This window comes from Ricinus communis, chromosome 10 (assembly GCF_019578655.1).
Source record: "Ricinus communis isolate WT05 ecotype wild-type chromosome 10, ASM1957865v1, whole genome shotgun sequence".
NCBI lineage: Eukaryota > Viridiplantae > Streptophyta > Magnoliopsida > Malpighiales > Euphorbiaceae > Ricinus > Ricinus communis.
Window position 1 is genome coordinate 20,011,060 of NC_063265.1, and position 144,179 is coordinate 20,155,238.

Genomic DNA, 144,179 nt, shown 5'->3' on the forward strand with positions numbered 1-144,179 from the left:
AAGATAAAATAATAAATCAATCAATCTTGAGATTATATGATTCATTAGAAAATTTTAGTTGTTCTTGGTGAACAGATGGGTACGTTCCATTTGCTTCTATTATATATAATGTACAATTCCAAGATATAGCCTCCCTTTTTAAGGAAACAACAAATTCAACAATAAAAAAACATATATATTCTGGTATATATGTAAATATCACCCCTACTAATGTCTAATAGTCGCGTTGTCTGTCTAAAGGTTACGAGTTTAAATTTTAAAAATTGCACTTATTAAGATGACTGTACTGATTATAATGAACAAATTTAAATAAAATATTCTAAATGAAAATTAGAAAATGTCTATTTTTTATAGATACTGAAAAATCCACCTCATGTTTCTCAATGAGTCTATTGGTAATCCCAGGCAAACGAATAACTTTCTTTCATAGGCAGGAAAGAAATGTCATTCTTTGATAATATAAATTTAGTGTTTAAGAGTTGAAAATGTTGTTGTTTGAATATTAAATCGATCTCACCATAATTACTTCTTAAAAACTGCGATTTGATAGTTAAACAATAAAATTATTAATTATTAAACTTTAACATCATATTATTAAATATATGCAACATGATATCGATAGATGATCAAAGTCATTGCAAATCGAAACTTTTTAACGATGAGATACTTTTTCTTTTATTACAATTTATAATCACAAATTCCTCTTTTTAATGATGGAGATTTTATTATCACTTTTATTTTATGTTTTTCATTTAAAATGCTTTTATTAGAAGTGTTTATGTTTTTTTTTTGTATTTTTATTTATTGCTTAAAAAATAAACTTCTTCTTAAAAATCACTATAAGTTTTTTTTGTGGTTGTATTCTTTTTCCCTCATATTTTATTTTATTTTTATTTGATTTTTTTTCTTTTTCTCTCCCCATGTTCTATATGTTTGTTTACTTTCTTTTATAAGACTATGACTTAAAATTGAATAAAAGAAAAAAAAGTTTTATCAAAATAATAAATAGAAAACATAAAATAATGATTAGTTTTGTATATGTAAATAATAATAATAATAATAATAAAGAAAAAAAACTTACCATACTAACCCTAAGGAATCTATTTTATAAGTGTTTGGTGTGAAGTTATTTTCATGCTACATCCTTATATGGCTCTTATATATACATTTTTTTTATTGATTTATGAGATTTATGTTTTATTACAGTTTTAAAAAGTTAGTCTAATCTTATGATTAAGACAAGATATGAATTATAAAGTTTTATGGAATGGGAAGAAGGATGGGGCTTTAGTTTTAATTTTATTCTTTTTGTATTGTCTCCAATCACCAACCATAAATCCATTTCAAAGAAAGAGACCCCAGAATAGTTACTCCCATGAGTAGACAAAGACAGATATCTAAAACTTAATTAATGAATTAAAAAATAAATATAAGGTTTTGCTATCCACATATATTCAACCTCCTTAAGATAATAATAATAATATATAGTCTATCCTACACCTATAAAACCATCATTCTTTGACAATTGTATTTATATTTTGGTCATTTAATAGTATTATTTATGATTAAGAATTTAATGAAAATAAAAAAAATTCTGATATTACAAACAAGCTTAATACTAATTATAATTTAGGAAAGATTAGTTTGTAAACATATAATAAAAATATGATATATTTGAGATAATAAATATATAAGTGGGGTATTATGTGACCAATTAAAATGTACATGCAAATATTAGTGATAGTTGAAATTAAATACATGCAAAATCATATAAAAAAATATAAATATTTATCTGAAAAATACTAAAAAAATAAAACACATTGTACTTTTTTATTATAAAAAAAATATCTCTATTCTTCTAGTGTAAAAGTATCAAATCATATGATAATTTTTTAAACTTTACTTAAAAATTAAATAGACAATTTGTGAAATACCTATTTAATCAATGGAATCCCAAATTAAATAGTTATATGAACATGAGTGAGGAATATGAGTATAAAATTATATTACTGAAGTGAGATTTTTAAAAAAAAATTAATTGAATTGAAATATTAGATTGAATTGTTAACTCATAACTAATTAAAAGTTATAGTTTATTCACTATTTCATTGAGAAACTTTGGATTTTGAAAAGATTTAACAAAATTTTCTCCCTATTAAATCACATGTTGAATCTCTGAATAAGATATTGAAAAAGGAGAAGAGTTGTAAGGGACTTTCAGTGGTAGTAGGAAGCATAATAAAGATACTTAAATGAGATATTCTCCACACATATTGAAAACACTTTTTGACCCAAGAAATAACAGAACTGATCCCAAACTGAAGACAAAGAATAGTGCTATGTATATATATCTTGTGATTTAGGGTCACATTGTCCACTTTGTGGGAGAGAGTGGCTATAGGTTGGCAAAGTGATGAGGGCCAATGTTTAATTTTTGTTTATAATGGTTGTCAACCTCAATATTTCTAATCTTAGATGAAGCATGCCTCCAGATTTTATATGCATATATATGGACAAAGGGTCAATTTGCCTTTTGAACTCGTGTTGAGGGGTTAAATAGATTCGATTTTATTTTTTTTAGAAAAAGGCTTAAATTTGCCCCTAAAGTATAACTTCAGGTACAGATTGACCCTCTATATTTTTTTTCAGCCAATTGCACATAATATCTCGTCAAACGAAGTTCTTAAGCCCCTCATTTGACATGTTATTGACGGAGCTGAAGAACGGAAGTTGCGTCAAACTTCTTTTAAATTTGGGACTCATTACAGTACACGTCACTGCACTTTTCTTCTTCCTCTTCTTTCTCTATAATACTCTAATTTTTCTCTTAACATGCACATTTTTTTTCAAAACAAATACTCGTTTCTTTTTGGTTGAGCAAAACAAATATTCTTCTTAACTAAAGAAAATTCTCTTTCTTGAACACACTTTAACCATAAATACTCTTTCTTAAACTCTCCTCTGCACATATAGAACTAATTAATCGACTAACAATTTTATCACGTTTCTCCACTAAAAATTACATGTCAAATAAAGGCTACATCTTAAGTTCTTTTCTAAGAACAGGTTGATCCAATGTTACTTGTAACCAAGATAATTCCAAACTCATTTTTCCGACTTATATCTTCACTACCCATATTCTGCAACCCATTAAATATGAATAAGAAGAATCACCTTCTTTTCTTATCATTCCCTTGTTCACTAACTACATAAAATTTGCACATCATACCGTTGAAGAGACAAAAGTTATTCATGCCCATTTGATTAAAGCAACTTTATTTAACTCTGATATTGTTGTTGCTAATTCTTTACTTTATTGGTAACGTGAATCTTGTGCTTTGTTTTATGCCTTGGAAGTGTTTGATACAATTCCTGATTAAAATTTTTATTTAGTGGAATATTATGCCTTGGAAGACTATGTAGAAAATGGATTGTGATTATTTGCAGGACTTGAAATAGGATTTAGCGAAGAAGGCAAAGGAGAAGAAGGGGTAGTTAAGGTGTTTGTTGAAAGTCTTAAATGAGTTTTGGCTTTATTAACTCATAGTTTTTACTTTAATAATTCAAATGAAGCCTCATTTTGTGCTTCAAATCATCCAAACTACACACATCGTTCAACGATTTCCTTAACAATTCATAGTTCTTTGAACTTGAAAACCCGTCAGCTCCATTAATCTCCACAAAATCACTGCCTCTCAGCCTCTTCGGACTCCGCCATTGAGCATTCCTCTGTCTCTTCCCTCCTAACTTCTCTGGAAAGCTTCCATCTTGATCATCAATTACGGTTAAATCACAGCCGCAGGATCTCGGATTTTGGAGGAGAAAATTAAGCCAAGTAATGAGAGATTTTGAAAGTGATTTAAGAGAATGTTCTTTTTTAGTTTGGACTTTGCGCGAGGATTATGATTGTTCTAGCTCAAATGCCTTTAGACGACGGGTTGTCGTGGTTTTATATTTAGGCCGAGAACGGCGGACAGAAGAAGACAGTTGCACAGGTTCGATTGTCTCTGGTTTTCTTTCCTCCTGTTTTTTTTTTTTTTTTGTTTCTCAAGAAAAACAAAAAGACAGACAAAGAAAGGGAGTGGAGAGACAGTGGAAATAACTCACAGACAATCGAACACCTCAGTTGTATTTAATGAAAATTTCTTCCGATCTTCAGCTCCGTTATTAATAGGTCAAAAGAGGGGCTTAAGAATTTTGTTTGGCCAGATATTATGTGCAACTGGCTAAAAAAAAACATAGAGAGCCAATCTGCACCTGAGGTTATACTTTAGGGGCAAATTTGAGCCTTTTCCCTATTTTTTTCATTTCAATAGTTGTATTAAACGCTTTTGTCAAAGAGCATGAATTGAGTATTTATTAATAAAATTAAATTTATCGATGTTAATTGGCTTATTATTGTGCTAGAAGAAGATGTTGGAGTCACGGTAGTGAATACAAAGGTATGACAATGGTAGAAATAGAGTGGCGGCCATGTGTTGTGAGAAAAAAATAGATTAAAGAGAAAATAAACAAAAGATATAAAGGTATTTTTTATTTTAATAATATCAATGTAAAGTGAAATGTATGCCTGAAAATAAAATAAAATTTGAATTAGTTTAGTTTTTAAATAGAAATTATGAGTTTAATTATTAAGAAATGAAATTGAACTAAAATTCATTACTGTGGCATGCTTTTGTATAATGTCATCATCGAACACAAGTATCTATAATATATTACAAAAAAGAAAAAAACAATTTAGAAACCACTAGACGTGGTCTCTGAGTGGTCGCTAAAGCCAATTAGCGACCACTTAGAGACCACATCTTGTAGTCTCTAGAATCTCCGTCGCTAATAAAAATAGCGACCAAAAATTAAATATGTGACCTCAATTTTTATATATATGATATTAAAAAGTAAGAATAATAAAAAGTAAGAATTCTAACAATTTAATTTTTTAAAAATAATTAATATAAAAATGTATGAAAACTTATCAATGCAATAAATTAAATACAAAATTAAAATCGATAAATATATACAATACTTTTCATATTTATTTACTTTAGCATATTATAAATATAAAAATTTCACAATACTATATTATATAATTTTTACAAAAAAAAACTAATATAGATATAAATAGAGATATCATAAAAATAAAAATAAAAATAATATTTTATATTAATATTATAAATTAAATTATATAATATAAAATAAAAATTTTAAATATATAATAAATAAAATATACATGAACAAATTGCTGGTTATATTATATATAAGTTTCTCATAACATTCATTACTTAATCAATAATTAATCAATTTTTGTCTTATCCAATTTTATTAAAACTACATTTGGGATTAGAGCCATTCAATTTAAAGCCCTCAAGGGTTAGAATTTAATTAGACTTTATGTCTAATGTGTTTTTAGTATATTGAATTTGTATTGAAAATCTTTGTATTATTTTAGGCTTGAAGGCCTCTAAAAACTATCTCTTCCCTTTAATTGTTTCTAAAGAAAAGAGGATAGTGGCAATATATACATCATACACTTCAAGAATAAAATTAGAGTAACAGGAAGAATTACTTTTATTTCTTTTTAATTGGGCTGTCTTGGCAAACAATAAAAACTAATGTGAAACTTTATTTGACTTTGATAGGCTTTTCTTTAAGAAAAAACGGATAGTACACTAAACCCTTAATTTTGAACTTCAACCTTTCATTTTCATGATATAATTTCTTAATTCAATTTTAATTGCACCAATTAAAAAGCATTATTTCTGTAATTAACTATTTCTTTACTAATATCCATAAATTTAGCCCGATAATAAATAGCGTAACTCAATTTTTGTAAAATTTAATGTTTAGTTTTCCTTTACAACTTATAATAATAATAATACAAAAACTATTTCCTTACTATTTGGTAGCTATTTAGTCACTAAGGTTTTTCAACTCTTAAAATCTATTACTATTTTATCATTAAAGAAATTTTCTATCCTAAAAATATAGTTATTTTGGTCTTTTTGATTCATTCTAAATTATAATTCACTTTCCTTTTTTAATTATTATTTAAATAAGTAACTCTTCATTAATTACATAAAAATCATTATATGCAATTAATTTAAATTTTATATTTTGGAATAGTTATGCTTACATAAAGTTTTATGAGGATTATTTCGAAAAATAATGATAAAAATTAATGATAATAACAAAAAAATCTACATTTCTTAGTTCACAGGTAATTAAAAATTGATTATCATTTAGAACGAAACAAGTTCTATTCTAATGATTTTTTATAATGAACATTCACATATAAACTCGGCATTAATTATTTTGAAAAAATTAATCAATACAGATATAATATTTAATAAAGAATATCATATATTATTATGCTATTAATTCAATCTGCAAATAATTAGATAGTTGAAATTTACTTAAAAATTTCTCTTACTTTGAAATTTAAAATCTCACTTACATTTTCCCAAGTTGGTATTGTTTATTAAAATAATTAAGTACTCAAAACTATTATGAGACTTTCTTCGTATGGTTTTAGAGTCCAGCCAGGCGGTGAGCATGCTTATTAATTAATATTTAATCATGTATTACATCAAAATGACATGCACGCGTGCGTGCAGTTTTTCTTCAAATGTTTTGCAATCATATAAGGGTACTGTCACTAACTATATCAAATTCATTTTCCATATATTATTATATGATTATAGTACCACCATTTATTTTTAAAAAAAATTAAAGGGATAAAATATTTTTTTATATATATCTAAATTTGATTTAAGAGTATATCTAAATATTAAATCTAAATTTTTTTAATTAAATTAGAAAAAACTATTACCGTCTAATTTATACGATATGAAATCTTTATTTTATTTTTCTCACTCAATAATTAAATAAAATAAATAACTCTAACAATGCAACAAGTATACCTACTTGTCAACTATGCCATTGAGTAATGTACAAATTCCTCCAAATTAAAAATCAACCCATTATAAATTAAAATCACATAATGATCAAAATATAAATTAGAAAAAAAAATACATCATACAAGTCACTAATTAATTAAACAAACACCGTCATCTTACATCACCTAAAAATTTAAAATACAAATAACAAAATCTTTTTTTTCCTCTTTAATGTGTAATTCTTTTATTGTCTCCCCTATTCATATTCTTAGAAGAAATATACTGAGTTCAGGGCCCCCATTTCCTTCAGGATTCATCATATAAAACGCCTCCGAGTCACGGCTACCTACAACTCGCTCAAACTTAGCCCTCATATACAACAACTCCCCCTCTGAGCCGGCGTTCTTCCGGCCGTCTTCCACCATCGGAATAACCCCAGCTCCGACCGAAACGCTCTGCACTGTATTCAGCACGTGCCAATCAAGCTCCGTGCAAGTGCGCGACACTGCATATCCGCACTTCCTTCCATTGCAATACATAGTCCACGTTGGCTCATTAAACAGTTTCCCCGACCGTGTTCCATTAGTCGGAACCTGAACCTTATCGCACTCGAGAGCGATTCGGACCAATCCTGATGACATTTCTTTAACTAACGTAGAAGTTGACATAGCTAGCTCAAGTAATAAGACTGGTTCAGACCTGGGATCATCCTGGACAGCGAAGCTGACATGGCCACGGCGGTGACCGAAAAGGGTACCGGTGACTTTCCGGCCGAGAGAAGATTTTATAGAGAGATGAGTAGGAATAGAGAGCCACTTACAGGTGGGGATGATTATATTAGGAAAAGCAACAATCTTGAAAATAGAACGGAGAAGAGAAGAGAATCTTGAATGGAGTTTGTTGAGACGTTGTAAAGAAACAGCTGCAGGAGAGTCCCGTCGGAGGAGTAGTTTATCGGAGATGTCTTCGCGTTCCGGTACGGTAGGATGTGGCGTTGATGTTGATCTCATGTAGTTTGATGGGATGACCTTTCTTGTACTTCTGCTACTGCTACTGTTTCTTTGAAGAGTGACGAGTTCTTGGCCTCTCATGGTATATATATGCTTTATATTATATATGCCCAAGAAATTAAAGAAACAAAAGATATAGTATATAGTACAGTTTCAGGGTTTGACAAAAATGGGGGAAAAGAAAAATTAGATCAGGACCCGGAATTGGAGATATGGGTGATGAAGAAACTTGGTAGAGGTGAAGATTCCTGATCAAGAATGAAGAGAAATGGGGTTAAAGAGGCCGACAAGATGATGATAGTGTTTGGAGTTGGCCAATATAAAGGGAGACTATGGAGTCTTGTGGTTATAATGATCATTATATATATACACACACTTAACATGGACCTGCCCTCCATAACATTTTTATTTATTAAATTCCCTGCAACCCACACCATTATTGTCTCTCCTGTTTTCACACATAGCTTAACCTCCGGTTTACAGTTCATTTAGAGGTTAAAATTTATTTTATTTTGTATAAATATATATATATATATTGACACATTTAATCGTCTTATTTATATGTTTTTAAATTTTAAATGCTAAATTTTAGATTAACATAAAAAATTTAAATATACAATTTAAGGTCCAACAGTTCATATATCCGATTTATAATTCAAGTTGATGGTTCAAATAATAAAAAAAATTTAAATTTTAAAATAAAATAATTACAAAGTTATAATTTAAAAAAAAAACTAAATTCATTACACCACTAAATTTATTTATTTTATATTTTTTATAATATTTAATTATAATAACTATAACACTCATGAGAGTCAAAATTCATGATTTAATTTAGTTATTTTTTAAGTTTTTACTAAATTTGAATTTAACTAGATATTTAAGCAAGTAACATATATATCTAGTTCTGTATACATAAGTTTAAAATTTTATTCTTCTTTCTAAATTAACATTTTTATTTAATTTTGTTAAAGATTGAACCGGTGATTGACTAAAGGCGACCACCGGTCTGATTCTGGTCCGATTCGCAGTTCCAACCTACCCTTAGGCAGGTCTACTTTCATAGCAATCTCATTCATATCCACCGTTTATTATTACGTGGGTCACTCTTATGTTTGCCTTTGATTGCACGAACTGTTTCGATATATATATATTTGAAACATCTTTAACTGAATAATTCCTTTAACTTTTTAGTATTAAAGCACTGATATAAATATTTCACCCTAAAAATTAATATTATTAAATGAATTATGATAAAAATGGTAATGAAGCAAAACGGAGCAGCCTTTTAGATTCCTATTACCTCCTCGCAAAAAATTAAATAAATAATTTTTGGATTGCTACGGACAATAATCCTCTGTTTTCATTTATAGTTTTATAAATACTAAAATATAAAATATATATGATATTTTTCTATTAATTATAGTATATATATATCTTCCGATATGATGGGATCTTGCCATCCCCAAATTCTTGTTAATATAGATGCCATGCCACAATTGGGTCCATGGGTGTGGGTTGATAAGTAAGTTTATCTGTTAAATCTTCCACTTCTTGGTTATGATGATATTCTTATTGTTTGGTCCCAAATATTGTAATAATTTTCTATGACCTAATGTCGGCCATTGGATGAGAATCACCATCAAGGGCTATGAATTGGATGTGTACATAGAAAGTAATAGTTTTGGCCCCTGGCTTAATTGAGGAGGCCTCTGTTTGCAATACTATGAAAGATACATTTATACAAAAACTACACTTCTGATTCTGATTCTGAGCAAAAGCTGCCTTTTTCTTGGTTCTTAATGGTCTAAAATGTCAATTGCATCCTGGTTATCTCCTCAATTCACATGTAGATTGCAATAGGTTTATGGGGTAGTTTGCCATTCCAATCTCAATTTTTATTTTATTTTATTTTATCTTTTAAATTTCAAAAATTACTTTTAAAAAAAGAAATAAATAAGAAAACAGTCTATACAAAATATAGATTAAATATTTTAACGTCACTGTGCTTTGTCATATTACATTAGCAAATTATGGATGATACTAATATAGTAATAGTAGTGAAGGTAAATTGATATTTTAATTTTATTTAATATTTATTTTTATCTGAAGAATGTAATAGTTTAAAGTAATAAAATAAAAAAATTAAAATTAATTATGAAAATAGAAGGATCTACTAAATATAATTTAACAAAACTCAAAGATTAATCTATTATGGATAATCTTAGACATTTTGTTCACATTTAACATTTACTTTTTGTTTAATAACCTAATAGTTTAATAGAGTTCAAAAATAAAAATTATAAAATTATAAAAACCTAATAGTATAACTTAACATAATTCAGAAATATTAAAATAATTAACTTATAAAAAGTTAATATATTAAATAAAAAAATTAAAATTTATTTTTTTAACACTCAACAATAATTTCAAACATATTCTATATAACGAAATATGTTCTAGTACACTATTGGACTGCTAATTTATAGTCATTTAATTAAATACTACCTATTTATTATATTTATCATCTGAATATTTCTCTCAAGTTATAAAATAGTATAATTACAAATTACTTCTCCCATTTTATTGTAGCCGTAAACAGAATTATTATTCTTTAAAAAGATCCCTATCTTTTTTTTCCGCTTTTATTTAATTTCTTTCTTTATTTTTTCTTTTTCCTTTGTATTATTTTCCGTTGGCCCGTTAGTAAATACCGGTGATAGGCACTTCTTTTTCTATTTCCTTATTTTTATTTTTCTCTATTAATATAAAATTATTTTATTAGTTTTTTTTTGTTTATAAGAACTTGTCTCTTATATCTATTTAATTATTTACATTACGTTGCATAGAAACTAATGCAATATATATATTTATATATCTATTAGATTTTTAAATATAAGATTTCTTTTTATATATATCATTATTTTGACAATTTTTATTTTGATATGTATAATTAAATTTGACATATAAAAATTAATTTTATAAATAATTTTATAGCTATTTTAATTATGATTTATAATCATCATGTTATAATCAATATAATTCATGTTTAACTATTCTCAACTGATTCAATTCTCACGAATAAAAATTTCACTACACCTTAGGTAATCAGAATATATAACTGTTTTCAATTAATTAAATTTTTATTTACCATTCTTTATTGTACTATAATCGATATCGTTCATGTCTGACCATTCTAAATTGATTCAATTTTCATGAACAAATACTTACCGTATGCTCTAATCGTGGTAGGATAATAATTAATAAAAATGATTTAATATCATACTACAATTAATTGACTATAAATTCAATAATTCATTAACAAACAATATTAATATGGTCATCAATGTAATTAACATTTAATGTATAATACTTTCTATAAAATAATAAAATTATAAAAATATTACTAAAAAAGTAAAAGAATTATTCATGTAATAAAATTGAAGTTCCATAAATTAAAACTATTAAACATATGCCAATATTTTTATGAATAAAATATATATAAATGATGTGCATAGCATTACCAGTAAGTGTTATTTCGTATAAAAAATTATTGAAATAACATTAATAGTTTATATGCTTATTATAGTATTGTTAAGACGCTAGATTTTTTATTCTAAATAAATAGCATGAGTATAACATTTATCATACATTATTATAGATAGTATTGAACATGATTGACATCAATATAATATTATACAGCAAAAACGGTAAATATTTTTTCCTCCAAAATTAAAAATATAGATAATGTATCACACAATACTTGTCCATAACATAACAAATATCAATGTTATTTGTAGGATTGATATTATCAAGAAAAAATATAGATAATAAAATATCATTTTTACTTATGATATTATTAACTCTAGTTTCATTAAAAAAATATTATATTTAATTTAAAAGAATTAACATAAATTTATATAAATAATTTAATATGAATTTAAACTTCAATTTATGTTTATGAAGAACTTCTTAAAGAATTTTTCTTCTCTAAACTATGTTAAATTATTAATTAAATGAATTCTCTTGAAAACATAGTATGGATTGAATAAGGTGGGAGAATAAAATATATATTCTAACTAAAAATCTCAAATCTAATATTTCAACTAAATTTAATAAATTTAATAGAAGGTTAGTGTAGTCTTTTTCTTTGCTTAATCAAGCATTAAATGCATGTTTTTAGAATTCTAGTTGGCTAGATTCTAGCGATTTAGCATTGTCCTTAAATTAATAAGTTCACTTTACTCAAAATAACAAATATTAATTTTTGAGTCGACTAATTAAAACTGGTGGATCATTTATAGTAAAAAATTTAAAAACTCATTTATTTTAGTTTTATTAATATATAATTCGTAAATGTTAGAAAGTCAATTAGAAAAGTTACGTTGAATTTTGTAGTCAATAATATATTTCTTGAAATTTATATTTTTGGGTTTAGATATTAATTAATATAAAAAACATATTGTTTAAAATATTTTAATTATACATATTTTATTATATATTTTTATATACAGTAAAGTCTCTTTGTAGTCATACTTTATATAGGAATAAATTTTACATAGTTATAAAAAAAAATTAATCCCAATTGGACTAATTATAAATAAGAATAAATTATATACTATAACAAATTATAAATTTTTTATGAAAATATTTTTCTTTATAGAAATATTTGTATATATATTTTTAAAAAATATACGTTATGCTATATTTTATTTTACTATATTATTGTTTTGTCTCATTAATTATATTTGTAATAGTGCAAGACATTAATATATCTTATTTCTGGTTATTATCATTTAACCAACAAAATTAAGTATTAAGTCAAACAAAAATTTTAATACTCAACCTTCCATTAAGTTATAATATCCTCATAGTTATAAATTATATTTGGTTACAAATATATGACTATAAAGAAGTTTTACTGTATTACCTATTGTTTATACTCAAATTTAGCATTAATCCAATCCCATGAAATTTGTCCAGGCCCATAGAGAAAGATTATTTAATATTGATCCAAATTCTGAAGCACATAGATTGTTACCCATATCTGAATTCCTGACCTATGTGTAAATCCTCAGTCTACTACTCAGGAGTTAGTTTGATAATCCAATAAAGTCTTCTGAAAATTTGAAGCACGTTCTTAAATAGTGGGAAGGAAGGAATATAAATGTCAGCCAAGGAGAAAACAGTGTAAAAATGAAGCATATCCAATGAAGGAAAAACACATTTATAATGTGTGAACAAGAAAGTTAAGCGAAAGTAGAAAATGAAGAGAAATAAGGCGAGGAAGTTGAGAAGAGTAAAAAAATGGTGCAAAAAAATTGAGCAAGGAAGTTATATCATCAACATATATAAAATATGAAAAAAAATAGTACGTGCATTCAATATGTGGGGAATTAATTGAGCACCAAGACAAGGATAAAGAATATATTAGAGCATCTCTTAAGCCATGAAAATCTGTAAATAGAGAATGACCCCGTAGTGAGCAAATGCCAAACAGCCGACCCAACAAATCAATCAAATTAAAACAGAGGCGGAGTCTATAAGTTTTAACTTTATCTTTTATCATTAAATTAAAAAGCTATTAATATATTAGACAACAATCTTTAGATTAGAAGCAATCTTTAGTATAGTCAAGCAATTTTCAACTTTAATTTATAATACATTCAAATCTTTTAAGTGTTCCTCAATATTCAATTACATCTGTAAGTCATTATTTTATGCAATCGGATTTCTATAGCTTTCCACTTACTATTTCAGCTTGTATTGTATTGCACTTAAGTTTCTTAGCTTATATTTTTTTAATCATTCTTAGCTTACAATAATTTATCTCTTAGTTTTATTCCTCAAGTTCAATTTCACATACTTAGCTCATAATTATATGTCTATAGCTTAATTTATATTCTTAACTTATTATTAGTTTAATCTTTAGTTCATTAATTAGTTTTCTGTGTTGATTTAGCGAAACTGCATCAACTTAGCTAAAAACTTAAAATAATTTAGGTCCCTTTATTATCTACACTATCATCTAGATTCAAAATCAAATAATCATATTTTACATTTATTGTATCCATAGTAATTATTCGAGGTTATCAGTTTTTGGTAATGCTTAACATTGCACGTGAAAGAGCCAAATTCTGATGAGACGCCAATATAAATATTTAATGCACATTGAATCCAGTACCAGTTAGATCACATTTCAATCTTATTAAACTTTGAACTCTTGATCCTCTATCTTTGAATGTCAATAATTGGGTTGGGTATAAAAATTATATTTCTAACTCTTTTTCTTATTATAAATAGATGACTTAAATTTGAGATTATTTTTCATATTAAAATATACATCGATTCCTAAATTAAATCTGTGACAGCATTTCACTTCTAATTTTGAAAGACTATCCTTTGAGAAAAAAATATTTAAGTTGCTACTTCTGTTTCGAAATGTGATTTCATGTTATTTTTTAAAAAAAATTCTTATTTAAATTTGGTATATGTACTATAATAATTAAAAAGCCGTTACATATATATGTGTATTTTATATTTTGATATTGAATGATTAAAAAAGAAAGACTAAATGAGATATTTTCTTTAGTAATGAAAAAATGACTTTTCTTTTTATTAATTTTAATATATTTTTATTACTTTTTAATAATTTACGAAATAAAACTAAAAGGTCTTCTTTTTGTCATGATGCCTACTAAAGTAAGAAATTACTAATTTAGTACTCATACCTTTTGAATGTTACATCTTTGGAATGTTATATTGTTTAATTCTTAATTTCATATTATTTTCATGGCAGATTATGAATTAATTATTTTAGAAAGGAATTGATTAAAATAATGATTATATGACTACTTCTTAATTATAAAATAATTTCTCTATTTATAATTTATAATTTATATTTAATAAATCTATAAAAATTAATAACAAAAATTAAAATTTATACTTTAAAAATAGATGTATTAAACTAATAATTATTTTAAAATTCAAGTTGTCCGCCGTTGAGTTATTTACCATTTAAAATGGTGGACAATCGAGTTTTTAGCTGTCTCGATATTAAAATCATCCTAACATAAAATAATTTTTATAGATATTTTTAATAATTAATACAATGAAATAAAATTAATTATAATATTCTTAGTTATTATAAGTTATTTTATTAATTTATATTATTAAGTATAATATCATAAAATAAAATATATTTATAAATAAATTGATAGTTATTTATATATTAACAGCAATAGTTATAAAATATTATCATATGATCTAATTTATTAGCTATCAATTAATAATTATCAATTACCAATTGTATTAATAAGTCAAATTAAGTAAACTCTTATTATTTAAAAATGTAAACTAAAAAAGTAATTTTTTTTTGAAATAAAGTTTACATGAATTATGATTAATTCATTTCTCTTAGTAAATTTGAGAATATAATTTCACACCCTGCTTATGCATGATATTACATGTAAATTAAATCTTTAGATTATTTACTGTAGTTCAAAAATTATTATTTAAATTAGTATATATTTCATCTAATCAAATAATACTTGATATGTATTATTAATATAAAATAATTAAACTATGTAATATATATATTTTTAAAACAGTTAAATGAATAATAAATATAAAATAATTATAAAATCTTAAAATATAAATCTATTGTAAAAAGTGTAAAGTAATCAAAATATATACTAATAACTCAGCAAGTAGCTCAATACACACAAAGTAGAGGACAGCCTTTCAAATTATACTATGTTTTACTAAAATATAAAACGTTTAAATGTATAATAAACAAAATAACCATATAAGTAATTGCTAATTATACTATATTTTAAAATAAAAATATTAAAAGATACATGTTTATTTTGGATCTTGGGTTGCCTATGGTTAATACATTAATAGGAGGCCACTTTGTCCCATCTATTTGGAAAGGTACGTAAAGAAAAAGAGAAACTTTAATTAAAAAGGGAAATCATTTGTTTTCATTGTAGAACCTTGTAACCTAATCTTCCTCCCTATAGTGAACCACCAATACTTAATTCTGAAATCAATAAACATTTTCAACGGTTGCATGCCATCTCTCTGTCGTTTTCATGGCATCCCTTTAACATTTCAATTTTGTATAATATTTGATAGTGATTTTATTTAATATATTTATATATATATATATATTATTGTATATGTGTTTTAATATTATTATTAAATAGAACTTAAATGATTATTAAATAAAAATAAAATTTAAACATTTAGAAAATAAATTAAAAATTTAAATATTAATATAAGTAAATAATAAAAGTTTAGATATCTAAATATACATGGTAAATATTTTATATATAATTTCATCCTCATTGGTGAACGGAGAAGGTTACGCCATGTGGGCAAAATAATCACCACAATCTCATACATTTCTTTTCCTTTCGTTTGCATGCATATTAATTATGTCATCTTCATTGTAATTAACATTATCATTGTCTATCAACCTCACAATATGATAATTAAGAAACATCTCATACATCTCACTTATAGTTTGATTTTATATATATATATATATATACATACTTGATAATCGAATAAGAAATTGGGAAAATTGACATTGGATTTGATGACAAAGTATCAAATTTTTGTAATGAAAGAAAAGGAATCAACAAATGGGGTTCACATGATTGATGTCAAAGACGTATTAACCTAGTTGACAAATTATGTGGATCTACTTTGAGGCATTATTATATTAAATTTTAAAATCATATACAAACTTTTTTTCTCATTTGTTGAAAGAGTCGTGTTAAAAGAAAAGAGAGATATTTTATAGTTTTTATTTTTTTGAGTTTTTAATTTTTATGTGGATCTTTAAAAGTTAAAAATTTTCTTGCACATTTTGTTGACCAAAGAGTTATGTTAAAATAAGAAAATATTTTGGGCAAAATGCATCTTTTAAGTGTTTAATTTTTTTATTTTTTTATTAAACTTGTTAATTATTTATTTTATTTTATTGAGCTCTTATACATATATTCTTATTTTTTTGTGATTAAGGACTTAAAATTCCGTAATGAGATTGTAGAGTGTATATATATTCTATTTAATTCAGTGCTTTAGGTGCTTTTATAAAGTTAGTTAGTGTTGCAGTATATTGTACCTTTATTGTTTTAATAATTAGGAAAAATACTAGTACAATACTTGACATATGTAATTTTTTATATATAATTTGAATAGAAGAGATCTTTACCTCCCAAAACAAATCTACTTCGATTATACCATTTCATATGGTATCAGAGCTCTAGGGTTTCAACATTCAAGATGTTAATGGTGTAATCGTTTCTATTCAACATTATCCATAAACAAAATCAATCCTTCATTAAAGACTGAATTATGGAGGCAGAGAGCAATACAAGAGTTTTAGGGAGATTACAAAAATCCTTACGAGAAAGCTGCAATCTCTACAATGGAGATCCCTTGCTGCTGCATTCATAATGATAATCTAAACATGAGTCTTATAAGTGTACCTCTTACTAATTTCAACTATTCTGGATGGAATAGGGCTATGAGGAGCGAAGTCAAAATTAGGATTTCTTAATGGAAAATGTGAAATGCTTGAGAAGATTCAGAAGCTCATGAATAATGGATTAAATGTGATTATACTATAATTTCATAGATTCTTAATTCAATTTTGATAGATTTTTCTAGGGGTTTTCTTTATGCAAACTCATCTAAGGAATTGTGGGATGATTTGAAACAAAGGTTTAGTCAGAGTAATGGTCCATCCTTATATCAAATTAAATGAGAGATTTCTTCAATTTTTCAAGGAGCTGACAATGTATCTATGTATTTTACAAGATTGAAAAAGTTATGGGATGAGTTGAATTTTATGATACAGATTCCGATTTGTTTATGTGGAGCTATTAAGAACTGTAATTGCAATCTAGCAAGAAGGGTAGCAAATGTTAACTCACATGATATGTTGATTCAGTTTCTTATGGGATTGAATGAAGAGTATGAGGCTACTAAGAATCAAATTTTAGTAATGGATCCCTTGCCTAATGAATGTAAAGCTTACTCTATGATTCTAACACTAGAGAAACAAAGACAAGTTAGTACAGTTTTTCAAAGTGGATTGGAAATTATTGCTTTAATAGCAAAGCCACAAGGATATGGCAGAGGTTAGGAGACACAGAAATAAGATTCTGACTATAAGAAAAATAAAGAAAAGAGAGGTAACTGTGATCATTTAACATGGATGGGCTTACAAACGGAGGATGTTTTTAACTAATAGGTTATCTTGACTGGTATAAGACAAATAAAGAGAGAGGAGGAGGCCAAGTAGTAATAACAGTAGCTCAAGTGTCAGGCTCATCACAATTTGGATAGCCACAACAACTGGAAATTCAATTAGGATATGCAGACAATCCTTTAGACAGTTCATGTGAGAAATGGACAGGAGCATAAGACTTTACCAGTTATGAGCAACTTGGACACACTTTAGCTGGAATGCTGAAGTTCATCAAAGGAAAAAAGCATAATGGAGTTTGGAACTTCAAATCAGTTTGCTGGTATGGTTTACACGGCCTTTGCAAGTACTAAACCTTTTTTTTTGTAGCTTAAGTATGAATTAAAATGATTCTAGGATAATGGATAGTGGAGCCTCTAACCATTTGACATATGATATTATATTATTTCATTCCAAAACCGCCCTTACCAAACCTATTTATGTCTGTTTTTCTAATGGAAGTATGAGTCATGTTTTCCATCTAGGAAACATTATTCTCAGTCCTAATATTGAACTGAAAGAAGTTCTATATGTGCCTAACTTTTATTAGAACTTACTATCAGTAAGTAAGTTAGTACATAACAGTAATCTTAAAGTAACTTCCTTTCCAAAACATTACCTATTATAGGACTAAAAAACCAAAGCTATTCCAAAATATTACCTAATCCAAATTCTTCTTCTTCTTTGCCTACTCTCAGAAAATCTTTTAGAATCTCAAAACCATTTGTTTGGCTTAAGGTCTACCATATTAATGTTTACATTTTAAACCTACACATTGAAAACCTTACATATTATCACATTTTCCTCATTCATTATCTGTTCATACTGATTAGAATTGCTCTTTACCTATTATTTTTGAACCATTTAATTTTGCTGAAGCATAGAAAGATCATAGGTGGATCAGTGCTATGCAACTTGAATTAGATGCATTAAAAAAGAATGCACATAAACTCATTCTCTACTTATTGGTAAGACAGCTATAGGCTCTAAGTGGGTCTGTAAAGGCAAACATAGGCTAGATGGTAGTGTAGAGAGGTTAAAAGCAAGGGTATAATTAGATTGAGAGTCTTGACTATAAAGAGAGATTTTAATCTATTGTAAAATTAGTGACAGTGAGATTATTAATTGCTCTTACAGCTGCTGAGGGATGGTTTTTAAAGCAATTAGATGCTAACAATGCTTTTTTGCATGGGAAGTTAGATGAAGAGGTATATATGTTATTACCTTATGTGTATTCTGTGGCTTCATCTAACCAAGTCTGTAAGTTTGTTAAGTCCTTATATGGACTCAAACAAGCATCAAGACAGCGGAACATAGAATTCACTAATTCTTTGCTTCATGTAGACCTTACACAGTCATGTCATGATCGATATTTTTTCACCAGACAATAGAATGATCATTTTACAACGCTCCTTGTTTATGTTGATGATGTTTTGCTTACAGGAGACAGTTTAGAGGATATATCTTCCATCAAGCAATACATAAATGAGAAGTTTACAATCAAGGACCTTGGTCCTTTGACATACTTTCTTGGTTTAGAAATATATAGGATTTTTGCAGGTATTTCTCTTAATTAAAAGAAACATATCTTGAATGTTCTTGTTGATGTTGGGCTTACTGGTGCCAAACCTACTTTATTTCATTTACCATCTTGTATTTCTGGATTGCCTCTTAGAAGTACACAAAGGATGAGCCTCAAACACCTCATATGTAATTCCCAATAATTTTTCAAAGTTGGCCCAAAATCTGCCCTCTCATGACTGTTAAGATAGGAATGCAACTTTGAATTTAAAAGCATAATTTGCATATCATTTAGGTGCTGCATGATAAGAGAGCATAAAGGCTTATTATTTTATTAAATTCTAAGTGAAATTTATGAATTAGGTATTGAAAAAGGCAAGGAAAACGCAAGTGTAAGATAGATATTTCGTGGAGCTGGTTGGGTATGACTAAAGGCCACTTTTGGTGAGTAGATATCAAGTCCTTGCAAGGTTGATTTTTTTGATTTGAAAGTTGAATATTGAACTTTGAAAAAAAAAAAAGAAACTTAAAGTTGTTATTTAAGCTTATTAAATTACAGATTAGTATTTATTTCAAAATATATTCTATTGGTTTTACAAATTTGAAGTATAATTAATAAAAATAGGTTGTTTGTGTTGGATTTTACATGTGATGATTTTGCAATTCAACAATAAGAGTATTTCAGCTTTTAGTTCGCCTAATTAATCAATGTATAATGTTAATTAAAGATCTTGGCTTTTTCTTGATGAGCACAAACATTGATAGTCTTAATTTCATCAACTGCACATTACTTAATGTTAAAAGGAGCATTCATCCAATGCCTTTGAGCGAGTGAAAGTGTACTTTGTTTTCAAGAAATGCCTCCTCACAGTGATGTGTTTAAAATGTTCTAAGATTGATACATGCACATATGATTCGTGTATGGTTGTTAATGCGCATTAGACAACGGGACACTTGATTGCAAGCCGGTGAAAGGAGATGGGCCACACTGTGCTAATGTAGAAGAAGAATTAGCCATCAAGTGTGCCTAGAGTGGGATTTTGAATGAGGGTTGATTGGTGATAATGGTTGTTAGGATGGTTAAGATCTATAAGACTTTTTATACCATTTAAAGTATATGATGTTGACAATTAGTATTACTATTTTATACGAGTGTTTGTAGTGGTGTTTTCTTGCTTAACAAAGATTAATTGTCTCAAGAGTTTGATGTATAATGTTACATATTTTGTATAATTATATGGTTTTCTTCTACTTATAGTTATCTAAATTATTTTTTACTTGTATATCTATTCATTGAGTATTTTTATACTCATTCTATTCTTTCATAAATTTTATTCAGGAAGCAAGGCTTGATAGTGGGTAGTGTCACGACCCCATCCGTGGGCCCGTAACTGGCACTAGGGAATGGGTAGGCGTAAGGCCACCGAATCCCGTAGTAAGCCTGATACTCACAACTCAAACAAATCTCAACTCAAATTTTACTATTATTAATATCACAATTTACAGTAACATTAAATTTTACACAATTAAATCGGTCTGCCCGAAGAATTAAGCGAGACCCGAAACTACAGAAAATTACCACTGATATCCTTGCTATTACTACTGCGGAGAATCTAAGATTTACCAATTTACATACCAAATCAAACACCACCCGATGATGAAGGGTAGTTCTTGAATAAGAGTCATGGAAGACTAATCACGAATCAAAATAAGAATAGAGCCTCTGAGAGTGAGCTAAAATCATATATCTAAAACAGTTTCAAACATCTCAATAATTAATTTTTAAAATAGTTAATAAATCATACTAACCATACGTGTCATGCCATGCTTACCCAAAAATAATTCCACATGCAACGGGACGAAGTACTTCAGTAGAACCCTAATCCCAACTCTAACATCTTGATTTATTTCAACACTTATGTCTCGACTAACCTCAACTCTAACATCTCAATCTCTCATTCCAACAGGACTGGCGTCCAGAGAGCAAGCTCGATCAGGGACCTTACCTCCAGTCCGGTCACTTAACTCTCAGCCTTAGCCTTTTGGCTCTCTTATCCAATAAGACTGGCACCCAGAGAGCAAGCTCGATCATGGACCTTACCTCCAGTCTAGTCACTTAAATTTCCAAATAAGCCGGTGCCCAGAGAGCATTGCTCGATCAGGGATCTTTACTTCAACAACCACACTCAACTAAGCCCAGAGAAGGATGCTCGACCAGTGCAGATCCTAATCTTTCTTTCTTAAAATTTTACCTATTTACCCTTTCCCTATCTCTCTCAGATTTATATTGGAACACTTATCCAACTCCTATATTCTACTACCGTCCCATCCCGAGTCATCATGCAATATTAAAATTTGTGATTAAGGAAGACATATTTAAATAGTAATTAAAAACATCATGCAAATAATAATAATAATTAAATGAATAATTGAAATTGTAAATGAACAGTCACAGTAGCAAATCAAATTTTATGCATGACACGTGCATAAGCGATATATGACTTTAACTCATAGATTTGGCGACCTCCTAACTCTGCTCTGGTGCCTCGCTTGGAGCGAGCAGAACAAACGGGCTATCTAGTCATGGAAAAGAATTTATCAAAACGCTGAAACAATCGATCATTAATCCTAGGTCTAGACTCCTAGGACTGACTGTCTAGGAATCTCGACTCGGCAGAACCTCCCCTACAACACGGACATTACCCCCCGTAAAAATGGGTCTAGGACCTGCCAGAAAAATACTTTAAATATTCAACAATTCAAATAACGGGAGTCGGGTCCCCAAACTTCACTACTTCCCGACTCCGCCACAAAATAAAAAATACAAGGAAGGCAAACTGACCGACAATCATTTTTGACTCACAAATATCATCCAATACTCAACATAAACCAATAGACACAATTTAAAATCAAAGGATTTCCAAGATCAACGGGCCAGAGAAAATTACCGAGACGCTCGGTCGCTCGGTCGACTCACCTCCGGCCGCCGGAGTCCGATCGACGATCCGAACACACCATCGGACTCACAACGATGCGCTGATGACGATCTCCGCTTTCGATTTTTAGATCCAACACTCGATCATCCTGAGAGATTTGCGGATGATCTCGACCGTCGATTCACAAACAAAGCTCAATCGCCACGAAACTGGTGCAATTGCGAAGCTTGAGCTGAGGAGAGTCAGGATACGTCCTCCGATCGCCCATCCTCCGCCGGAGTTCACCGGAAAAGCTGGAAAACGTAGCTGCCATCACTTAGCCGAAACTCCTCCTCCCACCGCCTTGCGAGGGCCGATCGCCACCGAGATCGGCCGGAAGGCCTCCGAAAACGGCTAAACGACGCCGGGCCGCCACACTTCACGCGGTCACACCGCCGCTACTAATCGACGCCGCGCCACCGGACGACGCCTTCTTCTTCTTCCTCTTCCCCCCCGATTTTCCTTTCTCTCTCCCCGATTCTTCTTTTCTTTTCTTCTTCTCCATATCGACATTAGGCCCCTGAACTTTACCTTATTACAATTTGGTCCCTGAACTTTCTCAATTACTTACAATTCCATCCAGCAAAAGTCCAATGTAACCCCTAAACTTTCCTTTAGCCTTTCAATCAAGCCCCTAACTATTTAATTTCGGCCAAATTAGAATTATGGAAAATACACAATTACATAAATACCCCTGACCGACATATTTATTTATAAAAATACCAAACTCACAAATTTCCATTAAAACCCCATAAAAATAAAATTATACTTTCAATCCTTATTCCAAAATAAATTTCCAATTTAGTCCTAACACAAAATTAATTTAAATAATAAATTTCCAACTTAAAATTTAATACCACTAATCAATTAAAATACCAATTGGGTATAGAAAAATAATTCATTTAATTGACTAATATTAAAATTTTCATTAAATCATTTCAAATTAAACCAAATAAAAATAAAATTAACTTAATTTAATAAAAACTCATTTATTAATCATTATTAATATTATCTTTATTAAAGAACAATTTCGGGTATTACATTCTCCCACTCCTTAACAAAAATTTGTCCTTGAATTTAAAAGGAAAGGGGCTACACTCTAAGACTGAAACTAATTAGGAACCTCTCATCTCCACTCGGCTTCTCGAGAACTTTTTCTCGACAGAAAATAAACTAAACCATAAGACTTATCGACAAAACTCTTAAACAAAACTGGCGAACCTGAAAATCCGCGATCCTCATTTATGGCTCCTCAGAAACCAAATCTTTACTTACATCCACATACTGAGGATCCAACACGAGCAGAGGGTCGAAAATACACTTCCTCAATGAAGACCTACAGATACTGAATTGACCTCCGAGAACATTACTTGGCAGCAAGTCCAACTTACATGCCACCTCACCAACCTGTCGACAAAACCAAGGGTCTCCATAACAAGAAAGGCCAACTCTGATCCTGCCAAAAATCCACTCACCAACTTCCTTCCTAATGACATGTCCTTACACGCGCAGAAAATTCTTAACATCCACATCACATCATCCACGACATACCATCCATCTGGTTTCCATAACTGATACATACCATGCCATCCTGACACAAGATTCCTCTTTAACTGAAATCCAGAAGCCTCCTTTATAACCCAACGTGGGGCCTACAGCGCCACAGACTTACTCTCACAGCAACTCAGCTCGTCATCCAGAGAATTCCCAAGCTATCACAATTTACTTTGAAAAAATTTACTTATTTATTTGCCTCATAATCATCACTGATAAATGCTTTATTATCTTGGAAAAATACTTTTTTATAAAATCGTAAAATCTCTAGCCATTTCTTTATATAAAATTCTACAATATCGCGCACCAGGGTGATGATGCCCCTATCACCAAGGATTGCAATGCACGATGTATGATGCATGTCCTAAAATGAATTTTTGCATGCCTAACAGTGAAATGCCATAATGTATTCTTATGGGACTGGGCGCAATATTATATTTTAAAACACTTGTTCTACTTAGAAAAATAAATAATATTCGCTTAAGTTTCTCTGGATTCCGAGCATCCGAAAATACTCCTGCCACCTTTCTTAAGCTTTTTACAATCACCAACTCAACCATAAAAGCTATGACATCCGCTCGACTTCCCAGGCACTAACTTCGGCGCTACTCAATAAGGCGTTGCCTGATGCGATGACGAGGCAGCCCATGACACGACTGCAACCACGCTCTACACTAAAACTGACTGTTGTGCCCACCATCGAAACAACAATCAAAGCTTCTAAAGGTGGGCTACACTAATCACTTGAAGAAACAATACGAGTCTATCGCGCTTCAGATCTTCCAATCGCTACAACGCTCATTTCAACACAGCACCAAAGACAAGCTTACGAGAAAGGAAAGACTGACTCTCTAACAGTGAAGGCTGAGACACTAGAGTAAATGAAAACAACAAGAAAAACTTGATCCTAACTCCGCAGTACCAAGAAAAATCTCAACTTAGGTCGAAGGAAATCTAAACCTAAGCTCTGATACCAACTTTATCACGACCCCATCCATGGGCCCGTGACCGGCACTAGGAAATGGATAGGCGTAAGGCCACCGAATCCCGTAGTAAGCCTAACACTCACAACTCAAACAAATCTCAACTCAAATTTTACTATTATTAATATCACAATTTACAGTAACATTAAATTTTACACAATTAAATCGGTATGCCCGAAGAATTAGGCGAGACCCGAAACTACAGAAAATTACCACTGATATCCCTACTATTATTACTGCGGAGAATCTAAGATTTACCAATTTACATACCAAATCAAACAGCAGCCGATGATGAAGGAGTCAGGTTACTGAATAAGAGTTGCGGGAAGACTAACAATCATGAATCTGAAAAATAGTAAATGGAGGGAAATCATATATCTAAAACAGTTTCAAACATCTCAATAATTAATTTTTAAAATAATTAATAAATTATACTAACCATACGTGTCATGCCATGCTTACCCAAAAATAATTCCACATGCAACGGGACAGAGTACTTCAGTAGAACCCTAATCCCAACTCTAACATCTCGATTTATTTCAACACTTATGTCTCGACTAACCTCAACTCTAACATCTCAATCTCTCATTCCAACAGGACTGGCGCCCAGAGAGCAAGCTCGATCAGGGACCTTACATCCAGTCCGGTCACTTAACTCTTAGCCTTAGCCTTTCGGCTCCCTTATCCAATAAGACTGGCGCCTAGAGAGCAAGCTCGATCAGGGACCTTACCTCCAGTCTAGTCACTTAAATTTCCAAATAAGCCGGCGCCCAGAGAGCATTGCTCGATCATGGACCTTTACTCCGGCAACCACACTCAACTAAGTCCAGAGAGCGATGATTGACCAGGGTAGGTCCTAATCTTTCTTTCTTACAATTTTACCTATTTACCCTTTCCCTATCTCTCTCAGATTTATATTGGAACACTCATCCAACTCCTATGTTCTACTGCCGTCCCATCCCGAGGCATCATGCAATATTAAAATTTGTGATTAAGGAAGAACATATTTAAATAGTAATTAAAAACATAATGCAAATAATAATAATAATTAAATGAATAATTGAAATTGCAAATGAACAGTCACAGTAGCAAATCAAATTTTATGCATGACACGTGCATAAGCGATATATGACTTTAACTCACAGATTTGGCGACCTCCTAACTCTGCTCCGGTGCCTCGGTTGGAGCGAGCCGAACAAACGGACTATCTAGTCACGGAAAACAATTTATCAAAATGCTGAAACAATCGATCTTTAATCCTAGGTCTAGACTCCTAGGACTGATTGTCTAAGAATCTCAACTCGGGAGAATTCCACCGAAAATTCAGCAGAACCTCCCCTACAACACGGACATTACCCCCCGTAAAAACGGGTCTAGGACCTGCCAAAAAAACACTTCAAATATTCAACAATTCAAACAACGGGAGTCGGGTCCCCAAACTTCACTATTTCCCGACTCTGCCACACAACACAAAATACGACGCAGGCAAACTGACCGACAATCATTTTTGACTCACAAATATCATCCAATACTCAACATAAACCAATAGACACAATTTAAAATCAAAGGATTTCCAAGATCAACGGGCCAGAGAAAATTACCGAGACGCTCGGTCGACTCGCCTCCGGCCGCTAGAGTCCGATCGACGATCTGAACATACCATCGGACTCACAACGACGCACTGATGACGATCCCTGCTTCTAATTTTCCGATCCAACACCCGATCATCCGGAGAGATTTGCGGACGATCTCGGCCGTCGATTTGCAAATGAAGCTCGATCACCACGAAACCGGTGCCATTGCGAAGCTTGAGCTGAGGAGAGTCGGGATACGTCCTCCGATCGCCCATCCTCCGCCGGAGCTCGCCGGAAAAGCTGGAAAGCGTAGCTGCCATCACTTCGCCGGAACTCCCTCCTCCGGCCACCAAAACCGACGCCACTGCCACCAAAAGGAAGCCCTCTTCGAGGGGAGCCGATCGCCACCGAGATCGGCCGAACGACAAGCCGCCACACTTCACGCGACCCGCCTCGGCCGCCAAGGCTTATCCGACGCCCGCTACCGGAGGACGCCTTCTTCTTCTTCCTCTTCCCGATTTTCCTTTCTCTCTCCCCGATCCTTCTTTTCTTTTCTTCTTCTCCACATCGACATTAGGCCCCTGAACTTTACCTTATTACAATTTGGTCCCTGAACTTTCTTAATTACTTACAATTCCATCCAGCAAAAGTCCAATTTAACCCCTAAACTTTCCTTTAGCCTTTTAATTAAGCCCCTAACTATTTAATTTCGGCCAAATTAGAATTATGAAAAATACACAATTACATAAATACCCCTGATCGACATATTTATTTACAAAAATACCAAACTCACAAATTTCCATTAAAACCCCATAAAAATAAAATTATACTTTCAATCCTTATTCCAAAATAAATTTCCAATTTAGTCCTAACATAAAATTAATTTAAATAATAAATTTCCAACTTAAAATTTAATACCACTAATCAATTAAGATACCAATTTTTTCAAAATTCTTTTATAAAAACATCCTTTACAATTTCTTCCAAACTTTTCCAATATATATAATTTTATTTATACATATATATATATATATATATATATATATATATATATATATATATATATACATTTGGGAAAATTTTGAATAACTAAAAATATAATTTATTCCTCAAATAATTTACTTGAATAATTTCTTAAAATTTCAAACTAATTGGGTATAGAAAAATAATTTATTTAATTGACTAATAATAAAATTTTCATTAAATCATTTCAAATTAAACCAAATAAAAATAAAAATAATTTAATTTAATAAAAATTCATTTATTAATCATTATTAATATTATCTTTATTAAAGAAAAATTCCGGATATTAGAGGTAGTATAGTAGTATAGAAGGTTAGTTGGGCATTTCTTATTTAATAATATAACTAGACCAAATATCAACTTCTTTGTCCAATTGCTCAGTCAGTTCCTGAGTCAGCTGAGAGTTCCACATTAGGAATCTACACTTCATGTGTTGAGATATCTTAAGCATTGTCTTGATGTTAGTTTACATTACTCTGCTACTGCTATCTCTACAAGCATATTGTGATTCTGATTGGGCTGCTTGTATGGACTTTCGAAAGTCTGTAACTAGTTTTTATATTTTTCTGGGTTCTTCACTTGTATCTTGAAAAAGTAAGAAACAACCTACTGTTTCAAAGTCTTTCGTTGAAGCTCAATATAGGGTTATGCCAGCCACTTTTTGTGAACTTTTGTGGCTGTTGTACATACTGGAAGACTTGTAGGTTATTATTCCCTTGCCCATTCCACTTCATTGTGATAACAAGGCATCATTACATATAGCAGCAAACTATGTCTTCAATGTGCGTACTAAGCATCTTAACATTGACTATCAAGGGCTTTCTTTCTCCTAGCTATATCAGTTCCAAGCAACAACTAGCTGATTTGTTCACTAAATCCCTTGGCGCTCATATAAGTTAGTTGTTATTGTTCAGGTTGGATCTTGTCTTTCCATTATCATATCCAACTTGATGGGGAATGTAGAGTGTATATATATTCTATTTAATTTAGTGTTTCAGATACTTGTACAAAGTTAGTTAGTACTGCAATATATTGTATTTTTTTTATTTTATTAGTTTAGTATAAATACTAATAGAATACTTGACACATGTAATTTTTGATATCCAGTTTTAATAGAAGAGATCATTTTCACCCAAAACAACTTTATTTTGATTATACAATTTCACAACAAAAAAAAACAAAAGCTTAAGAACTCAATAAAATAACTAAAAATCCCATATTCATAAAGTGTCTTTAATCCAGATAAAAATAGAAGTATAACAGTTTAATAAAATAAAACTAAAAAATTAAAGGGTTTAATAATGAATTCTGCCAATATTTAATAATCAACTTATAGAACCACAATGACAGAGGACTTATGTATATATAAGCTTCTAGAATAGGGATATTAATATATATAATATATATAAAAAATGTGCATATGCCATCTTATTTTTTTATTTATAAAAAAATCCAATAAAATGGATTACACAATAGGAATGACTATCTTTTAAAAGTAATATCTATTATCTCAGTTGAGAAAAGAGTATTTAGATTCGAATCTTTCTCCTTTTAAAACAAATGTAACTCTATTTTCTGTAATGAGAAATTATTGTAATTTGTTGTTACTGTGACTAATGCTCATATAGGTTATTATTCCCTTGCCCATTCCCAGTGCTTATTATGGGTATTGACAATCAGTCGATCGCCCTTTCATATGGGCTGTTTTGCTATTATAATACGAGAGTGATATTATGTTATTGTCTTCCATGTCTAATAAACAAAAACTACAAAGTAATTACATGTAATCCTATTCTGTATAATCTGATATTATTGCAATTTGTACTTAATCAAATTAATACTATACGTAAATAATAGGATTGACAACAGATATCAACTTATAGATTACGACGTATTTTTTGTTAAATAAATAGTCTAATATATGAAGTAGAATGTGAGACAAGGGAGCAAAATGGCATTTGAGTTTGAGATTGATAGCTAATTTTAATGAATTACTTAATTAGCACAATGCCATTTTTCATTTAATTCTCAAGTATTCAGTTGGAAAGATATTGTACATGGCCTTTATTTGATGAAACTCTTACATGAAACCTGATAGAAATAAGAGAATCTATGTCTAAAGTTTAAAAACCCTTTTTTTTTTTTTTTGCTTTCTCTCTTTAATTTCTAAAATTTGTCGCTTAATCTTCTAAGGATCGGATAAACTGAACTACAAAAAGCTTCTGTCTGATTGTCGTGAGGATGGAATCCTATAATAACTCCGAAGCCACTTGACTACCAGAATCATTGCAGGTTTCTTCAATCTTTGGTGCTTTCCTCTTGCCATAAACATCACATGACAGCCTGCGTAATCAAAAACATATATAATATAGTATTATTATTATATAGGAGACTGAACAAAATTTATGACCATAGTACATAAAGTTGTTTATAAAGCCAGGTTTGATCTAATCTTATTTCAATTGCAAAACTTTAGTGTTAAAATGAATCTCATAACATTTTATTGGCAAATCTAAAGTCTATGTATTTAGTTGAACTGGAAAATTTGAATTAGAATTCTATTTAATTAAATCTATAAAATTAATTATATAACTAAATTAAATTTTAATAAAGTAAATATTTTCAAATAAACTAATATTAGTAAGTCAATATATTTTATAACATTAAAAAAATTCCTTTTAACTTTGCCATTTTGTTATATTTTTCTTTAATGTCTTCTTTTTTTCTTTTATGAAATTTTTTCGTATGCAATTTATTCTAAACATAATATTCAATTCATTTGGAATAAATTTGATAATTATTACGTCAAATGAAATAAATTTTTTAATCGATTTCAATTAAATACAATATAAAACTTCAAATACTTAATTTGCATTAAAAAAAAATTAAAAATTGTAACATACCCTAGCTGCAAAGTGTCTGAAACACCATCCTCGGGGTCCTCGTCATCATCATGAACTTGCTCCGGCTGTGGATAACAATCATCTTTACAGCTTGAAAGGGAAAACTTCCTATCTGAAGGATTAAATTCCAGGAATGGAGATTTGGATAGTGAGCTTCGTCGAAGCTCCTCAACCTTAATTACACAAAAAATTTCTTGGGAGTGTTTAGTTCATAAACATATGTTTTGTGGTCGGATGAAAATAAAGTCGAGCTTATAATGAATCACCTGTTTTGGCAGTGCTTCATTCTCTTGACTTGCCTTCCCTTCCTGATGATCAACATTAAGGATTTCAACTAAGTAATTAGTTACATATTAGAAAATAAACTATCTCAAGAGTTAGAAGGGCATACACATACGATCATGTTGCCAAAATGGCCAGTGGTTTTGTTTTGTTTTTTTTTTTTTTTCTTTTTCTTTTTTAGTTGTAAATAAGGAAAGGAAAACTCCTAACTTAAGAGCTTAAATCTTAATCAATTGAGGTATAAATTTAGATATGTTTTATTTATAGTTACCTGCAATCTGGACTTTTTAAGTTGCTCCAAAAGGACTTGTTCCTGCATGCAACAATTAGGAGTGTCATTCGAAGTTTAAGTCTATATGTGAGGTTCTCAGATTTAATCAATGAGGTATGGCTTTATGAGTTATATATGTAATGTAGAAGTTTTGCTAATTTAATTAGATATAAATTTTGCCTAATTTCTAAAAACAAATCTGTCTAAGGAGCCCATTTAGCAGCAAGGGCTTGTTTTTTCTAAAACCCCTTTCTCTATTCTCTTTCTTTTTCTCTTGTTCTCTCTATTTTGTATGTCTCCTCTATGAATAGGAGCAATACTTCTTTTAACTTTTATCTGAATAATGGAAACTAGCTCTTATGGATCTAAGTATAGATCTCTTCTTCTTTCTTGGTTTTTTTTTGGCTCATCCTATATATGATGTTTAAACAAAGTAAAAAAGAAGTACAAATGTGTCTTGAATAATCCTTGTGGCTTGTAATGGCCTGAATTTGCATTTCTTTAAAAAACTTGTACCACAAAGGTTTCTAAGGGAAACAAGAATGTAATTTTTGTAGATACCTTTTTATCCTTAACAGAAAGTATTCCATCACTTAGTTGATGTTCTAAATTCTGAAGGTCTTTGAAGCTCAAGCCATCAAGCTGCTGACCCATCATCTGCCTATAAAATCATATTGTAAGAGAAGAAATTTTTGAAAAAATGTAAGATTCTTGGAATAAAGATTGCATAGAAATATATGATGAATTTTGAACCAAACCACTCAATAAAAGTAAATTCAAATTAAACAATAATAATAATAAGGGGATAAGTATAAAAAAATATAATATGGTTTCACTGTTTTATAATTTCAAGTTTATATTCTTTTAAATATAGAGATATATGATTATAAGTCGTGAGATATTTCGCCATAAAAAATTTCGATTTGTAAAGACTTAGTTATTTTTATTTCGATCAATTATCATTATCATTATCATATTATTCGTGTTTAATAACATAAATTTAAAATCTAATAACTTCTAATTTCATTGTTTGATCGTCTAATTGTGGTTTAAACAGTCATTTGATCTTATGAAGTCAATTTGACGATCAAATAATATTAATCAAAATTGTTAAGCTCTAAACTCTTATTATCAAATATAAATAACATGATAATAATAACTTATCAGAGTTAATATAACTAAATTTTTATAAATTAAAATTTTTTAATTATGAGATATCTTTTTCTATCTCCATTTATAATCATATATATCTTTTTATTTAAAAAAATACAAGCATGATCATAATAATGATGAGACTTACAAGCATATCAACCGTAGTTTTGAGACTTCATCTTTCAGTGACCTCATGTCTGCTGATTGTGAATGCTGTTTTGACATATGATTGACATAGGTATCATCAATTTCTTGAAAATGAACCCATTACCTTTTATAATGGATGAAAACCAAACATATGCATATCAACCTATGAGTGGATTATGGCCGTAAAGTCCATTGATTTATCAAAATTTGTGAAATCAAGAAACTTAGATTGTAAATGGGTTCTCGATTTCATTAATTTTAAATTGCATTTTGTTTGTTTGATATGTATATATGATATATTTAAACAAATCAATAGAATCACTCATCTATTTCAATAACCCAAAAACTATATAATTTAATCCAATCCGATTCAATCTGCAGATAAATTTACAATTTTATAAGTATGATCGGTCCAAATTATATATAGATATTTAAAGGTATTTTAGAGCTTTAATGATATATTTCTATATATAAAATGGTGAAATATGTGTTTTATCTCACTTAAACTTAATTATCTATTTTCAAGTAATATTAGTAAAAAAAGAAAAATATTGAGCTAAGCACTTGAAAAGAAGCTTAATTAGATATATTTGTATCCAATGCCTAAGATTAAGACGTATGGACTGCTAATTACAAAACCTAAGGGATATTTTAGTCATTTTTGTATAATTATTAGGATTTATATTAAGAGTTATTTATGAGATAATATTTGGTGGAGATAAAGATACTTAAAGTCTTATCTATTAGATAGACTTATATTAAATATATATCTCTAGAGAGACTTATTTAGATGATGACTCTTTTCTATATATATCTCTGCAACACCTAATTCTTGAGAAGGAGAATTTCTCCTACCTGCTCTCTACACCTGCCCACTATAATTTTCTCAATAATTCTCTACAGTTTTTCATAAACACTTTAGTTTAGTTTTCATTACTCTTTTTAAGATTTAAGGAGTTTTTCAAGAAGTGGAGAGTGAGGATCAATCTTCTTCCTACTTGAAGAAATTCTTGATCTAGAAGGAGTTTTTATTTTATTATTTTATATCTTTCTATTTAATACCATGATCATTTGATTAAATATGTTAGGGTAGTTTTCATAAGTGTTTAGTTTAGCCCTTTTACTTTGTATAAACCTTGATATTTATTTATTTAATGAATGATTTCTTTACCTTCATATATTTATTAGTTTCATCTATTATTATTGATTGACCATCATATTAATTTAATAATAATATTTGTTATGAAAATCTTTAAGTTAAAAATATTAGAAACATCATCTTTACTTTAATCTATGTTAGTATAAGAAAACTAGGTTGCATCATTAACTTGAGTGATTTAGGAAAAAAGACACATCACCATCTTATTCATTAGATTTAGGCTCAAAGTAAAACAATGATATTACTAAGTAAATGGCTAGACTAAATACTATTTTATCATATAGTTTTAAATCATAAGCATTTGTATTTGTATTACATATTTATTTATTGTTTAGTTACTTTATTTTATGAATATTATCCTCTCAATATATTGATTTAGTTTGTTTAGATTTACTTTATTATTTTGTGTTGATAATTAGTCTCTATAATAAGTGGCATCATAATTCCTTGAGAGATCAACCTCGTAGTGAACTTACTCTTACTATAGGAATGGTTCGTGAACTTGCATGTACTAAAAAAGACACATCAAAGTGTCAATAAGTTTCAAATTGTATTATGTGGGTTGAAACAAATTGATAAATTCTGGATGATAATTCTAATGTCAGTTAATTTTTCTCAAGATTTTATTTTAGTCACTAATTCTTTTTCATTTTATTTTAGTCACTCAACTTTTATTTCGGTAGCAACGGTGTTTAATCTGTGGTGAATATATAAAATATGACGTGTTTAAATTGCCTTATGATTGTGTGACACAAATCTAAAGTTTAATCCTAGTCATTATCTTATTCATATTAGTGATTAGATCAAAACAATATAATTGCATCAATCTTAAGACAATGGGTTCATTACAAATAAAAGGGCCATATCGTAATAAATGATATAATGCAAGAAGATATTACACCTTCATCAAAATAATGAGTTAAATCACTAATATAACCAAGATTGTGACTAGAATTAAGCTTAAGATTTGTGGCACACAATCATAAGACAATTTATACATGTCATATTTTGTATATTTATTACAGAGTGACTATAGTTGCTACCGAAATAAAAGTTGAGTGATCACAATGAAACGAAAAAAAATTAGTGATTAAAATATAATAAGTTATTGGATTCACTATTTTGAAATTTTGAAGAACAATAAAATTTTAAAAATGTTTATAAATATATTCATCCATTTTTTTGTTTTTTGTAAAATAAATTTTATAAAATCTGTGAAATTTATAAAATTCATTTTTTGGACTAATTATCGACTGCTTTATTATAATGTCATCAATGATTAATTTCTTACGAAACAAAGGGAGCCTAACATTCCTATGATTTTTCAAGAAATTTTCAATCATAATTTCTTGCTAGACTTGTGAGAATTATTTAATTACCAAAAATAATTTAACAAGAAAACTAGTAGTATCTAAGAAAGAAAATGCATACCTCTGTTCCATGGTTACCAGGAGGATGCTCAGGACCTTCAGAATCCAGACCTTTATAATATCTTGAGAGAGTGTGTTCCATGCTGCAATAATAAAATATTGAGTTTTAGACCGAGTGTCTATTTCTGAAATAATAAAATTTTAAAAGCATTACTATTTTGAAGAACATTCTGAAACTGAGCCATCAAGAGCTTGGCAAAGGCAGATTTTCTTTTTCTTTTTTCTTTTTTTCATTATTTTTATGTGTATGAAGGAAAAAGAATAAATATTCTATTTTGGGCCAAAATCTACGGAGTAGATGCACTTGGCCCAAAACCCTAACTATTTTTGGGCAATCATTTGTTAAAAAACTCTGCTTGATAGTAATCAGTGTTCCTTATTATATCAATCTCTCTAAAATTGATTTCTTCTTCTAAATCTATGCGTTCCTATCTTACAGTCTGTTACGAATTCCTTACCTCAAAACTTTTCACTTTTATTTGACCTTATTTAGCATTAGTGATTGCATGGCACATGCATCTCTCAATCAAGAAAACAAAATCTCAAGTTAACAAGCTGACGATATGCATAAGAAATTTAAAAAAAAAAAATCAACACAGCATTAGAGAAAACAAGGGTTTGAAAATCTTTTATTAAAACTCATATGATTTTTCTGGGACAGTATCGCATGGTTAGTTTGCCCTTGTCACTCGGGCAAAGATCATTGTCAATCGTACGATTATCATAAAAAGAAAAATCAAGAACATAATTTTAAACATAAATAAATAAGTACCTAGTGCTGGAGAATTCATAGAGCTTTCCTGTGCCAGAGAAAACAATGACAGCAACTTCTGCATCACAAAGAACTGATAATTCCTTAGCTTTTTTCAGCAACCCATTACGGCGTTTTGAGAATGTAACCTGCCTGCTATTCAAATTTTCAATCTTCTTTATCTCTATTTTCCCTCTACCCATCTTTCTCCTCTCTTGTGGCATCAACCCTATCTTTATTGTATTTGGTATTACTATGAGATTGAACGAAAAAAGACAAAACGAAATAGTTCAGATGTTCATTTGCAGAAGAAGAAGAAGAAAGGAAAAGAAGTGAGCACATGTATATGTAAGTATGTGTGTATTGAATTGATAAGGATTCTGTAGGTTCTAATGAAGGAAAGTGTGATTAGAATTAGGAAAGGTGACAGATAGGATACTAAATCTAGGAATTATCCATAATAGGTAGGTTTAATTGCTTGCTTGGGGGAGTGGCTATTTTGCCTCTTTTGGTACTTTTTCTTAGGCATCGTTTCATGTTACTTAATTAATTAACATGAAAAGATTTGTAACTAAAAAGCAAAAAAAAAAATTTTTAAAAAAAGGTGGACGCATATTTGTATGTGAGTGCAATATTCAATAGCAAATAGTCAAATGAAAAGTTGTTAATATATAAAATAATATCTTTATATTTCCTCAAACACTAACCTAAAAAAACTAATAGGAAGAAATTGATACCATTATTATTTTTATTTATAAAAACTTAAAAAATTTCGAGTTCAAATCTCTTATTCACCATATATCGACCAATATTAATGAGATTTACAAAGAAATTAAGCTGTAATATTAAGCTAATAATGATAAAAGAAATGAGAATATAAAAGTAATAAAGAAAAGAAAAAAGAAAATCAAAAGAAGAGGAAGGGTGATGCCAAACTTGTCATTGCCAAATTTGAGGTAAAATAGCAAAGAAAGTGGTATAGATAGGGAAGCTTAGGATGGAAGGGTCTTTGTCTTTGTCTTTGTCTTCGTCTTTGTCTTTGTGTTGGATTAATATGGGAAGTGAATCCTAATACACTTCCCAAGTTTGTTTTATACGTTTTTGCTGAATTTTAGAATTTCTAATTTAGGTTGGTTATAGGTTCTAAAATACGATAATTATTTGTTTGGATTAGGATCATTTCATTTTTTAATGATAGAATCATTTAAATATAATATGTTAAATTCACCTGAATATGAAACGATTTTAAATTTTTTTATTATTATATTTGTTTAGCAACATCTATGGCAGGATAAGTATGAATAGAAATTGTGGATTCCTGTAATGATTAGCCAATTTTAGAGTACATTAATCCTTCACCAATCAAATTAGTTCCATAACATATCCTAATTGCTCTTATAGTCGTTATCCTAATTGCACTTGCACAAAAATTAGTTTCGATGCCCATGTTAAGGAACATTCATTATTTTATTCGTTTAATTTATAAATATGATTGAAATATTATATAAAAAAATAATTTAATGTAACAAGAAGAAATTGATTTGTTAAAATTTAAAAAAAAAAATATAGTTCCAAAAACTTTCTTTTTTAAAAGAATTGTTTCTTTGAAAGTGTACTAGAAGTAGTGGGATATACTTGCATAATCTATAAATATATATTAACTTTTGAGATTTAAATTTTTTTTGATATGTATGTTTAATTTTTGACACATAAATTTTTTTTTATTTTGATATGTATATTTATTTTTGACATATGAGATTTAAGCTTATATGTAATTTTATAATTTTTCTATTAATTTGTTAATTAATTAGTTATATTTCTAATTAAATACTGAATCTGATCTAAAAAATAAAATATTAATTATATTTTACTATTATATTAACTAATAAATAGTTTTCTAATAAAATAATAATACTAATTCTATCCTAAAAATAGAATATTAATTATATTTTAATATTATATTAACTAATTAATTAGTTTTCTAATTGAATAATAATTATAATTTTAAAAAATAACATCTAAAATTATATTTTTAATATTATTTCAATAATAAATTAATTTTTTAATTATATAATAAATTTTTAATCCTAAAAATAGTACTATCAATTATGTTGATAATATTAATTCATAATACTATAATTAATTAATATATATTTTTAAAATATTTTTATATTATTGCACTAATAAAAATTTAAAATTTTTAAAAAATTAAAAAAGATATTTAAAAATAGTTAGTTTTCTATTAATTTTAAAATATTATTAATTAATATTAAATATTCAAAAATTGTATCTATCAACTTGATTTATAATCGAAATAATAGTAGTAGTCGTGCAATGCACGAGTAAACGACTAGTATATATATAGAGAATGTAATACCCGGAATATTTCTCTTAATAATGATAATATTAATAAATGATTAATTAATGAGTTTTTATTTAAGTTAATTTTAGCTTTATTTTTATTTGGTTTAATTTGAAATGATTTAATGAAAATTTTAATATTAGTCAATTGAATGAATTATTTTTCTATACCCAATTAGTTTGAAATTTTAAGAGTTAATTAAGTAAATTATTTGAAGGGTAGATTATATTTTTTGTAATTTAATTTAATTGTGTGTTAGGACTAAATTGGAAATTTATTTTGGAATAAGGATTAAAAGGATAATTTTATTTTTATGGGGTTAATGGAAATTTGTGAGTTTGGTATTTTTGTAAATAAATATGTCGGTAAGGGGTATTTATGTAATTGTATATATTCAATAATTCTAATTTGGCCTAAATTAAATAGTTAGGGGCTTAATTGAAAGGCTAAAGGAAAGTTTAGGGGTTAAATTGGAATTCTGCTGAATGAAATTGTAAGTAATTAAGAAAGTTGAGGGACCAAATTGTAATAAGGAAAAGTTCAGGGTCAAATGTCGGTATTGAAAGGAAAGGAATCGAGGAAGAAGGAAAGAGAGAGAGAGAGAGGAAGCGGGAGAAGGAGAATGAAGGGAGTTCGACGCCGAGGTGACCACGTGGGGGCCGTGGCTGGCCTCACTTGAGGAGGAAGATGGCCGAAGCTTCCTTGCATTGTCATGGGCGCTCCGGCTGGTCACGATCTTAGTGCCGATCGACTCCTCTCGGCCTTAGCTTTGTTTTGGCAGCGACGGTGTCGACAATGGTGGCCAGAAACGAAGGTTTACGGTGGAGAGAGAAAATGGAGGCAGCCGAGATTTTCCAGCTTTTCTGGCGAGCTCCGGTGGAGGATGGACGATCGGAGGACATATCCCGACTCTCCTCAGCTCAAGCTTCGCAATGGCACCAGTTTCGTGGTGATCGGGCTTCGTTTGCAAATCGACGGCCGAGATCGTCCGTAAATCTCTCCGGACGATCGAGTGTCAGATCGGAAAATCGGAAGTGGGGATCGTCATCAGTGCGTCGTTATGAGTCCGATGGTGTGTTTGTATCGTCGATCGGATTCCAGCGGCCGAAGGCGAGTCGACCGAGTGATCGAGCGTCTCGGTAAATTTCTATGGCCCGTAATTTTGGAAATTCTTTGATTTAATTTGTGTCTATTGGTTTATGTTGAGTATTATATTATATTTGTGAGTCAAAAATAATTGTTTGTCGGACTGCCTGCCATAATCGTGTTTTTGTGCTATGTGGCGGAGTCGGGAAAAATAGTGAAGTCTGGGGACCCGACTCCTGTTGTTTGGAATTGTTGGGTATTTGTAGTGTTTTTTTTTTCTGGCAGGCCCTGAACCCGTTTCACGGGGGGTAAATGTCCGTGTTGTAAGGGAGGTTCTACCGAATTTTCGGTAGAATTTACCCGAGTCGAGATTCTTAGACAGTCAGTCCTAGGAGTCTAGACCTAGGATTAATGATCGATTGTTTCAGCCTTTTGATAAATTATTTTCCGTGACTAGATAATCTGTTTGTTCGGCTCGCTCCAACCAAGGCACCAGAGCAAAGCTAGGAGGTCGCCCAATTCTGTGAATTAAAATCATTTAATCATTGCACTATTGCTAAGTCTGATTTTAATATGCTATTTTAGAATTCGTGCTTAATATGATTATTAGTATCGCAAAATGATTTCACTTGATTACTAATTATTGAAAATAATATAAATATTATTATTAGTAATGTTATAAATATTATTATTTTTTCCACACGAATTGCACGTTGCTTTGCCCTAAATTTTTAATCTTTATTTTGATAATGTGTTGGATGATTTAATTAGACCATGATATTTACTAAATGTGATGATTGCAATTTGGAAAATGTGGCCTTATAGAACATGTCGCCTGATGGGTTACATCAGGACCGCATGCGCACCGGTAATGATCATGGACAGGTAATAAGATTATTATGAGTTCACCCTCGTCGAGCATGGCTCTCTAGGCTGATCTGAGTAAATTGCGGTAGTAAGATTATTATGAGTTTTGCCCTGGTCGAGCATGGCTCTTTGCGCTGATTTGAATGAGATGCCGGAGTAAAGGACCACAGTCGAGCTTCCCTCCCTAGGCGCTGGCTTATTTGAATATTAAGTGACCGGACTAGAATTAAGGATCCTGGTCGAGCTTCGCTCTCTGGGCGCCAGTCCTATTGGAATGAGATGCTTGAGTAAAGGTCCCTGGTCGAGCATTGCTCTCTAGGCGCCGGCATATTTGGATACTTAAGTGACCAGACTGGAGGTAACGTTCTTGGTCGAGCATTGCTCTCTGGGCGCTAGTCTTATTGGATTAAGAGAGTCAAAAGACTACTAGAATTTGGGGTTAGAGTTCTACTGAGCCGCTCGTCCCGTAAAAGTAAAAATATATTTTTATTTATTCATTTATTTATTTATTATGGTATGATTATAATATGGGCTGTGTTTACGTGCATGGTTGATATACTGATTTGAATGATTAATATTTTCTGTGAAGACTGCAATAGTCTCTAGATTATTTGATTTTAACTCACTCTAGACCGAGTCTCCATTTATTTTTTTCGTGGATTCGTTAGTCTTCCCGCGACTCTTACTCAGTAACCCGACTTCTTCATCATCGGGTGGTGTATTTGATTTGGTACGTTAATACGTAAAATCTTAGATTCTCCGCAGTAGTAATAGTAGACGTATCAGTTGTAAATTTTATGAGTTTCAGTCTCGCCTAATTTTTCTGGTAGACCGAAGTAATTATGTAAAATGTAACTATTAAAATAATTTGTGGCTTTAATAATATTAAGTTGAGATGAGATTTGTTTGAGTTGTGAGTGTCAGACTTACTACGGGATTCGATGGCCTTACGCCTATCCATTCCCTAGTGCCGGTCACGGGCCCACGGATGGGGTCGTGACAGAGAAAGCCAAGTTTTCCATAAGATTTGATAAGTTTTTCCACATGACAGAATTTTATGAAACCATATCATACTACTTTCTAATGAGAAGGCATGTTCATTATAAAAGAAATAAATATGATTTTAAATACTAATAATAAATATGGCATAAATTTATTACTTATTTAAATATAAGATTATTATATTATTAAAAAAATTATAATAAGTATAATAATTGTTATAGCTACTACAGATTAACAATAAATCTTGTTATTTATGATAAAATATATATATTTATATTCATATATATAAAAATAAATAATAATAATAATAAAACATAATAAAAATATAAAAATATTAAATTTGAAATATAGAAATTTTTGACATGTTAGAAAACTTATTGATACTATAATGAATAAAAAAAATTCAATATATATATGATATTAAAAAGTAATAATAAAAAATAAATAGTAAAACTTCTAATAATTTGATTTATTAAAAATTATTATTACATATAAAAATTTATTAGTGTAAGAAATATATAACAATAGTAAAGTTAATAAATTTATATACTTCTCATATAAATTTATTTTAATATATATGATAAATTCAAAAAAATTATAAAAATATATTATAAAAATATTAATATAGATGTAAATAAAAAATTATAAAAATAAAAATAAAATTGATTCTCTTATATTAGTATAATTACAAATTAAATTATATATAATATATAAGATAAAATAATTAAATATAAATAAATAAAATAATTATGTAATAACATGATCAAATTGCTAGTTCTTCCATATGAATGACACTAAGAATAAGGAGGTCAAGAATGAAGTTAGGTTTCTATTTTTATTTTTATTTATACTATTATTTAATACATGTGTAATGTGCATGATTTTACTCGTAAATACGTATTATTAGTACGAATAGAATATTAATTTTATATAACAAAGTAAATAGCTTTTGAATAAGAAGTTGATTATCTTTTTCTATATTTCAGTAATATCTATACTTTTTATAATTTTAAAAATTAAATCTAAATACGTTTTCATTGAGCTGAAAATATAAATATATTTAATATAACTAGTAAAATAATGCAAGTTTTTTAATTAGGTTTGCATGTCTTTTGACTTGAGTATTAAGGAGTTAAAATTCAGCTCAACAAATCACTTAATTAGTTCAAGGTCAAGCTCAACCCGATTAAAATTAAGTCAATCTCAAGTAACCACGAGTTGGCTCGTCTAATTTACATACTCCTATTCTTAATAATTGTTCTTATAATTTATAAATTAATATACTAATTAATACTAAAATATAATTAATAAGCTGTAATTATATATATTATCTACTATCTATAAATCATAATAATACCCAATATTATATTATTTAATTTATAAATCTATTTATTTGTTGGTCGTGAATTGGTTTGAAGTTTGATTTATTTGGACACCATTATGATTGAAGTATGAGAAACACAAATACAAATAAATTTACCATTTGGACAGAATGATTCCGAGTCTTAATTTATTTAGTTCACCATTTTAGCAATGAAAAACCATTTATGATTTTCTTTTCTGTAATTTATGTTGACTTAGTTAGACATATAATTAGGTTTGTGTAGCATTTAGAATCCTTATGATCCACAGGATTTTATTTATTTTTTTCTTTTCTGTTTTCGCATTTTAAATTTAAGTGGTTTTTACCAATAACTTAGTAATCTCTCATCCCTACTTTTAAATATGCTAACAAATTTTAGATTTAATATAAAAAAAATTCCATGCTTTATGCACACTAATAAACCCACATGATAAATGTTTGGAATTAAAAGATATATTAACATTTTGGATTAAGAATAAGAATATATCATATTATCATTTTAGCCAACATCTTTGCATATTTAGCTCAAATTAGATATGTAGAGAGTGAATTACATACCTCCTAGAAAGAGAGTGGATGCAAATGAAAATGAAAAATATTAATTTTTTATATTAAAAATTATTTAAATTAAAAAATATATATTGATCTATAAATAAAACACAATAAAAAATAATATTACTACAATATTTTTATTTTTTTTAATAATAACGATAAAAAAAACAGTTACAATGGTGGTGGTATACAGGACGTGGAGGTGATATTAGTTTCAGCAAGAATAATTGTAATAATAGTTACTTATTACTTAATTATATTAATTGTATTAAAATTATAAAATAATTTTTAAATAATATTATAAAGTTTTTAATTATTTTTAATTTTCAAGAAAGAATGATTCTCACTCTCTTATTTTTTTCAAAATAGAATTAATTTAAATTAAATATACTAAATTGAACTAAAAAATTCATAAATATAAAAATGACTAAATTGAATATGTGCTTTATTCCTTTTTCTTTTATTATCTTGAATAGTATATTTTTAGGTATTAACAACTTTTTTTTCTCACTTTTAATTTATTAATAAAATCTCTAACCCCATTACTTACAATCTTATCACACCCCTCACAATAACCACAACACTTGGCCTAGAATTATAAAAAGAAAAAAAAATTAATTTTTGTATTTCATAAACCCACTAATTAAACCAAAAGAAAAACATAATTACTTCATAATTAGTACTGCCATAAAATCTTCGTCCACAATTTTTATTTGTGCAAGGAGTCTATTTAAGAGCGTTCACCTTCGAACCATGGACTCAACATTTTCACTAGTTGAAGAGTTCCTTGTAATGGAGTTTAATATTAGTTCTCCTAAATTCCCAATCAAATCTTGTTCTTGATGATGACGAACAAGCCATCATACATTTCTAATAGAAGTTGATTAGGGTTTGCGTATAATTATAATTGTGTAATCAATTAGAAATTTTTCTTTTTTATCCTTTCCAATTTTCAGTATTAAATTTTTATAATATTGTGTTATTAAAAAATGGTTTAGAGGAAAGAGAGAAATTTATATAAAAATAAAATGCTTTTCATTGCTTTATATATGTTAAGGTTAAAAGCAACCCATATTTTTATTTTTAAACAAATATTTATCTTGTTACATTTTTTTTATTTATAAAACGACTAACAAAAATAATTATCCTCTTATATTAATCATAAAATAGAAATTTACTTAGTGGTCAGAAAAGAACTCGAACTCTAAGATCTTTCCGTACCATGAGCAAATGTTCTTATATATTAACATACCAATTAATTCAGCAAAAATAATTTAAAGACCCTTTGATCTACACATTCAAAGTCAAAATACACTTTTTTTTTTTTTCCAAAAGTGTATATATTTCTATAGAAAAAAGAAAAGAGCCAAAATATCATAAAAATCTAAAAAATTCCTTTTATGGAAAAGAATCCAATCATAATACCCAAAAATAATAATTATTGGCCCCATAAATATATCACAACACTCTTACTTGCACCTCATTAGCATATCATATAATATCACTAAGCTTTTGGCTACAACGACTTATAATTCATCTCTTCAAAAAGAATTCCTATAAAAATAAAAGGAAAAAAGAAAACAAAATCTATGAACCTAAAGAAAATCCTAACCGCACCGAGAAGTCAAGTCATTTCACCAACGTCTTATACCAACCGTACGATTAGATTACCAACGTGACAAGGATCACTCTGCACTCACCCTACACATTTGAATTCAAAAAAAAAACCTCTAGTTAACGTTACAAATCCATTGGCTTTTGGTTCGGACCCAAACCTAAAAATTCAAAAAAGAAACAAGAAAAGAAAAAAAAAAGACTGTAATTTTTCGCTTTAGGTTCTTGTGTAATTCAGAACCCAACAAAGTTAAAGAAAACAAAGGAATTTATCACTCTCAGTTTTCCCCCATTACACTCCTCTCTCTTCCCTTTCTGGGTTACCATTTTTTCCCTAAGGTTTTTGGTTATTAATTTTGAGAAGAAAAGGAAGAGTGACCCAGAAAAGTTGATAAAAGTATGTCCTTTTCTTATTCTTGGAAGTAAATGTGCATATGGGTATATGCCTGTTACGTTTATTACTGTTGTGTTTTGTTCTTTTGAAGATAAACATGGGTTTCTTTTTGTGTTCTCTTATATGGATTTTTTATTTTCAGTTTCTTGTTTAATGGAGAATTATGGAAGAACTGAGTTTCATGATATATTGGCTTCAAGAAAAGCTGAAGAAGCAGGTTTGCAATTTCTTTCTTGTTTACTGAATCTTCTTTCTTTGGTTACTGAGAAAATGTAAGATTTTTAATTTTCTTTTCCTTCTCAAGATTCTTGAGAACATTCAGTTTTTTCATTTCTCATTCTCTTTAAAATCAGTCGAGTATGTGGGGTTTTGTTTCTTAGGTTTAAAGAATGGAATCTGAATCTTTTTTTGTTTCTTTTCCTTTTCAATCTTTTTTCTGCTCATAAACATTTGCTATAATTGAATTACTGATTGAATTGCAGCTTGGAGACGATTCCATGCGGCTGAGTGGCTTGAAAGTCTTGTGGGTCCATTAGGCTTACCGGGCCAACCATCAGAGAAAGAGTTCGTTTCTCGCTTGAGAAACGGCTTGATTCTTTGCAATGCAATTAATAAAGTTCACCCAGGAGCAGTGCCTAAGGTAACTATATCACTATCTTTGAAAGATTTTCCAGTTTACACTTGATTTTGTTCTTAATTTTGTGTTTTAATTGGACGAAGAAATTGTTAGATTATAAATGGACGTTCACATTCTGGTTTTCGGTAATGTGAATCAAATCTAATAATAATGTGCATATATGGACCAGAAAAATGAGTCCCAGTAACCCACTAATAGTAATAGGGTTAGTGGGGTCTTTTGTGTTTTCAATGTTTTAATTGTTTGCTTTGGAAAATATTTTTAAGGTTGTGGAGAATCATACACCTTTACAATCATTAAATAGAGAATCTCAGCCATTACCAGCCTACCAGTATTTTGAGAATGTAAGGAACTTTCTGGTTGCTGTTGAAGAGTTGAAGCTGCCTGCCTTTGAAGCTTCTGATCTTGAGAGGGTAAATGGAATTGCCTAAACTTGACTATATTCTTGACTTATGTTTATCTGCATTAATACTTTATTATATTGATATTGTGCGACTACATATATTCTTGACTTATGTGTATGTGTATAAAGACTTGATTGTATCTGCTATTGATATTGTGTGACTGAGTGCGTTGTTGGTGTCATTGCAATTCAAAAGGATACGTTGGAGATGTGTATGTGTATAAAGACTTGATTGTATCTGCTATTGATATTGTGTGACTGAGTGCGTTGTTGGTGTCATTGCAATTCAAAAGGATACGTTGGAGGCAGGGTCTGCAGCTAAGGTGGTTGACTGCATCTTAGCACTTAAGTCATACCATGAATGCAAGCAGATGAATGGTGGAAACGGGTTTTATAAGCCTATCAGATCCCCTGTGGTTATGCTTCCTGCCAGTGCCAATAATCCTCGTTCCATCTCATCAGACTCTTGCAGACGCTTGGACATGTCTGCAGCATTTGAGAAACAGCCACCTGCAGATGTTGGCATTCAGAAACTGGCTGGTACACACACTTGCTATCTCTTGAATATTTTATCTATTGATTTCTTGGTACGAATATTGCATCGTCATTAGTATATGCCTTATGGACAGAAGAAGTGAAATTAGTTTTTTGAATAATCAAAATTAGATTTAAGCCCCAGATAGAAAGAAACTTTTCATGTATTTGGCTTGCATTCTATCTGATTTTTGTTTTTTCTTCATAAACATATTTTCTTGATTCATATAGATGTTTTTGTCAAGCTACTGGATGAACATTTGGATGATACAAAGGAAAACATTAATGGCAACTTCCTCATGTCCTTCCGTGCTGCTTATATGGTAATATCACTGTTTAACATCTGAAATTAGCTTTGACAAAATATTTATATGCAAGAACAAGGAAAGGTACTGAAGGATTCTTGTTATACTCATCTGTTGTTAATGATCAGTCCCGTTGTGCTGTAGGATCTGGAGAAGAAATTTAGCAGGATCATGTCAAGTTGTCCGGAAAATAAACTTCCCAACAATTTCTCTGAGGTCAGTTGAAAATGGTTTGTAGTGTATTAATAATGCAAGTTAATTGCTTTCTAATCATCTGAATACAGTGAATATATTAGGCTGTTTCTCTTCTCTGAATTTGCTTTTCCTTGCATGAAATCATTGTGACATTATAAGTCTTCCTTTTTTCCAGAAACAGTTGGAATCAATGTTTAAGGATTTTCTGAAAAAAAGAAGTAGCTCACCTGATCATTCAGCACCAGTACCTTTTGAGGCTTTATCTGAACTCGGGGATTCCAAGGTATTGTTACTTTAAATTTACTAAAACTGTATTAATTCATTTTATGAGTCTGGCCAGTTATTAGTCATACACAGGGATCTTTTAAACTTCTTGAAGTTTGCTCTAGTGTTTTATCTGATGTTGCATCAGTAAGCTTTAAGACTTCTGATGTGCCCCTCGTACACATTTTGCAGTGTTGCCGAGCTTGCTTAAGAAATGGTAACTGCAAACACAGGCATTTAATTCAAATGCAAGAAAAAGAACTTATGGTTAGTAGTGTTTTTCTAGTTTCAGTGGATTTAGTAGTTTAGCTTACTGTTGGCTTGGATCCTAAAAATGTGTCCAGAATGCTTTACACTATTTTGTTGTTGTTGTTGTTGTTCTCTGTAATGTTAGAAACTGGAAAATATAAAGTCAGATTCACTGAAAGGTGATATTTGCTCGTATGAAAAGCATTTAATAGCTGAAATCTGCATGCACATGTAAAAGAACATTTCCAAGCGAAATTCTGTTTTTGTATTACTTTGTTCTATATGGAATTGACATTATATAGCCAAGAACTGAACTGATAATAATTAATGCAGTTTCTTTTTTATTTAAGAAAAAATAATTGGATATAGACAAATAATGGCTGGAGTCTGTCTTGTTTATGCCTTCTAGGTGTTTTACAAGACAAATTTTTAATAGCTTCTTGATTATGTTCATCATTCAGAATCTGAAGGCCCTATTGACAGAGACAAAGAACGAGTTTGAAGACTTACAGTCCCACTTTCAGAGAGACTTGAGAAATCTTGGTAAGTTACTCTTACAAAGTAATCAAGAGACCAGGAAGTATGTTGAACATGTTTCTTGTGTTCCGTGTTGATTCCCCATATTGAAGTTTAATCGCCTATCATCTAGTTTGAAATATCTCAGACATTTCAAATGCTATCTGTGTAGTTCTCGTGTTACTTTCTATGAGCAGTGTTTTGCTTAGGCACAGTTTCGGGCTACCATTGCCCATATATTTCCCATACATTGCAGAAGCTCTCGATGATTTACAGAGCCATGAAATAATTGGACACCAAAAGTGTAATCTTTTGTAAATTAGTTCTAACTTCAGTAGACACAAGAGTGAATTTTCTTATATAAAGAATACTGAAAGCTTATTGTGCTTGCATTTTTCTATGGGTTCAGGATACCAGGTACAGGAGATGTCTGCTGCCGCTCTTGGATATCACAGGGTATTGAAAGAGAACAGGAACTTATATAATATGGTTCAGGATTTAAAAGGTTAGCTTACTTTTGAAAGTTGCTAATCATCATAAACTCTCATTTCATTTTTCTGAAAGGTTTGTTGTACGTTGAACCAAAGTTGTTTAAATTATCAAGGCCATCCTGATGAAGAATTTTCTCAGGAAATATTCGAGTATACTGCAGAATTAGGCCTGCCATTTCTGGTGAAAAAAGCAATGCAATAGATTTTGTTGGAAAGGACGGATCACTAGTGATCTTGGATCCATTAAAGCCCAAAAGAGAAGGAAAGAGAATGTTTCAGTTTAATCAAGTGTTTGGTCCTAGTGCCACCCAAGGTAATATTGCATAATATTTTATCATTTTAAAGATTATGTACTAAAATCTGATTAGCTTATTGCCTTTCCTCAGATGATGTATACAAGGACACCCGGCCGTTGATTAGGTCTGTGATGGATGGTTACAATGTCTGCATTTTTGCTTATGGTCAAACTGGGTCCGGAAAAACATATACCATGGTATGATCTTTATTTATTTGACATTAACAAATTGCTTTTAGTCCAAAGTCCTTGTGGGACATCTGAAAATTCGGCTTCCTTTACATTTACGTGCAAGCCATTCTAAGTTTCATAGTGATGAACAGTTTCCAATCTAATATGAAATATGTATGTTTGCAGAGTGGTCCATCAGGTGGGTCGACTAAAGATATGGGGATTAATTATCTAGCTCTGAACGACCTCTTTCAGATTTCCAAGAAAAGAAGAGACATAATAAATTATGATCTTCAAGTGCAAATGGTTGAAATATACAATGAGCAAGTTCGAGACCTTCTTGCAGAGGACTCAGCAGCCACTAAATATCCTTTCTTATTTTCCTTTTCCAAATTTTATGAAACATATATATCTCCTCAAATAAGAACTTATTTGTATCGCAAGAAAAGACTGTTAACTTCCTGTTTCATGGTAATTATGTATTCTTTAACCATGCACAAGTTAGAGATTCGAAGCTGCAGTGGTGACAATGGCTTCAGTCTTCCAGATGCTAAAATGCACCCTGTAAACTCCACTGCTGATGTTCTTAATCTGATGAAACTTGGTGAGTTGAATCGTGTTGTCAGTGCTACTGCAATTAACAACCGAAGCAGTCGATCCCATAGGTGAGTTTTCAGGAGCTAATTTATACAAACTTCTTAAATGATCTTTTGGTATTTGTGTGAAATGTTGAAATCGTCATTTTGCTGAAAAGTTGAAATCTGTCATTTTGCTGAAAAATGAAAATAATATTATAGTTATCTCAAATAAACAGATATCTAATTTAGGAACACATTTGAATATTTAAAGTTTGTGCAAGCTATATTTCTTAAAATTGATTGGGCAGTTAACATCCATCTGCAGCATCCTGACAGTTCATGTGCATGGCAAAGATACTTCTGGAAGCACCCTCCATAGTTGTCTGCATTTGGTAGACCTTGCAGGAAGTGAGAGAGTAGATAAATCAGAAGTTACAGGAGATAGGCTCAAAGAGGCACAGTATATCAACAAGTCTCTTTCCTGTCTGGGAGATGTGATTGCAGCCTTGGCTCAAAGGAATTCTCATATTCCTTACAGAAACAGCAAACTTACGCTTCTCCTGCAAGACTCCTTAGGTTGTAATATGCCAATAGGCACCCTTTTCCTCCCTAATTCCAGTTTCTCTCAGTTATTCTTATCTGCTCTGAGCTGACAATTTTCTTACTGGAAATTTGGACTTCAGGTGGACATGCAAAAACATTGATGTTTGCTCATGTGAGTCCAGAAGGAGACTCTTTTGGGGAAACAGTCAGTACTTTGAAGTTTGCTCAAAGAGTATCCACAGTTGAACTTGGGGCTGCTCGTGCGAACAAAGAGAGCAGTGAGATTATGCAACTCAAGGAACAGGTAAAATATTAACTGGTTCGAACCTAAGCTGTTCACTGTTAGACACAGAATGGTTTATTGTTGTTCTATTCTATCAATGCAATGAACACTGGTGTCACTATTGTTATTTACATCAGTTGTTGGTTACTGAGACAGAATAACAACCAACATTAGATAATGTCTTTGCTATAACTTCCATATATATGCTCTTATGTTTATGGTGACTTTATCCTAGAGAAATTGAAGTGTTCAAATTTTGTGAAATTGCTTTATATGTAAGGGCTAATTTGATCAAGCACACAGCTTTTTTCTTTCTTTCTTTTTTGCTGTTTTGTTATTAATTAAATAGTCAATGGCACTTAAGGGCATGACAAGTTTAACACACTTACTATGCAGGTTGAGACCCTTAGGAAGGCATTGGCAAGCAAGGAAGAGAAGAACACACAGTTCAATAGAATGAAGGAACCAAGATCTCCCTGTGAGAAACCAAAAGAAATGATGGAACGAACTCCTCCACGTCTCCGGAGACTGAGCATTGAGAATGGCAGCAACATGAAGTCTCAAACAGTGAATCCCATAGATAGGAAGGGATCAAAAACACCTTCCGTTCCAGCTCGTTCCAGAAGATTAAGTTTGGAAGGTTCTAAACACAACAAGAAGGATAATTCTCAGATAAAGGTAGCAGCAGATGACATAAGCAAGGCCCTATATTATGAGTCGGTCACACTGCAGAAATATGGTCCATCTCAAGATCCCGAAGCACAATCAAAGATGTTTGGGCATTCTGCTAATGGCAGTTCCATGATGGAAGTGTTTCGTGTTAATGCTCCTAAAAGTCCTACTAGTTCTTCCTATCAAAAGCGAATGGTCAAAACAGACAGCAGGTCTCAAATTCCACTTCTTCAGCTACCAATGACACCTGAACCACAAGTGCTTGCAAGACGTGAGGTTCAGATCATGAGGCAAAGTGAACTTGCTCTTCCTACAGATTTGCAGACAATTAGTGTGATCAATAGTGCTAATGGAAAAGGGTCTCAAATAAGGAAATCCTTGCGAACCATTGGAAAACTTATTAATGGCTCTGAGAAGAGGTATGCAGTGGACTCTGGCTGTTACGTTTGTTTGGTGCATGTTACATCTTTGTTAAAACCGCCTAGTATTTCTACTACATTACTCAGGAGTATAGGAGTATAATAGTGTTAGGGAAGTAAAACTTGTTGATTTATTTGTGCCAGCATTTTTATTCAATACTTATCCATAATGATAAATATTTAATGTCAAATGTTGATAAGCAATAATTAGGAAAGAAAGGCATGAATGAAATTTCTCTAGTGTGCATCTGATCATCAAATTACAGGCATCAGCAGCCTCCAAAGGCAGCAGAATCACCCATCAATTGCACAAGCAATAAAAAGAATGACTTAAAGTCCCCGCTGACAGCTAGTGCGAGGGCAGTAAGGAGGCAGTCACTTACTGGAATTCAAGCGTCAGGGTCTGACAGGTCATGTCGATCTTCTCTTGGAGGGAAGCCAATTGACTCTGGCAAGTATAACTATACCTCCTCCAGTCACTATACTCATGGCATATGTATCCATATTAATATTTAAAATCTTATGTTCTTTTGTTTTATATTTGGCCAATACAGATGATTCTAGAAGGAATGCCAAGACACCTCCTCCAGTCCATTCATCAACAAAGACAACTAGCCGGTGGCTTTAACTCATACAGTCGTGCTACAACTTGAAGCATACTGACATAGCCAATTCAATCATTCATCAAGCAAGAAAAACAACGTAGGACATAACAAAGCTGAGTGAAGACTGTTAATGGTGCTTTGGCTCAAAGCATAAGACACGCTAACATTCCGAGTTTGGAAACTTCGAGTTGCATCAATAGATTTATTGGCAGATCGGACATCATGACATTCATGTACATAGGAGGAAAGTCAGATGGTATAAATTGTTACCTGATTCATAATTGAAGTGCTTTACTCCAAAGCCTTTTTTATTTGGTTATAATAATTCATTGCTTTCATCTTTTCCTGTAAAGGCAATGATTTCACTTCAAAATATAATATGCAGATTTTCCAGGCTATATGACAAAGCTTTATGATTTTGGCTCTGCCTTTGTAGAGCTGAATGGTAGATATCGGAAATAATTAATGATCAGATCCACTGTCCACCTAAGCTACTTTGAATGGTAACAACTATTTGACACAGATCGTGAGCCTTGGAAAAGGCACCATGGTTCAAATCCTTCTGACATGCTAACCTCATCGAGTTTATTTTCTTATTTATGATCATTTTAAATCTAATGCACAGATTAATAATTTGAACCTCGTAACTTAATTTTCATCAAGAACATAACTAAATCTTCATATTGAGAATAGGGATACATGCATGATGACAAGAGAGTAGAACTGCAGATAACTGCATCCAATTCAATTAATCAACCAAAAATACTAAAGAAAAAGCAGAAAAGTTTGTTTCTTTACAGCTCCTGATGTTGCAGATAGAAACTCTGATTGTCTCCTTTCATCTTGTGTTTACCATGCTGACAAAGGTCAACTACATCAAAATCAACTACTATAGACTGTCAATATCACAATAGAATCAAAGATTTAACAGAGATTTAAGAGTAGTTGCTGCTTCCAACATCTTATTCACACAAGAGAAACTTACTGAATTCTGCTTACATGTACAGGAGATGTATAAGTGCAATAATCTCTACAAATAAATGTTCCTAGTTGCTATGTGTTGCATTTTAGCATGTATATTGCATACATCAAATCAATCAATGATAAATGGTCAAGAATAAGAAACAATCGTGTTGTCAAGTACATGCAAGAGTAGAATATCAATGCGAATGGTGACGAGAGCTATGGTTCATTTTCTTCATGGAGTGTTCATAAGCAAGAACTAACTGTTTCTGAAATCTTTCAAGGTCTAATCTCACGTTTTGGCTATCAAGATAGATTGTCTTCGTGTATTGCCATCCTTTGTTGGATATGCTTGCAGGGTCTTGCAGAACAGGATCATTTTTATCATATTTGTCATACAATGAACTCTCTCTAGGCAAAATTTGGTAGCCAATATACTTTAGACCAAGCTTCCTAGCAGGCTCTCCATAATAAGTCTCTGCTGCCCATTCTGTACCAAGAGGAATGACTTGAATAAACACAGAACCAGGCTTCATAAACAGAAAATGTGTCATGGCAGCACCATGAACACCAATCATAACTTCACTTGAATTAAGTGCCCTATAAATCTTGGCCAGTTCTGTAGTCCTCTCAGGCCCCAAAACTTCAACTCGAAATCCAATTCCTTCAGCCATCTTCACTAAAAGGTCCTCATTAGTTATAGCTCTCGAAGCATTTCGTGATAAGATAACCAGTTTAGGTCTTTTATGTTTTGATTCTTGCACATCCTTTCTGAACTCTAACAAGGTTTCTGATGAAGGGGACAGAGGGAGTACTTTTTGTCTTAGTTTCTTTAGGGCTTCATGTTCCTCCTCTCGAATCAAACCTTTAATTCGAGGCCGATAAGCTTTGTCTAGTAGATTATGAAAATCAACAATGCTCTTGTTCCCTTTCATCAGAGAAGAATCCACAGTGAGTTCATCATGAATTCTAAGACCAACAATGGCTTCAGGGAAGCAATGAGTTCTCTTATCTCCACTATAATCAATGGCGGGATAATCCGAAAGACGTGAAAGAATGTCTCCGTACTTCATCATCCACCAAGTATGATACTCAAGAATGACAAACACAACCTTCCTTTTCAAATGCTGAGATGTAATATACAAAGGCACAATCCCATCATTGAATTCATGATAAACATTACCGGTATAGCCTCCAGTCGAAAAGAACACAGCTGGTACATCATGCTTCACATCACATCGATGGTTCACAGAAGATTTCTCTTGCTTTAAGATGAGGTCTAATTGATCAATTGTGCCCATTACACTTGTTTCCCATTTTCTCGTATATGGTTTGATCTTTTCATGCTGGATTTCTTCGTTATCTTTAATCAAAGAACTAGTATTTCTTGAAGTATAAAGGAGAACAGAAGAAGAGGCAGAGTGTGTTCTTATATCCCCTTTCATGATACAGATATCTGAACGAAAACTTCTCCTGTCACAGCACATGGTTCCTGAATTTACCATAAAAGAAAAGGATGAGAAAAATAAAATTAGTAAGAAATTTTGAGAAATAAAGGATCACATGTGACTAAGTCAGTGGGTTTCCTCTTTAGCCTATCCCTCAAGAATTCAAGATTCCCCATAAACAGACGTCCAATTAAATGAAAAATAAAACTATTAGTTTCTTTTAACATAATTTTACTTGGTCACTTATTGAGCTAACAATACTTAAAAAGGGTCTGTATATAGCAGCTTTACAGTCTGGTAACAGTATTATTTGATTCATACTTAACATAAGCTTTTAACTGGCAAGCAGAAATAAAGTAAAAAAAGAAAAACAAAACAAACAGAAACATGCAACAGGAGAAACATAGAAACTAAAGAGACAACTAACCATTAGAGATTGAAGAACACAAGGAAGCATTTACATCCACATCACCAATCACCCCATCAGTTTCGACAACAAATGAATCTGCAAATACCATGAAATACCCATCAAGAAAAAAACAGAACAAAATATGGAAAATGAAAAGGAAAAAAAGTAAACAAGACTCAAAATGAAAAATGAGAGAGAGAGAGAGAGAGAGAGAGAGAGAGAGACTTACACAAGAGGGAGAAAGCAGAAGAAGAGCAAAAGAAATGAGGTGCCAAAATAAGACAGCAACAAAGAAGAGAAAGGAAGAGAAGAGAAAGAAGTTTAGGCCTTTTTCTCTTGTAGTAACCAGAATTGCCACAAACTAAAGCAAGAGCTTCAATATCTTCTTCACCATGTTGTTGTTGATGATGATGATATTCATCTTTTTTCAACTGACTGTAACGATGGTAGTGCACCATTTGTTTTCTTTTATTTTTATTTTCTCTTCTTTCAATATGTGATCAAAGCTTCTGTTTTGAAGTGATGAACCCAACAAAACAAGCAAGCAAGAAAAGAAAGAATCTTTATGTGCCAAACTAATTGCTAGTAAAATATAAAGCGAAAGAGAGAGGAAAAGAATTTTCTTTTTCTAATTTCTCTTTTCTTTCTGTATTTAATCACAGCTTCTGTCTTGAAGTAATGAACCCAACAAGCAAGCAAGAAAAAGGAACGATCTTTATGTGCGGAACTAATTGCTAGCTTGTTGTGCAGAGAACCCAGTTAAAGAAAGAGTAGGAAAGAAGAAAATAAAAAATAAGAAAAAAGAAGAGAGACGTTTATGTAAAGACAGAAACAAAGAAAGTGGGTATATGTATGTGTGAGCTGTTCTTGAAAGATGTTTCTGTGAGTTGCTCTGATTTTCTCTTTCTTTTCAGATTTTTCAGAGAGAAAGAGAGAGATACATGAAGAAAGAAAGAAAAAGAGGTAGCATTTTATATGAATATATGTGCAACAAACAAGGAAAGGGATTCTAGCAAAGAGAGAGAAATATTTAAGAAGAAGAGAAGGTGGCTACGAAAATGGAAGGAGGCTATAAATAAATAAATCAAAATTGTAAGATTTTGAAAAATGGGATTTTCTTGCCCACAGTCATCATATATTAATAAGGGATGGCAAAAATTATATTTTGCTTGAAAATGTGCAAAAGTTAACAGTCAAAAATGACTGAAATTGCGTGTAAAGAAGAAATAGAAGAAGAAGTGTTAGATATCTGGTTTTCTTGGATGATGATGGATATGGATGGCATGCCTTCGTTTCCTTTTCTGTGGCCATCTAGTTTTAATTGGTCTAAACTGGTGTACTGATTCATAAATTATTCCAAAATTTGCACTTACTTTAACATATTTTCTTACTAATCTCATAAATGAATAATAATAATTTTTTAATTTTTTTAATTATATAAAATAAATTACTTGTTATAATTTTATTAGTTATTTAAAATAAAGTATGATTATAATTAATTTAATTAAAATAAAATAATTACAGAAATTTCCTAATAATAATGAATAAATTGATTTTCTTTTGAATAACTACCCATACAAATTATAACTATTCGATTGAAATATGAGAATAAAAATTATAATTATGATAAATTAGATTATATATAAATCATCAAATTAAGTGAAACTATAATATTTCTTCTTTAATCTTGAATGAATTATTATTTTACAGATAATTATTAAAAATATTTTTATTATTTAATATAGATATCATTATATACAATTAATCTCTACATTTCATAATTTGAAATTATAATAAGTATAAGAAAATTCATAAAGAAACTATAATTCGAATTATTAATATTAAGTAAAACAATCTATACTATTTTTTAATCTCCAAATAAATTAAAAGTAACAGAAAAAGTATTTATTATTGTAATAATAGGTTGAAATTGTCCGTCCTTCTGTTTCAAGAATCAAGGTCACTATTTTTGTTCTTTCATTTACCAAATCAAACATTCTCCTCTTAACTATAAAAAAGGTACTACTTTTTAATGGTTAAAACATGGGGATTAGCATATATATATATATATATATATATATATATATATATATATATATATATATATTCTTGATCGTAGAAGCAGTCCAAAAATTTAAAATAAAAAATAGGGTAAATGTGAGCCTTTCTTGAAAATAAATGTGTTAGAATATCATGATTTGTAATTTATATTACTTTTAAACAAAATCTATCCCTGAAAAATAGTGGTTTTGCAAAGAGTAAAAGGTAATTAATGTATTAAAAATATTATATTTTTACTTAAAATTAAGTTGCTATTTTGTGTTTGTAGACTAATTTAGCCAAATAATGACGCGTACTAAAGAGTGTTGAAAGAATAATTTAATTTTTTTTAAAGCAAATAGATAATTAAAGTTTTCATTAATAATTTTCAAAGTCTCTATATGTTTAGCTTAATTAAAGTACATTAGAAAACGTTCACACACACACAATAATTATTTGGGGATTGAATTAGAGCACATGTTCAAAGGGATACCAAACTATCCTTCCTTAACAAACTAGGCCACCTATTCATTTGCTGGATTATATATTATTTACAAATATTTATTTATCATCAAATGAAAAAATTGGTACGAAAATAATAATAATAATAATAATAATAATAAACTCAATATTTTACAAGAAATTTTAATCTTAATTATGAAAAAAGAAACAATTAATAATTTTAACCTTTAAAAATATTTAAACAATAAGGATATTTTAATATACTATTTTATTTGCATACTTAAATGGAGTGGATATTCTTATAATATCTTTTACCCATTGGCCAAAAAGACTAATGGTCATTTGGGAATCACGTGACTATTTGGCAGTACCAAAAATATGGGAACAAATGGAGTAGTAGGCACGTGAGGCCTCTTTCATGGGTTTCGCAACGCTCGTTAAACCTCATATTATACGTTGTGTTCACATCAAAGCGCGTGGACAGCCTGCTTCTTCATCATTTTCTTTTCTTTTTTAAGAAATTGAAGAAACCAACGCTCTAAAATTCTTCTTTTTTCTTTTTTCAATACTTCTTATTTTAGTTTTAATTTTATACAATTATTTAAAATTTTAACAAATAAAAATTATTATCTAAATTTAATAATAAATATAAGACTGGCATATGTATTATAGTTTAGTGTTAAATGATCGAGATATATTTTATTATTTAAAATTAATAGATATGTGTCAATCATTTATTATTTTAATGTAAGAGTAAAAATATATATCAAATTAAAATAAAAAATATTTTAATCATAAGTCTTTCCCTCATACATATTAATATGCATAAACAATTGGAAACATTATATTAAAATTCAAAAAGAATACTTTTTTGAAATATTTTGATAATCCTGCTATATTTTATTGCTTTATATTATTGCTATTTTTAAGTGAAATAAGAGTCAATTTGATTTAGATTATTACTCATACCGCTTAAAAAGGATTAAGGAAATAATATTAGATTTAAAAGTACTAATAGATGTCTATCCTAATAAAATTAATTAATTATTAATCTAATTCAATCTTAATCCTATCATTATTTCATATATATTTCTAATTCTAAAAAGATTAATGAATTCTATTTCTATTTATAAGATTACTCAATATAAATTTGTATAAAAATTAAAAATAACAAATTATAAAAGAAGGTATAATATTCTTAATTTTATTTTATTATATTATTATAATACTTTATTATTAGAATTATTAATTTTATTTATCATAAAGTTTTAAAATTCCACTGCTTGTATATTTTTCATTACATTCATTAAGTTTATAAAGTATATAATAACACATAAATTTTAATTATACAACAAAGAAACATATTCATAAAATAGTTGAATATGTTTGTGAGTTGTTCAAAATTTAAGCATCATTGAAGACTTTTTCTTCTTCTTAACTTTTTTTTTTTTACACTGAAAGACATTGAAGGGTAGGGCAAGAGGGAGGCAGAAACTGGATAGATAAGATCATATTGAGCCAACTGGATTAACTGAGAATCAGTGACTATTCCAGTTAGGTTAGACTATACAAATAAATAAATAAGTCAAACTGAGCTTTATTTATTTATTTATTGAGAAGAAGTCAAACTGAGATTTGTGTAGGTCAGTTCTACTAAATTTACCAATTGAGCCATTTCTTAATTATGAATATTCAAAGGTTTTAATATTTTCATAAATAATTTCTGTTGAATACTTGAAAAAAGGATTAAGAATCAAATCATGAAATTATAACAAAGATTTTGTTATATTGTTAATATAAAAGGGATGAAATTGTAGATGAAAGCCAATTAAGGAGTACATATTTGGATCTCTCTTTTTCTTTTTTTGGAGCCAAACGGAGAATTAGAAAAAAAGATTCAAGAAAAGGCAGGCAGATTAGACAATAATTAAGGTGCCGGCGACTCTGTTTGGCTGAAAAATGTGTTTAAGTAAAGCACATGCCATTTCTATAATAAAAATTTACTCTTTATTCTATTCTTAATAATATTATATATGAGTCAGCATTGGCACATAGTCTGCATTTTTATGTTATTTTTATTATTTATTTTTTAATTTTTTACTATTAATTTAGTAGTTTAGTGATTGAAATATAATATTTTTATAATATAAAAATTAAAAAATATATATAGATATATTCAGAGATTAATTCTTTTTATCTATATATTTATTGTTGTTATGTAATATATGTGATTATTTTTTATACGTAAGTACTATATTAATCTATAATTTGTATGTCTATTCTACAGTTAATTAATTATTTCTAATAAATTATAAATCTAAACTAAAAAAATATTATAATATTATATTAATTATTAAATTAATTTTTTAGTTATTTAATTTTTATTCCAAAAATAATATATTAATTATATTTTTAATAATAATTATATAATAAATAAATTAAACCATAAGAACTTGATATCTTTTCATCGATAAATAAAAAAAATTAAATATAAATTTTATCCTGAAAATTAATTTATATATTTATTATATAGATTCCTCAAAAATCATATAAATTTAAATTCTTTTAAAAAAATCTCTTGGCACAGTCATTATATGTAAGCTCTAATTAACAAGAAAAATGTCACATTTGAGAATGACATTAGAGTTATCAGAATATATATATATATTGTAAACTTTAAAAAGTATATTTATATTTGGGTTAATACTGAATATGGAGTCAATACTCTCACAATTCTATAGTTAATTAAATATTAATTTTAATTATATTTTAATATTATAATGAATAAATTAATTTTTAATTATATAATTTTTATTTTAAGAATAATATATTAATTATAACTTTTATATAATTAATGAATTAAAAACATAAAAATTCTTTTATTTTGGACATATAATCTTTTTTGATATTCTATTGATAAATATTATCTTGGAACATATTTTATATATTTATTGTACGAATTAATATATTCACTAATAAATTATTTTTAAAATCGAATAATAAATCTAATCTTTTATATTAACTACTCAATTAATTTTGTACTTATATAATGATATCTAATTCTAAAACATAGTATATTAATTTTATATATAATTAGTAAATTAATTAATAAATATAGTTAAAATAATTTTTGTACTTATTTCACACAAACAAACTTATCACAGGCTAGTTAAGCAAAAACTGAAGAGAAAGAATTAAGCTTTTAAAATATTATAAGTTTTATTAAAAGACACATCCATATTTTTATAATGATAATCATTATGTTTAAAATATTTCTAATAATTATATAATATTGCAAATTTTTAATATAATATATTTTATTTTTTTACTTATAATCAAAACATTTATGCAGTTAAATAACTAATAAAGAGTAGCTCGATTAGTGTAGAAGTTTTTTTGTAAAATTGATAAATTTTAGTACGTTGATAAAGCTTAACTAATATTAAAAGAAAAAGATTAAACTAATGAGTTTAATGAAAAGATTGTCCAATTTCAGTAATTTTCTTTTTTCTAAAAGTCAAAGTTGGCCCAAAAAATTATATTGAAGATACTTCTACTTGCTCAATCATTAGTAAACATTTATTTAAAATTAAAAATGGAATAATTTCAAAAGCAGCTTAGCTTATGCTTCAGCATTCCTTATATATATCTTTATAAAAATAGAAAAAGATAAAATTAATGATTTGGGTTGAGTAGAAATAATAATCTATATACTTTTTTTCTTTTTTAACACCTATATTTTTTTTTAATATGTGTCTTATTTTTTGATAATATATAATTTTTTTTTTGACATGTACGTAAATTTAAATTTATATATATTTTTATAATTTTTTATTAATTTATTGATTAATAAGATACATTTCTAATTAAACACTGATTATAATCTTAAGAAATAGCATATTAATAGATTATTTTTTATTTGATTTGATTAGTTTTTTAATTAAATAGTGATTATCCTAAAAATATTATATTTTAATATTATATTAACTAATAAATTATTATTCTAATTAGACAATGATTCTAATTCTAGAAGATAATATTTTAAGTATTATGTATGTAAATAAATAATTTCTTTTAATTTTAAAAATAATAATATCAATTATATTGATAGAATTAATTTATATAATAATAAAATTAATTAATAAATATTTTTAAAATAATATTTTATATTATTACACTAATAAAATATTAAAATATTAAAAAATTAAGAAAAGAATTTTAAAATATCTAATTTTTTATTATTTTTAAAATATTATAAATAAATATTAAATATTAAAAAATTTATTAATTTTATTTATAATATTAATTTTTAGTCATATAATAATAATAATAATAATAATAATAATAATAATCATACAACACACATATAAACGACTAATATATAATAATTAGAGAACCATCTCTCCATTCACAAAATAAAGAAATGCTAGCAAATTTTATCCTATGATTTGATACCTAATTATATAGATTTAGTGAATAAATTTCATATAAACAAATCTTGTAGAAATTTGAGGAGATTGAATTTTATTGATCTCGAATATTATAAAACACTAGTTGTTTATTCATGTGTTGCATAATCGTTATTATTATTTTAATTATAAAATATAATTTTTGATCTTTAATATTTATATATAATATTTTAATAATAATAATAAATTAAATATTTTAAAATATCCTTTTTAATTTTTTAATATTTTAAAATTTATTAGTACAATAATATAAAATTTATTTTACGAATATTTATTAATTGATTTTAGTATTATATAAATTAATACTATCTATATAATTACTATTACTGTTTTTAGGATTAAAAATTAGTTTATCAGTAAATATAATATTAAAAAGATAATTTAAATATTATTTTTAAAATTTAAATCACTATCTAATTAGAGAACTAATTTAAAAATTAATATAATATTAAAGTATAATTAATATGCTATTTTTTAGTGTAGAATTAGAATTATTAAAATATTAATTTATTAGTTATATAAATATTAAAATAAAATTTCTTAGAATTAGAATCATTATCTAATTAGAAATGTAATTTATTAATCAATAAATTAATAAAAAAACTATAAATTACGCATAAACTTGAATCTCGTATAAAGTAATTATATATATCAAAATAAAAATCTTATATATCAAATATAAGCATACATGTTAAAAATATTTTATTTTATTTATACATAAGAAACATAAATTTTTTAATTAATATTATTAATTACTAATACTATTTCTCTAGAAATGTCTTTGTTAAACTTCTTATAAAAACTAATGATGAAATAAATTTATAAAAAAACTCTAATCTTCTGTCTATTTTTTTTCCCTTTTATTGTTATTGTTCTTTACTAAATTTTTTTTCTTTTGGCAACTATCTATATTTTTTAGATTAATATTCTTTTATTTGTATTATTCTATTCTAATCAATAAATATAGATTCTTAAAATTTGTTTATTCTTTTTCTTTATTGTCATTAGGATTTCATAATTTCTCCTTTCCTAGAAATTTTAATTTTTTTTTTTGTTGAGATTTTTGTTACATCCTTTTGTAGGATTTGAATATTCCTTTATGAATGTATTTATGGAATTTCATACTGCTACAATGTTGATGGTAAAAATATTTTTTTTGTTGACATTCTCGCAATCGAACTAATTTAAAGACCTAAAGTCAATTTATGATTTAAAAATATAACTACTATATGAATGGACAGATCGCCAAGTTGTAAATTAGAAGATTTCTGTTAATAAAATTAAAAAATAATAAAAGTTTTACTATTCAAGGGAGGTTCTTTTGTACTTTTTGATTGTGGTGTTCTTATTTTTATCAATGATCAAGTTGTACTTTTTTATTTTTCAATAAATAAGAGATTCAAAATTTTTTATTGAAAAAAATTCCATAGAAGCTATGATTTTAAAATATAAAATATGAAAATTGGATGTATTGATAATATCTATATTAATTAATAAAAGATATTATCAAAATTATTTTAAAATTAATAGTTAAAAAAAATAGACTATAATTTGAGAGAGACTAAAAAAAACAATCTTTTGAGACAAAATCATATTATTAAGTTGAATTTACTAATATTAGACATAATAAAACATTTTTTAATGTAAATCAAGTCAACAATATAGACTAAAGTTTTAGAGTTACTTTGATTCAACGAATTAAAAGCATAATTGAAATAAAAAAATTTAAATATACGAAAAGGAATGCATTTATTATGAAAACAAATACATCTATTTTCAAGTTAAGTATAAATACAGATTCATTTGATGGGTGCTGGTAAACGGATCAGCTAGCAAAATGAGAGGTTAAATCACCAAAACACCTTTAATCTTTCTTGGCTCCATTAAAAAAATAGTGCATTATGCATAGGTTGCCACCAAAAATATTGTTAAAATTTTCTTTTCTTTTCACTGTAATTTCCAACGACCAGTACCAAAATGTTTTTTTTTCCACATTAATCCAGATTTAATTAATAAAAAAAATTATTGAAAACTAAAGCAATTTTAATTTCAACTGCTAGATAATTAATCCGATTTAATTTATGGATTGATATAAAACTAGTATAAGGTGAAAGATTGTTAAGTATGCCAAACAAAACTAAAATTTGTAAAAGAATTTCAGTTTCTCTTCCAATATCTCCCTCTCTTGCACTCGCTTATTTAATGGATAATTTGTACAGTAACTGACACAAAAATCAATTACTAGAGGAGATATTTGGATTTAATGAAGACAACAGTTTGATGAAAGGTAGTGATGGAAGCCATGGTAATTCAAATGCGATGAACAATAAAGAATAAGGAGAAGATGAAAGTAATAGAAATGCACGGGGAGATATACATGTTTCCGATTCTTAAAAAGATGAAATAATAAATAATTTCGCTAAAGATTTAAATGACTCTATGAATTATGAAGATGCTGATATAGTTAATGATTGTCTATATCTCTAAAAACAACATAAAATTGCTTTGATTTGCTATTCTTTGTTGAGTTTGATCTCATCGTTTCTAAAATAAAAAAGAGGCAGAAAGAAAGAGAGAAAGAGAAGAGAAGAGAAGAGAGACGATAAGAAAAAGAGAAAGATTGAAAGAGATGAAGAGAGAAAGAGAAGAGAGAGAAGCAAGGAAGAGAAATATTTAATCTTATTGAATGAACCAGCAATTCTAAGTTTTCACAATAGCATTAATTTAGTGAGAAACTATTTTTTTTTTTTTAAATTCAAATTCTACAACAAAGCCCTAACTATATACTCAAAATTCATTAAAGGCAGTAAAGACATTACATATGAATCACAAAGAATAAAAGAATCTTACATTTTCCCGAATCAATTTGATCCGGATAGATTTACACTTGTTTTACTATGGTGGCTTTTATGAATAAGTTGGTCTTTTTCATGCTGATTTTTGTCTGGAAGAGGAGGAATTCTGTTATCTTCAGGCAGAAATCTCTAGACCCTATCCAGTTGAAGCAGCTTCATCATGTCTGGATTTCCATATCCTGATAACTCAGCAGGGGAACATAAAGTCAGGTGCTTTCCTCTCTCAGTCAAACAAATTTAGAGCCACCACAGACACCATCACTATCATGGAGTGTTCTATAACTTAAACTCAGAGGCACCCTTTTTAGAATGTTTGTAGAGATTGATGTAGTAACTTAAACTGACCTCTTGTTAAAAAAATAAAACCTTAAACTAGCATGTAATAAAGAGGCTTAATGCTAAAATAGTTCAAATTTATGTGAGTTTTAGCAATTTTTGACCGATTTTTTAAATTTTGATAAAACTCGTCGAAGTTATAAAATTATATTTCAGTAAATTTTCAATTTAGAGAATAGTAACATGCCTTATTTACATTATGTCATCTAATATGACATGTCATTTAATTTTAATTAAAATTAAAAATTAGCTAAAATTAGTAATAATTTTATTCATACCATTTTTACTGAAATTAAAAAGATTAATTAGACTCGTAGAAAATCATATGGATTTAGATTTGTTTTCAAGCAAATGCTATTGACACAGCCATTATATGGCCTAATTAACAAAAGAAATGTCATATTTGAGAGTGACATTAGAGTTATCTGAATACATTTATATATCTTACGATCAAAGGATTAATCATACCCAATGATGTTTCAATGAAAACATTATTAATCCAAATAATGTGTTGTAAATTCTAAAGGAAGAAAAGAATATTTATATTTGGATTAATACTGATACAAAGTCAATGATCACAATTTCATATGCATTTGAAAGAGATATTTCATTAATATAACTTGAAATTTCAACATTAGAATTAGGATTATGGTATCAATTGTCACCTTTATAAATAAATAAAAAGAAAGCGAAACTATAATTTTTAAATTAAACTATAGTTTATTTAAGATTATTGAATATAAAAGTATACTGACATAATTTCTAATTTAATTAGTAACATTAGTTTATTTAATTTTATAATTTAATAATTTATAGGATAGTTTTCTTTTAAACAATAGTAATCTCCGATTAATCAAATAAAACGAAGGTTTGAGATTACAAATCTCAGCCACATAATGTAAAAAATATTTTTTATTTTACGTGTATGTTAAAAGTATAAGTTAGTTTATTTTTATTTTAAGCTAAATAAGAAGTTACTCAAATTCTTTTAATTTCTTATTTTAGTAAAATAACTTACTAAGAAAAATATGTTATTTTTTAATCTCATTTATCTATTTATACAAATAAGACTTTCAACTTTATTGTATACAGAGAATGATTGTCTACATTCAAATTTAGCACTGGTTCAAGCTCATTAAATTTAACCGGGCCACATAAAGAAAGCTCATTTAAATTTGATGTAAATCTCGAAATTTATAAATTTTTGGCCTATATCTAAAATCCTAACCAATGTATAAAATGCAATCAAATTTCTGAAGCTTTTCAATTACTATTTCAGTATTATATTTATTGCATCTTGTTCCTTAGCTTACATTTCACATCATCGCTCTTAGCTTATAATAATTTAGCTCTTAGCTTTATTTTTTAAACTCATTTTTCTATTTCCAACTTATTAGTTATATACTCATAGCTCAAGTTGACATTCTTAGTTCATATTTACATCCTTAGCTCGTTACTAGTTTAATATTTAGTTTATTAATTAGCTTTGCGTGTTAATTTGGTAAAACTGCATCAACTTAGCTAAGAATCCAATGTAATCTAAGTTCCTTTATTACTTGTAAAACCATCTAGTTAGAAGTCAAATAGTCGCACTTTTTACATTTATTGCATCCATAACAATTATTTGAGGTAATCAGTCTCTAAGATACTAAGCAATTAATTACATATGAAAGGACTGAAATACTGAACAAACACAAATTTAAAAATCTAAAGTCTTATTGGTTTTATTTAAATATCTTAATAAAAAATAAATTAAATTATTATCCATAACCTTTTAACATAAATAGAAAAAAAAACTGGAGTAAAAAATTATAAGAAAAATAATAAAAAGATAAGAATTAATAATTTTTTCTTATATTATAATAGCTTTGTATTTTTAATTATATTTGAGATATAACAAATTAGGTGAATCAAATTAAGGATCACTTAGTAGAGTTTAAAATTTGTGTGTGAAAGTCTGAATTCATCCAAATCTTACTATTCCAACTTGCTTCTTCCTATTGTTCTTGGTTTATAGAGAAAATAAAATAAAAAATAACTTTTTTTGCCATTTTGAATAAGATTGGATCCAACGGATTTGAAGGACATCAAATTCTGAATACTTTAAATATTCTATACGATAATAAAAAAAATTAAACATCTCATTTCTTTTTTTTTTTTACAACTCTAATCTACATAAAATATAATAATTTCACTAAATTATTTTTTAATATTTTGAGGTTAAGAGATAATTTTATAAAAATATTATATAACACATTAGATGAATAAAAATAAAAATTCATTCAATAATGAGTTACTAATAGTTTTTCGACTTCATCTCAAAAGCCAATAATCAAATCAGACAGCACTGGCACAATAAGACTTTCAAAAATACCCACTTGACCCCGGAACCACAAATTCTTGCAAGAAGCTATTGAGGTTCTCATGATCATGATGATGCAAAATGAACTTGCTCTTCATATTTGTAAAACAATTTATAGCTTAATTAATATTTTGAATTTAAATTTATTATGTTAAATTCTTGAATTAATATTTTATTCTTTCCAAAAATATAATCTTAGAATAATCATATTAACTCTGAATATAAAAAAAGAAATGATATCTAACTTTTATTTTTTTTCTTAAAAAAAAAAAATAAAAAAAAAAAACTCTCTAAAATTTGATATTTATATGTTGACTATATGTATGATTTTCTCCCACGTTTATTACCTTAAGCTTTTGGTACGTGCAATTGTTCCTAGCCTTAGATTAGTAGGTACTAACGAACTTGATCTATCTTGGAAAAATTTCTAAAATTTTAATACTGAAAGGAAAGGAAGATTTTTTTATTATGCAAAACTAAGAGTAATTTGCTAATAAAATTATTAACTTATTCTCTAAGTAAATGATACTTTATATTATCTTTTTAACTAGCTTATGAATAGATTTGCCTTGATTTATTTTTAGCCCGTTTAAGGAGCTATATAATACGAGTAAAAATTCTCTTATAAAATATAAACAAATCAACCATCCTTCTAATGTTGTATATGTATATAATATTATATAAATTTATAAGAATTGCTATTATTTTTATTTTAAATAACTCATTGACATAATTAAATGTTAAAATTAATAATTACATATTGTATTTAATTATTAATTAATTAATTATACTTTTTTTTATTTATTAAACTTTTTATATGTGTTTAAAATTTAAATAATAGTATTTGACAATTATAAGCTTTACTTATATAATTTTAATTTTGTATAAATAATTAAAAGTTATATATAAAATTACTGATAATCTTAATTAATAAAAAATTTAATAAATTATTAAAAATAATACTGATAGATTGTCTGTAATTCAAAAATAGGCATTATAATGGTAAAATAATCTAACGAAATCCTAAATTAACGGCATTCATAGAAACATCTACACTGTATAATTAGTTGAATGACAAAAATATTATGCCAAATGAAAGGTTGAATTATATACTAACTTAAGGTTTATATTTTACATCAAACCAGTCCAGTGTTCGTATTTCGAGAAAAAATAATTTTTCATAAATAAAATATTTAAATGAATTAAAATTAATTTATACGTCTACAGTAATATTAGAAATAAATTATTTAGATGTATATAAATTTATATATAAAAAAAAAGGAATTGAACTTTCTTTATATAATAAAAGAAAGTACAAGACTTCTAATCTAAATAAGTAAATGATGATGAACTTAGATAATTATAAATTTCTGTAAGCTTTTTAGGATTCGTTTTCTTTCTAATTTTCTTGTCTATTTGTACTTTAATTATGTTTGCAAATGGAAGTAGAATACATGAACAAGAAAAGAAATGGTCATAATATAAATTAATTATGATAATAAAATAATCTAGTATCCGTTAGATGAAAGTTATTTTATACAAATAAATTAATTATGTGAATTAGAAGTTAATATGCATGTATGTGGTTTATTAGTTATAAATTATGTAATTTAATAAATTTTAATTTTTAATATTTATTTATAATATTTTATAAAATAATAGTAAACTAACTATTTTTAGATGTTCTTAATTCTTTTTAAAATTTATTAATAAAATAATATAAAAATTATATTCAAAATATTTTTTATTAATTCTAATATTATGTAAATATCAATATAATTAATATTACTATTTTTAGAATTATAAATTATTATATAATTAAAAATTAATTTTAATAAATATAATATTTAAAAATATTATTTTTATAATTAGAATTATTACTTAATTAAAAAATTAATTTATTAATTAATATAATTAATAAGATTTTTGAATAACTATTATCTAATTAGAAAACTAATCTATTATTAATATGTTAGTTCTTAGGATTAGAATGGGTGTTTAATTAAGAATATAATTTATTAGTTAAAATTAACTATCTAATATTTAATATATTATATTAAATATAAATTTTTAAAATTTCTAACTATTATGACTGAAATTTAATACAAAACTAAGCACATATTTAGTGCACCGTTGTATAATTTATGCAATATGAGAATTTTAAAAAATTCTTCTACTTATTGTTTAACTGATATAAGCTCAGAAGTATGATGTACAAGTATGAAACATTATGCAAAAGAGATATATTATACATAGTTCTGTTATTAATTTAATAATTTCAATTTGATGTCTAAAGTTTTACATTTTAATTTCAATTTTTTCATCTTCTTGTAATGCTGTAGATTTTACAATATCATATCAATTAAGTACCCAAACTTACGCTATAATATAGTTTATGTTTAATAAACTATAATTTAAATATAAAATAAAACACAACTATTGAAATTATTAAACTTTGGTCAATTAATAAACTATTGTTTTTCAAAATCTCTTTTAGAAAAACTGAATATTTTTACTTTAATTAATTGATATATCAAAATCAACCGTCCTTCTGCATTCTATCGTCATAAAAATTATTATAATATTTTTACTCTATTTCTTTGAATTATAAATGTAATTTAAATTTTATAAAATATTTCGATAATTTCGTTCTCAATCATTTAAGTACTTTAAATTCTTTTTTTTAATCTTTTCCGTAAGAATTATTCTAAGACTTTTAATCTATTTTTTCAATCTAACTTTTATATATTCTTTATTCGATTTTATAAAATACCTTTATTTATAATTTTATACATGTATTTTCATAATTTATAACTAATAAACCACATACATGCATATTAACTTCTAATTCACATAATTAATTTATTTGTATAAAATAACTTTCATCTAACGGATACTAGATTATTTTATTATCATAATTAATTTATATTATGACCATTTCTTTTCTTGTTCATGTATTCTACTTCCATTTGCAAACATAATTAAAGTACAAATAGACAAGAAAATTAGATTGAAAAAATAGATTAAAAGTCTTAGAATAATTCTTACGGAAAAGATTAAAGAAAAGAATTTAAAGTACTTAAATGATTGAGAACGAAATTATCGAAATATTTTATAAAATTTAAATTACATTTATAATTCAAAGAAATAGAGTAAAAATATTATAATAATTTTTATGACGATAGAGTGAGGAGATTCAAAAGAATAAAGTAAAAGTCTTAAAATAATTCTTGTAAAAGAGTGAGAAAAAAAAATCAAAGTAATTAATAATTGTAAGCAAAATTTTAAATTTTTTTACAAGAATTAGATTAAATTTATAATTCAAAAAATATATTAAAAATTACAGAATAATTTTTATGATGATAGAGTTAGGAGATTCAAAAGAACGGAATAAAAGTCTTAAAATAATTCTTGTGAAAGAGAATAAAAAAAAATCAAAGTAATTAATAATTGTGAGCAAAATTATAGAAACTTTTTACAGGAATTAGATTAAATTTATAATTCAAACAAATAGATTAACGATATTAAAATAATATCATTCTTATGATAATAGGGTAATTAAAAAGGAATTGAGATCTCTTCTCGTATACAACTATTTTTATGAGGAAAATCTCGCTTATTCAAAAGGCTGATTATTTAAAATTCTTTTTTTTTCTCATAAATAAGTAAGCGTTGATAGGAGCAGCGGGATGATGATGAGTATATAAATCAATAAAGAATATGGTTTCAACTCTTTTGAGGTCAAATCTTTTCTTGGCAAGTATGATAGAACCATTAGCTATGCATTAGGAAACGAAAAACAGCTATAAGGAACAGTTTTGAAAAGACAAGAAAAAGCAAAGCTATTAATCATTGTTCTCTTTGGGGCTAGGGTCCAAACCTTCGACCCGTGACTTATTGCGACCCGCCCGAAATGGCCATCCATACTAAGACCTTATTCACACAGATTTGAAAGTAATTAAATATTTAGCAATAGAATTATAAAAAAAATTATATCAGTTTCTTTAAGAATAATTAATATATCTCTTTGGTATTTATAAAATTATTACTTTTTAGTAATGTTTTTTATATAAATTTTTAAATTCGTCACAATTTAAAATAATAAATTAAAATATTTTAAAATAAATTGCTACGAAAAGCATTGTTTTTATGATATACAGATATTTTTATAAATGAATTTTGATTTGTTAAACAAAGTATTTTGATTTAAATAGAAAACCCAATCCAAGTATTTGGATTAGCCCATGAATTAGGCCCAGTCCAAAAACAATATTAGAAAAACTAAACAAAAAAGAAAATTAAACAAAAGAATACTAAAGGCTGTCTAACAATTTTAAACTCATAAATTTGGTTCAAACAATAAGAAAGAAGTTATCTTATTGAATCTGAACCAACCATCGGAATCGGTTCAATTCTATATGTATATTAAACAAACACCTACACATAACATTTTTTATATTTCTCATTAACAAGTAAGTTTTAATATCATTGATAATTTATAATTGTATATATTATTTAGCAATTATATATTTTTAGTTTTCATAACGAGATTTTTTAATTATGATATATGTTATAAAATATAATTTAGAAAAGTTAAAGACTGGATAATTTAGATCTTTTTGTAAGCTGTTGTAATTTTAAAATTAAAATTAAATTTTATAGGACTTAAATTGAAACTAAGCCGTTAATTAAATCAGAATGGACTAAAATTATAAGTTAGTCTGAACTATCCACCCAATTCATAATGGGTTTTTCTTATAAATGCCATAAAAATATAAAATAATTATAAAAATATCTACAAAAATTGTTGACAATAAAATATTTAAAAACGAAATGTTATTTACAAAATATCCTAAAATGGATTTTATTTACAAAAACATATGATTTGATTTTTTAGATGAAATGATATATATTAGATATAATTTTATTATATTTTTAACAGATAATGAATTTAAAACATATTAATTTCTTATGAAATATTATAGCATTTTGTTTAATTTTGTGATATCAATAAATAAATAAATCTAAAATATATTTTTCTAATTTAAAGATTTAGAGATATATTGAGAATATCATATATAAAAAATAAAATAAATTGTTACATGTTGAAAAAAAGTATATGTTTATTATATTTTTGATATAAACTAAATAAAATATATGTTGGTTGTTAATTATATTTATATTTAAATACTAATGATATGGAATATTAATTTTTAATATTAGAATTTAGATAAATAATTTAATCAGTAGTTACAATATTTATAAATATTTTAAAAAGCTATAAAAATGTGAAACATTAATAAAATAAAAATAAAAAACAACAAAATGTATATACTTAACCAAAATAGTATATATTAAGTATGTCAATCTTTTTTAAATAAAATAAAATATAAATTTATAAAAATTGAACAAAAAAGAATACACATTTACTGAATAATATTATATTTTGAGTATATGATATTCTTTTAAAATATTTATTAAAATATGATATACGTTAGGTATTTGTAAAAATATTTAAAAATTAATTTTAAAATAGTAGAAAAATAAAAAAATAAAAAAAGATATTTTTAAAAATAACAGTGAATAGTTTTGAAAAATGTAATTATTCTAAAAAATGGATAAATGGTGAAATTTTCAAATTCATGATTTATCCTTCGAGTGAACCATAACCCGATGATTTGCGGACAATTCAGGCCCTTGACGAAGTCCACTTTGAGCTAAGGACAGAAGAGGTATGGCCTATGAACATTGATGCTTCCGGTTTCATTTCTTTCTGGTGCAAAAGGTATCTGGGAAGTCAATTAAACACTCATGATTTTTTCTTTTATATCTCTATTAAACTCTAAACATTTCTAAAAGTTTAATTAAATTCTAAATTTTTTTAAAAAGTTTAATTAATACGGTTTAAAATATTTATTGGTGACGTAATTTTAAATTTCTCTGCCACTATAAATCACGCATAAAATTTATTATCACAAAATCGAAATAGTGTAAAATCAATCGTAGATATAAACTCGTGCAAAATAACAATTGCATGAAATAAAAAGGGCACAAAATTAATCAACCTCATTTATGATAGACCCAGCCAAAGAGTGAGTTCAAATTGCAAAACTGACAAAACCAGAATGATCAAATTTGAAACCGGACCTAGTCGAGAGTTCTGTAGAAGTTCATGAATTTAAAAATTAGAAGTGAGAGAAATATAAATGAATCATTGATATATCAATTTTAATTTGAGCTTTAAGTTAAGTTAACGATTTGTCTTTTTATATTATAAACTCTTCTATATTACTTTAAACACTTAATATGAGACAATTTATACATCTTTCAGCACTCCTACTTCAAGTGTTATTTGGGAAAGGCCAACATAAGCCCATTGTCATAGATTAATAAAATTTAAAATAGTTCATAAGTTAAATGAGTCTCAAGATAAACCCATTCTCATACTCTAATGCCATAAAAAAAATAATACAAAAACTCATGAACCCACATATTAGAAAGAGTTGACTTGTTAATGGATCTTAATAAATAATTTTTCTTAATCTAGGTTTAACCATTAGTATGACTTAATCAAGATAATGAATTTGCCCTTTCATAATATAAACTCTTTTATATTTTCTTATATATTCAATGTGGAATAATTTACACATCTTTCAAAAAAAAAAAAAAATTAACTAAAATTGAAATCTTAACAGGGAAAGGACCGGTTAAAGTTCAACTTCCTGTTGAACCTGAGTTGGTCATGAACTTGAAATGGCAGTCTATATCAGTTAAACTCTTTAAGATTTAATATTATTAATTAAGAAACTTTTAAGCTTATGAGTTTTTAAATTTTTGTTTAAATTTTTATTGAGTTGATTTGAATTTTAATATCTCATACACAATTAAATTTTAATTATGATCCACGTAAAAAAGTTAACTGAATTATATCATAGTTATTAACTTTCATAAAACATATAATTATTATAATAAATTTCTAAAAAAAATATAAAAAGATTAAGGGTGTAATGAATTTGAATATTTTTTAAAGTATAATTTTTATAATATTTAAATAAAAATTTCAATTTTTTCTAATTTGAATTGGAGTTGCGCAGGGACTAAACCATAATCGGAACCATAAGCTGACCTTGAACAATTCAATCGTTAACTATGAATCAAACTTTTATATATGGACCAGTTTATGGTTCAACTTTCAAATGAACTGTTAACTACCCATTTATGGCCAATTTAAGCTCTTAGCCAGATCTAACTTTATACTTTTTATTAGTGTAAGAATGTAACGCGCAAAGCTGCATGAATTATTGACCCGTGGACCTGTCCAAATCGCCTGAAACTCCTAATTGTGGGGCTAAATGCTGAGAGCAACATACTAATTTGAATATGAAATTAAATTATATCAAATTAAGTGTTATATTGTGAAAAATCGATAAAAGTCATCCCTAAATCTCATGACTAGTGTAATAGATTACTATTTTGGGTTATTGAACCCTGATTTAATTTTGTAATTTGTTCAATATTTCATGGTTATAATCTTAGTAGGAAACCTAACCTTAGTACCATATTTGTGAAGCCTGAATTATTATTTCAATCTCGCCCTTAGTGGTTCATGCAGGTTTGGCTTGTCATATGACACTTGTCTAAACTATTGAGCAGTGGTTTTTGGTCTGAATGAGATCTTGATTGTTGTTAAAATGAAATGAGAAGCAGGATTCAATTAGAAGGCAAAAGTAAGAGATTTTGTTAACTATTAAATATTAACTAAAATTACAATTTATAAATCTAAAAAAAACAAAATAATTTAATTTAGTATTTTAAAAACAATTTCTTTTAATGATTGAAAATCTAAAAATACTTATGATGGATAATAAGTATTGAGTTGAGGCTATCAATTTTGGGTCATTCCCAATTGATAAAAATCTAAAATGCAACAACGAATAATCTAACATGTATCATCCAAATTTAATTAGAGGCGTTTGTGTCCGAGAGGCCCACCTCTTTCCCTCTCCAAAAAAATTGTAATTGTTTATATATAAAAAAAAAAAGAAAATCATCCAAACATGGCCTTATTATTCAACTAGAAAAAGAAAAAACCAATATCACCAACAAGACACGACACAACACAACAGAAGCCCTTCACCTTTTCCTTTCCTTCCTTTAAGAAAAAATAATATAATAAAAAAATAATAACCTACTCCTCACTTAATTCCCGGGAAACTTCTCCATGCGGGAATAATACTAACCTTACAACTAACTGAATTAACTCGCTGCATCTCAACCCTCTATCCACAGATCAACTGCTGTGATTACTTCAACCACATCATAAAATTATACTCTCACCGCACTCGATCATCCCTTCCTACCTCCCTAACCCTTGCTATAAATAACCCCTCTTTGACTGCTCCTCGCATTTTGTTTTCCTTCTGGAACAGAAAATAAAGAAAGCATCGAGAAAACAATAATCAAAGAAACAAACAAGAGAACAGGAAAAAAAGGAAGGAAAGGAAAAAAGAAAAGAGAAAACTGTAATTAAAAAATTGTATAGAAAATGGGAGACGCGTATTGTTCAGATTGCAAGAGGCAAACGGAGGTGGTGTTTGATCACTCGGCGGGTGACACGGTGTGTTCGGAGTGTGGGTTAGTACTAGAATCACATTCGATTGATGAAACGTCAGAGTGGAGAACATTCGCAAATGAATCAGGGGATAATGATCCTGTGCGTGTCGGTGGACCCACGAATCCGTTGTTAGCTGATGGTGGTCTTTCTACCGTTATTGCTAAACCTAATGGTGCTTCTGGAGAGTTCTTATCTTCTTCCTTAGGTAGATGGCAAAATAGAGGTTCTAATCCTGATCGTGGTCTGATTTTGGCTTTTAAAACTATTGCTACCATGTCTGATAGGTAATTCCTTTGTTTTTTCTTTTCGATTTTTTAGTTTCTCTTTGGATTGTTTATTGAGTTTACTGTTTGGAGTTTGTTAGATTTGTTCTTTCTTAATCTGTGTGTAATTGATGTTGTAATTGGATCTTGAATTTTTGTTGGGGTTATTTTATATGTTTCAAGGGTACGGTATTGCCCTTAATAGTTGGAATTGAAGGTTTTGATCTTTAGATAGGCTAAATCATGTGCAAAATCATGCCATCTTTTGTATGAGAATTGATTAAATAGAAATCAATTGAGTTGGATCCTTGCCTCATATAGTCTTTATCTAATTGTGTTTGAGTTCCTTAAAATTGGTATCAATTTTTGATACATAATCATGTGTTTTTAAGAAACATTTGAAATTTATTGTTAATGTGATTATTTATTTGTTTTTGTTTTTGATTTTGGTTTCAGGTTGGGCCTTGTTGCTACTATCAAGGTATGCTACTCATGGATTCGTTCAATATCTTATTGCTGATTGAGTTAGAAGTCTTCTTAGTGCAAATTCATTTACTCTTCTGTGCAAATACTCTTTCATTGGTGTAATTCATTGAGTAAGGGTAGGTGGGACTTCTTGTTGTGGATTTATCATGTGTTCAAACTATAGAAACAGTCTAGTAGCTTCTGCAATGGAAAGGCCATGGTATCTGATCCTCTCTGGAAGTTGCAATGTTGAGGGTCTTGTGCATTAGTATAACTTTACTTTAGAATTATATTACTACTAAGTTATTGACTAGCTTGGTATCAGAAGTTTAGTTTATGTTTTAATATTGTAATGTGTCTTTACCTTTCAAGTTCCAATTCTTAAATGGAGTAGAGGGAGGTAGTTCCAATGCTGAGGTAATTTGCCCCCACAATATATTGTTTGTTTGGATTTGCTATTCTACGGAGTAGCTCAGATTCATGATCTTGATGAAACACGCCTTGAGTGTTCTAAGAGATTCCATTATCATGACAACTACTTGGGTTACCATTTACAAAAAAAATACACCTTCTAATGCTGGTTCCATAATTGTTCTAGAGTGCAGAAATGTGAAACATTTCTTCCTTTTGCAAGCCTGCAATAATTCTTAAGTAGGTGACTTAATTTTGTTGCAAAGAAAAAACTGTCCAGATATAAATGAAATGCTTCCGCATCCTTCCCCCTATGGAGGAGGAGACAAAATTATAGTGAATGATGGGGTGAGATTGAACGCAATTTTGTTCAATCACTCGCGCTATTTAAAAATCTCAATTTTTTATGCCTTCTTTGCTGCTTGCTTCTTTGTTTTTGTTGTTCATATAATTTTGAGAATTAATTCCTGTAGTGATGCTTTTGTTCTGACAATAGATTGTCATGATATGTAGGATCGGGCTAATGAGATCTATAAAAAGGTGGAAGATCAAAAGTCCAGTAGAGGAAGAAATCAGGATGCCTTATTGGCTGCTTGCCTCTACATTGCTTGTCGACAAGAAGACAAGCCACGAACTGTAAAGGGTACAGCCTAATATCCTTTTAAAATCTGGATGCTTCCTGATTTATCTTTCCCTATGTGTTTGAGCTTCCCTGAACTGTGGATTTCAACTAGAAATTTGCTCTGTCGCCAATGGAGCCACAAAGAAGGAAATTGGCCGAGCAAAAGAATACATAGTGAAACAATTGGGACTGGAGACAGGTCAGTCAGTGGAGATGGGAACAATACATGCTGGGGATTTCATGGTGGGTTCTTATTTTCATTATCTTTTCATCAAAGAACTTTACTGCACTCAGTTTCGCTATAGATTCACGTTCGTTTCACATTGCTGGATATATGTATTGGTTGTTTCAGTCATTGATGTCTAATATGAGCCTCAATTTGATATGTAGAGGCGTTTTTGTTCGAACCTTGGCATGAATAATCAAGCAATGAAAGCTGCCCAAGAAGCCGTGCAGAAGTCAGAAGAGTTCGACATAAGGTAATAATAATCTTTCAACAGTTCTGATTGCTTCTATGTTTAAGTGAGTTGTTTATTTTTCCCTTTGCTCATCTTAATTAGTATGTGAAGGCAATTTTCTTGGATTACCCTCTTAGGCTGAAATCATTTCACTTAACGTTGATGCATCATCTATGGATCTTTTTTTTGTGGGCAACTACAGGTGACATAAAATATGTGGCAGAGTTGGAGAGTTAATCTAGGAGAGATAATAATGTGCAGCTAATTTGTTCAAATCAATAATTTTGGAACATTTTTCATTGAGATGGCTCAAGTTTTATGACAAAAGCCTGTGACAGGGCATATGAAAGTATGCAGTGAAAGTCTTCAGCAGTACATAAAGATGAGAAGAATATTGATAGGATCCTTAAGAAGTATAGAGCAAACAAATTTGAAAATTTCTTTTCAAGCTTGAGCATGTTTATGCACTGTCTTTGAGTGTCATTGACTTTTAACATGAGGCCATTAGTACCCGAGGACGTGCTTGTGTGTATCCCTCATTTTGTATTTTCTTATCTTTTTTCTTTCTTTTCTTTTTCTCATTTTTTTACTTCAATGAATATTGTAATAGAAGGGGGAGAGATGTAGTTAGGAGCTGTTTCAGTTTCTGCAAAGCCACGGGGCTCACCCTTGATACAAGCATACTCATGCCAGTTGTTTCTGCCTTATTGACTAGTGCATATGGTGTGAATGCATGCATAAATGTTCTTTTTTGCTAGTTGCTTCTCTGGATTCTTTGTGATAGTTTGTTTTATAATGCCTGCAGGAGGAGTCCTATATCAATCGCAGCAGCAGTCATTTATATTATAAGTCAGCTTTCAGATGACAAGAAACTTCTTCGAGGTTTGATAATCTTATGTGTTAAAATTATGTTAGAACAACAGGTTCATCTTAATTTCTTTTTGCAGTATATTGCTGAATGCGATTATATTATTTCAAAATTTATTGGATTTTCTCCTTTGTACTCTGATAATACTAGCCTTGCACTTGTGCTTGGCTTTAAAATTTTAAATAAATATATGAAATTCTAAAAATAGAATTAAAAATATTAAGACGCTTGTAGTACTACTATGTAGTCGATAATTTGCTAGCCATAAATCTACACATACAAACAAATGACAACATTGGATTTAAATTTTGTAATACAATATTTGATTTATATTTTCATATAATGAGGTGGGTTTCATGCCGTATTTTTGCTTATAAATGGAACATCAATATCATACCAATAAATATCAAATAAAAAAAAATTAGTGAAGAAACAATATTTTTCATTCGTGAATACTAAAAAAAGAAGATTATCTTGTAATACTACCTTATTTATAGATTGGTAATTATGGTCCCCAGTATTTCTGGTAGGCATGGAAATTTTTTGGTTGTCATAATTCTTAGATTGCTGAATTTGAATGTGAATATGCACACGGGACTGATAATAGTGATGTGGATGCAGACATCTCACATGCCACTGGAGTTGCAGAGGGCACAATAAGGAATTCTTACAAGGACCTCTACCCCCATGTTTCCAAGATAATTCCAAGCTGGTACGCCAAAGAAGAGGATCTCAAGAATCTTTGCAGTCCATAAAATTACTACAGCAGACAGTATCCTGAAATTTGTTTGTTTGGATCCTTCCTTCCATCCATCCGTCGTTGGATGTATTCCGAAATTGTTTTGGGGACATTTTAAAACCACTGCTGTATAAGAAGGCCTTTTGTTTTCCATTTTCTTCAACGGTCGACTAAACCTTTCTGTAGTTCAGAAATAGGAAAAAGAAAAGAGCAAAAAAGTACTTGGAGGGAGCACATTACAACATTTCAATGGATATTGATTTGCATCAGGGAAAACTGTCAAAGCTTATAATTTTATTGTATTTCATTAACATTTTACATTTGTCAGTTCTTCTTACAAGCAATATAAGATACTGAAACAACGATGAGCTGAAAGGGTAAAGTTTAATTTGTGCCTGGATTATTAACGGGAGCTATCAAAGCTTATATATGTTCCTTTTCTTTCTTTCTTTTTTCTGTTTTTGTTTATTTGCTGGTTAAATGAAAATGGATGATCTTATGGTTGTTAATGGAGACGCAGAGTTTTGTTAAAGCCAGAGTTTATATTACAGGTTTTAATTTTTTTGAATATTTTATATATATATATATATATATATATTATTTTTACATATTAAAAATTATGTATATTTATTTTAATACATAGAATTTATGTTAACTTGGTTTCTGTAAATAATAATTTTGATTTTAAAAATTAATAATATATTTAGTACTAACTAATAGATTAATTTAGTAATTATACATTAATTCTTAATTTTATCAAAGCGTCTCACTTTAAACGTGGACCTGATACTTTCAAGAAATAGTGAGTCTGAATAACAATTTAACCGCCTAATATACAAACAATTCCACAATTTAGGATCCCTTTTAACTTAAAAACATTCCCTTTGATATGTTTGAGAATTACAATAATTAATTAAAGTAAATTAACATTCTGAAGCATATGGAAACAAACTAGACCTGTTCATGGGCCGGGCCTGGGCGGGCTTGGGCCGGACCTGACCGGGCTTGACTTTATTTTGAACAAGCCCGAGCCCGCCCAAGCCCGGAAATTTTTTAATATCTCTCAGCCCAACCCGAGCCCGAACTTTTTTTAAAAAGCCCGGTCCGACCCGACCAATTGTTAAACCTGTAAATACGGGTCGGGCTGTGCGGGTTCGGGTCGGGCTTGAGTTTAGTTTTATTTAAATATATTATTAATAACAATAAAATTATAAACAAAAATAATAGGTAGCTAAGTGGTAAATAACACTTAATTATAAGTTAAAGGTCACAAATTCAAATGCTAGGTATGACATTTTTTTTTTCTAATTAAACTAAATATCGGGCCGGGCCGGGCCAGACTTGGATTTTTATGGAAATCCCAAGCCCGGCTCTAAAAATTCGGGCTTTTTATGGGTTCAGGCCGGGCCGAATTTGTACACAGAAATTGTTATCCAAGCCCGGTCCGAAGAGTGCGGGCCTGGGCGGGTACCCAGGCCCATGAACAGGTCTAAAACAAACAAGTAAAACAAATTAAGGAGAAAGTTAATGCAAGAATTTCTAGTGCATTGACTCCAAGGTTCATATTTGATTTTGACGACGCAAAATGTCATTACTACTAATAAATTTATTTAGTTTAGCCCTTTGGATATCAGAGTTAATGTGAAAAGTTTTTTTTGTATTTATTACAATGCAATAAAGTAAAGAAGTTGAACATAAAAATAAAATTATAAAGATGGAAAGAATCCTTAGAGTAAATAAAAGCCACGAAGATAGAAGTGAGAATGCACAATATCAATAGTTTAAGCAAATGAAATATCAAGTTGTGGAGTATGTAATCTTAAAATAAAAACATTAGCACGAGGATGGATTCAAGTTTTGAGGACTTAAAGACTTCAATCAATGTAAAATGAATTCAAGAGTTGAGGATCTGAAAACTTTAGTTAATGTGAATGTGAAGTCCAACATAAAATCATGAAATAATAAAGATGAGAAGAGCTATAGAGCATTAAGTGCAATGAAAAGAGCATGTATAGCCTAGAAACTCATACGAGCAAGAATGATTTTCATATAAGAAAAATAGTTGATTAAATTTTCAAGAATTAAGTTATACTATTTTGAACAGTTTATGTGGGCAAGCTATACATAAATAGTTGACTATATCAGTCTAATTTTAGAAATAAAAACTAATATAATTTTTAGAGTTTGAAAAATAGAGTTTCAAATTTTTAAATGAATTATACTCAAGCCATTGAACTAGGTTAGTACAGATGAGGCCAATTAAAATTTTACGATGTTGATTCCACAAGAGGCATTTGAACATGATGTTCTTTAAATTTGTAGCTCTAGAGTTATATTTTATATGCAAAAGGTGTTGCATCAATTCAAGGTGTGTACTTACATAAAATACTAAAGCATGTTCAAACTGTCATTAGTAGATGAATAATAAAATATTTTAATTTTTAGAATATGAAAATGGATTATTTTGAGTTTTCTCAAATTATAAAATTACAATAGATTGATCAAAGTTTCTTTAAAAAAAAAAAAGGATTCATCATTTGGAGCTATATAGCTCAAAGTTTTGAATTTTTAAGTGGTCATTGTTCTTGTGAAAAAGAGCAAAATATCGGCATAAGCATTTATGATTTATATTTAATGCGCAAGCGATTCACGTTGTGAAGAATTTATTACTGCCACGTACACTTAAGAAATCAATTTTTAAAGCTATTAGAGTGGAAAAAAATATAGCTGTTGCATCCTTCATACCTATGAAAGTTTCTTCATGCCCTTATACCCTTTAAACTATAATCTTTTAAAGGGAATAACAACTAACTCTTATTTGAGGATATAAATACTTACTTGTAACATGAAATTCAAATATTCTTGAGCTCTCCAATATTTATATATTAGTGAAAAATATTTTCAAATATTTTCGAGCAATCAAATCATCATTAAATTCTTTTGTTCTTCATTTGTAAGATTAAAGTATTTTTATGTGAGGGTTTATGAGTTTACTTTACCTTTTAGTATTGAGTTATACTTGCAAGAATGAGTTAGTTTCTTTTTTCTTTAGTTGACCCTAATATAAAAATTGTGTGTGAGCTATAAAATACTTGAAAGAATTTAAATTTATACCTTGAATATAGTTAGATTTAGAGATTTGGGAGTTAGTCATAAGAAAACATTTGGATTTGTGTTAGTTATTAAAACAAGTATGAGTTTGAAAATATTTTGTTTTGATATTGTACTCATAAAAAGATTATTAATGGTGAAAATATTAAGTAAAATTTGAGAAGGAGATATATGTAAGGAGTTAGCCAAACCACTGTAAATTTAATATTCAAATATCTCTTCCCCATATTTTTATATTTGTTGATTGTTTGCTTGTTTGTTTGAATGCTTTAGATATTTATATATGCTTATTTATTTTAATTAATTGCTTTTGTTATTATTATTATTATTTTTAATATTCAAGTTTTTCAAAATAAATTTTTTTAATTAAAATATTTTTTTGTATACAATCGAAGCACTGCCCTTCCTCATTGCTATAAGATATTTCATAGTGGTTTTGTTAACCGCTTGCCTATATCCATTAATCAAACTTCACTTCAGATTTTAGTATTAATATTTTTTTATAAGTATAAAATCAAATTCAAATATTTCTAAACTCACACTCAAACTTCTTATAAGTATTTTGATAACTAGCATTCAGATGCTCCAATTCCAATATTTTTAAGATGCAAACTTATAAATTTTTGAGTTTTTTATGGGTTGTACACAATTTCTAAATTTTGGAACCTCTACAATATAAATATATTACAAAGATCTTCTAAAACTTGTTTTTCTTGCCTTTTGAGATGTAAAATCACTAATTAATTTTTTGTATTTAAGTTTAGAAAGTAAGTATTTTTCAATTGATGATATAGCTAAATTTCAATTGATGATATAGCTAAATTACTTAATATTTCTTGTAACATGGTTGAATTACTTAGCTAATTATTAGTTTTAATTTTTAAATTTTTTTTTCGCTGAAGCTACTGTGAAGAGAATGGTTAATAATATTCTATAAACTATCCATGAATTTAGGAAAAGAATTTATCTTTTTTATAAAATTAAGTACCTCAATGGTGGTTTTATTTTTCTATTTATAATTTCTTTTAAAATTTTTAATTCTGAAATTAAATCTAAATCATCAATATATGAAAGCATGTTATGTTTTAGAAATTTTTCTAAATTTAAACAACTTTTCTTCAAATTTTCATCATCAAGCAATTTAACTTAGATACATTAATCAAAACTATTTTCACATATTTTAAATTGTTTAAAACTATTTTCAATTGAGGAAATAACATGGTCAATTAAATTAAATATGTGAAATATTTTATTCTAAAATATTCTCTTGCTGACAATTTTATTCTTCACTTTTATTTTCATAAAATTATTTTTTCTTTTTATTATACATTTTTTACGGTTCTATATTTATTTGCTCTTTAGCAACAATCATTGAAAATGTGAAACCATTTTCTCTATAGTTTTTGAAAAAAAGAAGAAAGACCTTTCAACTAATTTATTGCAACAATAATCTCCATATTCTTTAGTTGTAAATATTTACTAACCGAATTAATAACAAATAACATATCATACCAAATAATCATGCCTAATAAAAATTCAAAATTTTTAATTTCATATATTGCTAAAGAAATAGCTTCACTTTTTGTTTTAAGATCTTCACTAGTTTCTGCTAATTGATATAAAACATCTTTCATTTGTGGAGTTTGAAGTTTTATTGCTTTAATATTTTAGATACAACTTTTCCAACATGTATCTGATAATGGCTTAAGTGTTAAAATAGAAACATAATCTTGCAATATTTTTTTCTAAAAGAAGAAAATAATGAGTATATGTGTTGGGCTGCTTCCAATAATGTAATAGCATTAGAACCATTATCATATCTTTGTCCTCTAACATCATTTATATCAAATTCAACAATCATCTTAATTAAACTCAAAATACTTCCATTTTTCTTTTGATAAATCTTCTCATTTGTACCATGAAATGCCAAATTATTTTTTGAAAGATTTTTTACAATAGGAATAATTCTTAATAGTAGATTATTTATTTTCTCTTGTAAATGTTTATCAATGGTTTTATTTTTATGCAATCTCTTCTCAACATCAATTAAAGTATTCATGTTCATTACTTCTCTCATGACTTTTAAGATTGGCACTAAGACCTTTTCAATCTTTACACCCTTCATTTACTAATTGAATTGTATTTGAGTTTAAACTAAATAATTTACAACAATAACAAAATACTCTATCTAATTGTTTTAAATACACTAGCTATTTTTTATCATATTTTTCTCCATTTGGTAATTTTTTCGAATATAATAAATTATAAAAAAGTGTTTATAATTTTCATCTATTGACAAATCTAAAACGTGTTTATAAGAATAAATGACTGTGGAGAAAACAACATGTGGTATTAAATTTCATAAATTATGAAAAAAATTTAAAATAACAAAATAATAAATGAACTTATAATAGAAAAATAAGAACAAATAATTAAAAAAGAAAAAGGAAGAGAGAAGATCATTTTTTACGGTTGGTATTCAAATACTTTTTTTTTTTAATCTCATGAATTATATATAAAAAATAAATGATTATGGAGAAAAAATATAAACAATGATACTAAAATATGTTACCTGTTCCCCAAATCAATCTTATAGATATTGATTTGATGAATTTTGTAATTTTATGAAAGCACTTTACAGTAGAAGACAAAGATTATGAGAGAAAAGAAAAAAAAAAGAATTAATGAAATAAAAGATGAATATAAATTTGATTTATTACTTTTTAAATTTAAATATATAGAAAAAAAATTTAGAATATTAAAACTGATTTTTTATCCTAAAAAGTAGAGATTATCCTAAGAAATGGATATGTGCTAATGCGACTAAGTAGATAATCAATAATAATTACTATTTAATAAATTAATATAATATAATATGAGCCCCCTTTTTTTTTAGGCCCTCCAACTTCTTGGAGTAATAGACATAGGCCTCAAGCCGGGTCTGCGCCACACGGCAAGATAGAGTGGACGCGCAATCCTCACAATATCAATAACGATTTTGCTATATTTATATATATGGAAATTTCTAATTTGATGCTCTTTGATATTAGAAAGTATTCTTATTTGTACATAAACTTGATTTACCGGTGTCCCCTGGGAGTATACATAACTCCAAGCAAGAATAACTATTAGATCAGCAATAGTAGGTTATTAATTAATATTATTTTATTTTATATGTTCTACTGATATAGATTGTTAATGAATTTATAATATAATTTTTAATTATTTATGCGAGTTAAAATTTTATAGTTGGATATTATAGTTGTTAACTAATTAAATTTTAAAAATAAATAAATAAGTTTTAATAAATAAAAGTAATTTATTTAATTATAAATAATTAAGTATTGTATATAATTGATTAATTTAGTATTTAATTATATTAATAAATTATTAAAATTAAAATAATATCAATATTTATATATTTATATGATATCGTACATCTATGATATATTAGAATGATTAGTGGTATAATTGGAGATAAGTTGTAATATGATAATTTCTTTTTAAAAAGAATCATTCTTACTCGACTACTATATTAAATCTATTTGGTAAGACTCAGAGAGTGTCTGATTTGAAGAATTTATGCAACTCGTAGCTTTTTTTTACTTAATAACTATATCATACCTATTAAGTAAGATTTAACAATCAGCAACTGATAGCTAATTTAATTCTGATTAACAATTGATTTTATCGGCTCTACTTTAGAGTATTTTCTTATCCACTGATATTTTAGAGTTTTTTCTTAACAGTTGATTGTTGATTTTATTTTATTTATTTATTTATTTGGACAACGTTATTCTTATTCAAAATTATTAATGATAACTTATTTGAAATTGATCTCATATGATTATTTTTTTATAATTCATGATACCGAATTATTATTTTGAAATTGTACTTAAAAGTTAACAATTTATGATATTTGTAGTTATAGTATTTGAAATTAGAAATTTTTTTATAACTCATAACTATATTTTAATCTCTATTCTTGAATTAACTATTATAAATATTTTTAGTAATAGATGCAATTGAGTTAAATTAAATTAATTAACATTTTTAATAAAGCTATCTCTTTCTTAATTTGTATTATTAAAAATAGTGTAACAAAAATTTATATATATATATATATAGTAGTTCTCTAACACACTAACAACAACAACTAATAAAATCTTATCAAACGATTCAATTTATCAGTTACCAGCTACATTAATCAACCAAATCAAACAAGTCTTAAGAATCAGTAGTTGCCGATTCTATCAACCATAATTAAAGTTTTTTGTTATAAGCTATTAGCTAATTGATTTTTGTTGTTTGGATAATATTATTCATAATAAATTAAGGACTTTTCAACGTGGTCAAGAAAGTATAAATTTTACATTTTTTACTGTTCTTCTCTTTTTGTTGATATTGTTATTGAAGCCGAATTCTTTCTAACCGTAAAAGTTTAATTCGTTCCATACGCAACCTAAAAGAAATATATATAAAGAGTGATGATACTAATATGTCTATATTATGTATAGTTATTTATTGTAATTTAAGATTTTAATAAAATATCTTTTATATATAATGTAATAAAGATACGTGAATTCTCCTTCTATTGTTATTTATATTTTTTTTCTTAGTATTTAATTTAGTCTATTTACTTTGTATGAAATGATATTTTATCATCTTTATTTCAGTTGTTATTATTATTTAACTATCATATTAATTTAGTACTATTATAAAAATATGTAGATTGAATGTATTAGAAATACCATTTTTATCTATATTGATATAAAAAATTTCAGTTGCATAATTAATTTGAGTAATTAAAAGAAAAAAAAACATCACCATTGTATTCATTAAATCCATATTTAGTGTTAAAATAAAAAAAAATTAGTAAGTCATTGGTTAGATTAAATACCGTTTTATTATATATTTTTCTTAAATCATCTCATTTATATATTTATTTTATTAGTGTATTATTTATTTTATAAATTTTAGGATATTAATTTAAAAAAATATAAATTTATTTTTATTTGCTCTAATAACTCCTTAAAATTATATAAATTTACCGCTTTACGTAAAAACTGATGGTGCATTTATAAGTTTGAGATTTGCAGATTTCCTTTGGATAAAGGTTTTAATAGTTCCAAATGGCATACGGATGCAGGGCCATGTGTGTCTACCCTGGAATTGCAACTTTATGACAAAACCTCCACTTTCACCTCTCATCTTTAGTTTTTCCTTCCTACTTTTCTGGCCGACTTCCTTCCTTCACTTTCCATGTTTGCCTTGTCATCTTTGACATGATATTTGATGGAACATTCCCTTTTCTCTTTTACTGCTCTTTTCTTTTCAGCCCGTTAATACCTATCGTTTTCTTTTTCTAAGGATTTAAGTTTAACTCTTGTTATTGGAACTAGAAATTTAACGCAATTTTTTAATTATTTAATATATTGAATATATATATCATAATAAATTAAAAAAATATTTATATTTTATATATAAATATTATTAAATATATTTAATAATTTAAAATTAATAAAATATATTATTTATTTATTAATTTACGATATATAATAAATAAAAAGATCTATATTTCTGAGATATAATAGTGTCATAATCCAAATATATGAAAGACCCACCAGTTGATCCTTTTGCATGGAAGATTTTGCTTAGAAACTATTTAGATAATATTTTTGTTTTCTTCTGACAAGAAAAGAAAAAAAGGAAAAGAAAACTATTTAGATAATGTTAAACCATTAAAGATGAGACGGAGTCGGCCATCAAGTTGATCACCATCAGACATGCTTATTAGAATTTTGAGAGTTGGGAGAGAATGATTATTAGATAATGTTATTTCAATTTTTTTTTTAATTCACACATGTTATTTCTATTTATATTATATTAAATATAATATTATATTTAATTAATTTTAAATAATAAATATATATTAATTATTCAATAGTAAAAATATAAATACTCACATATTATTCATTTAATATTATTGTAGTATATATTACCAAATTTAGATGAAAAACTTTCTAAATTGATAAATTGGCACGTGTTTTTTTCAAGAGGTCGGCAGGGCTGACAGTGTTTCCTTTCATAAGTGGGCGGATCGTTTTGCCTTGCGGAGATAGATGGGCAGGTGGGGCAGTGTACGGACGTTTCCGCAGATTGATGGGTCTTCGGCGTGTCGACTTCCCTTCTCTTTAGGGTAATAATAATAATAATCCACAATCCCAAGCTTATTCCTGTCTTATCATTTCTTTTCTTTTTTTATGTCTTTCTTCTTTCTTCTTTTCCTTTCTTTGTTAAGAAAGATATACTTTGAAGTGAAACACACACAAAAAAAAAAGCAGCTAAACTATTTGGTCAGGTAGCAGTCTTAAAATGCAAGCAAATTTATTGTTAAAAATACAAAGACAAAATTGTCCCCCTTAAACATAAGTGACTTCGCCCCCGTCTCTCTATCTGCATTAGTTCTACTACGACATAAAATAATGAAAAAAATTACTATTTGCGTTTTACATTTTTTATATTATATTAGTTAGTTTTTAATATTAAAAAATTATATTTTTTATCTTTTTATTTTATAATTTTAAAATAAAAATTTATTATGTAAAATTTCTGTTAAATAAATTATTAACCATGTTTGGTTTTATAGTATTTGCCATTTTGATTTTGGTGTAAATATAAATAATTCTTTATAGTTTATTCATTATACTAGAAATTCATTATATTTTAATAAGATTAACTATTATCTCTTTTATTCAAAGTCAAGACAATCAAAAGATTAAATTAATAAAAATTTAAATTTTATTATTAAATCTATTATTAAGTATTAGATTTTTTTAAATTTATTTTAAAATCAATTTAAAGTAAAATTCTAATTTTAGAAAAAATTAAATTTAGTATTTATACAAGATAATTAACTAATATTCTTTATTTAGTCTAATTTATAGCATCATTAAATTTTAGTAAAATTAAGCATTTTGAAAGTACTTATATTTATTAAGATATTAGAAAAATCTCATATAATTTAATTTTAAATTGTAAGAATAAAATATATTATTCTTTTATTAATTTTACTTTGATAAAAACTTTGAGGATTAAAGTATGTTCTTTTTATCAATTTAATTTTGTGATTGCATGCAATAAATAAAATATAAGGGCAAGTTATATGTTACATCAAAAATTAAAAGGCAATATAGTATAAAATCAAATTTAATTAATAATTATTTAATAAAAATTCTAATAGGAAGAATCTTTAATATAAATTTATAAAATAGAAAAAAGAAAATATAATTCTTAAATGTTAAAGGTTAAATAATTTAATACAAAAAAATACAGGAATGTAGAATAATTACCCCTAAAATTATTGATGATTAGATTAATAGTTGGTTTTATTACAACTTTATATATAACTGATAAGTTTATGCAACAAAGCCCTTATTTTATTTTATTTTCCTAAAAAAGTGGGCGTATTTTGTTTCAATATGGCTCCAAAAGAAACATCAATGTAGAAAATACCATGCAAGACTAGGACATTTTCTATAACATTTTGTAATGATGAATTTATCACAATAAATTTACTAGAAAAAGGAAAAGAAAAGAAAGTTTGGTGTATTTAATCTAATTAATAGAGAGTGATATCCATCATAAGTGTTTTTCATTTAATATCAATAGTATATGTACTTGATGCTCCCTTTAATGTATAAATTAGACATCCAACTATCTATAATACATATAAAAGCATGCTGATTAGAATATTTTAAAATTAATCAGTAATTACTAATTTTATTTTATTTTATTATAATTTTATATGAAGTATAGTTATCAATCTACTTTAATTTTAATTATGCATAATTTTATATATATTTTTAATTTTATAAGAAATTAATAAATTACTATATTACTATATATATGACTATGATGAAATTTAAATAATTTAATATAAATATTTTTAAAAATTAAAGATAAAATATCAAAAAGTATGATACTTTTAATTTTATTTTATTAATATATTAATTATGTGTTGATTATATAAATTAAAAGAAAATATTTGGGTGTAATACTTTAGGCTCTATACAGAAAATAATTAAAAGAAGTTAGTTAAACCAAAACTGTATCTGCCGTTAGATCCAACTGTATTTACAATTTTTCTTTTATGCTTGAGACTTGATGCATAGATGTACGACTGTCTTTCAAATATTTTCTAAATAGGCCTACCTTGTTCAGAAAATGGAAGATTTTATAATTTTATATATTATTTTTAAAAATCTAATTATTTATTAATTTATAAAATATATAATAATATTATCATATTGAAAGAGTGTATATAAAATAATTAAATATTTTTGACAATTAATAATAATCTATGCCGGTGACCAGCTAAGAGAAATGATCATGTTACAAAAGCAAGGGAAAATGGTGGAAAAGCTAAGAGATAAACAGAAAATTACAGGAGTTCTTATATTGTACTCACGTAGTACAACCAATTCCTTACCTAAGCTTCTCTCCTTGTTTATTTTGTATTTACTTTAAAAGAAAATAAAATATAAAAGAAATTATTGATGTTATTATTTGTAAAAGTTGAAACTTGACATTTATTGATTTTGTGAAAGTTTATTATCTTTCGATAAGCATTAAATATATGTCATTTGTTACTTCATATTTATATTTATAAGTCATTTGTATTTGAATTTAAATTTTTAATAATATATATATATAGATGTGTTGAATGAATATACATATTAAAAAGTATTAAAATAATATAAAAAATTAAAATTAAAATTAATTATATACTAAAATGCATTAAATTAGAATTGTAAAATTTAGAGATATAAATATGCATTTAATCATTCAAAATTTAATGATAATTAGCTAATCATATTGTAGACTGTCTATTCTTATATATAGAGACTAATTTTCTATAGGGTATCAGGATATTTTTCCTATTTATATAACTTACAATTATAAGATTTCTAATCTATTATGTATATTTTCATATTCAGATAATAGTCCTATTTATGTTTTCACATGATATATTGTCCCACTTCTCTGCATAAAATGGTCCCCCCAACACAAACAGCAAATACCTCTTGTCTCAAACATTATAGAATAGAATAAAACCCATAAATAAACCTATTTCTTAAACCCATTTCAACCACCACAGTAATTGTATATGGCTACCCACCAATGCCAAAAAACACTCCATCTTAATGTCCAAACTGCCTTGAAACCAACACGAGTTATTGTTGTGATGGTACCTCTCCCTGCACAAGGTCACCTTAACCAGCTTCTCCAGCTCTCAAGACTCATCCTCTCCTACAACATTCCCGTCCACTTCGTCGGAGCCGCCACCCACAATCGCCAGGTGAAGCTTCGGGATCACGGGTGGGACACACAGGTCTTCTCTAGAATCCATTTTCATGACTTTGAAATCCCTCCTTTTGCTTGCCCTCTTCCAAATCCAAATGCCAAGAACAAGTTTCCTTCTCATTTGCAACCTGCTTTCCTCGCCTCATCTAATCTTCGAGATCCTGTGTCCTTGCTTCTACGTTCACTTGCTAGCAAAGCAAGAAAGGTTGTTGTCATTCATGATTCTTTAATGGGGTCTGTAATTCAAGAAGTTCGTTACATATCCAACGCAGAATCGTACACTTTCCATAGTGTATCTGCTTTTACTATTTTCTTGTTTCACTGGGAAAGAATGGGGAAACATATTAGGCCAAATGGTTTGATCCCGAAAGATGTTCCCTCTCTTGAAGGGTGTTTTACTAGTGAGTTCCTGAGTTTCATTTACTCTCAGTATAAGCATCAGGATTTCTGTTCAGGATATGTTTACAATACATGCAGATTGATAGAAGGTTCTTACATGGACTTGTTAGAAAAACAACACAAAGAAACAACGGTTAAGGAAAAGAAAACGCACTGGGCTTTAGGTCCTTTCAATCCTGTAAGTATTACGGAGAGAACAGATTCAGATCAAAGACATTCTTGCTTGGACTGGCTAGACAAACAAGCAAGAAACTCAGTTATTTACGTCTCCTTTGGGACTACAACAACCATGAATAACGAACAAATCAAGCAGCTAGCTACCGGGTTGAAGCAAAGCCAGCAAAAGTTCATTTGGGTTCTCAGAGATGCGGATAAAGGAGATGTTTTCAATGGAGAGCATGGACAAAGAGTTGAGTTACCAACAGGGTATGAAGATTCACTAAGTGGCATGGGACTGATAGCGAGAGATTGGGTACCTCAATTGGAGATTTTGGGCCATCCAGCAACCGGAGGGTTTATGAGTCACTGTGGGTGGAATTCTTGTATGGAAAGTATTACAATGGGAGTGCCAATTGCAGCTTGGCCAATGCATTCAGATCAACCGAGAAACGCTGTCTTAATAACTGAATTCCTCAAGATTGGTATTTATGTCAAAGACTGGACTTGCAGAGATGAGATTGTAACATCAAAGATGATCGAAACTTGTGTGAAGAAGTTAATGGCATCAGATGAAGGAGATGCGGTGAGAAAGAGAGTAGCAGAATTGGGGGGTTCCGTCCAGCGATCAATGGGTGAAGGTGGAGTTAGTCGGATGGAGATGGATTCTTTCATTGCTCATATCTCTAGTTAAGCTCACTAGATAGCTGCTGAATGTTCGACTGTTTAGTGTTTGTTTTTCGTTTCATTTTTGTTTTAATTTTTCACAATCAGTAAATATTAGTGGTAGAATATGATCCACAACATCTCATAATATGACCATCAAATCATCGGAAAACCAACAATTGGCTAGCCCTTTTCTTGTCTCTTTCTAAGATTGTTAGAAAATCGATCTACCACAATGAATAGATCATATATGTCACGACCCCACTCGTGGGCCCGTGACCGGCACTAGGAAATGGGTAGGCTTAAGGTCACCGAAACCCGTAGTAAGCCTGACACTCACTGATTTAAACAAATCTCATCTCAAATTAATATTATTAAAACCATAAATTATCTTAATAGCCACATTCTACATAAATACTTGATGCCGGAAAAACTAGGCGAGACCGAAGCTCGAAAATTACAACCGATACATTTACTATTACTACTCATGGAGAATCTAAGATTTACCAATTTACATACCAAATCAAATACATCACCCGATGATAAAGGAGTCGAGTTACTTTGAATAAGAGTCGCGGAGAACTAACGATCACGAATCCGAAAAGCGAGTAAAAAATGAGACTGAGTGAGTTAAAATCAAATAATCTAGAGACTATTGCTTCTTCTCAGAAAAACATAGATTATTCAAATCAGTATATCAAACCATACTATAATCATACCCTACTATTTCCTTCACATAAAATATTAATCATTCGAATCAAAATATCAACCATGCACGTAAATACAAATCACATTATAATCAAATACCATAATAAATAAATAAATAAAAATATATATTTACTTTTACGGGACGAGTGGCTCGGTAGAACCCTAAACCCCAAATTCTAGTAGCCTTTCGGCTCTCTTAATCCAACAGGTCTGGCGCCCAGAGAGCAAGCTCGATCAGGGTCCTTACCTCCAGCCTGAACACTTGAATTCCAAATAAGCCGGCGCCCAGAGAGCATCGCTCGATCAGGGACCTTAACTCCGGCAATCAACTGAACTCAGCCCAGAGAGCAATGCTCGATCAGGGCAAACAAATCCATAATAACCTTATGTCCATGATCATTACTACGGGTGCAAGACGCCATTCGATGTAACCCATCAAAGTATGTTCTACAAGCCACATTTCCCAAATCGCAATCACCACATATAATAAATATCATTATCTGATGAACTCAACCAACGCATATCGAAATAAAGATTAAAGATTTAAGGTAAAACAACGTGCACTTTGTGAGGGAAAAATAATAACGTTTATCTTATTATAACACACTAATAATAATATTTATATTATTTCAAATATTAATAATCAAGTGAAATCATTTACGTCGCGATACTAATAACCATATTATGCATAAACTTTCAAATAGCATATTAAATCAGACTTAGCAATAGTGCAATGATTAAATGACTTTAACTCACACGATTGGCGACCTCCTAGCTCTGCTCCGGTGCCTCGGTAGGAGCGAGCCGAACAGACAGATCATCTTATCACGGAAAATAATTTATCAAAACGATGAAACAATCGATCATTAATCCTAGGTCTAGACTCCTAGGACTGACTGTCTAAGAATCTCGACTCGGGAACTACCGAAAATTCGGCAGAACCTCCCCTACAACACGAACATTACCCCCCGTAAAAACGGGTCCAGGACCTGCCAGAAAAATACTTCAAATAACCAACAATTTAAACAATAGGAGTCGGGTCCCCAAACTTCACTATTTTCCGACTCCGCCACACAGCACAAAATACGAGGCAGGCAAACTGACAGACAATTATTTTTGACTCACAAAATCATCAAATACACAATATAATCCAATAGACACAATTAAACCAAGAATTTCTAAAAAATAACGGGCTAAAGAAAATTACCGAGACGCTCGGTCGCTCTGTTGACACGCCTCCAGCCGCCGGAGTCCGATCGACGATCCGAACATACCATCGGACTCACAACGACGCGCTGATGACGATCCCCGCTTCCGATTTTCCGATCTGACACTCGATCGTCCGGAGAGATTTGCGGACGATCTCGACCGTCGATTCACAAACGAAGCCCGATCGCCACGAAACCAGTGCCATCGCGAAGCTTGAGCAGAGGAGAGTCGGGATACGTCCTCCGATCATCCATCCTTCGCCGGAGCTCACCGGAAAAGCCCAAAAACGCCGGCTGCCACCATTTTCTCTCTCCACCGGATCTTCCGTCTCCGGCAACCACAGGCGTCGCCGCTGCTACCAAAAGAAAGCTCGCCAGAGAGCCGATCGCCACCCAACTCGCCAACAACGCAGGAAGCCGGAACACGCTGGGCCGCCACACGCGATGATCCCCGCCATGGAGCTGCTGCCGTCTGCCGCTTGCGCCACAGAGACGCCTCCGTAGCCAACGCCCACGCCACGGCCGCCGCCCTGCAACGCCTTCTCTCTTCCCGACGCCGCACTCTTTCTCTCTCTCCTCCTTTCTTCTTCCCTGACTTCTTTTTCTTTCAATATCGACATTAGGCCCCCGAACTTTTCCTTATTACAATTTGGTCCCTCAACTTTCTTAATTACTTACAATTCCATCCTGCAGAATTCCAATTTGACCCCTAAACTTCTTTTTAGCCTTCGATTAAGCCCTTAACTAATTAATTTGGGCCAAATCTGAATTATTGAAAATACACAATTACAAAAATACCCCTGACGGACATATTTATTTACAAAAATACCAAGCTCACAAATTTCCATTAAAACCCCATAAAAATAAAATTATACTTTCAATCCTTATTCCAAAATAAATTTCCAATTTAGTACTAACACACAATTAAATTAAATAATCAATTTCCAACTTAAAATTTAATGCTACTAATCAATTATAATACCAATTTTTCCAAAATTCTTTTATTAAAATATCCTTTATAATTTCTTCCAAAATTTTCCGATATATAATTATACTTATATACATATGCTCTTGGGAAAATTTTGAATAGCCAAAATAAACCCAATAATAATAAAGCTAAAATTAACTTAAATAAAAATTCATTATTAAATATATAAAAATTCCGTGTGTTACAATATATATGTATAATTTATAATCTATAATCGTAACATATATAAAAAAAATGAGCTAAGGGGTCAAATAAATTTATTAATAAAAAATATATAAAATGTATCAAAACAACATACAAATTTACTAAAAATAGTTATTTTTATTAATTAGGTTATTAATTAATTATATATATTGATCTTGGATGTTGAAGGAGAAGATTAACAAGGATAAAGAGAAATTAAAGGCCTTTCTTATCAAAGGATGCTGGTCAACAGCAAACACTTGCAGGCCTTACTATTGAAAAAATTAAAAAAAAAAAAAAAGCAGGATGCAAATGTTTCTTTTGGTGAATATCTCATCACAATCGATGACAACTTTTGAAATTCTATAGAAGAAAAAAAAAATTGGCAATTCAGTTCTGTTAATTAACATAAGAATTTAATGAGTCAATAAAAAATATATTACAGTTAAATGTAAAATGTGAGAAACGATAAATATATGTAAGACTTATAATAGCTATATTATTAAATTTATGATAAATTATTTTTATTGAGTTATAATTATTATTCGTTTAGTGAGCATAGTCAACTTCACACATTATTTTTCTTGCCATAAGATTTTAAAAATTGCTATTAAAAAATATTTTTAAAAATAAATCATAAAATTTAAAAATATAAATTTAGAATTTAATTGATAATTAAATTTTTTATATAACAGAATTTTTGATTTTGTTAAAAGGTTTTTAGGACCTATATGCATACTGAATAGCATTCAGCCAAATTATATTTAAAAATAATTATTTACACTAAAATTTAACACCGGTTCAAATCTAATAATTGAATCAAACACATTTTATTTTAATTCAAATCCCATAAGCTCAAGGAATATATCTTGGCGATTTTTAATCCATATTAATTTTTGGGTCCACGGGCATCAGTTGGTTAATAATGGGTGATTGTTAACAAGTGATTATCAAGGAGTTAAGAAAGTTAAAAGCAGCTTTTGGAACTAGTTGTACATTGTTAGGAAATAAGGAAGAAGTGAAAGAGGTTTGAGAGAAGAAAAAAAAGAATGACTGTAGAGTAGTTAAAGAGTCATCTGCAATACAAGCACACAGCCAAGGAATGAAAAAGGTGCAAAGTCATGGAATATCTATAAAGCATTGGACCAATCTATTAATCAAATACCAATAAATTAAATCAGAAATCATATAACAATCAAATCTTCAAGTTTTTCAATTATTGCTCTCAGTATTACTTTCATGCAAATCAGCTGCTTTGCATATGATGCTTTCAAATCGTCACCTCATAGATTGTTTAGTTTTTAAATCTACAGCTTTATTTCTAAGTTAATTCTCAGAGCTCATTTTAGTTCTATAGCATATTAAAAATTACATTCTAAGCTCATTTTAAATCTTTTAGCTAATTAATTCGCTTTGCTTTGCGCTTGATTTATTAAAACTTTTTCAGCCTAGTAAGAATCCATAATAATAAATGTCATTGAATTATTGGCATAATTTTTTAAATTAGAACCTCAATGTAAACGCATTCATAGCCAAATTATATTCATTATATTTATTTGAGGTAATTTGTTTTTTAGTATGCTCAATGAGATAATTTATATTTTTTTAAGAATGTCACGAACACCACATCAAATCAATAGACTTCAAAAGTATTTAAAGTTAAAAATATTTTTTTTACTAAAATGAGATAATTTTTCATTCAAGTATTTGTTAAATTACATTAAAAATTAAAATATTAAAAATAATTAAATAGTTAAAATTTAATTGTCTAAATTTATATTTTGTCTTTTTTTCCTCTTAAAAGATATAAGCAGTTTCATTATCCAAATAAAATTCTTTTATCAAAAAATGAAAGAATGAACGATCTATAATATCAATTCTTGTTGAGCATGACTATGGAATATTTGTATATCTTAACCAACTTAAAAGCTTATAACCTTAGAATAAGAACTAAGAAAATTAGCATTAGAAGTTATTACTATATATAAGATAATTAAATGTCATAAGAATATTACGTTATCTCATTAAATAATTATGTGTTAAGTCATTTTAAACTCTGTGAATCAAATTTTTATCTGTCAAGTTTCATGTATTGTTTTAATAATTTGTTATTCAAAATTTTTACAATATCAAACTAAGATTGTGCTGGTTTAGGATCATTTGAATCTCGAATTGCCTCGGTCTAGGATCGCTGTCGTCAAAACTGAAAATAAGAGTTTTAATAGATAGAAACCCAATCAAAATTTTGAATTTGAATCATTTCAAGTTTGGACAGTTTCACTTTTGGATCATTTTGAGTTGGATTCTTTAAATGGATGTAAACTATGTCAATACCAAAAGAATCATTAATGGAAAGTGGTGCATCTTTATGTTTCGGCACCTGGATATCTGCTGTAGAGGTAACACTAGAAGCCGAATCTGACATGCGCCGGTCTTCTTGTTCTACCTCATTCACTCAAGGAGTTTTGTACTGCAACACCTCATCTCCTCTAGACGCTTTCATAACAGCGTCTCCCTGTCCAAAAATAAAATATAAGGGCAAAGTTTTAGCTTTTGAACCCAGAGTCCAGATATTAAGTCCAATTAAGATCCAAACTTACAATTTAAAAATAGTATGAGGCTCACCATTGGATCAGCAAAAAGGTTGTGGTGATGATCACAATGCCAACAACCACAGTCGACAAATTTAATTTTGTCGCCGCCAAAAGTATCACTAGATTGTGATTCTGTGTCCTTGTTGAATGATGCATTGGCCTCAGGTCTTGAATGGTTCTTGATGCTCTTCACCTGCTCACATAGATCATCTAGCTTTTCTTGCATATTTGTTGCACATAGTTCACATACATTAATATTTAGATTTTAGTTTTGTGTTTTTTTGTTTTATTACAAAATTTTATATATTAAAAAAATTCAATCTCAAAATCAAAAACAGATAAGATAGCTTGCCAACGGGCGAAAATCTGTTTTGAAGCTATATTTTCGACATCTTTTTGTAAAACTTCTTTTGCAGACTTGCAATCAATCCTTAAAAGAAATTTTTGATTTAAAAGATCGCTTTGAAATTTAGAAATACAGAGAACTATCGAAAGGATTTCCTTTTTTATAGTAGAATAATTCTTTTGGGTATCATTCCAGTGAGCAGAAGTAAACTGGACAATACATTCTTTGGAATTTTGGACTTACTTAAGAATCCCACCATATCCTAATTCTAATGCATCCGTTTCTACAATCTTAAATGCAGAAGGATCAGCTAGATGCAGGCAAGGAATTTCCAAAACTTGTTTTTTAATGCTTTGGACTATCTTTGTATGCTGATCAGACCAAAGAGGGGGGTTTTTCCTTAGCCTATCATGCAGGGGCTTTGCAAGACAGTTTAAATTAGGATAAAAATCCATGACATAATTTAAACTACCAAGAAATCTTTGAAGCTGGGTTTTTTCCAAAATTTTATCTGGAAACTTTGAAGTGAATGCAATGGATCTCTCAATTGGAGTAATTGTACCCCGAAAGATGTAATGACCAAGAAATCTAATTTTTATTTGAAAAAGAGATATCTTAGACTTTGAAACCACTAAACTATTTTTCTTAACAACATAGAAAAACGTTTCTAGGTGTTTAAAATGATGTTCAATGGAATTTGAAAAGATTAAAACATCATCTATGTAGACAATGCAGAAATTTGAAAATGGATTAAAAATGTCATTCATGATTTTTTGAAATTCAGAAGGGGCATTTTTTAATCCAGAAGGCATGACATTCCACTCATATTGACCGAATGAGACTGCAAATGCCGTTTTGTAACGATCTTTTGGATCAATCTGGATTTGCCAAAATCCTGATTTCATGTCAAACTTTGAAAAGATGAATGCAGAATGCAGTTTTTGTAAAAGATCTTTCTTATTTGGAATAGGATACCTAATCCACTTAAGAGCTTTGTTCAAAGGTTTGTAGTTGATCACTAGCCTAGGAGTTCCTCTTTCTATCTCGCTATTCTTATTGACATAGAAAGCTGCACAAGACCAAGGTGATCTAGACTTTGAAATTAAACCTTTAGACTCAAGATCTTTAATCTCTAATCTGCAATGGCTTTCTAAAGACTCATTCATCTGAATAGGTCTGGCTTTAGTAGGGATTTGCTTATCTGAAAAATCATTTTCATATGGCAAATCTACCATATGTTGCTTTCGATTCCAAAAAGCATTTGGAAGATCAGAACAGAGTTCATTCTCAATCTTCATTTGAAAATCAGAAATTTTTCTTTGAATAAAATCATTTTGCAGTTGATCTAGGATTCTCTTCAAACCCACATCTTGTTGAAGATGAGAAAGATGGGTTTGTTTACCTTTGATCAAAGCATTGATTTCAAAATTGTAAATGGAATGTGCTTTGATAAGATTCAAATTTCTCTTTTTTGGTTTTTCTATAAAAGGAAAAACAATCTTCGAATCCTTAGCTTTGAAAATGATACCAGCAGTTGTCACTTTAAAGGGAGTTATCAAATTGATAAACGGAGTCCCTAAGATAACAGTTTGCTGAAGATCCTTTGTAAGAATAAAAACATTTTTTAAAGCAATATTATTATTAAGAATTGCGGCTTCAGTTTTACCAGCAATCTTAATTTTTGAAGAATTAGCTGAAGTCAGCCTTTCTTTGGTTTCTTGATGAAACCTTCTAGGAACCAGTTCGCAGTTGATACAATTGAGGTCTGCTCCTGTATCAAACAACGCGATGGTTTCTATCTGGAAATCACCAGGGAAAACAAGCTTTATTTGAATCAAATATTTTCTTGAAGTAATTTCCTTTAAAATATTGATAAAGTTTTCAGGAACATTTTCAGAAACTTCAAGGTTTTGGAAATCATTTTCCTCATCAGAATCAGAATCACTATTCTGCTTGAGGATCAGGCTTTGAAGCAAAACAGAATCATTTTGTTGTTTTTCTTTCAACTCTTTGAGTTCTGTTTTGATGGTTTTAATCTCTTTCTGGAGTTCCTGAACAGTAGGAAGAGGGTTTTTCAACTTCTTCCCTTTGTCCAAAATTATAGTAAGATCATAGGTATTCTTACTAGAAGAAGGAACCAGAGATTCAGTTTTTAAAATCTCTTTTAAAACCTGCTTTTGAATAAGAGGATCACTAATATGCTTTACAGCTTCAAGAAGAGCTTCTTGTTGCCTAGTGAGCATATTAATGTTTTTTGAAGAGCTCTCTGAATCTGTCTCAGAACAATCAGTTGAGGTTTTGATTTCATCAATTTGAAATTCTTCCTCACTGTTTGAGAAATCTGATTCAGATGAATCAACTAGAAGAGCAGAAATTTTCTGCAAAACTTCTTCTTCTATTTGAAGCTCAAGGAGTCTTTTAGAAAACTTACAATACTTCGAAGTATGGCCTTTCTTACCACATTTAAAGCATGTAATCTTTGAAAAATCTTTTTTAGAATATTTCTTTGGAAATTTAGAATGAAATTTGGAAGAAGATGGTTTTTTATAGAAATTCTCCTTGCTTTTAGAAGGCTTTCTATATTTTAAAAACCGTTTCTTTTTGAAAGATTTTGAATAAGAATCAACTTTGCATTTCCCTTTGCAACTAGACACGGGCTCTATTGGGTTATATTCAAACTGGTTACAGAAACTACCTAGTTCCTGCCTAGTCTTTTTCATCTCCCATTTGAGCTGTCTTTGAAGCTTAAGGTCATGACAAATCTTTAGTCCTTCTTTCTGGGTTAGACTAACTAACTCACCATAAGTGTAGAAATCATAAGGGATTTGATCGTTATGGGCTTCTCTTATGGTATTCCTAACTCTTTCACCTAAAATCTTAGGTAAACCGGCTAAGAACTTTTCTTTCCAGAAAGGTTGGCTAGAATCTTTCCTAAGCATGACTCTGGTTAGGAAAGTGTCTTTGTAACTTTGGAAGTTGCTAAGCTTCTTACAGGTAAGATTGCTAAGGAGCTCGGCATTCTTGTCTTTGAGCAGAGAAGGGTCTCCTATGAAATGTAGGGAAATAGTGAGGATTAGGGTTGAAACCGCATCCTCAATTGGATTTCCTATTTCATCTAGGATTGGAGTTCCTTCTACTGTTGTTTGGATAGCACATAGGATTTGGAGTTGCTGTGCTTGAGTGAGATGATAATCCCACCATCCTTTTAACTGGCCAGAAAATCCAACTATCAGGAGCTCAGCAATAGCTCTATCGGAGGTACCACTTTGGGTTTTGTAGGCATTGGCTGCCATGGTCATCTGTTGTAAGAGACCAAGGATGTTGTATTCAGACATTCCATCTATATTCCATTCATAGACGGAGGAGGCATTGAATCTAGACTGGGTTAGGATGTTGTTCCTATTTTCAATTTCTAGATCTGGAGCAGTACTCCTAGGAGTATTCCAGGTTAATCTAGGGGCTTGGATTCCCAATCTGTTGATATTGAAGGGTTTTGGAATGGGGCTTTCAAGCTCTGAATCACTTGACTCATCGCTTTGGGCTTATCCTATTGCACTGATATTCCTACTGCTTTGAGGAGTATCTGGTACTAGATTTTTGGACGACTCAGAGGTTGCTAATCTACTCACCGCTCGATCGCTTTGGCAAACTCAGTTTGCTTTTGGAAATGGTCTTGGCTCGGCTTTGTATGATAAGGCTTAAACGGGTTTTAAGCTTTTCCGGTTCGACTCCATTGGTTGACCAGTACTGGGGATTGGAGATGTCACCACTACTGGGGGCTTTTGAATCTGGTTTTCTATTCTAAACAGTTGCTTTCCTATAGTGTTTAGGCAGGTGTTTGAATAATTATTCTGTTGAACAATATTCTTGACATTCTTTTCAAGGTCTTCGCCTACCAATTTGTAAGGTGTTGCCTCTATCTCACTCTCTCCATAAGGAATGGTTATCTTTCTAAGGGGAGGATGTTCAGACTGGACAGTTAGGTTTTCTCCTACCTTCCACTCAGGGGCTTTGTTCCTTACTGTGACAGGACTAATACTCTTATCTTTAAAAGGATATGAGTGACCATGCTCTTTGCAATAAATTTGAAACCAATCAAAAAATTTGATTTGGGCTTTGTTTTGAATACAAAATTGATAGTATCTTTCCTGAATACTATCTTTTTCTTTTAAAAAGTTCTTAAAAAACCAAAGTTTCTTAAGATGGTTTTTCTTTGAATAGAAATCTTCATGCAAGAGTTTTTTATCAATTTCGAACTCTTTTGAAATCATGTTGATCTCTGCTTCAAAGTTTTGGGTAATGGCTGATGGTGATGGTGAAGATGGGGTAGAGGTTATCTCTATATCTTCGTCATCATTCTTTGGATAAGTGTAGACTGGTCTGGGGATGTTGCTTTGGTAATCAACATTCTGGAGTGTTTTTGGAATATCAGATGTTGAAAATCTAGGTTGTGTTTGAGATGGAATTGGTTCTTTGTAAGGGGCATAGATAACAGAAGGAATTTTGGATACCCTTCCAATATCTATGGTCGAGGTTGAAGAACCATCATCAGAAAATCTAGAGGAAGTTGACTTTCTGTTGAATGTGATCTTTACCTTTCCATCTGGATATTGGGCTATGTGTTTAAGGTTTGTGTTTGGTTTTGTTTGCTTTGGAGATTGGGCTATCTGTTTAAGGTTTGTGTTTGGTAATCAACAAAGAAATATTCTAAAAAAGATTTTTCAAAGATTACATGCTTTAAATGTGGTAAGAAAGGCCATATTTCGAAGTATTGTAAGTTTTCCAAAAGACTCATTGAGCTTCAAATAGAAGAAGAAGTTTTGCAGAAAATTTCTGCTCTTCTAGTTGATTCATCTGAATCAGAGTTCTCAAACAGTGAGGAAGAATTTCAAATTGATGAAATCAAAACCTCAACTGATTGTTCTGAGACAGATTCAGAGAGCTCTTCAAAAAACATTAATATGCTCACTAGGCAACAAGAAGCTCTTCTTGAAGCTGTAAAGCATATTAGTGATCCTCTTATTCAAAAGCAGGTTTTAAAAGAGATTTTTAAAACTGAATCTCTGGTTCCTTCTTCTAGTAAGAATACCTATGATCTTACTATAATTTTGGACAAAGGGAAGAAGTTGAAAAACCTCTTCCTACCGCTCAGAACTCCGAAAGAGATTAAAACCATCAAAACAGAACTCAAAGAGTTGAAAGAAAAACAACAAAATGATTCTGTTTTGCTTCAAAGCTCGATCCTCAGCGAATAGTGATTCCGATTCCGATGAGGAAAATGATTTCCAAAACCTTGAAGTTTCTGAAAATGTTCCTGAAAACTTTATCAATATTTTAAAGGAAATTACTTCAAGAAAATATTTGATTCAAATAAAGCTTGTTTTCCCTGGTGATTTCCAGATAGAAACCATCGCGTTGTTTGATACAGGAGCGGACCTCAATTGTATCAATCGCGAATCGGTTCCTAGAAGGTTTCATCAAGAAACCAAAGAAAGGCCGACTTGACCAATTCTTCAAAGATTAAGATTGCTTCGGTAAATCAAGTCGCAATTCTTAATAATAATATTGCTTTAAAAATGTTTTTATTCTTACAAAGGATCTTCGAAACTGTTATCTTAGGGACTCCGTTTATCAATTTGATAACTCCCTTTAAAGTGACAACTACTAGTATCATTTTCAAAGCTAAGGATTCGAAGATTGTTTTTCCTTTTATAGAAAAACCAAAAAAGAGAAATTTGAATCTTATCAAAGCACATTCCATTTACAATTTTGAAATCAATGCTTTGATCAAAGGTAAACAAACCCATCTTTCTCATCTTCAACAAGATATGGGTTTGAAGAGAATCCTAGATCAACTGCAAAATGATTTTATTCAAAGAAAAATTTCTGATTTTCAAATGAAGATTGAGAATGAACTCTGTTCTGATCTTCCAAATGCTTTTTGGAATCGAAAGCAACATATGGTAGATTTGCCATATGAAAATGATTTTTCAGATAAGCAAATCCCTACTAAAGCCAGACCTATTCAGATGAATGAGTCTTTAGAAAGCCATTGCAGATTAGAGATTAAAGATCTTGAGTCTAAAGGTTTAATTTCAAAGTCTAGATCACCTTGGTCTTGTACAGCTTTCTATGTCAATAAGAATAGCGAGATAGAAAGAGAAACTCCTAGGCTAGTGATCAACTACAAAATAATTTTATTCAGAAGGAATTTTAGATACCCTTCCAATGTCTATGGTCGAGGTTGAAGAACCATCATCAGAAAATCTAGAGAAAGTTGACCAGTACTGGGCTATGTGTTTAAGGTTTGTGTTTGGTTTTGTTTTCTTTGGAGAAGTAGGTTGGGTTGCACCTTCAAGGATCCATTCTTCTAGAAGTGTAATGTCTTTGCATTGAATGGTTTTTGGAATAGTTGCGTTAGATTTGGATAGATCTGTTTGTAGGAACAGTGTTTCTCCTTTTGGTGAATGAAGCTAGTGTTTTGAACCAAAGGCAGAAATCATAGCTTTGTAATGAATTTTGAAAATTAATGCTATCGGAATAGATCCTTCAAGCATTTTGTAATTGTGAGTTTTGATTTGAAGAACGATGCTCTTTAAAACATTTTTATCGTTTAAAGAAATCGTGATATTTGGAAAACAATTGAAGGAAATAGGTCCTTTATTAAGGCTCGACTCAACAGTACCTAATAGGGAATCATAGAAATTTGTAAATCTAGCATCCCTATTTTTTTTGTAACTCGGTTGAGTACAAATAAAATTTATTAATTTTTTTCTTTTCACTGATGCTACTGTTATAAAAATGATTAATAATATTTTATAAATTACTCATACATTTAAAAAATATATTTTTTTATAAGATGTAATATTTAAACTCGTACTTTATTTGCTATTTATAATTGTTATTTATAATTTATAATTTATAATTTTAAAAATAAATATAAATTATCAATATCAAAAAGCATATCATATTTTTAGATTTTTTTTTTCAGATTATCATTATTAAGCAATATTAACTTAGATATATGACTAACCTTATCTTTTTCGATTTAAAATACTTTTAACAAGTTAGCAAGTACATTATTAATGTTAATTATTACTATATATGTTAAATTTATTTAGAAATTTAATAAAATCAGAAGTCTATAAAATTAATAATTATATAGTATAGATATACTAAAAATTAGAACCCCCAATCTTTTGGAGCTTTCTATTTCATTGAGACCCTAGGCATATGGTACTGATTCCGATTTGGATTAATTATAAATAAGAATAGATTTTATATTATAATAAATTTTAAATTTTTTAATAAAATATTCTTCTAAGATAATATTTATAAATTTATTTTTAAAAAATATATATTATACTATATTTTATCTTAATATATTATTATTTTGTCTCATTCAATTTATTTTTATAATATAGCAAGATATTAAATTTGTTATCCTTTTATCTAACATAACTAAAAGGGTGTTTAGTTTAGAGGTTTGATGCAAATCGTTATTTATGACTGAATAATTATATTAAAATATTTGGTAAACTTAAGAAACAATAACAGATAGTTGATTTAATTCCAACTAACTGTTGATTGTATTAGTTTTATTTTAGAGCTTTTTTTATTAGATAATAACTAATTTGATTTGATTTATTTATTTAGACACTATTATACTTATTAAAACTCATTAATAATAACTTACTTTAAGTTGATCTCATATAATTAAATTTTTATATTTTATAATAAATAATTATTATTATAAAATTATTCTTAATAATCAAATAATTATAATGTTTACAAGTATGATACTTTAAATTAGAAATTTTTATTAGTAGAATTTAAATTTCTATTTTTAAAATAACTGTTATAAATATTTTTAATAGTAAATACAATTGAGTTAAAAAAATTAATTATAATATTTTTAATTATTATAAGTTATTTTTATTAATTTGTATTATTGAATATAATATAATAAAATAGATTATATTTAACGATAAATTATATTCTCAATGGTTATTAACATACTAACAACAATCACTAATAGAATTTTACGAAACAGTTTAATTTATTTGCCATCACCACCAAATACCCGGTAGAACCAAACATGACCCAAGTATTAACTGACGAGAAAAGTTGTAATATTTAAACTTCCATTAAATTATAATCTTCTTATAGTCATAAGTTTTATTTGATTCAATATATACGACTATAGAGAGGCTTTATATATATATATATATATATATATATATATATATACACACTAATATTGCTCGTCATATGCTTTACACGCATAAATTTCTATTATAATAGTCATTCTATAAATATATTTGTTGATAAGTATATAATAAATAACTAGACTTCAAGTAAAGTTATATAAAATTATAAAACATTTAAATTTATTGACTCATTATTAATACTAAATTTTTTTATCTATATAATTATATTTTATTATTAAATAATAATTTTAAAATAATTTATTGTAGTTGAATAATTATTTTTTTATTTTTTTAAAACCATTTAATTATATTATTCCAATAATTAGTTAATAAAAATATTAAAATAAAATCTCCACGTTAATAAAAGAAATATGAAAATGATTTATATATTTTAGTTTCATAACTGTTATAAATTTTAATTTTATAAAATAATTCTTTTAATGGTAATATTTTTATAATTAAAATAGAAATTTAATTTTTATTTTTTTAAAAAAATAGTAAAAATAATATAGAAAGACGAATTCTAAATTTCCATAATAAAAAGAAGACATTGACAAAAGATATTAAATAACAAATAAATATTAAATATAAATAATTTTTTTATGTTAGTTGATATACTGCAGATTTATTAATAATAATGTAAGAATGAATTTCTCGAATTTAAAAAATTTTAAAATTTCTTTTACTTAAATTTATAGTGAGATATAATAATATAACTCAATTTCATATTATATATGAACATTTTAACGGCGAGTATGATCACATGAAGTAATTCATTTGTAGAATTGTCGTTTTATCAACAGAAATGTCGTTTTAACAGAAATGTCGTTTTATCAACAGAAATGTCGTTTTATCAACAGTAATTCATATGAATATAACTCAATTTCATATTATATATGAACATATAATTTTCCCCGTCTTATCAACAGAAATGTCGTTTTCATTCATTCGCAGGATTGCTTACATTGCTTTTTCCACAACTTAGTTTTCTACTTGAGAACAAATAAATATGTAGTATTTTTTAAAGGGAAAATCATTCCAATTATTACGATCTTTCACTATTTTTTTAAATATACCATCACCTTATAATTTTATTTTTTTTGTCAATTATCTTTATGTTCTATATCAAATCTACCCAAATTGTTTCAGGCGTGTGCCTATGATGACATGACATGCAGATGTGTCTTTTTCTTGCCAACATAGAACGCATCGTTATCAACCCTAAAAAAAAGGCAAAACCATCCCATCTATCATGACCTTTCACCATTTTTTCAAATATACCATCACCTTATAATTTTATCTTTTTGGTCCATGATCTTTGTATTCTATATCAAATCTATCCAAGTTATTTCAGGTGTGTGCCTGTGATGACATTAAATAAATTTAGACAAAAATAATATTAATGTCAAACGAAAATACCACAAAAAGTTGTTCGAGTCAATATTGTCTACATAATATATGTCTGCCTAATGAACCTAAATAAAAAATAAATGCTTCAATGTTATTTGTAGTATACATATGCACCATGCAATATTAGGACAACTTCTTAAACTTCTGGAAAGGCTTTGGCAGAACATGTTGCCTATCTTGAATCACCAAAGTTGCATTCTTACTAATCTGTTGCATTGTTATCCTAGAGGATCTGACCACCTTTTCTTTTTCCTTTTGAACAAACTGATGTATGAATTACTGCATTTGTCTGAGATAATCTCTGAAACACAATCCTTATTGAAATTGTGAGTTTTGGGGTTGATGACAGTACGCTCTATGTTGGCAAGAAAAAGACACCTTTGCATGCTATGTCATCATAGGCACACGCTTGAAACAACTTGGGTAGATTTGATATAGAATACAAAGATGATGGACCAAAAAGATATAATTATAAGGTGAAGATATATTTGAAAAAATGGTAAAAGGTCGTGGCAGTTGGGATGACTTTCCCTTCCCTTTTTTTAAGGATAAAATAGTAAGTTTTGAGCTTTTTTAAGTTGTAAGCCATATAGTCAAACAAACAAGCCACGCGCGCATGCTATGTCATGAATGGCACACGCTAAAACAATTGTGGATAGATATGATACAATTGGCAAAGATGGTGGACCAAATTGACAAATTTTAAAAGTATTTGCAAAAATGATCAAAGATCGCTATATCTGAAATCATTTTGTCTTTTTTAAGTTATTTATAATTCTTTCTAAAAAAGAAAAGAAAGAAGAAGAAACAGAATTATCATAGTTTTCGCATTTATTCTCTATAAATTCACCAAACTAACCAAAGAAATGCAATCACAGACACTCCACGCCTTCACTTCTAAGCTAAAAACCGAACCCAATAACAAAACATGTCTAACAGCCAACACCAAGTAGCCGCACGTTGCCTAAATGGTGAAAATGGCTTAAAACGATCCCAAGTTGTTGTAGTTATGGTTCCTCTCCCAGCACAAGGCCATCTCAACCAGCTTCTTCACCTCTCCAGGCTAATCCTCTCCTACAACATTCCTGTCCACTTCGTCAGCACCACCACCCACAACCGCCAGGCCAAACACCGTGTTCACGGGTGGGACCCACAATCTGATGCCACCAGTAATATCCATTTCCATGATTTTGAAATCCCTCCTTTTCCATGCCCTCCTCCTAACCCAAATTCCAAAAACAAGTTCCCTTCTCATTTGCTACCTTCTTTTTTTCACGCGTCGTCACACCTTCAAGGGCCTGTTTCTGCGCTTCTGCGTTCGCTTTCTTGCGGAGCAAGAAAGGTTATCGCCATTCATGACTCTCTAATGGCATCTGTAGTTCAGGAAGTCGCATTAATCTCCAATGCGGAGTCTTACACTTTCCATAGTGTATCTGCTTTTACGATTTGCTTATTTTATTGGGAAAGAATGGGGAGACCGATTCATCAAAGAGGAGGAGGCATCCCAGAAGAACTTCCTCCGCTTGATGGGTGCTTCACTGATGAGTTCATGGATTTGGTTGCTTCTCAATACCAATACCACAGGTACAACACTGGATGTCTTTACAACACATCAAGATTGATAGAAGGTACTTTCATGGAGTTGATAGAGAAACAAGAACAAGAAAGTACAATGGAGGCAAATCTCAGGAAGCATTGGGCGTTAGGGCCTTTTAATCCGGTTACTCTAGCGGAGCAAAAAGGTTCAAACGGAAAGCATGTTTGCTTGGATTGGCTGGATAAACAAGAAACAAACTCGGTGATCTATGTGTCCTTTGGGACTACAACAGCCATGAATACTGAACAAATCAAGCAGCTAGCAATTGGGTTAAAGCAAAGCAACCAAAAGTTCATTTGGGTACTAAGAGATGCTGACAAAGGAGATGTTTTCAACGGAGGACACGAAAGAAGAGATGAGCTGCCAAAAGGGTATGAGAATTCAGTTGATGGTATGGGATTGGTAGTGAGAGATTGGGTACCCCAACTTGAGATTTTAGGCCATCCAGCAACAGGAGGATTTATGAGTCATTGCGGATGGAATTCTTGTATGGAAAGCATTACAATGGGAGTGCCAATTGCAGCTTGGCCAATGCATTCAGATCAACCGAGAAATGCTGTCCTTATAACTGAATGCCTCAAGATTGGCGTTCTTGTTAAAGACTGGGCTCGCAGAGATGAGATTGCTACATCTAAGATGGTAGAAACTTGCGTGAAGAGGCTAATGGCATCAGATGAAGGAGATGGAATGAGAAAGAAAGCTGCTGAAATGGGTCATTCCATCAGGCGATCCCTAGGTGAAGGTGGAGTTTCTCGCATGGAAATGGACTCTTTCATTTCCTGTATCTCTACTTAAGCTGACCCAAGTTTCTTCTATGCCAACAAACTTATCCAAGTATTCATGTATGTCTATAATTACTGCGGGCGGGCCTCCAACTCTAGTGAGATTGTAAGTTTAAGATTCTAATAATTAGAGCTTAATTCTACTCATATTCATTCTTATATTGTAAGCTGATGCAATTATGAAATACAGTCGGATAGGCCATAATTGAGTAAATAACTTATTCTACTCAGATTTTGCCATTAATTTTTAAATAACATCTTAATTTTAATTTATTTCTTTACCTAATTTTAGATAAAAAGCCCTTTTAATTGATAATCGAAAAGAAAATATTTAAATATTAGTTATTGCATTAAATGTTATGTCGTAAAATACTATTTAGATAAATATTGCATATTTTAGATCGGAAGAATTCACTTTAATAATATCTAAATCTATTTAAAATTTCAAAATTTATTTTAGTAATGTAAAAGAATTTAATACATAATCATCAAAAGCACGTATTTGGTTTATTTTTGAAATACCTTAAAATATCATATTATATATATTGTTAAGTAAAAATATAATATATGTATATATATAATGGAGATTTTTTACTTTATCTATTTATAATTTGCTATCTATATTTAATGGTTATAAAATATTAATAGAACACTTTCCCTTAATTTAAAAATTTTAAAAGAGGTTTATTCATTGGAATTTTTATAATTTGCAGTTCAATTATTTACATAGAAAAATTGACAGTATCTTCATACAATATAATTTTACTTTTATAATTAATTTTTCAATTCTAAAATAATTCAATTACACTTTTAAATTTTGAAAAACTAAAACAATTATATTCTAGTATCTCTAGCTAACTTGACTAATAGTTTCTCCAAATCAGCATGATGATGCAATATTAAAAACATTTTTGCCAAAATGCTTTTTCTTAACTTTTGAACTTTTTAGTTGTAATTTACAAAAAAAAAAAAAAAATATCTCATTGAATTTTTATTATTTTTTAATTTTTATTTAATTAAATATCCAATAATTCTCAATAAAATAAATACAAATACAAATACAAAATCTCAAATATAAAATATAAAATATAAAATAAAACTTCAAAAATAGAAAAATTGAATTATGACTTCACTACATTTAATACTGTTCCATCCATGCAGTTGTATCCCAATATATTTATTTAATGCTTAGCTTCATTGTCAATGTCAGGTCCCCTCTTCTCCTTCCTGGAAATGGATGACATTTTATATATACCAACTGTCTGTCTGTAACAAGCATTCCTACCATTTCATGCCTCACCTAATTTGGGCAATTTAGATAAATTAATACACACTATTTTTTCAGAATACAGATAAATGATTATTTTATCTTTTTTCTTTTTCCACAAAAATAAGAAAGCTGGACAATCATCCAGCAAACTTAGACCAATACACTCATTTTGCAGCAACTGAAAAACCCCTGCAGGAGCACTATCTCATGAATACCAATAGGAAGCTCGATCGCATGGTTCGCCAACCAGTCAGCAACTTGGTTAGCTTCGCCAAACACATGCACCACAGTAACATGCCAGTCCAAAGCCAATAAATCAATACAAGCTTTGACCATATTCTCATGCAAACTATAACACCTCAACACAACACCAATCCACTTAACAGCAAGCAAGGAATCTGCTTGGACCAGTAACTTGCTGACTCCTTTCTTCCAAGCATAGGACAGACCTTGCAAGAGGCCTAAAGTTTTAAAAGTTAAAATTTAGGGTATGAATTTAATAAATATTTAAAATTGAGTATATATAGTAGGTCAAATAGTAATTATAAACTTGTAATTTTAAAATACATATTATCCACTTAGTAGATTAAAAAGAATAAAATGTCAAAAATGTCTTTAAAAAGTATATGCTTTTATAGATTAATACATCTTTTTTATTACTATTATAATTACACTGTTCCACTATATTCTCATTAATTCTCTTAAAAAAATTTCTATCCAACCTTGAGCGACACTTTGTCTTTTTTAATTCATCACTATAAATATCTAAAATAAAATTAACTATTATTAAGGATGATAATCTTAACTATAATGTTAATTACTAATATATCTTCCTATGACATTTATAGTATTTATGTATATATTTTTATCAATTTTTGTAATTTTTATTTTTTACATAAATTACCTCTTTAATGTCGATATTGTCTTTCACTGTAAAAATATAATAGAGTTTCATTTATCTATATTAAATTTTATATGTATATAATGATTGGTTTTATACACTCAAATACTAATAATTTTTAATTTTACATACTAAATTGTAACTTTGAAAAGTTTAAATATTTTATTATTAAATTTTAACAAATTGACATATTATTTTATAATATATGAATAACCGTAACCTATTATTTACCTGCTATATACACTTAATCATAAAGTTTTAATAGGTTCATCCACTAAATTGTAACTTTTAAAAATTTAAACACTTAGTTGTTAAATTTTAATAAATTCAAACACTACTTTTATAACTACTCCTAATTATTTTAACACAATAAACAAAGCCAACTTGATTCTGCCAATGCATAGCACTATGAACCTGGCTCCCATACTCATAAAGCTTATGAATTTTAGCATGAACCATCCATTTTTCATTGCGAAAAAGAGTCCCGCAACGCTATTTCCAAATCCACCAAACACCAACAGCAAAAAAGAAATTTCCACAACAGATGTTGTATATCAACCCTAACTCTATTCAAATTATGCCATATTCATTCATTCAAGTCTAGAGATCTTTGAAAGTTGAATTTATTCAAGGGAAGGAAATGAGACCACACCTGAACAGCATTCCTACAGTCCCGAAGCACGTGCATAGGAGACTCAACTGAAGAGTTACAAATAACATATATAGGAGTATCAACAATACCTCTAGTGAATCAATTTTGATTTCACATAGAACAACAGCACAACCAGAGGAATATAAGAATTCTTTGAGGAACATGCATCTTCCAAATACTTTTCCAATTAAAATCAATGGCCGCTGAGTCACCAAGCCTTTGCAAATCATATGTTGATTTAACCGAAAAAAGATTATTTGTGGAACCAGCTCAGTAGATCCCATCTAAGGAATCAACATTTGCTCTAACATAAAAGGCAGCAAGATTAGTTTTAATACGGGGAGGAAGCAGACTACACAACAAATTTCAATTCCAGCCTTCTCCATAAATCCAATAATCATATACCATCTTAAGTTTCTCCATTAGATCAACATTAGCAATAATGACAGTTATTAGAGGATATGACATGAGCCAAGGATCCAACTAGAACCAAGTGTTCTAACCATTACCAACTTTCATGTGCTAGCCTTTTGCCAACACCCTAGAGGCTTTCACTAAGCCTTGCCACGTAGTCAAGGCATGAGGACGATGAGATATCCCCAATACAGACCAGTCCGCTTTGAAGTACTTATTACCAATAACTTGAGCCCATAAAGAGTCAAATTCATTAGCCAATCTCCATCCAAGCTTAGCTAGCAAAGCCATGTAAAACATCTGCATGTTCCGAATGCCAAGACCACCAAAATCTTTTGAAAGAGACACAATGCTCCAGTTAACTAAACTCATTTTCCTTCGCCCATTAACTTCTCCTCCTCAAAGGAACATCTACATATTCTCTCTACCTCATTACACACCGAGATAAGCAAAGCCAAAGTCTGCATTGAATATGAAGGAATACTCATAAGGACTGATTGAACTGACATAGCACTAGAGATAAAATCCTAGATTTCCATCCAGCTAGACGACCATGAACACGATCTAAAACATGACTAAAATTCTGCCTTGATAACGGCCCATGAACAATCTGCATACCAAGGTATTTGCCTATATTAGAGACCAACGTAATTCCAAACATAGAGGATAACTCTTCGATGAGGTTTGAAACAACATTCCTAGACATAAAAATGCTTGACTTAGAAAAATTAACACGTTTTCTAGACATTGTGCAGAAAATATCAAGGCAGCTCAAAATCACTTGCATCTGGTCCACTCAAGCTTCTGTTAAAAGCACTATATCATCAGCAAAAAAAAGATGTGAAAGATCAGACCCTATTCTTGAAACTCTGATAGGATGCCAACTGCCATCATTAACCCTTTTATTAATAAGATGAGAAAGCCGCTCAACATAAAGAATAAATAAATAAAAATCGATTGGATCTCCTTGTCTGACACCTTATGAAGGCTTGAACTTCTCAATTTGAACACTATTTCATAGAACCGAAATTGAAACAAAATATAAGCAAGAATAGATATTTTTGATCCATATATCACCGGAACCAGTCTCGCCAGGAGTATTAAGAATAAAATCTTAAAATAATCTATCAGATGCTTTTTCCAAGTGGATTTTAATCGCCATGAGACCTAAACCACTTTTCTTGGAATGCATAGAATGGATGACCTCCTGAAACATGACGATATTATTTGTTATTTTGCACCCAAGAATAAACTAGATTGATTAGGACAAATAGTGCAGGGAAGAATTGGCTTCATACGATTGGCCATGATTTTTGTAAGCAATTTATATAAAACATTGCATAAATTGATGGGATGCAACTGCTTCAAATACTCAAGCATGTGGATTTTTAGAATCAGAACCAGTAAGATATCATTAATGTGCTTGGGCATCACACTTGTCTTAAAAATTGGAGAGCAAAATTACAAACTGAGACACCAATAACTGACCAGAACTTTTGGAAGAAATTAGCTTGAAATCCATCTGGCCTAGGTGCCTTAAAAGGAGACATCAAATTATGCAGTCTTAATATCGTCAACGGAAAAAGGCCTACTCAACTCCTCAACTTGGTGAGGATCCAACCTAGGAAAACATCCCGAAGGGAGAGCATCAGACCTGGCCAAAGACACTAGAAAACTAGAATAAAGGCTCGAGTAAAGATAATGAGTTATCCTTTGAAGCTGCTCTTGATCCCACACCATATTATTGTTATTGTCTTTAAGTCTTGCTATATGAGACTTACTATGTTGGATAAGAGCGGAGAGATGAAAAATTTTGGTATTCTTATCTCTAGAATGAATTCACTCTTCTCGCAAATTTTAAAACCAGAAAATCTCCTCATGCTTAAGAACAACGTCTAATTCTCTGCGCAACTTAGTATCAAGGAAGTGTAGCCTGTGATTTGGCGAAGGAACAAATTTCCTTTAGACCTCTTCAATTCAAGCCTATAATCTTCTTTTCTGCTTAAAATATTTTCAAGGATATTGGAATTCTACTCTTTAAGAACAACAGTAAGATCAGCACAATTCTTGTCAACTACTTTGTAAAAAAAAAAAAACACTATTTGTAAACCAAGTTACTTCCATACGAAATAGTCTAGGGATATGAACACTAACCTCTGAATTTAGGTCAACCAATAAAGGATTATGATCAGAAGAGCACCTGAGCAAATGGGAGACCCCAGCGTTAGGTATAAACCATGCCAAACGTCGTTGTAAAGAGCCCTATAAAGCCTAGCACTTCTAACATAAGTGATATTGTTATTTCTTGACCATGCAAAAGAGAACTAGTAAATCCTAAGTCAACCAAAACCTTCGTCAAAAATCCAATTGCAGAAATGAGCACTGCGTCTGATAGAAAAACTAGCTGAATTGCTGACTTTATTTGCTAAAATGACTGAATTAAAATCCTCAAAACTAACCATGGCTCAAACAACTGTAGACAATAGTGAGATAAATCGTTCTAAAAAAGATTTTCTCTCCATTTTTGAGACTTTCAAATCAGATTCTACAAGCTTTAATCTTTTCTTTTAAAATATGATAATGGCTTTATTGCTTAAAAATAATAGGTTTACTATATAGAACATTGAGGTTCATTGTACAGGTTCATCGTATTGTTCATAATTTTAAAATAAATTTATTTTTGAAATGGAATAAATTCCTTTTTTGTAGTATAACGAACCTTATATCACTAACAAATAAATATAAAAATTTTACATAATAACATATCATATGTACATAAGAATAAATGAGTATTCATGAATTATAAGGAACGGATTTATTAAAGTATCCGGTGAAACTCGTCCACCAGACTGGCCTTGAGGTAGTGTGCTTGCATTATTATTATGGCATTTGGAGGCTAAATATGCTTCATAACTGTTGAATTGAAACAAAATGTACGGCACTCCAAAACATGTTGGAATTTCTTTTGTAATCCTATTCTAAAAATGGTTACTATTATTTCATATTTTTACCACATAAAATTTATATATTGGGTAGTAAAATGCATATAAATTTGACAATAAGAAATTTAAAATCTGTATTTGTTCAAGTTTGCAATTTACACTCCCATATATTGCTCTAGTAAGTAAATGGTATTAGATTTATAGTTGAGAAAAAAAATAAAACATAAGAAAACATAAATATTTAAATGTAAGTTCTTAAATTGTTACACTCTAACTCAATGAACAATGAGATTTCAGTTTTTATAAAGAAATACATTACATCAAAACACTAAATTTATCAAGATGTAATCTAAAATGTAATCACAACATCTAAATATTCTAAATACAAATTAGTTTCTTCATCATCTAGAAAATCACCACTGAACATCCATTTAGCTGTTGTTTTCTACGGTACCTTAGAGGGTTCACTGAAAAAAAGAAAAAATTTATTGAGGTTTTAAGCTTAAATACATAAATTTCCATTATTCAAAATAAATACACTCAATTGTTATAAAATTATTTTAGGAAATTATAGTTCGATATCTATAGATTGTGTATTTTATCTTTAATTAATATTTTTATAAAACTATCTTTAATATTTAGATTAGATTAGGCGTTTACAATGGACTGTAACGAGGGTGCAATATTCTTTAGTAGGAATGTAATATATTGAAATTCTCATTCTGTGTGTATCTACCATAGTTATCAAATCCGGCTCGGCCCTAGCCGGTTGAACTGGTTGAACCGTAAACCAAAACTTGTTCTAATTCGATCAGCTCTAAAACTCATTTTTATATTAATTCGTCTAAAACCGACAACCTGGTCGAGTCAACTGGTGATCCGGTAATCTGGTCATCGCTCACAAGATTTAAATGGGTCAACTTTAATATAAAAAAAAAATTAAATGTTGCAACCTAAAATTTGAACCTTTGACCGTTCAGATTAGAATAAAAGGAATTTAACCAATAAACCAAATTAATATTATTGATGTTTTATTACAAAACTTATCTTTTATATTCATTTCCTATGTAATTAATTTTTCAATAATAGAATAATCAATATTTATTAAATAACTTTTAAAAAACTGCTTCTTATATTAACTTTTTACCTATACAAGATTTTATTTTAAATAATAGATAATTTTCTTGTATTATTTATGTGATTTTTTATTAATTATAAAATTATAATCTTCTTAAGAAAAATTATTTTAGATTCAAAAAGTCAATTAAATTCTTAAATATGTTGCTACATTGAATCTGTTAATTTTATTATAATGTTAATAAAATTTATTAAATTTGATGTAATTTAAGATATTTATAATTATATCATAAAAATTATTAATTTTATAATTTTATAAAATATTTAATATGTATTTAAAAAATATGGGTTCGATCCGGTTCCACTTCAATTCAACCTTTGACCATTTGGTATGACCGAAATTCCGACCGGATTCAAAAACATTGGTTACTACACGTACAATTACGGGACTTTTTGCAAAAAGGCTGTCAACTCTGCAAATACACCTTTTTAATTTTTTAAACTCAACTCAATTTATTAAAATAATACAAAAATAATATGTTATTCCATTATTAGTTTTTTATTTTACGTGATTTATTTTATGTAGTTATTTTTATTTTAAATTTTATTTTTATATAATTGGTAGAAAATAACAGTATATTATTTTTGGGAACCATAAATAGTATAATTTTATTTGTTGAAGATTTATAGTATTTATTTAATAGAAAATAAATAAATTTTTGGGAAGTAAGATTTTTCAGAAGTTGATAAATCATTTTCAAAAATAATAAAATAATTGTAAAAAATAAATTCATTTTTTATGGGATATGTAACGTGAATTATTAAAATAAATATATAATTTGATTTTGGATCCATAATATTATATTTTTTAGAGTGTAATTTATTAATAGTATAATGGAAGTGATGACTCGGCAACTATAATAAATAAAATAAAATAGTTTATAAACATGAAATAAGAGAAACTTTAATACTATTATATAATTTTGATTCAAAACCTTTTGTTCTATAGCTAATTCCAATCCCGAACGGAATTAGTCTGTCTTATTTATAATTTATATGTATATATTAAATTTTAAGACATAAAAATTTATTAGTATTATATTATTTATTTTAATATATAAAATTTTAACTTCCAAGTGTATGTATAGTTATTTATGGAATTCAATTTTGTATAATTCTTAATATTATATTTAAAATTATAATATAATAAATTAAATTTTTAATTGTATTTTTAAAAAGTTTTAATATTTTAAGATTTTATTAATAATATAATATAAAAGTTATTTCAAAATTTATTAATTAATTTATATTATGTAAATCAATACTATAAATATAGTTGATATTTTTAAGGTTAGAAAAATTATTATATATTTAAAAAACTAATTATCACTTAATATAATATTAAAAATACTAATTTTAATATTATATTTTTTAGAACTATAATTATTTTCTAATTTATAAATTAATATATTAAATAATATAATTAAATTTCTATTTTCTAGAATTAAAATTATTTGATAATTTTTAGTAAATCTATAATATTTATATCATTTAATAATAAATATAAGTATTTAGTAGAAAATTAGTTAAATAATATGCTATTCTTAGAATAAGTTATCTATAATTTTTATACTAATCTTATAATTAAAATAAGTACATTTTTAACTGGTAATCTATTAATAATATTGCTTACATGTATATAAAATCCTTAATAAATATATTTAATAAAATTACAGGCAAAGCACATTAATGAAAAAATTATAATTTTTATAATTTCAATCAAATTATCTATTACAAACGTCTCGATGAACAAAAAGCTAGTTATCATTATTATATAATTTATGCTTTCTTTATTTTTAGAAAAACTTAAGCTTCATTATATTTATAATGAATAAAAAATTGTATCTATTTTATATTATTTTTTATCTTTTTGACATTATTAATACTTTCTACTATTTTTACTTTTTACTTTTTGATAAGAACAATTTGTATTGTTAATGAGAGTCAAATACAAAATGGGCCATATAAAGTGGTAGCATATGGGTATTGAGCACAAGTTTGGCCACAAAGACTAAAGGCCCCCAATCTTTGGAGTGGAAGGATTAAGAAACAATGTAGTAGTAGTAGTAGTAGAAGAAGAAGAAGAAGAAGAAGGCAGCACTGCAGTGGGACTTGGAAGCTAAAGCGCAGCGAGAATGCCTCGACCGACCCAAATCTTGCGACGAGGTTGTAAGGCACTTGAAGATGTTCACTTGCTCAAGGTCTTGCAATCTGAAATCAAACATGAAATTTCTTCTCCTCCCTTTCAGGTCTCTTTCTTCTCTCTCTCTCTCAAATCTACTCTCCTTTTAACTGCATATTTGATCATTTGTACACTTATATGTAAGCAATGACAGAAGACTGAAACTTTGTGATCACATGCAATTTTTGATAATGGGTTTACTGTAAAAATAAAAATAAAACCGACCCATTACCCTTTAGCATTCAAAAGGTTCTTTTTTTTTTTTTTTTTTTTCCAATGCTTTCTAAGTTGTGTCTGAGTTTGACAATTTCCAGAAAATTGGGTATCTTGTTGACATTGTATTACATGTATTATTGATATGGTTACAGGAGAATAGAAGTGGATATTTGGGAGATTTTGTTGTGGATTACGATTCATCAGAGTCGCAAGATATTTTCTTGAGAACAAATTGTGAGTCGGGTGAAGAAGTTGCTGTTTCTGCTTTGGTGGGTCCAAAATCAATTAGGGAAGATGGTTCTTTTAGAGGGGATGTTATGATGAAGGTGTGTGTGAGAAAGCCTGGCTTGAACTCTATGTTGCAGTTTGATTGTGGAGTTTCTGAGAAACTGATCACTGGGTCTCATTTTAACATCCTTAATGCCTATTATCTTCAATCAACAACCTCCCCTAGTCCCTCTGCCTATAGAGGCCCCTTGTTCAGGTAAACCCTGCTCTATGCCCATTTTATTAATTTTTTTTAATCAAAGTTTTTACATCCTAGTGTAATAAGTTGCTTGTATTTTATGTGTGTCTATAGTGTTAGCATGTTGCATCGACCCTGTTTTTGGAGTAAGTGTATGAGGTCTAACTGTAGATTTAATAAGGAACAGAAGTGAATAACAAGAGCATTGTAGGATGTATGCTTCAGTCTCGGACATTCACAATTGTGCTTCATTGTAACCATGTCTATGTTTGAGCGTTCTTCTTCATAGGAATGTGGCATGAGGGGCTTGAGCTGGAAATTAGAGTTCTGTGCTTGTATGTTAATTTAGTTTCTGACTAGGAGAAGCGTTTTTTAGAACCCTGGATGGTGGGAGAGCTTTGTAGCCCATCTCCAGCTTGGATTCTGGATGCTTAATTCCTCCAATGTAGAGTAGTTTTTATCTGAATCTGATGCTATCTATTGTTAGTTATAGCTGGTGCTATGCCACTTTCTCGAAAGAAAGATGACAGGCATAATATGAAAAATTTCTTAACAAATAATTAGTTAGATTAATGTCGATGTTATACTGGGTGATATTTGACCTGTGGTGTATTTCTGAATTTAAAATATCCATCGTATTTAATTTTATCATCTACCAACTTTAATCATCTGTAAATCTGCTCTACTCTTATCCCTATCAAGTTAGTGATTACAAAGTAAACAATATTTCATGGAAACTCACTCAGAGCTGGTAAATATGGATATGAATACTCTTCAACGTAATCATATACTTAAAATTCTTTCCTATAACTGAGTCCTGCTTGTAGGTATTACTGTAATCACCAACTTATGTTTCTACACTGCTAGCACAAGGTATATGCAATTATTTTGGTAAATCATATTGTATTTCTTTTTGTTTATTTTCTGTCTTTACAGCACCTTGGACCCTCATTTACAAGCTGCACTCAAAGAGTACCTAGTAGCCAAGGGAATCAGTGAAAGTCTTACTAATTTCCTCCTCTTGCATCTAAACCAAAAAGAGCAAGGTCAATATGTGAATTGGTTACAGAAACTTGAATCACTGATGAAGTAGGCAGAGTGATGTCAGCTACTGACGGAGTTTATTTCAATTCCAGCTGATATTTTATGCACCAATGAACTTAACATTACAAATGTTCTGGTTGGATTTGTTTTATATCAATTAATTAAAAAAGTTAGCAGTGAGTTCAGACCTTGCCGATGCAGTTACCTGACTCTTAGCTTTTCGTGTTGACCCTTTTCGTATTTCATTTTTATGTTAGTGAGCAAAAGGAAGGAACAAGTACTAAAGCAACACTACAATTCACTGTAAATTTTTAATGTATTATGATATTTAAACACTTTTTAACATGTGATTTAATATTATTAAAAAATAGAAATTAAGTATTTACTAGATTAAATCAAAAATAAAATATTAAAAAAAGTTAAAAAAACACCGAATAAAAGTGTTAAAAATGATTAAAATCTTCATGTTTTTAGATCATCAACAGATGAAAGAACTATCTCAAGTATAGCAAGCAGCTAAATCCATAAAAATGGACAAATAAAATTTCAAACAAAAATTGTTCTCAAATTTGGCCAATGAACTAGGCAAAGCAAAGATTAATTGCTATACTGAACGATGAATAACCACAAGTAGAAAAGAACTTGCGAAGTCCTTGTACAAACATTTTTATGCATTGTTTTCTCACTATTGCCCCGCTGGTTGCTCAATCAAAATTAACCAGCCCTTCAATAAATTAGCAGCTTAAATAGAAGCCTCATAGTGTCTCATAAACCAACCTCTTGGAGCACTGTCATCTATGCTGTTTCCTGCTAAACAAGGCGACAGATTATTGTATCCTGATACTTCATGACATTGTGAATTGAGGCATCATCACTCGGATTTCCACTTCTTTCCTGATTTTGGCTTTCTCTTTTTCAGAGATTTCTTTTCTGTGGGACTGTCCTCATTTAATAAGTGCTCATAATCTTCAAGATTTGCAAATGGTGATGCACCCACCTTACCACCAGATTTTCTTTTTCTTTTCCGGTTATCATATCCATCCTCATCATTACTACCGTCATCTGCATCCCCAATGTCGATAGCTTCAACATCATCGCTTTTATCACCATCAGCAATGCCATCAAAAGCTTCTCCCATATCAGAGGGCAAATCCATCTCTACATCACTGACATCACCAATCAAGTCATCGTCGTCTTCGTTGGCAACTTGGTCCAAATCATCATAATCATATTCGCCATCAGCTTCCAAAGAAAGATTAGCAGAATCCAACAGATTCTCAATCTCTTCATTATCACTCTCATCAGCACCATCTACTCCATCGTCATCACCCACATCAAAAAGCTCTTCAGCTGCTTCATCTTCAGCTGCCTTCTTCTTTTTCTTCTTCTTTGGCTTCGAGGAGTTCATTTTATTCACATAGAACTTGTGAAAAACCAAATCTTCAGGAGGCACATCCATTTCAGCCAATGAAAGAATTTCTGATCCAATTAAATGATTGTTCATGTCGAGCTGAGGAAAAATGAAATGCGCCAGCATTAATAACAGAGTAGACAATTGCTTGTTGATAATCAATGGCGGCCTTTAAACACTAAAGAAATAGTCAAGACATCTGTAATATTCATGTAGAAAGAAAGTGTGACCAATATCAAGGCAAAAAGAAGTCACTGCTAACAAGGTTTAAGCTGACCTTCTTCGCTGGTTCAATTTGGGAGCCACCATGCCATGTTGTCTGCTTCGGTTTCTTCTCCATGAACTTGTCTAGAAAAGCAGTAAGCGATAGATCATTCAGTGGGTTCCCATTGTAAACAATATTAGCCCCAGATAGAAGTGTCCCAGCCATGGTAGCAACAGATGGGTGCGCATGAGAAGCAAGTACCATCAGCTCCCACCAGCTTGCACGATCCGCATTACTATCAATCCACAAGATATTAATACAATTATAATATGAGTTAAAATTCTATTAGGAAAAGAAATATGGAAGATTTAAGGGGTTGACTTAAGTTACCTAACAGGCAACTTGCATATGAAAAGGAACAAAATGATAAAACATCTTTTTTTCTTCCATTCAAATCAATAACTATGGTTTAAGAGTCAATTCCCCTCCTATACTTTGCAGCCAGGAGCAATTTTCTCCTAAGATTATCCCAAGACATTTCGCAATATGGTCAATTCGCCCTAATCTGGGACACCTAAATACCCATGTGATGAAATATGCGCTATTCTATTGAATGGAAAAAGTTTAAATTTGCATAAAAGAAAACTAATACTATATAAGATGGTACTTTAAAAATTAAAAGTAAGTTTCAGAATGATCATGGGAAGAGATTGAACAAAATTGAGGAAAAAAATTTGTAGACTCAGATTGTCTTTCATCAGACAAGAACAACAATACAATGGATGGAGCTCTACAGAAAAAGACAAAACCAAACCGAAATAACCAAAACAAAGGTCTGGTTTTTGCATTCTGAAATATGGTGTCCCCAGAGCCACTACATTGAATTTCATAAACAGCAACAAAAAGAAAGAAAGGAAAAAAGAAACAGACAGAACATGTGATGATTATGGCAATGGTGACGATGAATAAGAAACAAAATTTCACAGGTCAAAACCTGCATTGACCCTACTTTAAACCGGCAACAAATCCATATGGGTATATCCATTTCACCAAAATCAGCCGCAGACTCCCCAACCCCCCAATCTCTTCCTTAATATTAGGATAGGGAATAACCTCCACTCTAAACCTTTAGAACTCCTAACAACACTATTATCATAACCTCCCAAACAATATTTTCTCCTCTCATCCAATAATATAACCAAACAACAAAACCCTCCCTCTCATACTCAACCCTAAACACCACCACTCTCTCTCTTCTCAAACACCACATTCAATTTCAAACTCAAATCAAAATTTCTCATGAAGACCTTTTAAACCAGCGAATTACTTCTATTTCAGCTGTTAATATGCAGAAAAGGAAAAAAAAAAAAAAATGGTTCTTGTCTCCTGTCCCTGGGTATTACCAATTACTCTAACCTTGCAACAGCCTATGCTCCTCTCTGGCAAAAGATAATTATGGTGCCTATTTTGTGAAGTTGTCAAAGGAAGAGATTTGAAGGATGAAAATTTCAGTTATTCTTCTCACAGGAAACAAAAGAGCATGAAAGGAAGAAACAGATGAAAACAGAGAGCACGAGAGAAGAAAGGAGAACAAGAAAAATCACTGATATTATTTTTCACCTTTTAAAAATTTCACTTGCTCTCAAATGTATGTGTACTCAAATAAATTAGATTTGGAATTAATTAGCCAGATTGCAGAATGTCTTGGGTTAATAGGCCAAGATATTAATTTTGAAGAAAATTGCTACAGGCTGAAAAATATAGGGGGCAAATTGACCCCAAAGCCCAATAACTAACATCTTTCTCAAAAAAATGCGCCATTTGATGTAAAATTTGTTGAAAAACCCAAATTTACCAGTAAGAAGGCTCTCTATGCCGTGGATTGTAACCTCCTGGTAGGGAAGGACCTGTAGATGATATTTGGCGCTGGTTAACATTATAATTGGACAGTGCCTGGGGTTCCTGAAATTCTTTTGAACCATCTTTTGCAAATAACTCTTCCGCTTCTGACTCATCTGAATCATCATCCTCAGAGCTAGGGACAGGAGAATCTTCACTTTCTGAAGAATCACCTGTAGGTTTGCCCTTGTCGCCCCTACGGACAGATTCAAGCTTACTTTCTGCCTTTGCTGCTGAATGAGGTCCACTATCAGTTTCTTCCACTATGTCTTGAAAATGTTCAAGTTCTTCATCAACCGACTCATTCTGCATAACCATGTTCCTGCATGATATGAGAAATTTTAATGCAAATGTGATAGAAATTCTACAAGCCCATATAAAGGATAGAACAGAAAGTGCTGTAAGTCAGAAAAACCAGAATTACCATAAAGGGGGCCTTGCTTTGAGAAGTTCAGAGAGGAGAAACAGGCATCCACAGGCATATTGAGGTGGCTGCTGAAGGGAAACCTGTCAAGTGTCTAAATAGTCAATCCCTCAAGTGTATCTGACAGAAAATTATAAGTCCCTGCATCGTAAGAGAGACCGCCTGGCACAGTGGCACTTACAGGAATTTCATAATATCATTCGAAAGTATCACTTTCAAAAATTATTAGAAAATAAAGAAAGCAATCCTCTGTAACAACGATGCTCAAATACTAATGCCTCATTTGTCATTTGGAATCTCTGTCCAACCAATAAATAAACTATGAAATGTGAAAGACTATGTATTGACCTGAAATGGTCAAGAAGAGTCTGTTGCAAATAAATAGCCATTTCAGGCATATTAACCTATCATATTCAGGCATCATTTTCACTGTTTTAACAAAAAAATTTACTCATAACCAAAAGAAAACCAGGATTGAATTTCACATAATTTAATAAGAAGATGTCCCAGTAGACTGAAGTCATGAGTTACTAACCTGCAACAGACGCTTTGAAAAGGCTGAAACACGCTTCAGGTTCACGTCACTTTTCATGGCTCTTAAAAGAAGTCCAATGAACATTTCCGCCTGTATAAACAACAGTATATGTAAAAAATAAGTGCAATTAAATGAGAACATTATGTAAAACGATTGCAGTTTAAGAATGACTTCTGTTTGATATTGACAACAGATCATGTTAAGAAATAAAGATCATACACACGTTATCAAAATTTATAGCAAGGACAGGATGCTATAGCAAGTGCAGTGCAATGCCCTAGCGGCCATCTTATACCTTAAAAGGAACCCAAGCAAAAGAATTTAAACCAATATAATTTGAAAATAGATTTTAAAATAGTGATGATATAATGCCAGGGAACAAGTTTTATGGGCCCTAGAGCATCAGACCACAGAGTAGATTAGCTACTTTGGAGAATGAAAGAAAACAAAAGATGACAAAATAATCAAACAGCTCAAGACTATTTTTAAAATCGAAGCATAATAAATTTAAAAACCATCCAAAATACTACACATTATTTCAGACATACTACACAATTAACATATTTAAGCTGCATAAACATAAATGGGAACAGTTGTTTCTGCTCATTTCCATGCTATAAGCTGGCTTTAATGTTTAATGACACTAAAAGAGTTATGAAGTTCTAAAATAAATTGCTATGATTTTTTTTTTCTTGAAAAGAGATGCACCATCGTATTTAAAGGTACAGATAAAAATTATGATGTTTAAATTTCTAAAACAGAAAAAACAACCTGCAAACTTGAAAAGCTTGTATCATTGTTAAGCATGAGCAGATGCACATTATTGCCAAACAAAAGCATAAATACAATTACACTTGCCTTGGAAGAATTCATGGCGGCTGGAAGTAAAAGCTTTGAGTACAAAGAACGGTAAAACCGATCACTGACAATCTGGTTTTTAGATGAAATTTTATCAAGAAGCATCAAAGCCTGAAGTCCTACATTGAAATTATTGGAATGGACCTGCACAGTTAAATATAAATATTGGTATTAAGCACCATAACAATGTTAATTAACAAATAGATATAAATAAAAAACCAAATATCCTTTCACCACAAATAACAAAGAGTAGGACCTTACCAGCCGGAAGAGCACGGGTGTTTGGACCTCAATAATGTCATCAGCCTCAGTGCTTGAAACATAAGGAAATGCTCTATTGACACCCTGAAATTGACCAGGGAAAGCAAGCATGATTTCTTGAACAATATAAGAGCGTCAATTTAATCCAATCTCTTCTAACATGCAATAACATTCATCTTAAAAACAGAATGTTAAATACTGACTGTTAAAAGAGCTGATAGCAGTCGCGAATCCAATTCAACATGAGATTCTGATGAACTTTTGACTTTGTTCTCCTTTGCAGGATCAGGTGTGTTTCTATTATCTGCTTTGCTGCTTTTATCCATCTTTTGATTACCATCCACCTCAGTAATCAGCACCTACAATTTGATTTGTAAATTAATTTTGTGTTTCTAACATTATTCTCATCTTGAATGCAAAATACTAACATTTTAGAATTGCAATCACATTCAGAGGAAAAACGTATGATCCATAGAGAGGTCACTGAATGAGACATAATAGTTGAGGAAGGCCATTAATACCTTGAATAATGCAAAGTATACATCTACCAAACGTTTTGCCACCTTCGGTCCATCTCCTTTATGACTTAGACGAATTTGACTTAAGAAGTTAACCTGAAAGCATATAGGGAAATCTAATAAGGGCCAAAAGCAGTAAACTATCGTTTGAGTTCTAAACATCTCTCTAACAGGGAAAAAGTAGTCTACATATGACCAGAAAACACCTGCACATATACAATGCAATATTAGGATAAAGAACAAAAAAATGTGCCGAACAGGTAAAGCTTGTTGTGATGGCCAAGCCTAAAGAGAGGAGGAAAAAATTTAGGGAAAGATCACAACAGTTAAAGGGCTTCGTGACCAAAACTAAACGTACTACTGAAGTTCCCTTTCTTTTTCCTTCAGCCATCTTAGGAAGAGAAAGAATGATCAAATAACTCTCATCAAACAGAATGGCTAGAACTAGAAGACTAAATGCATCTTACTTCTGTAAGAATACTTTTGCATTATCAATAACTAGAAAGGCATTGTCACAATGCTATGACAATCCAAAGATGCTGAAACATATTGAAGTGAGAAGAATAACAATATAGAATGCAGTAATGTCTGGAGCTAAATAAACAATTCTAGATTCAGTGAAACCAAAAATAGAAAGGATCCAAAAACTATATAGCTAGTAGCAATTAAAAGATATGATCAAGACATACAGCATGGTACTTCGCTCTGAGTCCCAAATGAGGCCGAAAGAGAAAAGTGTCTACTTCATCAATCACCACAGCCTGTAAGAAGATATGGACAAGGTAGTCATCTAACTAAAATTGAGCTAAAACAAATCTTAGGATTCTAATTGGCTAGATTAGAAGTTGTACCTTCATATTTGGATGGTCGGACAAAAGGTTTGACAAGTGAAAGTCAGCATTAGATGCACCCCTATTTTGAGGATCACCTAGCTACAAGTAATCAAAATAATACACCTGCATATTAACTTGAAGAACCATGAAAACTTCAAATAGCTTCAAGGCGAACAAAGTACACATTTCATATTTCAGAAGGTTAAAAGACAACAATGACTTACTTTGTTAACTAGAGCAGAAAGCAACCTGCGCTCCTGCTCTGATTTGCTTTTCAACAAGGCATACATGGTCTGAAGTCACAATCATTAAATAGGTAAGTTTCAGTAAAACATATCATTCACACTTAACCCAGATATAGCAACATATTTAAAACTACCAATAAAATAAAACTTTTCACAGCCAATACTACATCAAATTCACAAATTAATATGGGCATAGCCTAAGATGATGTGTCAAAGACCCAAGGGTCATATAAGGCATGACAGTATTTATAAGTTGGAAATGGAACCATGAGGATAAATTGAGAGAATGGTCTTAGAGATGGCTTGGCCATGTCTCTTCAAGTTATTAAATAAGGCACTCAGATGTACATGACAAACCCCCAGGTCTCATGATAAATTAGTGATTCTGACTTATATGTGGGCACAGATATTTTGAAGAAAAAATGGAAGACTAACCTTCAATGCCTTGTCTTTTAGTATGGGTAGCATGTCTCTTGATGCTTCCTCAAGTGCAGAAACAAAACGCTCGTACCTAAAATAAGTGATGCGCACAAGAATAGGTAAGATTATATATTTGAAGACCGATATAAGTCCATTAGAAATAGTCCTTTGAAGTAAATAAGAGCGCACTTGAGTACCTAATAGTAAGATGCATTTCAAAAACATAGTGGTCATATTAGCACAATATATTAAATTTCATATATAACATCCCAGTAATTTATCACGGAAACCAACAAAAGTGTCAAATCATTTTCATACCCCATTCTGATATTTGAGGTTAAAACTCAAAAGCCTACCAGATGTATATCCCAAAAGAACATTATGTAGCAGGAAATTTAATATAGTAAGAAATAAGCAGAGATTTTAATTGTTTAGATAAAAAAAAGGGTTAAATTTATGATAATATGTAAGGTATGAATTTTCAGTACTTCAGTTTTCCAAATTCAACATATATTTAAGCATGTTGAATTGTAAAAGAGAAAAATTCTTCCTGATTCAATCTATTACCAAAATATTTTTCTTTTTAACAGCCTCTAATGCTTTCATCCTCTGGCCTAGGATAAGAATGTGTACCAGTCTGCTGCTTTGCTTCAATTTAATATATCCAACACATGGAAGTGGCAATGCTATTCAAAACTACCATGCAGCATCAAAAAGCAATAATTGTCTTCACTTTAAGGTGCATCTAGAAATTCTAACTCAAGATCAAGCAATCAATAACAAGGAAAGACATTCCACATTACAGAACATGTATGTCTCTCCATCTGTGTTGTTTCAAGCTGTAACTTCAAAAATTGTGTTTAGATACAGGTACAATGATATACACCCATGGATGCACTTATATCATCTACTCTGAACTAAATGCAACTAAACATACACTTCAAATGAAATGAACAATGTAATGCAAATTCAGGTCTTGAACAGATAAATGGTGCCATCAGCAATCAAGTAATGTGAAACAACAAAGAAGCCCACCTCAGCTTCAAACAATCCTCCCAATACCAGAAAAGCAAAAGAGAATAACCATCTTTTGTCTCAGGGAGACTATTTACAGGCCGTTGTAAAAGGGTCTTCAGCTTCCGATCAGGTAGCAAACTGGTTATAAGATAAATAAGCAAGTTATTAAACCCTGAAGCAGCTAAATTATTATGTTAAAAGGAAAACAGCCAACAACCCCTGAGTGAGTAATATGATTTATGGTACAGCGTGAAAATGGAAACCATCAATAAGGAGTAACTATCTTATCACAGTTTGCATTTGTGACGAATCATATGTAAAGAGGTCAAACAAGAAGGCAGATGCTTCTCATACTCAGAGAGTGGCCATTAAATCATGAGAGAAAAAAAGATCGACAGCATCCAAATAAATTTAACAGTGAAAACAATGTAGGCAAGGACCACCTCAAAGACCTTACATAAGAAAATATTCTGGAAAAGCTGGTTATTATGCAACACTTTTAAGCCAAAGTGAAAGAAAGAAATAGATGGAAAGACTTCGTAGGACAGGTGACAACCTTGAAATAAAAAGTTCCTTTAGTGCTTCAAACCCTGTCAGAGCATGGCGCTTTCCCACTTTTGATGTCACCATTCCTGCAACAAATATTTATATACGTCAGGACATAAATAAAAACTAAAGCATATGTCTCCTTCAGCAAAGTGGGAATATTTGGAAACACTAGGCTCTTTAACCACAATACAGTAAAAGTTAAAAATAAAAGCAATGAGGTAATAAAATACGTTATTAGTAGCCAAATAAAGTCAAAACAAAAAGTCATATTTGAGAGCTCACTAATTAAAATCATATGCTCAATCCCTTTCTCCCAATTGTGCATAAACATTTTCTATGTATTGGAGGGTACAGAAGGGGATTGAAAGTCATTGAACCATCTTCCCGTCCATATAAAAGAAAAATCTTCCAATCAGGATAACTAGGATACAATACAACCTTCCTTCTTTCGCAAGCAAAGAAATCCCTCCGCAATATTAAGGGAATAAGAGGAGAAATTAAGCAACTTGCAGATAAAATAGCATCTATTATAAGAGTCCGGTCATATATCAAATGAGACACTAATACTTATTCAACAGCACTTTCTCTAATAAATATCTATGTAGTAGTTATTCAGCAAAGGTTAACCATACAAGATAACAAGCTACCTCAAAAATTTGAAGTAATAAATTAAATTGATTTGACATGCATATCAAACTGAACGGTGCATTGTCTACCGTAATTGAAACAAAGAACTCATCTTTCAACATTATCATTAACGTTGTCAACTAAATTGCCAAAATTTTATCAACACTAACCAAGTCAACATTCCATTCAATAATACAATCATCGTTAATGCTTCAACTGGTAAATACCTGAGGACAAGAACTACTGCATGCAAAGAAATTCAAACTAAATTTGGCTAAATGACCCAAAAACCATTAAGAAAACACTTACCTAAAAGTGCATCAAGTGACCGCAAATTAGCAATAGCATTATCACCAACAAGAACAGAAAAGGCAGAAACTTTATCAGCAGCAGTACCAGACCTCTGAGTAGCAGCAAGCATTTTAATATCTCCACTTTGCCCTCTACTTTGTTCATAGTCTTGCCCATATTGCCACATAAGTCTTTCTCCTAACTCTTTCTTCTTCTCCACCAAGACTTTCCATTCCTCCACGCCCATTTTCAGCTCCAATTTGCTGTTCCCTTCACCACCCAAAACTTTCTTCTCAAACTCCATCGCATCCACATGCCATACGCCCAAAATATTAGCTTTCACTAATGGTAACTTTGGTAGGTTCTTGTACTTGTCAAAACCTTTTATATTGCTATTGCTATTGCTGCTGCTGTTATTGGCATCAAGTGATAAAAATGGAGCCTTTTGTATTGGTTTGTTATTGTGTTTTTGTTCAAAGTGCGATCTTTTCTCATTTTTGTTGAAATTCTTGGCCTTTTGGGAAGTTTTATCAAATTGGTTTTTTGGGGAAGTTTTAATGTCGTTATCATTGAATTGGGATTTTTTGTCTGAGGGTTTTTTGGGTTTCTTTAGGGAACCTGATTTTCGGAAATCTGTATCGTTAAAACCAGAGGTAGATAGAGAAGCAGAAGAAGAGAGGCCAAGAGAGGAAGCAAAAGAAGCTACCTCTGATTGCAATAGCTCCATTTTGTTCTCGGGCTTTGGAGGTTCTAATTTCCCCATTGTTATTGTTTTTGCTGTTGTTGCTGCTGCATACGAGCCAGAGATTTAGTGAGCAGTATTGTATTCTTTTCTGATGGCAGTAGGGTTTTAGCTTCAATATGGCGACCAAAGAAACGACAGCAAACTACATGCAACAAACAAGATGTCGTTCGCACATATTCAGTCCTGAGTTAAAAAATAAATAAAATATTTTGATCCTTTTTTTTTAAGAAAATCTATGAATATATGTTCAATATTACTTTTATTGTGTTTCTTAATCAAGTTAAATAAAATATTATACTTTTTATTCTTATTTTTGGTCAAATTTGATTATTTTAGATGTATTTCTTTTTATTTATATTTTATTACTCGATAATGTATATGAATTTCAAACAATTTATTTATTGAAATATATATATATATATATATATATATATATATATATATATATTCAAAGTAAAATTATATTTTTATTATATTTTTAATCAAGTCAAATAATACATTGTATTCTTTTTATTCTTATTTTGAATTGAATCTAATTATTTTATATATACTTTTTTATTTATTTATTCATCAAAGTATTTAAATAATTAAAATTATTTTAATTAATAATTAATATATAATTATACTAAAATTAATAAATTAACAGTTAGAAAAATTAAATATTTATATATGTAGCATATTATTTTTATTTGACGTTTTGAAATTGTGCTATAATAGTATTTTTATTATTGAAAGTAGGATGTGATTTTTATATTATCAAGTCGCCTATATGTGTACAAATTTATTTTCATGAATTATATAGAATATGAAATTATTCAATTTAGGTAGAATAAATTAATAATTTTAATATTATTACAATAAACATACTATAATTAATTTATTTTTTCTCTCTTTACAAATTCTTTTATAATTTTTAAGTTATTTATTTAAACTATAGTGAACTTAAGAATTTATATGAGAAAAAAACTACTTGTTTTATAAATATTAAAGAAGTGCATTAACTATCTAGATCAGCAAGTTTCTGATGTGCAGGATCCTCAGACGAGGCAAGCACAGAGCATACGCTTGATGATGGGGAAACAAGAAGAAGATAGATAAAGAAGATAAACTTTGAATTACTTTATTAATAATAACAGACTTTGAACATAGACATATAAACAATTTTGAAAGCTTTAAACAAACATACAACTTTGTCAAATTTTGAAATAGAAGAAAATATAGACTTACAAGAGGAGTTACAAGATTTCTCTCTCTCTCTACTCACTCTTTTCACTCTTATATTTCTTCGCTTTGATGAGAACAAGATAACAGAAGAGCTTATCTTTCTATGCTGTCTACTTCAAGTTCTGAGTTCTTCTTTGGAGGTCTCCTCTTTATATAGAGGTTTCGGAGCTTTGGATACCTTTCACGGGCTTTGGATGCTTTGGTTAGTGGAGTAGAAATGATTCCAGTTGTCTTCCACTTGTCTTTGAAGTCTTGTGATAATGGCAACCACCTTTTGAGAAAGTTGTCGGCCATGCTTTAAAAGATTCTTTTGCTTTTTTGACTTTTTCTTTTTCTTTTGTCTTTTCTTTTCTTTTCTTTTTCTTTGTCTTTTTCTTTTTCCTTTTCTTTTTCTTTTTCTTTTTCTCTTTGGGCTTTTGATATGGGTTTTAAGCCCATTACAAAGATCCTTGGGTTGCCGTTTCCGGTTTTCAACCCATGGGCTTTATCAAGGAGATAACCTTATGAGATTTTGAATATCCCATAACAATCGTCTCCATTTGAATCATCCAAATCAAATGCAACAGTACTGGCACTGGAAGAGGACGATGATGATGCTTTGGATTTGCCTTTGGAAGAAGCTGTTTCAGACAACTGTTTTATTAGTTGCAGGAAATCTTCTTGTCTGAGAAGCAAGCTTTGGAAGGAGAAATGACTTGTGCCAAGAACGTTGTTTGTTCTTTAGGGGGAGGCAAGAAGCTATTTTTGGTAAGGAAGTTTTGAACGGCTTTAAGGGACAGTTTATCCTGGTGGTTGAATTTGTCCCACCATTTTACTTTGAATCTTCGGATAAGTGTAATTTCACCATCTGGTAATAGATTAAAGTGAAAGTACCATACACATACCCAGGGCAAAAAGAAGTTTGAACAGAATAGAAGAAGCGGGGGAAAACGCCATTCTATTGAGTTGGGTTTGTAATTTGCTTTGAAGAGGTTGAACAGGGGTAAGACCTCTAGAATGATAGTCTCAGGGACATTACCATAGTAATTCCACCACTGTTTGAACCAGTAGGGGATTTTGGAGGTTTGGATAAGACTGGTGTCGAAGTAGAAGAGCCAGGAGTGGCTTCTTCCTTCATTTTGAATGAGAAAGGTATTGAACCAAGCTTGCTGGTAATCCCAATAGGAAAAAGAGGTGTTTAGATTTGAAGGATAGGTTCGTTTTAGAGAAGTGGGAAAGGAACGAGAAGAGTGTAAATCCATACCCCAATCAGACGGGTGAAGGATTCTTTGGATTGTGCATGTTGAATATGCAGGGTCTTTGTGGGTTTTGTCTTTTTTAAAATGTTTAAACTTTGCGGAACCAGTAACCTCGAGGATTGACCGGTAGTAAGACTGAGGCTTTGAAGTGTTCCAGGTTTGAAAACCAACTGGAGGGAAAATCTTTGAAACCGGTTTAGAAGGTAATCCTTCCTCAACTGTTAAAATATTTTGAAAAATTGGTTTTTCCAAATACTCATTTGTTTTAAAACGTTTTGATTGAGTTAAAACAATTTCTTGAGAATTTGGTTTTGAAAAATTGTTTGAACTTTGAGATAGATTTTGAGGGAAAATCTCTATCTCGGTATTTTGAAAAGGGATAGAAAGTATACCTTTTCCCTTTGCAGAGGAGGAGGACGACTTTGGAGTCGCTTCTGTCTTTGAAATTATTTGCTTTGAAGATGGTTTGGATAGGGATTGAACCATCTGCCTTTTGTATTCTTCAATCCTTTGAATGAATTCAGGGTCTTGCTGAGCAAGCCATTCCTGAATTTGTCGGGCTTGATCAGCATTGGAAGGATCCATTTATTGTTGAACTGGATCCGGTTGATTAATTTCTTCTTGGATTATCTCAGTCCAAGTCCTAATGGGCTTTGAAGTTGAAGGGAGAACTTCCTTCACTGGGCTTTGAATTTGGGCCGGCTTTGAACTAGCCGTAGACTTTTCTTCTTTGGACTTTGATTTTCGTGGCATTTTTTATTCCTGTTTTTGCAAGAACTCTCTAGTCAGAAAGTCAGGAATAGAATTTGATTCTCCTCGAATAAATTCAATTTCAAAATCAAAAACAGTATGTAATTGCTTGTGAAAATCGCTTTGAAGCAATATTTTGGACATCTTTTTGTAAAACTTCTTTTGCAGACTTGCAATCAATCCTTAAAAGAAATTTTTGATTCAAAAGATCGCTTTGAAATTTTGAAATACAAAGAACTATCGAAAGGATTTCCTTTTTGATAGTAGAATAATTCTTTTAAGTATCGTTCTAGTGAGCAGAAGTAAACTGGACAATACACTCTTTGGAATTTGAAACTTGTTTTAGAATCCCACCATATCCTAACTCTGATGCATCCGTTTCTACAATTTTAAATGCAGAAGGATCAGCTAGATGCAGGCATGAAATTTCCAAAACTTATTTTTTAATATTTTGGACTATCTTTGTATGCTGATCGGTCCAAGGAGGGGGGTTTTTCCTTAGCCTATCATGCAGGGGCTTTGCAAGACAGTTTAAATTAGGATAAAAATCCATAACATAATTTAAACTACCAAGAAATCTTTGAAGTTGAGTTTTCTCCAAGATTTTATTTGGAAACTTTGAAGTGAAAGCAAGAGATCTCTCAATTGGAGTAATTGTACCCCGAGAGATATAATGACCAAGAAATCTAATTTTCGTTTGAAAAAGAGATATCTTAGACTTTGAAACCAACAAACCATTCTTTTTAATCACATAGAAAAATGTTTCTAAGTGTTTAAAATGTTGTTCAATGGATTTTGAAAATATTAAAACATCATCAATGTAGACAATGCAGAACTTTGAAAATGGATTAAAAATGTCATTCATGATCTTTTGAAATTCAAAAGGAGCATTTTTCAATCCAAAAGGCATCACATTCCACTTATAATGACCGAATGGAACAGTAAATGCCGTTTTGTACCGATCCTTTAGATCAATCTGGATTTGCCAAAATCCTGATTTCATGTCAAATTTTGAAAAGATGAATGCAGAATGCAGTTTTTGAAGAAGATCTTTTTTGTTGGGAATAGGATACCTAATCCACTTTAGAGCTTTGTTCAAAGGTTTGTAGTTGATCACTAGCCTAGGAGTTCCTCTTTCTATCTCGCTATTCTTATTGACATAGAAAGCTGCACAAGACCAATGTGATCTAGACTTTGAAATCAAACCTTTAGACTCAAGATCTCTAATCTCGATTCTACAATGGCTTTCTAAAGACTCATTCATCTGGATGGGTCTGGCTTTAGTAGGGATTTGCTTATCTGAAAAATCATTTTCATATGGCAAATCTACCATATGTTGCTTTCGATTCCAAAAAGCATTTGGAAGATCAGAACAGAGTTCATTCTCAATCTTCATTTGAAAATCAGAAATTTTTCTTTGAATAAAATCATTTTGCAGTTGATCTAGGATTCGCTTCAAACCCACATCTTGTTGAAGATGAGAAAGATGGGTCTGTTTTCCTTTGATCAAGGCATTGATTTCGAAATTGTAAATAGAATGAGCTTTGATAAGATTCAAATTTCTCTTTTTTGGTTTTTCTAAGAAAGGGAAAACAATCTTTGAATCTTTAGCTTTGAAAATAATTCCAGCAGTTGTTACTTTGAAGGGAGTTATCAAATTGATAAACGGAGTCCCTAAAATAACAGTTTGCTGAAAGTCTTTTGTAAGAATGAAAACATTCTTTAAAGCAATATTGTTATTAAGAATTGCGACTTCGGCCAATCTTAATCTTTGAAGAATTGGCTGAAGTCAGCCTTTCTTTTATTTCTTGATGAAACCTTTTAGGAACCAGTTCGCAGTTGATACAATTGAGGTCTGCTCCTGTATCAAACAAGGCGATGGTTTCTATCTGGAAATCACCAGGGAAAATAAGCTTTATTTGAATCAAATATTTTCCTGAAGTAATTTCCTTTAAAACATTGATAAAGTTTTGAGGAACATTTTCAGAAACTTCAAGGTTTTGAAAATCATTTTCCTCATCAGAATCAGAATCACTATTCTGCTTGAGGATCAGGCTTTGAAGCAAAACAAAATCATTTTGTTGTTTTTCTTTCAACTCTTTGAGTTCTGTTTTGATGGTTTTAATCTCCTTCTGGAGTTCCTGAACAGTAGGAGGAGGGTTTTTCAACTTCTTCCCTTTGTCCAAAATCATAGTAAGATCATAAGTATTCTTACTAGAAGAAGGAACTGAGATTCAGTTTTTAAAATCTCTTTTAAAACTGTTTTTGAATAAGAGGATCACTAATATGCTTTACGACTTCAAAAGAGCTTCTTGTTGCCTAGTGAGCATATTAATGTTCTTTGAAGAGCTTCGAATCATCTCGAACAATCAGTTGAGGTTTTGATTTCATCAATTTGAAATTCTTCCTCACTGTTTGAGAACTCTGATTCAGAAGAATCAACTAGAAGAGCAGAAATTTTTGCTAAAACTTCTTCTTCTATTTGAAGCTCATGGAGTCTCTTTGAAAACTTACAATACTTTGAAGTATGGCCTTTCTTACCACATTTAAAGCATGTAATTTTTGAAAAATCTTTTTTGGAATCTTTCTTTGGAAGTTTTGAAAGAAATTTGGAAGAAGACGGTTTTTTATAGAAATTTTCCTTGCTTTTAGAAGGCTTTCTATATTTGGAAAATTGTTTCTTTTTGAAAGATTTTGAATAAGAATCAACTTTGCATTTCCCTTTGCAACTAGAAGAGGGCTCTATTGGGTTGTACTCAAACTGGTTACAGAAACTACCTAGTTCCTGCCTAGTCTTTTTTATCTCCCATTTGAGCTGTCTTTGAAGCTTAAGGTCATGACAAATTTTTAATCCTTCTTTCTGGGTTAGACTAACTAACTCACCATAAGTGTAGAAATCATAAGGGATTTGACCGTTATGGGCTTCTCTTTTGGTATTCCTAACTCTTTCATCTAAAATCTTAGGTAAATCGGCTAAGAACTTTTCTTTCCAGAAAGGTTGGCTAGAATCTTCCCTAAGCATGACTCTGGTTAGGAAAGTGTCTTTGTAATTTTGGAAGTTGCTAAGCTTCTTGCAAGTAAGGTTGCTAAGGAGCTTGACATTTTTGTCTTTGAGCAGAGAAGGGTCTCCTATGAAATGAAGGGAAATAGTCTCTTTGAAAACTTACAATACTTTGAAGTATGGCCTTTCTTACCACATTTAAAGCATGTAATTTTTGAAAAATCTTTTTTGGAATCTTTCTTTGGAAGTTTTGAAAGAAATTTGGAAGAAGACGGTTTTTTATAGAAATTTTCCTTGCTTTTAGAAGGCTTTCTATATTTGGAAAATTGTTTCTTTTTGAAAGATTTTGAATAAGAATCAACTTTGCATTTCCCTTTGCAACTGAAGAGGGCTCTATTGGGTTGTACTCAAACGGTTCTGAAACTACCTAGTTCTAGTCTTTTTCATCTCCCATTTGAAATTTGTCTTTGAAGCTTAAGGTCATGACAAATTTTTAATCCTTCTTTCCGGGTTAGACTAACTAACTCACCATAAGTGTAGAAATCATAAGGGATTTGACCGTTATGGGCTTCTCTTTTGGTATTCCTAACTCTTTCATCTAAAATCTTAGGTAAATCGGCTAAGAACTTTTCTTTCCGGAAAGGTTGGCTAGAATCTTCCCTAAGCATGACTACGGTTAGGAAAGTGTCTTTGTAATTTTGGAAGTTGCTAAGCTTCTTGCAAGTAAGGTTGCTAAGGAGCTTGACATTTTTGTCTTTGAGCAGAGAAGGGTCTCCTATGAAATGAAGGGAAATAGTAAGGATTAGAGTTGACACTGCATCCTCAATCAGATTTCCTATTTCATCTAGAATGGGAGTTCCTTCTACTGTGGTTTGGATAGCACCTAGGATTTGGAGTTGTTGTGCTTGAGTGAGATGATAATCCCACCATCCTTTGCCGAAAATCCAGCCTATCGAGAGCTCAAGAATGGCTCTATCGGAGGTACCACTTTGGGTTTTGTAGGCATTGGCTGCCATGGTCATCTGTTGCAAGAGACCAAGGATATTGTATTCAGACATTCCATCTATATTCCATTCATAGACGGAAGAGGTATTGAATCTAGACTGGATTAGGATGTTGTTCTTATTCTCAATTCCTAGATCTGGAGCAGTACTCCTAGGAGTATTCCAAGTCAATCTAGGGGATTGGATTCCCAATCTGTTGATATTGAAGGGTTTTTGAATAGGGCTTTCAAGCTCTGAATCATTAGACTCATCGCTTTGGGCTTGTCCTATAGCACTGATATTCCTACTACTTTGAGGAGTATCTGGTACTAGGTTTTTGGATGTCTCAGAGGCTGCTAATCTACTTAGCTGTTCTTTGACTGCTTTGGCAAACTCAGTTTGCTTTTGGAAGTGGTCTTGGCTTGGCTTTGTAAGCTGATATGGCTTAAAAACTGGATTTTTAAGCTTTTCTGACTGGTTCGACTCTTTTGGTTGACCAGTATTGGGGATTGGAGAGGTCACAACTACAGGAGGCTTTTGAATCTGGTTTTCTATCCTAACTAGTTGCTTTCCTATAGTGTTTAGACAGGTATTTGAGAAATTGTTCTACTGAACAATGTTCTTGACATTCCTATCTAGGTCTTCGCCTACCAATTTGTAAGGTGTAGCCTCTATCTCACTCTCTCCATAAGGAATGGTTATCTTTCTAAGGGGAGGATGTTCAGACTGGACAGTTAGGTTTTCTCCTATCTTCCACTCAGGGGCTTTGTTCCTTACTGTGACAGGACTAATGGTCTTATCTTTAAAGGGATAAAGGATACCATTTTCTTTGCAGTAAATTTGAAACCAATCAAAAAAATTGATTTGGGCTTTGTTTTGAATGCAAAATTGATAGTATTTTTCCTGAATACTATCTTTTTCTTTTAAAAAATTCTTAAAAAACCAAAGTTTTTTAAGATGGTTTTTTTTTAATAGAAATCTTCATGCAAGAGTTTTTTGTCAATTTCAAACTCTTTTGAAATAATGTTGATCTCTGCTTCAAGGTTTTGGGTTATGGCTGATGGTGATGGTGAAGATGGGGTAGAGGTTATCTCCATATCTTCGTCATCTTTCTTTGGATCAGTGTAAACTGGTCTGGGGATATTGCTTTGGTAATCAACATTCTGAAGTGTATTTGGAACATCAGATGTTGAAAATCTGGGTTGAGTTTGAGATGGAATTGGTTCTTTGTAAGGAGCATAGATAACAGAAGGTATTTTGGATACCCTTCCAATATCTATGGTCGAGGTTGAAGAACCATCATCAGAAAATCTAGAGGAGGTTGATTTTCTGTTGAATGTGATCTTTACCTTTCCATCTGGGTATTGGGCTATGTGTTTGAGGTTTGTGTTTGGTTCTGTTTGCTTTGGAGAAGTAGGTTGGGTTGCACCTTCAAGGATCCATTCTTCTGGAAGTGTAATGTCTTTCCATTGAATGGTTTTTAGAATAGTTGCGTTGGATTTGGATAGATCTGTTTGTAGGAACAGTGTTTCTCCTTTTGGTGAGTGAAGTTTGTGTTTGGAACCAAAGGCAGAAACCATAGCTTTGTAATGAATTTTGAAAATTAATGCTATCGGAATAGATCCTTCAAGCATTTTGTAATTGTGTGTCTTTATTTAAAGAACGATGCTCTTTAAAACATTTTTGTCGTTTAAAGAAATCGTGATATTTAGAAAATAATTGAAAGAAATAGGTCCTTTATTGAGACTCGACTCAACAGTACCTAACAAGGAATCATAGAAATTTGTAAACCTAGCATCCCTAAGGACTGCTAATATGGAAGTATCTAAACCTTCTCTGGTAAGGGGCTTTATTCCTACCTGGACAAGGCCTATATGGATATACTTATAATCCTTTTCCATATGCTTTTGGAGGGTCTTTGGATTTAAGAGATAAATCTCTTCAAAAGGCTTTGAAATTTGAATGTCTCTTTCTTCAGTTTTGATTGTAAAATCAGTCTTGAAGAGAGGGAACTTTGAAAACTCATAAATTTGTTTCTTTTGGACTTTGGGTATTTCCCAATCATCTATATGCTTTGAAAAATCTTCAATAGTGATTTCTTCACTATTTACTAGACCTTTGTACCTCGATGATTCAGAGGCAGAAGAATTTGAGAAAGAAGAAGATCTACAGAAGAAATGTTCTAAATTCATTTTAAAATAAACCAAAATAACTTTCTAGACAAGCACGGACCACGACTGCCCTATCCGATTGGTCTTACTATCACAAGCATAAAATGAACAGAACTTGCCTATAGGAAACCTGATGCAGTTTAAAATGAATGTAAAATCTTTATAATGTAGATATGCTCCTAATCTCGGAACCCAATAGGCTCTGATACCAAATTAGAACAAGATCTAGAAAACATAAGGAAATATTTAGCAGTGAAGATAAAGATCAGCAAGTTTCTAATGTGCAGGATCCTCAGACGAGGCAAGCACAGAGCATACGCTTGATGATGGGGAAACAAGAAGAAGATAGATAAAGAAGATAAACTTTGAATTACTTTATTAATAATAACAGACTTTGAACATATACATATAAACAATTTTGAAAGCTTTAAACAAACATACAACTTTTTCAAACTTTGAAATAGAAGAAAATATAGACTTACAAGAGGAGTATATATATATATATATATATATATTATTTTAATTATTTATTTATTTTTAATTTATTTATATATAATAATTTATTCCTATATTACAAAATCTTACTTTAAATTAGTTTTTCATTTAATATACCTATTTTTATTTTTATTTCCTTTATTTATTAAATTGAGTTCATTAATGAATTTTATATTTTTTTCTGTAATTTAATTACTTTTATTTTTTTTGCTTTTACTCATTTGAATTTAAAATTTGATTCATCATAACTTTTATTTTTTTTTTATTTTTTAATATTTTCTACTTATTAATTGTAGAAAAAAGTCTAAATATTATATAGTTCTATAATATTTTATAATTTATACGTACAAAAATTTAAAAGAAATGAAAAAATATATTTTAATAATAATATATTAAAGTCATTTAAATTTTACTTAAACCGTATCCACTCTTTATTTCTTATCTATACTTTCATA

At 29.5% G+C, this 144,179-nt stretch overlaps 9 protein-coding genes across 11 annotated transcripts; 5 read left to right on the top strand and 4 right to left on the bottom strand.

Moving 5' to 3' along the window:
* Positions 1–7,013: 7,013 nt before the first annotated feature.
* On the bottom strand, positions 7,014–8,245 carry LOC8280404 (protein MIZU-KUSSEI 1). The gene has a single exon (XM_002533393.4). It carries the CDS (start codon positions 7,982–7,984, stop codon positions 7,154–7,156), a length of 831 nt encoding a protein of 276 aa, XP_002533439.1. The 5' UTR covers positions 7,985–8,245; the 3' UTR covers positions 7,014–7,153.
* Positions 8,246–29,742: 21,497 nt separating this feature from the next.
* LOC8280405 (agamous-like MADS-box protein AGL18) lies at positions 29,743–36,883 on the bottom strand. Its single transcript, XM_048369907.1, has 8 exons — positions 35,914–36,883; positions 35,143–35,224; positions 32,554–32,618; positions 31,815–31,914; positions 31,254–31,295; positions 30,967–31,008; positions 30,701–30,873; positions 29,743–30,140 (listed from the first exon to the last, which is right to left on the bottom strand). The coding sequence occupies exons 1-8, from the start codon at positions 36,114–36,116 to the stop codon at positions 30,047–30,049; spliced, it is 801 nt and encodes a 266-aa protein (XP_048225864.1). The 5' UTR covers positions 36,117–36,883; the 3' UTR covers positions 29,743–30,046.
* A 7,454-nt stretch (positions 36,884–44,337) lies between these two features.
* Positions 44,338–52,690, top strand: LOC8280407 (kinesin-like protein KIN-14L). Of its 2 annotated transcripts, none has more exons than XM_048369876.1 (20): positions 44,338–45,176; positions 45,275–45,349; positions 45,615–45,772; positions 46,036–46,182; positions 46,466–46,712; positions 46,938–47,029; positions 47,156–47,227; positions 47,382–47,489; positions 47,663–47,737; positions 48,181–48,262; positions 48,645–48,740; positions 48,866–49,039; positions 49,113–49,219; positions 49,379–49,557; positions 49,693–49,857; positions 50,096–50,346; positions 50,454–50,617; positions 50,993–51,687; positions 51,954–52,138; positions 52,242–52,690. In XM_048369876.1, the coding sequence occupies exons 1-20, from the start codon at positions 45,173–45,175 to the stop codon at positions 52,313–52,315; spliced, it is 3,150 nt and encodes a 1,049-aa protein (XP_048225833.1). In that variant the 5' UTR covers positions 44,338–45,172; the 3' UTR covers positions 52,316–52,690. The 2 variants fall into 2 exon arrangements, with proteins under 2 accessions (XP_048225833.1, XP_015583423.2); XM_015727937.3 differs by having other exon boundaries at positions 44,339–45,135.
* Positions 52,691–53,215: 525 nt separating this feature from the next.
* On the bottom strand, positions 53,216–56,160 carry LOC8280408 (xylan glycosyltransferase MUCI21). Its single transcript, XM_002533390.4, has 3 exons — positions 55,342–56,160; positions 55,131–55,208; positions 53,216–54,747 (listed from the first exon to the last, which is right to left on the bottom strand). The coding sequence occupies exons 1-3, from the start codon at positions 55,568–55,570 to the stop codon at positions 53,453–53,455; spliced, it is 1,602 nt and encodes a 533-aa protein (XP_002533436.2). The 5' UTR covers positions 55,571–56,160; the 3' UTR covers positions 53,216–53,452.
* A 19,874-nt stretch (positions 56,161–76,034) lies between these two features.
* Positions 76,035–80,521, top strand: LOC8259359 (transcription initiation factor IIB-2). Its single transcript, XM_002534424.4, has 7 exons — positions 76,035–76,534; positions 76,970–76,994; positions 77,903–78,032; positions 78,124–78,254; positions 78,402–78,490; positions 79,275–79,351; positions 79,959–80,521. The coding sequence occupies exons 1-7, from the start codon at positions 76,182–76,184 to the stop codon at positions 80,090–80,092; spliced, it is 939 nt and encodes a 312-aa protein (XP_002534470.1). The 5' UTR covers positions 76,035–76,181; the 3' UTR covers positions 80,093–80,521.
* Positions 80,522–92,183: 11,662 nt separating this feature from the next.
* On the top strand, positions 92,184–93,919 carry LOC8271807 (zeatin O-glucosyltransferase-like). Its single transcript, XM_015727195.3, has one exon. It carries the CDS (start codon positions 92,357–92,359, stop codon positions 93,800–93,802), a length of 1,446 nt encoding a protein of 481 aa, XP_015582681.2. The 5' UTR covers positions 92,184–92,356; the 3' UTR covers positions 93,803–93,919.
* A 16,368-nt stretch (positions 93,920–110,287) lies between these two features.
* LOC8271805 (zeatin O-glucosyltransferase) lies at positions 110,288–112,014 on the top strand. Its single transcript, XM_002532089.4, has one exon. The coding sequence runs from the start codon at positions 110,350–110,352 to the stop codon at positions 111,811–111,813; it is 1,464 nt and encodes a 487-aa protein (XP_002532135.1). The 5' UTR covers positions 110,288–110,349; the 3' UTR covers positions 111,814–112,014.
* Positions 112,015–121,110: 9,096 nt separating this feature from the next.
* LOC8271802 (uncharacterized protein At2g39795, mitochondrial) lies at positions 121,111–123,214 on the top strand. 2 transcript variants are annotated; one of them, XM_048380210.1, is made up of 3 exons: positions 121,111–121,365; positions 121,667–121,998; positions 122,095–122,446. In XM_048380210.1, exons 1-3 carry the CDS (start codon positions 121,252–121,254, stop codon positions 122,171–122,173), a joined length of 525 nt encoding a protein of 174 aa, XP_048236167.1. In that variant the 5' UTR covers positions 121,111–121,251; the 3' UTR covers positions 122,174–122,446. The 2 variants fall into 2 exon arrangements, with proteins under 2 accessions (XP_048236167.1, XP_002532132.1); XM_002532086.3 differs by lacking the exon at positions 122,095–122,446 and adding an exon at positions 122,917–123,214 and having other exon boundaries at positions 121,115–121,365.
* Positions 123,215–123,459: 245 nt separating this feature from the next.
* Positions 123,460–133,958, bottom strand: LOC8271801 (protein SLOW WALKER 2). Its single transcript, XM_048380209.1, has 16 exons — positions 133,136–133,958; positions 132,207–132,282; positions 131,669–131,788; positions 130,649–130,724; positions 130,193–130,261; positions 129,987–130,067; positions 129,825–129,896; positions 129,139–129,231; positions 128,821–128,976; positions 128,618–128,701; positions 128,357–128,500; positions 127,499–127,588; positions 126,964–127,046; positions 126,496–126,861; positions 124,713–124,935; positions 123,460–124,534 (listed from the first exon to the last, which is right to left on the bottom strand). Exons 1-16 carry the CDS (start codon positions 133,878–133,880, stop codon positions 123,896–123,898), a joined length of 3,117 nt encoding a protein of 1,038 aa, XP_048236166.1. The 5' UTR covers positions 133,881–133,958; the 3' UTR covers positions 123,460–123,895.
* Between the last annotated feature and the right edge of the window lie 10,221 nt (positions 133,959–144,179).

What these genes read in the sequence shown, in the direction of transcription:
- LOC8271802 (XM_002532086.3), top strand. Translation starts at nt 121,252, where the DNA reads ATGCCTCGACCGACCCAAATCTTGCGACGAGGTTGTAAGGCACTTGAA. An exon ending in TTTCTTCTCCTCCCTTTCAG is followed by an intron (nt 121,366 to 121,666) that starts GTCTCTTTCTTC and finishes ATATGGTTACAG; the next exon opens with GAGAATAGAAGTGGATATTT. An exon ending in TATAGAGGCCCCTTGTTCAG is followed by an intron (nt 121,999 to 122,916) that starts GTAAACCCTGCT and finishes CTGTCTTTACAG; the next exon opens with CACCTTGGACCCTCATTTAC.
- LOC8280407 (XM_048369876.1), top strand. An exon ending in GAGAGACTTGAGAAATCTTG is followed by an intron (nt 48,263 to 48,644) that starts GTAAGTTACTCT and finishes CTATGGGTTCAG; the next exon opens with GATACCAGGTACAGGAGATG. An exon ending in GAGGACTCAGCAGCCACTAA is followed by an intron (nt 49,558 to 49,692) that starts ATATCCTTTCTT and finishes AACCATGCACAA; the next exon opens with GTTAGAGATTCGAAGCTGCA.
- LOC8280405 (XM_048369907.1), bottom strand. Translation starts at nt 36,116, where the DNA reads ATGCCACAAGAGAGGAGAAAGATGGGTAGAGGGAAAATAGAGATAAAG. An exon ending in TATGAATTCTCCAGCACTAG is followed by an intron (nt 35,225 to 35,913) that starts GTACTTATTTAT and finishes TTATTATTGCAG; the next exon opens with CATGGAACACACTCTCTCAA. An exon ending in TTTCTGTTAAGGATAAAAAG is followed by an intron (nt 31,296 to 31,814) that starts GTATCTACAAAA and finishes TGTTGCATGCAG; the next exon opens with GAACAAGTCCTTTTGGAGCA.
- LOC8271805 (XM_002532089.4), top strand. Translation starts at nt 110,350, where the DNA reads ATGTCTAACAGCCAACACCAAGTAGCCGCACGTTGCCTAAATGGTGAA.
- LOC8271807 (XM_015727195.3), top strand. Translation starts at nt 92,357, where the DNA reads ATGGCTACCCACCAATGCCAAAAAACACTCCATCTTAATGTCCAAACT.
- LOC8280408 (XM_002533390.4), bottom strand. Translation starts at nt 55,570, where the DNA reads ATGGTGCACTACCATCGTTACAGTCAGTTGAAAAAAGATGAATATCAT. An exon ending in TTCTGCTTTCTCCCTCTTGT is followed by an intron (nt 55,209 to 55,341) that starts GTAAGTCTCTCT and finishes TGGTATTTGCAG; the next exon opens with ATTCATTTGTTGTCGAAACT. An exon ending in GTGTTCTTCAATCTCTAATG is followed by an intron (nt 54,748 to 55,130) that starts GTTAGTTGTCTC and finishes TGGTAAATTCAG; the next exon opens with GAACCATGTGCTGTGACAGG.
- LOC8259359 (XM_002534424.4), top strand. Translation starts at nt 76,182, where the DNA reads ATGGGAGACGCGTATTGTTCAGATTGCAAGAGGCAAACGGAGGTGGTG. An exon ending in GCCTTGTTGCTACTATCAAG is followed by an intron (nt 76,995 to 77,902) that starts GTATGCTACTCA and finishes CATGATATGTAG; the next exon opens with GATCGGGCTAATGAGATCTA. An exon ending in CAAGCCACGAACTGTAAAGG is followed by an intron (nt 78,033 to 78,123) that starts GTACAGCCTAAT and finishes GATTTCAACTAG; the next exon opens with AAATTTGCTCTGTCGCCAAT.
- LOC8280404 (XM_002533393.4), bottom strand. Translation starts at nt 7,984, where the DNA reads ATGAGAGGCCAAGAACTCGTCACTCTTCAAAGAAACAGTAGCAGTAGC.
- LOC8271801 (XM_048380209.1), bottom strand. Translation starts at nt 133,880, where the DNA reads ATGGGGAAATTAGAACCTCCAAAGCCCGAGAACAAAATGGAGCTATTG. An exon ending in AAGGAACTTTTTATTTCAAG is followed by an intron (nt 131,789 to 132,206) that starts GTTGTCACCTGT and finishes TCTTATAACCAG; the next exon opens with TTTGCTACCTGATCGGAAGC. An exon ending in TGCTATCAGCTCTTTTAACA is followed by an intron (nt 128,702 to 128,820) that starts GTCAGTATTTAA and finishes GGTCAATTTCAG; the next exon opens with GGTGTCAATAGAGCATTTCC.